Genomic DNA, 114,506 nt, shown 5'->3' with positions numbered 1-114,506 from the left:
CCTACGGAGTTCGGCAGCGAAGGCCGACAAGTGCCTCCAAGAGTTCGGAGTCACCTGGCCTAAAGGAAGCTGAAAAAAATCTAGTAAATCTATAAAGGCAGAAGGGAGGGGGAAACGAAGCCCGCATTCTAAGCAGGCCTCGTACACGGTGACGTAACCCTCCGGCGGGGAGTCAGCCCTGTGATCACCGTCAGGTACCACCGCCTTCCCCCCAGGAAAAGAGTATTTTTCGTAAAGGGATATCACAGTATCCTTACTCAAGATACTGTGAAAATACTCTACGGTCTTCTCCCCGGATTCTTTCCGGCTAGAAGACCCCTTACCCCCTTTCCTAACGCTACCCGACTCCGAAGAAGAAGAAGAAGACATTTTTCTTACTTTTTGAAGGTGAAGATAGTCTGAAAAAATTCTTGAAAGCGGAGAGAGAATTTTCGCAAGAAAGAGAGTATAGAAGACGCAACAGCAAAAGTGCTTCAATGATGAAGAAAGAGCGTATTTATCAGATACGGGAAAGATTTCGAAATCGTTGCGCCGTTTCGAATCCCACCTTTTCAGGAATCAACGGCCGGATTTTACTGTCGCATTTAATGCAGGCATGCGCTAGGCACGTCCCCTGACGTCAGCCTCCCCCTTACCGTTATCCAGAATGCCGAAGTGACTCACCTCGCCGAAGTGATCCACTTCGCTTTTCGGGGGGGGTAGTGATGGGGTACGAACTAAACCCTAATGGCAAGCCCAATAACAGTGACGGCCCATCAGCCCAGAGCCTACAGCTCGGTAAAAGCCGACCAGTCAAGCTCTCCTCTCAGATCGGCAAGAGTTGATCGGTAAAGTCCAGCAGTTCGGTCTCAGCATTCGACCGAACTAGGAGTTAGTGGACTCATGAAAGGCCTCCACGACCTCCACTATACCCACGATCTATTTAGTGGTATGAAGCAGTTATTGAGCAGTTATTGCTCACCCACGATCTTGTTAGTGGGGCTGCAAACCACGATCCTAGTTCAATGTATAAATAGAACTTAGATCAGATAGAAAAGGGTTAAGCTCTCTAGAGATAAAATAGCATATAGCAAGTCTGTGTTGTAAGCTGTATTTTCGCAGATCAAGCAATACAAACCTGCCCTCATTTCTCCCCGTGGACGTAGATTTACCTCAGTAAATCGAACCACGTAAATTCATTGTGTCATAATTCTCTACCAGCATTTACTAACATCAATAATTCGCGGAATCATCAGCCAACATCGCAAGATATGTTGAGTTTCTATTGAGACACGAGTTATCGTCACCTGAAGTGGGATAACTGACCATATGGAAAACGAGATTGCACTGTGATTGATTGATTAGTTAGTTTATTAGTTGACTTTTTTCAATGTTTCGAATTTTATAATCATTCCAAATAGGGAGTGTGCCAAGAAATAATCTTAAACTTCCTTTGTCGCACAACAACATGCACTCTTTCTTTTTATTACGTCCCCATAAAATATGCACTTTCTAATTTACGAAACTCTTTTTTCTCTGATGAAGTCATTCTCTACTAACAATACTTTATTTACTTTTTTTCTCTCTTCTCTCTTACTTTACCGATTTTGCATTAAAACTCGTGTCAAACTCAAATTGCATATTCTATTGGGACGAATAGAGTATATAGATAGGATTTTAAAGAATTTAAGATGGGAGCATTTAGTAAACAAATAGTGTAAATTAACAAAAAAATATAGATATGTATATGTAGGGGTGTGATCCGTTGCCAACTTTTCTTAAGTTGCTAACTTGCTAACTCTTCAACGTTGTGTATGAAAAATGTCAACGTGGTGTATTAAAAATGTCAACGTGGTGTATTAAAAATGTCAACACGTTGACATTTTTAATACACTACGTTGGTGAGTTAGCAAGTTAGCAACTTAAGAAAAGTTAGCATTATAACGCACCCATGTATATGTATGTAGAAAGTTTTGAGGAGGGACTGATACGAGACATATCTTCCATATTTCCCATATATTAGTAATTAATATTTTTACAGTATATTTTGCTTAGTTGGTTAAGATGAGATTAGATCTATTTATTTGAGGATTCCACATTATAGATATGTGGGAATATTTCATAATTGGCAATTAATAAAATAAAATAATTTACGTTAGTTTCTTCTTCTTCTTCAAACAACAAACCCTAGTTCTTGTCGTGTGCGATCGACGGGCAAGCGTTCCTGCGACCTCACGAAGGAATTCGTGCGAGGTTAAGGAGTAAGTGTTTTCATTGACGATCTCAGATTATCCATGTCGAATCGAATGGGATGCCGCCCAGAAGCAGCCGTTGTGACGTCCGCTGGAATCACACCTGGAGCAGTTTCCGGCGTCGAGTGGATCGTTGGACTCCTCGGCGCTTGCGTTTGAACATGTGTTGGCGTCGGTTGCACGCATGGAGGCGCACTTGGACACGACGGAGCGGCGGCAGAGCATCGCGCAACCCCCGCCGAGGCCAGATCCAGACCCTCCGTATGATGATTGGCATCGGGGGAGGGGCGATTCAGGGAGAAACAGGGCGGTCATGTCAGCGGCGACGACAGTGGCGTCTTAGCCGCATCTAGGGTTTGACGGGGTGACGACTCGAAACGCATATCTTCCGCATCACATGGAGGAGGTGCCGTGGGATGCATGCGGCCCAAGCAGCGAGGGCTTTCGAGGGACTCAGACGCAACAAGGGTTCATCGGGCCTCGGAGCAAATTTCTTCCACCGTACTCGAAGACGACGCAGTGGGACCGATACGGGGCAGTCAGCGATGGTTTTCGAGGGAGAAGACCTACTGCATGGGATAATCTCGACCACAGACAGGAATTCAGCGCCGGGAGACGCTCGACGGCATGGGTCCGCCCTTGGGGGCGACACGGCGGTGGGGGTTACGCCGCGAATCGTGGGGGGAGCCGCACAAAGCCGATCATAAACTACTTCCGCCAATGTCAGCGTGGGGGTGGAGTCGCATTCTTCAGCAACTTTGGCGTTGGATACTCCGGCGCTGGCGTTTGAGCAAGTCCTAGCATCGTTGGCGAGGCTAGAGGCGAGGATCGACGCGTCGGAACGGCGTGTGGCCATTGCACAACCACCACCGCCGCGACCCGACCCCGATCCACCATACACGGATTGGCAGAGGGGGCGAGAGGCATCGGGGCGGTAGAGAGCAGTTTTGACGACGGCGCTGGCGGTAGCGTCAATACCGCGATTAGGGTTTGGCGGCGATTCTTCAATTCATGGGCCGCAGCATGACTCTGAGGGATATGATGAAGAAATATTGTTAGATGACGACGAGGAGGTTGAGTCCATTGAGGAAGTAAAGAAGGTCGTCGCATCTCTTGAGGCTGCTCGAATAACATCTCACGATGTTGTGGAGAATTGCTTGAGTGAAAATTGTGGTGCTTATCTATGTGCATTAGTTGGAAATAAAGTTGCACCGTCCTTTCCAATACATTTGAATGAGATTGCCTTTATCTGTGGGGATTTGCATGTTAGGGATCCTACACGTTTGAATCCTCGATCAACATCTCTCGACACCGTTGCGAGGTTGATCCCGCCACGCAATGACACGTCATGTTTAAGCATTCTTGGAAGCGTGGACAAGCTTTTCGTTTTGGGATAGAATTTTGCCGACCACATTGGGTATCCTTTGTTGATTGCTGATGGGGGTGATGAAGGGAGACGTTCAACTGTTCGTTGTGCGTTTGATCCAGGAGGAGACGTCTCTCAACAATTTTTGGCTTTCGACTCTAGTCGTTGCTTCGTGGTTTCCACCTTATTGTTTATAATGTGGAATCCTCAAATAAATAGATCTAATCTAATCTTAACCAACTAAGCAAAATATACTGTGAAAATATTAATTACTAATATATGGGAGATATGAAAGATATGTCTCGTATCAAAACACATACCCCACCTGCCAATATATTGGCTTCGTCCTTGATTCTAACGATATTGGGTATTAACGTGTTTGATGTGTATTTAAAATTGAATTCTTAAATTCAAATGTGTTGAATCGACAACTTCTATAGATAGTTAGTGCGACACTTCAATCTTGAACAGCCGAACACACGATTTTCATTGTCCGCACGCGAAATGTGCACTAGCTCTCGCCTGCATAGTTCAAGTTTATTATACTTATGTGGTATGAATTGACCAAATTCAAACAATTCTTATTAAACATGTGCATACAAGTTTGGTAAGCATCATATGAATTTGTCGAAGTCATATAAATCTTACCAAACATGTGTGAGGTCAGCTTCGACAATGCGTTGCAATGGTCTATTTATATGAATCTAGTTGATTCATGCTAGCATTGCCAAACCTAAGCAAATAATTGGTACGCATTGTAGTGTTGAGGTCGGTCGAGTGCAGGGGCGTAGCCAGGATTTAATTTGAGGAAGGGTAAAAGTATAGTACTCCATCCGTCCTATAAAAATATGGGCATTGGATATGGCACGAGAATTAAGATAAAATGGGTAAAGTAGAGATGAGGAGAATTGTATGGCAAAATAAGAGATAAGAGGAGAATGGTAGTTAAAGTAAAGTTAGTGGATAGTGGGACCTACATTATTGAATTGATATAACTTTCCAAAAATGAAATGGAAAGTGAACATATTTTTATGGAATGGAGAGAGTATATATGAAATATTTTTGTAATTTGAGAGGGGGCATTTAGTGTATTTGATATATAAACTATTGTCTGGACCTTTAGATTTCAAGATTTGATGTTAACATATGACAAATAACGTCAACAGAAAATATCAACACAACGCCAATCGGTTGACAATGTGAGTGTTGACATTTTCTATGGATTTTATTGGTCATCTTTCGATATCAAATCTTGATATCTAAATTGATTTTTTATTTTTATTTTGAGGAAACACACCAAAAAGGAAAGAATTTCTATTTTTAGAAAACGGATGGAGTATCAAATATACATATACAGTTTGAAACTCCACACATTTTTCGGCATTTTATTTGTCCAAACGTATGCAATTGAGATTTTGTTAGAATCTTTGTAAAATTATCTTCAATTTGATATATATGAGAAAATAATTTAAAGCGCGAGAGTTATATAAGATTTACAGATTTTAAGGATTGTCAGCACATCGCATCAATGGTGATCCAACACATAGGATTTCTAAAGCTCAAAATCCTTCGTATTTAGGAATTGTAGTCTTAGAAACATTCAAGTTGGAGAAGTGACATGTCGAGTCTCCAGCTACGGTCCATATCTGGAGACACTCCTGATAAAGATTAGATCGATGAATTATGCGAAGAAATTTAAGATGATAATACATGGCAATAAAGATTAGAAATTCAAGCTTAACCTCCAAAATATTGGATGAGGATATAAGACCATGATATGAATATAATCAAAATAAGAAGTTGATATACTCCCTCTGTTAGGTTTGGTATACTGAAAAACATTCTTCGAGCACGAATGAGCACGACTACAATCTTGCTTGTATACGAAAAACTCTACAATCCACTTTTTAAATTCAATTCGGTATTGTTCGAGCAGTTACGCACGAATAGAATCACTATCTTTATTACATTGTGTTTGCTTGTACATTTATAAGATGTTTTACGAATATTTAAATGTATAAAAAATAAACAAAGTCTAAGTCTTTTGCTTAGTAGATCGGTTGTGGGCGTCGTTCACTTTAAGGTAACACGGTCGGTTCTATGCAATGCTTTGCAAAAGAGAAAGAAAAATTTCACAACTTAGATAGGCTTTGACTACCTATCGCAAAAGGTTGCAATGTCAGTCCGATTATTTCTAAGCCTTACTGAAATAAGATGACATTGGTGTGATATAGCATTGAACGGATCTAACAGCAAAACATGTCTTCATGCTATCTACTGGAAGACTAGGTCTTGATAAACAACTATTTCTTAATTAACATATGTTAGCATTGAGCATACGATATTGATTATGCACTACTTTGACTTATCAAATGGTGCGGGTTTTTCGCAACCCAATAATCTTGATATATTGGGTAGTGGTGATTAATATCTAACGGTCCTAGGATTGCTATTATGTTGAATCACGCGTCTGGTGAGTCTGGTTTGATAATGTTCCCAAGAGGAGCTCGAACAAGTTTTTATTATTCGGAAACGGGACAGTTGGAATTTAATTATTCCATGAATGATAAATAAGTGTTTCTTGCTAAGTCCACTCTTGGAATTAATAAGATGTTAATTAATTAAGTCCATAGTAGACATTAATTAATTAATGGACATTTCTATCTTAAGCGCGGGAAATAAACGACAAACAAAACGGAAGCCCGAATTACTTATAATTTCGGATTTGGATGGGTAGTGCAATATTACTTCTATAGTGGCTGCTCGTAATATTCCAATATAAGTTTGTATTAAATTGTGGGTTCAATTTAATTAGTAAAAAACTAATTGGGAAGGTCATATCCAAAACCTTCCATAGATCCCTGACTGGGCCCAATATGTAACTATTATAAATATGAGAATAAATGAGACAGAAAATAGACTTGAATTTTGATGAAAAATTTCGTCCACTCCTAAATAGAGTAGGGGACGATTTTTTCATTAATATTCTCATCCGTGAGTTTTTCAACTCTCCTCCGTGAGAAAGTTCTGTCTTCCTTATTCGAGTCCTAGTATTTTGATAAGATCATCAACCCACCCAGATATCGAGATACAGTTCGGTGGTCTAGTATTGAAGATCATCACGTGGAGAAGGCGCAAGCAATCTTTGATTCTTTGGAGAATCATCAAGGTAAAATGACTAATCCGTATAATTCATGTTTTAGGATTTACTTTCTTTGAGCATGAATTATTTGCGTTCTAGCGTGCAATTATCTGTTTAACATGTGAATTGATTAATCGCATAATCGGTTAAATAGATCCTTACCTGATTTATTTGTTTTGTATAAGTTTTCCGCTGTGCAAGGGGCACCAAACCCCAGTACCATCCGTCCCTAATAATTTGTCACCATTTGACCCGACATGAGTTTTAAAAAATGTAATAGAAAATGGGTTGAAAAAGTTGGTGGCACGTGGGTCCTACTTTTATATATTAGTTTTATAATAAAATGTGAGTGTGAATGAGTTAGTGGAATGTAGGGTCCACTACTAAAAATAGTAAAAGTAAAAGGTAACAAATTTTTAGAGATAGACGAAAAAAGGAAATATGTGATAAATTTTTAGGGACAGAGCGAGTATTTTTTTATATAGTATGTTGCATGTTGGTATGGACTACTCCCATGTCGAATGAGTAGTAAAGATTCCTAGTAGCAGGGACTCTTGATCCGGTTGACTCTGAGTAGTTCCCCGGCATGTGAAACCTGAGACTGTAAGGCACCCCACACTCTCCACCCCCGTCTTTGCCATAGACCGCATTGGACCAGTCGGGCTTCCAAGGCTGCAACAGCCAATCATATTCATGATTGCCAATGCACACCATGTATGGAACTTTGGAAGCCACAGGTTCTATCTGGTAAAAGAAGTTATCCCATAGCCAAGAATAGCCTCTCGCATAGCTTATACCTCCAATGTGTGATATCAACGAAGGTTTGTCGCCAATAGCTTCAAGATCTCAACTTATCCACTTAATTGTGTAGATGCTTTCTTCCTGTGTACGCTTGTGCATTGAGTCGGGTGTAGCAGTCCCCATGTCTCCGAACAAGAAAGCTATCGTCTCACTCGAATCCTTAACTGGAGATACGAAGTTGTATATTGTGCTCCAGCCCCCCCCCCCCCCCCCCAGAATCACTACCCACCTGCCATAGTTTATGCAAATTTAAGCACATTACTAGACTAAAATCTGGACGAGCTTATGATCTCTAGTTTCTAGCAAGCCTCTTGAATGTACTAATAAGCATAATAATTCAAGAAAAAAAAAGTGAGAATTTTTTCTACCGATAATAATACTTCTTCCCATCCTTCAAACCAAGCATGACACCATCATGAATAAAGCCAGGATCCCTCCACCCAGCGCTGTCATTGGCCGGCGAATCGCACATATCCTCTCTCTCATACTGGGCCACCTCCGTACCCGCGACCCGGTCCAATCCATTCTGGGTCAACCCGTATTTCACAAAGCTCTCATTCCCATCATGGGTCACGAACATGACCCGCATCTCCCTGTCCCCGCCCGTCAGCGCCAGGTGGACCTGTTCGGGCCCCCGACCCGGTTCAAACGTCACCGGGTCAGACTTCGCGAGGAGGTGCGTGGTCCTCGGGAGCAGGTTGTGGTCGTGGTCCGTCTTGTCCGGGTGGAAGATCCGGAACTGGTAGTCGGATCGCATGTTGACGAGTGGGATTGTGATGGAGCCCGACCCGGACTGCCAACCAGGCGATGAGGAGAGGAAGATGTAGCCGATGAAGTGGCGATGGCCGGAGTTCACCGGGGTGTAGATTCCGAGCCAGTCGAGATGCGAGGGCGAATCGAGGCCACTCCATTTGATCGTCACTGGGTCGCTCGATTTGGAAACGGATCTTGGGGCGACCGAGATGGAGACTTTGGATGAGGATGGAGCGACGAGGATCGAGAGAAGCGCGACTGTGTGTAATGTGTTCATCAGTTCTGTAATTTTGTTTGATCAAAATTGCTTAGTTCTTCAAGAATCTGAAGTCAGCTCATAGTTTTTACTGTAAAGACTTCTTCATAGTAACATTTTTATGCATATAAGCATCCAATAAAGAAGCGACAGTTAGACAAACTAACCAATGAATGTAGGCTTCAGTTTGAGTAATGAAAATGATTTCACCTAATAACAGAGATTTTGCCGGATTTAAGCACGAAATGACTGTTGTGGCAATTTATTCGAAATTGTTGTCATAATTCAACATTTATCGTGATATAATCGAAAATGTTAATATATCAATCGAATGAATTTTGTTATCAACCGACAAAAATTTACCCACAAATTTAATGTTCCTAATCCTACCTAACTAAACAATTTCTTAAATTTGAGCTGTAATTAAAACTAATCAAATAAAATATAAAGCTAAACCGAAAAACAGTATAAACTCAATATTATTAATTCTTGATAAATTTAACACAAAAAATAATTTCATCCAAAATTTTACAAAAATATCCATTCTACTGGTTATGTCAAACATTGACTGTGGGTAATCAAATAGATTATATTTTTCGGATCAGGTTGGTACCCGGCCGGAATTTCTTCTTTCTCTTTTTCCTCCTCTCTTTCTCTCTTTTTCTCTCACTTTTTTCGTCCAAATCTGTCTGTCTCCCCCCCCCCTCCAAAAATAACTGCCTCCAAACTATATGAAAACTGAATTCAGCCGTTACTGCATTTTCGTACCCGGCCGGGTGAAATATTGGGCATGAAATTCGCCCGGCCAGATGGCTCTTTTTGAGGGCTCATTGGACCTTTTTTCGCATTTTTTTCACCCGGCCGGGTGTATTTTTAGGCATGAAATTCACCCGGTCGGGTGGCTCTTTTTCAGCCTATTCTGGACTCTACGCAAACTGGGCAGTCTGTCAAATTGGCCATTTTGCACGACTTTCTTCAATGACCTTGTGCTCATCCCGAGCTTCATCCCATGTCCCGTTTCACCAACCATTCTACTTCTTACACCATAAAACATACTTTTGTGAGCATCAAACCATATAAATCATGTAAAGCAATGGGAATAAAGATATACTATTTGATTCACATCAGATATTTCCATCTTTTCAACGTTTTGCCTCAAGCCAATTCTAAGATGATACTCCGCATTTATGATGATGATTGTCTCAATTAAGTATGAACGAATGTATCAAAATTTAAGCAATTAAGAGAGATTGTGAAGGCAAATCCGTCACTTTCGTTGCCAACTCGACGATCAAAGAGTTACCAACAAAAATGGAGAATTTGCTTTTACAATCACTCGAAATTACACAAGCATTGATGCATTCAGCTTCTGCATATCCACAATCATCAATAAAAAAATGTCTATTAACATTTTTCTTTAGTTTCATCCCGAATTGAGATTATCATCATCATAAATAAATACAAAGAAGATTTCATTTAAGTTTGTGTGTTGGATTTCTAATATGCATGTTATGGAGTAGTGATAAAATGCAAACTCTAAATACTGTACAAATTTCAAATTAAACTACTATGATCTAGATCATTAGAAAATGTTAACATATGGCAAAATAATAATAACAAAAAATGTTAACATAATATCAACATAGCATCAACCATTGACACTGTGTGACATTTTTTGTTGCTCTTATTTTGTCATCTGTTGACATTTTTAAACGGTCCAGATCATAGTTTGTAGTTCGTATAATGTTTAGAGTTTGCATTTTATTAATCATGGGAGAAATACATGTATAATGTACAGTTTACAAAATAATACTAACTTTAATAAATGTATCGGTATAATTATTAATTTCTTTAATAAATGTATCGGTATAATTAATTTTTATACCTGCAATTACAATAAAATATACACTGTACGTAGTATTTATTTTTTAAAACAAAATCCCATATTTGGCACTGACACATGTAGCAATTAATCACTATCGAAAATTTAATATCATCTATATTGTGAATAAGGAATCAATATGATATTGTCATTATTACGTCGTAAGTTGCGGTAAAATTACCTTATTTGCAATCCAATACGTCATTCACCTTTTCAATTGTTACATCAGCTTAGATATAATAATGAGATAGGAGTATCATTTTCCTAATGTAATAACAAGTTTTCTTTAAATATGTGAGTGGTGCAACTTCCATATGACTAATTGATTTGGAAGGAAATAATTCTGGAAGGAAATAATTCTGTGGGGCCCACTGAAAATGTATTCATTTGTGTTTGTTTGGTAAACCCGAAATGATGTGCAGAATTGGAAAGATGGATTCATTTGACCCCAATGCTGCAAGTTGTTGGACAAATATATCCCTGTCAATTTTTACAAATTCCATGCACTAGCCCCGTTGAGGTGAGAGGCAGCAAACTAAGAAAAACCCATTTTTCATTTCCTCTCCAAAATTGTGCAGCCAAAATTGACCCTATTGCTCCACCACTAACCAAGCAGCAGGCGGTCGTCGGAGCTTAAAAAGGGTGAGGAGTAATCCCATCGCGTTCTCTTTCTTCTTCTCCACTCAAACAAAATTTCTCCCACTACACACCATAAAAACAGAAGAAAATTCCCCTCTGCACGTATTTGCGCACGCTTTCGCCATCTCCACTCAAGGAGATATTGCCAAGGACAAACGACGGTGAGAAGGAATGAGAGATTTGCTTCAAATTGGAGATAATCGAGAGAGATGGATGTGGGTTAGCTGGAGCTTGAGGGTTGATGAGTCATTTTGTGTCCAAATCTGGAAGCACTGTTCCAGCTCGATTCAAATACCACCAAATTTTCAAGATTCATATCTGCCCCAAATCTGATCAACAGTGCGGGCTTTCCCATATCTAGCGGGCTGTGCAGTAATAAAACCATGAAGGTGAACATCTGATTTAGCCAAGAATTGAGCTCATTTCTGGGTATTTCTGGAAAGGTGAACGGGTCCTTAGTAAATTAGGAGATACTATCATTTACTCCCTCCGTTCCATCTCATGTGATAGATTTCTTTTCGGCACGGGAATTAAGAAAATGATATGTATTGAGTTAAAGTGGAGAGAGTAAAGTATGTGAGAGAAAAAGTAAGAGAGATAAAAAGAGAATAAAATAAGAAAGAGACAATAAAGTAAGAGAGATAATAAAGTAAGAGATGGTTGAAGTTTTGTTTTTAGCTAAAAAAAGAAATCAATCAATTGGGATGAGACAATCCAAAATGGAAAGCTGATCACTTGAGGTGAGATGGAGGGAGTATTATTTTTCTTTTGCCCTTTAATTTGTGCTTGCTTAATCATCTTGTGTATTTGAACTCAGTAAAATGTGTTTAGTTAGAACATATGTGTTTAGTTAGAACTCTTACCTTGTGGGGAAATAGAACTGTCCCTGATGAGAAGAGAGAGAGAGAAAAAAACGTTTAGAAACAAAGAACAGGGGAAAATTGTGCTCTTCAAGTTTCCCACATATCAAAGTCTTGCTACTCATCGCGATCGAAGGTCCAAACATTGTCCGATCGTCTTGAAATTTTAACTGGAGGTAGAACACTATTCAACACAACTTCAATATAGACGATTATTTCACCTCCAGCCACATTCTAGAATGAAGTTTGACAAGTCTTCTACCTCCAGATAAAATTTCAAGACAATCGGATAACATTTGGACCTCCGCTGATAGCGAAAACTGAGAACTATGTTGTGCAGGAAACTTGAGCACAATTTCCCCTCTTATGTCATTTTTCTCTCTTTTCTTAATATGGACGGTTCCTACAGACTAAGGACCCGTTCACCTTCCCTGAAATGCCCAGAAATGGGCTCAATTCTGGGCTAAATCAGGTGTTCAGGGTTATGGTTTTATTACTGTCCAGCCCGTTAGATATGGGGAAGCCCGCACTATTCAGTGCATTTAACGCAAGAAAAAAAAAACTGACGAACTAGGTGATTTTCAATTCTCGTTTCACTTTTTACATCAAGAAATGATTGTGCAATTACATTTTTGCCCCTCATCTTCCCTTACCATCGCTGATTCTCTCTCCTTCCTCACATTCACATTTGGCAAACCTAGGCAACCCGGCATCCACTCTTTCTTTTCCGACATACAGCCGGTGCGTGCATCGGCGTTTTGGAAAACTACTCTGGGCACGCTGCTCACACCCCGAATTGAAGGGGATATTATGTTTTTACCCCAGAATTGAACGCAACTTTATTCCGGATTTCTCGCCCAATTTTTCCGTTTTGATTCTACAATTCAATTCAATTTTTCTTCTTATTGGCGTTTGATTTCCGTGATTCAGCTATTGTAGGGTGTGGAGCAAGGTTGATTTTTTTCCGTGATTGTGTGGTTGGCTAATTTGGGATTTTGTGCACAATTTAGCGGAGCGAGAAGAGAATAAAAAATAGATTTATGCACTTGTGATGGATTTAGGGAGTGGAAATTTTGGTGTGGTGAGCCTTATGTGAAACAAGGAGGCGGAAAGAGCTCGTGGCGATGAAATACATTGAAAGGGGGCATAAGGTTTTCATTCTACCTTTTGTTATGCTGATTAGTACTACATTCTGATTAAATTCGTTCTTTTAATTTGTTTGGTGCCCTTTTTTTCATCCAATCTTTGTTTTCTGAACTAGATTGATCAAAAAGGTTGAAAATTGTAGTGCTGTTGCAGAGGGATCATTCCAAAGATGGCGGTGGCTGATGGACAATGTGATGACGACGAAGGCGCCGCCGCTCTCTTCAAGGAAGAAGGCGTCGACTACGCCGATGACATCGATCATTCCGATACACCTATTCTCCTTCGTCCCCTCGCCTCAGCTGCCGAGTCTGGCAACCTCGACGCCCTCCGCCAAGCCGTAGATGCTTTTGATCGTAAGATTGATGAATCCGGCTATCTGGAAATTGCCCAACTACTTTAAGCTCTGCTAATGACAGTGTGGAGCGAATGTTGGAGACTATTGGTATGGAAGGGGATACGCCTCTTCACCATGCTGTTGGAGACTCTGGTCTGATGCACAAAAAGAAGTTGAAAATTGTAATGCCTGCTGAAAATTTTTGTTTGGAGTTTGAAGGGGTATTTTTGGGAACACACTCATATAAAGAGAATAAATAAATAAACCATAAATGCAAATATGAGTTTATTTCTGCCTCCTCGAACAAGCCAATTGATTTAAGAATATGTGGGCCCAACCTTATACAAATAGCAAAGGAATTTAATCAATACATTTGGAATGGCGAACACTGAACACGCCCTAAAGGTAGGATTTTGTATGTTCCCATTTGACCTATTTAAGTAGTTAAATGAGAAAATTTTATTTGGACTTTTTTTCTATAAGTTGGGAGCCTTAAACGAACAAAAAGCAAGTAACACACAGATGGTTAGTTTTATTTAAACTATAATCAATCAAAGTTTTGCATATTTCTTTTCAAAATAATTAGTTGACATGAACATCATGATATCTTCTCGCTTCACCCGACCTGCTTGTGAACCTTAAAAATAAATGTATTTGAGTAGCAAGTCCAAAAATGGACATAAATGGAATGTCCAACGATTTATGGTTTAGTATCGTATAGGAAGGCCCAGCCCATTCCACCATTGTAGGTTGTAAGGATCTGATTTACTCGCTTCATTTCTTTAGAGGTATAAAATGATAGATGGTCAATCTCACAAAATATAAGAAACCAAAGAATTATAGATTTATAACCAAGATCTACACAATACCACAACCAATTTTTATATATCTAGAACTATATCACCACTATAACAATAAGCTGCACAAGGAAGTGGAACACATGTCACAAACATAAATCACGCGTGATACACCATTTTATGGAACATATACCCATTTAAAAATATTACTCCCTCCCATTTTATGAAACATATACCCATTTAAAAATATTACTCCTTCCATCTCATAAAAATAGGTTATATTTCATTTTTCGTCCATTTCATAAAAATAGTTCATATTCATCTACAAAAACAATTTTCTCATTTTCTTTTATTACTTTATTATTTATGAGTTCTGTCATCCACTACACAATTTTAACTATTTTTTCTTATCATCTCCGACTTTATCAATTATGCAGTAAAATTTATGTCAACTCTAAATAGTCTATTTCTATTGATAGTTCATTCAACGTGAAGCATATGTCAACGCTTAAATTAATGTTTACGCAACACAAATCATTTCATTCTGTCAAATCATTACTAAATCATATTGCTTAAATTATGTTTATTGCTTAATCAATCGTTTCAGTTTTGCACCATTCTTAAATGTACTAAAATCTGGGCATAGTGAATTCACTGAATTGTATGATTAGATGGTCATGGTGTCAAATCATTACTAAATCATATTTTTCGTAACGTAATTAACATGTAATTATAAAAAAAATAGACAAGAAGACACCTTTTTTTTATATAATAGAGGATAATTGAATTACAATTGATGACGCCATTCTTAAGAAATATCGGAATTTCTTTAAAAATATGTATATGTACGTAGCCGGCTGGCCATAAAATGATAGTACTACTATTTTTTATAAAAATAACAAAAAAATATGTAGTACCAATAATTTAATAATCTTATTTAATGTTTAAAGATCTAACAATACTATTATGTATTGCTACTCATTCTAGATGAGGGATGATGATGACTCTAATAAATATAAGAGTCATAAGATTATTATATTATTCAAGGAAATTGTAATCAATAAATTAATTTTTATTTACTAAATCACCACTAAACGAATGGTTTTTGTTATGGTTGAACAAAGTCACTTTTACATTCATAAATTAATGATTAATTATTAGGAGTATAACATTATTTACGTTTGATAATGGTTTGGCGAACCACCCTAACCTAATATCACGCAGCAGCAATGATTCTACGCCAGCTTACACCAATTAAATAATAATCTAAATAAAGGCGTAATAATATTGTCGGTTCAAGTAAGCAGCCGAGGTATAACCTTTAATCTTTTTTATATATATATTTAGCTTATTACTAATTCAAAATTGTGAAAATACAGTATAAGGAATAAGGTTATTGGAATTATATTTGTATATGTCTCCTTAATTCTGGGCTGTTTACACATTAAATTTGGTCGTCCATTCGCAGCTTTTAGTATTTCAATATTTAAGATAGAAATAAATTTTAGTATTAATTACAGTTGTACCACTTGCTAGTGCTACTATTTAAAGCAAGGCTTATACTCTTTTTGTTATTTTCCACTTTCCAGATAGGAATGAATAAACGAAAGAGTCACTTTTTTACTGGCAGAATCTCTCTTTAATTATACAGTTAGTAGTAGTATTAGTTAGAACCGAACACTTTTTGTTTAATTTTTTTTAAATCGATCTGAATACATATAACACTTTTTTGTGATTTTTTTAGTGGGAATTTAAATTATTTTCCCAAAAAGAAATGTATTTAATGTAGATAGCATTAAATGAATGTAGCACGAGTAGGCAAATCTTATATAGATGTTGCATTTCTATAATATTTTATTTCAAATAAATGAATGTAGCACAAGTGCACAACCAGATCAATTATTTCTCAGTAGAGATAAGGTTAGATCTGAATAGTAAAACTTGTCTAAATCAGTATATATAGGGTAGATCTGAATAATAAACTTAACTTTAGATAAAGTACTTTTGACACTTCGAATTAAGGATAAAAAGTAGATTAATTCACAAAATCACTATATTGTATCACCACCAAAATCTAATCAAATCCAGATTTTGTTGCATAGGAACATTAAAAACCCTAAAAATCCAACAAAAGCAGAAATCCTTAGTAAAGCCAAATCCGACATATTCTCTAAATTTTATGTGATTTTTGCAAACGATATGAAAAGCTAAGCTACAACTGTTTGTAGATTTTAATAGTAATAGTAATAGTAATAGTAATAGTAATAGTAATAAATTAGTACTACCTTTAATCAATGGTCAAATCTCGTTAATACTTAATAATTAAATAGTACTACTAATGTTTTTGAAAATAAATTAATTGAGTGGATTATCAGCTATTCTAATTGTGTAAACTTAGAAGATATTTATTCTTTTTCCTATTATAGAGACTTTTGCTCAAGGTGGATTATTTAATTGGATTAAGAAACAATCTCGAAATAGAAACAGAAAAGAGGAAGACAGTTTGTGGTGTGAAAGTGCAAATAAGAATAAAATGGTGGGCTAGAACACAAAATATACGAAGAGAATAATTGAAGCTTGATTTTGTGTTACCTGAAATTTCGAGCCTCGGCAGATTGGATCTTAGAAATCATAACCATTTGGAATTTCTGTTACACTAAACAACTAATACTATAATAAACAAATAATATCAAATCCAGCCATTAAATTATAGAGAACCTCCGAAAAGTTGCTCAGAAGTTTTCTCTCTAGATGTCAATGGCGAATCCAAACTCTGCTGCTTAACCGCCGTCGACACCTGATTTTTTTGGTCTGTATCTCCGCACTTCGAACTTCCGGTGAGCAAAAACTCAATTGACACCTCTTTTTTAAATTTATTTCTCGTGCGTTTGTGTGTTTTGCTGCTTTTGGTTTCGCGGTAATGCTGATTGTATTGTTGTACTGCGTTGTGGATCTGATCTGAGTTTTGAGATCTAGGTGGATTTTTGGAATGAATGCTATTAGTGAATTATTTTTGTAATGGCGTAATGCAGGCTTGGCTTGATCTGGAGGCTTTTTTTGTTTAATTCGCGTGGTGATTGATTGAGAACTGAATTTGTTTTGATTTCGTTGAGTTCGGCATTGGTGTTTTGCGTATTTGTGGCGGTTAATTTGGCTTTTAGTGAGGCAGTTGGTGATTGCAATGCTTGCAGGCTTGAAAGGGAAAGTTCGCGCGATCTGAATACATACGTCATAACTTAGGATCGTATTGATATTTTGACAATTGATAGCTGAATTATGTGAAATTACAGCTGGTTGTATAGTTTGGTGGATTCTCAATTATTGGTTTGAGCCGATTCTAGCTGAGATAGTTTGGAGTTTTGTTCATATAATTCGCGATAAAATATATCTGATGATTGGTTATGGTCTTCAAAGTTGTTGGAGAATGAAGTTGGAGCAATAACCAAACTCCATTTGGAAAATTTTTGCATTCATTTTGAAGAGCATCACACGAGTTGGACATGAGGAGCTCTTGGTACAATAAACTATTATTGACCTTTGGGCCAAAACCGCCACTCAACTGGTTGCTTTTGTTTGTGGTTAGTGCATTAGTTTTGGTGGCACTATTGGGATCTTCTCCTTCTAATCAACTTGATTCCCTGACTGATCCTACAAGACCTGACATTTATTCGAGCTATAGAAGGTTGAAAGAGCAAGCTGTCAATGATTACTTGGAATTGCGAAAATTAGGAACCAATCCTTCAAAGGATTTTGATCTCTGTGGGAAGGAAAGAGAGAATTATGTCCCTTGCTACAATTCGTCTGCTAACCTGCTAGCTGGTTTTAAAGATGGGGAGGACCTTGATCGTCATTGTGAAGTATCACGAGATAAAGAGTATTGTTTGGTTCGTCCGCCAAAGGATTATAAGATCCCTTTGACCTGGCCAGGTGGAAGGGATGTGATATGGAGTGGAAATGTGAAGCTGAGCAAAGACCAATTTCTTTCATCGGGAAGCATGACAAAAAGGTAATCCTTTTTATCTTTTTACGTTTTATGCATTGTAATTACCTGGGAAGGATTACAAGATTTCTTGTACTATAACTTTACGAGGAAAAAAAAAAGTTGAAATGTTGATATTGCAACTGCTCTAGGCTGATGTTACTAGAAGAGAATCAAATTTCATTTCATTCAGATGATGAGATGGTCATTGATGGCGTGAAAGATTACTCTCACCAGATCGCTGAGATGATAGGACTGGGGAGTGACACTGAATTTCGTGAAGCTGGTGTAAGTTTTTTAATCACCGCAGATGTCATTTTATGAGTCAGGACAACATATTGGCTGTTTAAGACTTAAGTAATTTTTGCACTTGGAACTAGTATTGCAGGATGTCATTTAATATTTGTTCCATCATATTAAATTCTTTTCCTGCTGCTTTGCAGGTGCACAATGTATTAGATATTGGGTGTGGCTTCGGTAGCTTTGGTGCACATCTGCTCTCACTTAAGGTGATGGCAGTCTGTATGGCGGCATATGAAACAACTGGCAGCCAAGTTCAGGTTGCTCTCGAGAGAGGTCTCCCAGCCGTCATTGGAAATTTCATCTCAAAACAACTACCATTTCCTTCCTTATCATATGACATGATTCACTGTACTCAGTGTGGTATTTTGTGGGATGACAAGGGTACTTCACTCAATCATTCTACGATATTGTTCTTTCGATCTGTTTTTTCTTAAGGCTAGGATTTATTTGTCATGGGACATTCTTTCGTGGTCTTATATGTTTTGTATGATTTTCTTTGTGTTTCTTTCTGATTAGTCTATTATACTTATGGAAGTAAGGACAGGCAGTGGGCAAATTTTTTGCAAGAATAATTGTAATGAATTGCAGTATTGAGTAAGAGCAAGAGTATCTCAGAGTAATAAAAAAATCATGACCACTAAGGTATCAATTGTTGACTTCCAATTGAAGAAAAATTTCAATTAAGATAACGCAAATATTTTGTTGGATAACACACAATGAATAACGTTATGATTGGATAAATAGGAATCAATTTAGTCTTTTGTGTATGTATTTTGGTTTTTAATGTGGTTGTAGATTTATGCTTTTCCTTCCTTTTTATATGTCTGAATCACATTATATGTAAATCCAACTTTTCTGCTAGAGTTATATATAATGTGTGTGCTCAATTGAGTTGAGGTCAATCTTTCTATGATAACTAAACAAGAAAACTCAAGCGACTGTATTCTAGAACAGGGACAGTTTTGTCTGCTTTCTGTTGCTAATGACGTGCTACTCTCTATCAGATGGAATGTTTCTTATTGAAGTTGATAGAGTCCTCAAACCTGGAGGGTACTTTGTTTTAACCTCACCCAGAAGGAGGCAAGGAAGTAAAGGTGCCATTGCTACTCCTCTTGAAGAATTTATGCCAAAGCTTTGCTGGAATCTTCTGGCTCAGCAAGACGAAACTTTCATCTGGCAGAAAACCACTGACACTAAATGCTACACCAGGTCAGAACAGTTACTTCATTATTATTCAATCGATATCTTTCAGTTTCACGTGCACCATGTTCTTATTCTGTCTTTGTTTTTGATACTCTCCTTGGCAATATTTATTTTCATTCATCATATAGCCCAATTATTTTCTTACTAATTCTGTTAAAAATTTTTGGTTTGGATTGTAGTAAGCGGACTTTCCCCCTTTGCAATAGGGAGGATGGACAATATTACCATAAACCACTTGCACAGTGTATAAGTGGGGTTGGTACCAAGCGTTGGATTCCAATTCAGAACAGGTCTTCTGGTTCATTGAGTCCTGCTGAGCTTGCGATCCATGGTATGTTACACGTAGTTGGAAGCCTTATGATGTAGAATATCCAGGCTTGGTACTTGGTAGGCCCTGCCATTTTTAGCTTACAAACAAATTAATTACTTTCAATTTGATTACAGGAATAAATCCTAAGGATTTTTTTGAGGACTCAGTGTACTGGAGATCTGCTTTAAGAAATTATTGGTCACTTCTTTCTCCCTTAATTTTCTCTGACCATCCAAAGAGACCTGGTGACGAAGACCCAATGCCCCCGTACAATATGGTTCGAAATGTGATGGACATGAATGCTCGTTATGGAGGTTTAAATACTGCCCTTTTGGAAGCCAGAAAGTCTGTATGGGTAATGAATGTCGTTCCCATGGGTCAACCTAACACACTTGCTGCCATTCTTGATCAAGGTTTTGCGGGTGTCTTGCATAACTGGTAAGATGTTAATTCTGGTTCCCCTGCTCACACTCTACATTGCGACTGAAAGTTCCATATCATCATATTTATACTTAAAAAGTCCCAAATTTTATACTGCAGGTGTGAACCTTTCCCCACATACCCTCGCACATATGACATGCTTCACGCAAGTGGACTTTTATCACACCTTGCTTCAGAGAGATGCAGTATGCTTGACTTAATTTTTGAAATGGACCGCATTCTTCGGCCTGAGGTAATCTACCATATGCTTATTATTCTCACTTGATAAGGCTACCTAAGTCTTGATTTTCTTGAACTTTGTTTGCTCGCAGGGATGGGTTATAATTTCTGATAAGGTTGGTCAAGTAGAGATTGCACGAACTCTTGTGACACAGCTCCGGTGGGAAGCCCGAGTCATCGACCTTCAAGATGGCAGCGAGCAGCGCCTGCTAGTATGCCAGAAACCATTTCTGAGAAAATGAGGTCTCCTTCTATGGAAGATCTCACCATCCCTATGACACTCCGCTCGTTTTTGAACGAACATCTGATCAAGCACACACACTATCTGGTTTTTGACACTGAAGATGAAATCACATTCAGTTATGGTGATGATGTAGTTATAGCAATGAGGAAGTATATGTGGTTTCCAACACGTTTTTCTGGAGATCAAATGTAATTCATTCAAAAGATGAGAAATTTTGGAGGTTGTAGATATCTATCTGAGGGATGTTTGCTGCCACAGTTCAAAGGAAAAGAAGATTTTTCCAACTCTAAAGGAGACAGACAGACAAACAGATTGTAGCAATTCATTTAAGTCGTTCTTTGTGGTTTTTATATTTTATTAATTATTTGTGTAATTGAATTGTATTTGTATTTCTCTAGCTACAATCGATCAAGTTCAGTTGTAAAAGATATTGCAATTTTATCTTCTTTCATTCCCATTTGCTATTTATTGTTGTGAATCACATTTCAGTTTCAGTTTCAACTAACTTGCTTATATTCATTTTGGACGATATTGTTTACACATGAATGGTTTGTTTTAAAATTATGACACTATAAATGACATACTACTTCCTCCGTTTCTACTCTTCATAGTTTAGGCAAAATTTTTCATCACGAAGTTTAAGAAAATGATATTGAATGTTTTAAATAAATAGATAAAAAAGTAAGAGAGAAAAAAAAGTTGAGAGAATAAAGTGAAAAGCGAATAAAATAGAGAGAATAAAGTAAGAGAATAAAATAAAATAAAAGAAAAAAATTAATATATATATGGTAATGACTAGCTATGAAAAAACTTTCTAAAATAAAAAAATGACTCAAGAGGAAAGTGTATTTGTTTTCTATAGTTGTTTGGAAAGTAGAAGCATTTTTGCCCATTTAAAAAAATTTAGAAATTCCTAAAAAAGGCCGACAGCAACGTCTTGTATTTCATGACGCAGAAGAATAAGCAGACACGTGTGAACCACAAGTTCCCAGAAATACCATGATTTGCGCCCTCACTTTCTCCAAATTACACAAATGACCCTCATCAGACGGCCCTAAATTTTCTCTCCACTCTCTCTCTCCCTCTCCCTCTCTCTCTCTCTCTCTCTCTCTCTCTCTCTCATTCATTCGTTCATCTACTCTCCCCAACAAAATCGAAACAGCTCAGATTTTTTCCTTTTACTCCTGCAATTCGTCTTCCGCATCTCCAACCTGCAAAATCGAGAAAATGTCGACGGAGAAGGAGAGAGAGACTCATGTCTACTTGGCCAAGCTCGCCGAACAAGCCGAGCGCTACGATGGTATGAATCATCTTTTTTTCGTGCAATGTGTGTTTGTATTTCATATACATTTATACAATGTTTATATGTTCGAGCGCGCGCCCGTGTGTTTCGACGTTTTCGTGTGTAGATGTGAAACTGCTTAGTGATTTTGCCTCGTGTGACGGCAATTGTTTTACAACGGGATCTTGTGTATTGTGTATTGTGTGTGATCTATCGGCCAAATGGATGCAATGTGAACGCTCAGTTACCTGAATAGGTTTGCTTCTGAGTTAGAAAACGATAGGATTAGATATCAACTACCTTACCTCGCTTGATAAGAAGATTAGAATGGGAATCTTTGATTCAAAATAGGGGTATGTGTTTTGTGCATTTTTCTATGTAACGAAGTTTATGTTTATGCTAATCTGTTGGTTTTCATTTCATTGCAAATCACTTATGTTGAGGATTTTGTAATTTAGATTTTGGAGTCGTAGAGGAGAAATTTAACAAATTATACTATTTTCTTTTTCTCGAATGAAACGAGGAAAAGAGCTATTCTGTGGTATATTGGTTTGCATGCTATCATCTTCTATGGTCAATATAAATATATAATAATAAGTATAGCTTCCCTGGGGTTCAGTTCTAATCAAACATATTAATGGGATGAATGATTCCTTTGCAGAAATGGTAGAAAGCATGAAAAACGTTGCAATGCTAGATGTTGAACTGTCAGTGGATGAAAGAAACCTACTTTCTGTGGGTTACAAGAATGTCATTGGTGCTCGTAGAGCTTCATGGCGAATCATGTCTTCCATTGAGCAGAAGGAAGAGTCCAAGGGACATGAGAACAATGTGAAGCTGATTAAGGAGTATCGGCTGAAGGTAGAGAACGAGCTGTCCAAGATTTGCCAGGACATACTGGCTGTCATTGACAAGCATCTCATTCCCTCTTCTGGATCAGCTGAAGCAACTGTTTTCTTCCACAAGATGTGAGTGAAATTGTTATTCGACTTCTGGGAACAAAGTTTTTTCATATCTATTCTGTTCTGATTACTTAGCTTCTTTCTTCGTCTTGGGATCACAGACAATGTTCCCTAGTAGTATGCTAAGAATTAGATCTTGTTCATTACTCTCAAGCAGTGTGATGCACCTTATTCGTACTGACTATCAACAAGAAGAGAAAAGAAGGCATATGTTTTGTAAATTGTAATTGAGTCTTTAACCCTTCATTATATGTGATTAGTGAGTAAGAGCCCGATTTCACAGAGAGTAGGATTGGAGAATAGATTTGTTGGATGTTGTTAAGATGAACTTCATGCAACTTTACATTTTCATTCTGACTAAAATTTATTTGACTTCACTGATTGAGCTCTGTACCTTGTAATTTTCAGGAAAGGTGATTACTGTCGCTACCTTGCTGAGTTCAAGGTTGACCAAGAAAAGAAAGAGGCAGCGGATCTGTCCCTGAAGGGCTACGAGGCATGATACTCAACAAAGATAACTAATAAACTAATCTAGTCAAGCATAATTGATCATATTTCTTACACATTCCATTTTTCCAAATGTAGGCTGCGTCAGCCATTGCTAATACAGATCTGTCCTCTACCCATCCTATCCGTCTTGGTCTTGCTTTGAACTTTTCAGTGTTCTACTACGAGATCATGAATTCTCCTGAAAGGTAATATTGTTACTAAGAAGCATTAATGCATGGCATCATTCTTCGATATCTTCACATCAATGATGTTAACCTTTTTTGTGTGTAATAATTGGCAGGGCCTGCCATTTGGCTAAGCAAGCATTTGATGAAGCCATTGCTGATTTGGACACTCTGAGTGAAGAGTCTTACAAAGACAGCACTTTGATTATGCAGCTTTTGAGAGACAACCTCACTCTCTGGACCTCTGATTTGCCTGAAGATGGTATATACGTTTTTACTCGTCTTAAAATGCAAACAGACACAACGTAGAAACAAACAACTCATTATAACTGCATTTTTCCCTGTTTAGGTGAGGAGAATGTGAAGGATGATGAACCCAAACCAGCAGACGCTGAGGTAAAATTTTGATTTGTTGTTCTTTACATATATCAATTTTGACTTGATGTTCTTTACATATATCCCAGCCGATCAATATCTACTAAGATGTTCAAAATTGCATTTTCTCCTGCAGAATTAATGCCATGGTGCAAGATTTGCATCTAATTTATCATGTTCTTCCAAAGGGTGTGATGTTTTTAAGCTTCCTAAAGTAAGCAGCATATGTAGGGAGAGTTGGTTAAAGATTGAATCCCTAATGTCAGAACAAGATGGTGATTTACATATTTCTTTTATGCTAGTCTGCTGTAATTTTTTATCCTCCAATTCTTTATTCACATTTGGTTCCTTTTTGTTGATGCTGATACAATTTTATTTTTGATAGAATTTGACATCACATTACTCTTTATCACATGGTTGTTTCAGAAAAGATCGGAAGCCGTAAAAATGTGTTGTAGTTTTTGTAAATTAACTCAATCAAATATGTACAAGATCATTAACACTGGATTAAACTCATTAGAATCAATTTGTGGCATACACACTAGAACTAGACGAACAACAATCCAGCCACATATTCCTCTAAAAACCCATGAAGTAAAGCGATTCAAGAGAATGAAAACTTGGTCACGTGAAAACTATGTACTACAACTAAAGATTATATTATCTCAATTTTCTTCATCCGCAAAAAAGCTTTGTGGCAAGCGGAAGTCTTCCTCGTGGGACAGAAACTCTGCATCTTCATCGTCCGGTTTCTGGAAATCCAAACGGACGAGAATGGTTAGAGATGCTTCTTATCATGAAGACGAAGAACAAATTGAGATCGATAACGAATGCAGAGTAAACCGAACAAGGCAGGCAAGGCACATACCACCATTTCCAAGTTGTAAAACCGGCCCACCAACTTCAAAACATCATCTGCAGTGAATGGACGATTGAAGCTGCATAAATCACACACAAAAAGGAACAAACATAATTAGACATGGAAAAGAGGGCTGCTCATATTCACCATGTCAAGTGAAAATATAATCGAAAAATCAAACAAACCTTCTTCGCATGTATTCAGTTAAACCATAGAGCACAAAGTGACGATGTACACCTGGAAACAGAATCAACACAAACAATATTCAATACAGTAACATTATGCATTTTACCAAATCCTATGAACTATGCTGCTTGTGTGTGTGTGAGAGAGAGAGAGGGATTTCAGTCAAAATCACATCTCTCCTGAGAATTACTGTGCAATGATTGAAAGCTGAAATAAAGAAGCAGTAAATTCATCACAGAAATACTAACAGATCCAAGAATAGGAGCAAACACATTCATTCCCTCACCATTTTGCAAAGCTAAAAAAGAAAAATCGCCATATAAAGAATTTCAGATAACTTCGATGATCGATCCATACATATCAATTCACCGTTCAAATACAAAATTTCACAGTTTTCAAGCACTAATTTAATCTTTAGCCATAGATCCACAGCATGCACGTACGTAAACATTCAACTTAGATCTCCACACCAAAAACGCAAGAAAAAGGAAGAAACAGATTAGCTAATCGAAAAATTAAACCCAAAAGAAAAAATAAAAAAAACCTCGCAATTTTGAAGGGGGGTAGATTTCGAGGGCTTCAAGCAATCTCAGCTCCAAATCCACCTCTGATTTCTCCTAAGAATTCAATAAAAAAAGAAAAAATTATATACCATTCGCTAAAAATAAAACGCGAATCAAATCAACGAGCAAGATATTGGTACCTTGCGCAGCGAGGAAGAGTTGATTTTGCACGGCGAGTGAACAGAAACTCCGTCCTGCTCCTGTTCCTGCTCCTCCTCGTCTTCTTCATCTTGAATTTCTTCTTTTTTTATTTCTTCCTTTACTTCTTTTTTTGATTTACCATTTGTCATTTGCCCCATTTCTTTCCCCGATTTAATTGTAATAATTTGCAGTTTCTGGAATTCGAATATTTCCAGTAATGCATAAACAGATTTGTTTTTGGGATTTTTGGCGTTTGATCAGAAATAACAATTGAAAAAAGTGAAAAATCTGAAAGAGGAATTAGGGATTGGACTGAAATCAGCATCAATTCAATTGGGGCAAATCTATCGGGCTTTTAATACCTTTTTCCTCTTAAATGGGCTTGAGCTCTGCACAAACTTTGGGCCTTTATATTTTCCCTTTTTTATTTTCCGTTCACAAAATAAAAAATAAATAATGCAATTTAATTTCCCTCTTACCTACTTTGATACGCCAACTTGAGTTGAATTTGACCCTATGTTTTTTTTTTTTACACACACATCGGAGTTCGAGGTACATTGGCAAGCAAACCAGCCTCTTCCAGCCCCTCGTGGTCACGTCCGAACTAGCCTCCTCCTGCCCCTCGTGGCCCACGAACTAGTCGCTTAACCCACCCTCAGACGGGTCCAGGCCAAGCACCGGCCTCTCCCTTTCCCTCGTGGCCCACGAATTTGACCCTATGTTAACCAGGTTCAATTTAGTGGGATAACTTTTTTTTTGTTTGTAAAATTAAGCATTTATGCCATATCATACTATAAAATTAAAGAGAGTATAGAACTCTACATTAATGTGATACAATGATAAAACATTTGTAGCATTCAAAGCCATCTACCCTCAATTTCCTAATTCGAGTATCAATGCTACTTTTAAGAAGCCTTAAAATAAATTTATTTGGAATCTTAACCGATCGACTCATAACAACCATGAAAATATAGTTTTCCCGATTAGGTAGAATAACAAACACTACTAACAAAAGTAAGCCGTTGATATAAACAAATAAAAAAACTGTCACCGAAAAAGTCCAAAGAATAATTCACTTTTATATGAAAAGCATCATGAAAGCATTGACAATCACAACCATCCAAAACTAGTCTAGTGTTCCAAACCTCATTCATTTCTCAAATTTATTGCAATGTTGTTGAAATTTCCCATTTCTTTGATATCTCCTAAGCCGAGGCATAAAACATAGGTGTCAACGTTGTATTCTTGTTTTCTGTGTTTCTTGGAGCTTTTGTATGTTAGTTGACATCAAATTCTTGCAGCCAGTTAGATTTTTTTTATCATTGATTCAATATGGCTTCAATCTCTAACCTCTCCCTCATTCACCAATCAAGATCCTCTTCATTCCAAAAACTGTGTTGCACAAGTCACAGAAATGTGCATCCCATTTCAAATCATTTGGAATTCTCACCACTTAATAAAAAGATTGCATCTTTGAAGACCCCCACACTCTTGAAGCTCAGCCACCGGTTGTCGGATTTTCGCCTAGTAAAAGCAGCAGCTGCTGATGCAGAGGGCCATGAGATTGAACTCACAAAAGGGTTGGAACAAATTTGTAGTACTATTGCAAATGTGTGTTGTTTAACTCATATTGTTTCTTTTCTTGCAGGTTTGTTGAGCCTAAAAAGAGTTTTTCAGAGAAATTTCCAGCTCTTGTAACTGGATTCTTTTTCTTTACTTGGTAAATGAAATGACTATGATAAATCGAGAAGATTATTTTATGTTCAAATATATAGGAGTACATATGATTGTTACATCAACTGTTTCTGGTGCAGGTACTTTCTGAATGTTATATTCAACATATTGAACAAGAAGGTTTACAACTATTTCCCATATCCATAGTAAGTCATCTGTTTTTCTCACCTAATAATACTAATTCAGATGGATAGAAGATGCCTTTAACTTTCTTATAATCTTGAATTTCTACAATGGTACAGTTTTGTGTCAGTTATTCATCTTCTTGTTGGAGTTGTATACTGCCTCATCAGCTGGTCTTTAGGTCTGCCAAAACGCGCCGTAAGCTATCAATTTTGTCTCGAGTTTTGCTGTCATACATTCATTGGTGAAGTCAGTTTTTGATTGGTCTGAAATTCAAGTTTTATGATTTTCAACAAACAGCCTATCAATAAGGAACTCCTGGGGCTCCTCACTCCGGTAGCTGCCTGCCATGCTCTCGGACATGTCATGTCGAACGTGTCCTTTGCAGCCGTTGCTGTGTCGTTCACACACACCATCAAAGGTAGCAGAAACTTATAATATCTGCCTCTATCAGTTCTGTTTGTCTTTCCTCAGATTTCTTTTTTCTCTACATTATGTTTGTATTAATTTGTAGTCATCAACAGCATTGGAGCCGTTTTTCAGTGCTGCTGCTTCACAGTTTGTTTTGGGACATCAAATTCCCCTGCCTCTTTGGCTGTCGTTAGCCCCTGTTGTGCTCGGTAAGGTTGAAAAGATCGATGTTTCCTATGTTCATCCCTCACCACTGCTCCCATGTTCTGATCTCATAGCTTCTGTGCAGGTGTGTCCATGGCTTCTTTAACCGAACTCTCGTTTAATTGGACCGGGTTCATCAGCGCCATGATCTCAAACATTTCATTTACTTACAGAAGCATTTATTCAAAGAAAGCTATGGTAATAATACTCATATTGTTTTTAGTAGAGCATGCACCAATGCAGTAGCCACTGAACACCCTTTTCCCTCTCTCTGAATGACAGACAGGGATGGATAGTACAAACATATATGCATACATATCCATTATAGCCCTCCTCTTCTGCCTCCCACCAGCGATCGTAGTAAGTTTTTTTGTTTTATGAATTTCGTTCGACCTATTCCTTTTCATTTCCAACCAAGACCCCAGTTGAGAAAGTATTGTGTTTTCTTACATTCCAGATTGAGGGACCCCAACTAATGCAGTATGGATTCAAAGCAGCAATAGCTAAAGTTGGACTGCAGAAGTTCTTGTCTGATCTATTCTGGATTGGAATGTTCTACCATCTCTACAATCAGGTGAAATATCATCACTGTCTAAAAAGACTACTATGGAAAGGTAAACTCAACCTAATTCTCTGCTGCTTCAGGTGGCTACAAACACACTGGAAAGAGTCGCACCACTCACACACGCTGTGGGGAACGTGCTAAAGCGTGTCTTTGTAATTGGGTTCTCCATTGTTGTCTTCGGTAATTACTCAGTTACATTGATGTTTAGTACACAGTCGCAATTTCAACTGCTATGTAGGCTAAATATGGTTTCTGGCAACAAAAAATTGGCAGGCAATAGGATATCTACACAAACTGGTATTGGTACCGGAATAGCCATAGCCGGAGTTGCAATTTATTCACTCATCAAGGCTAACATGGAGGAGGAGAAACGGGTAAGCTAAATATTTCCACACCAGAGAGACAGAGACAGAAACACAAAGAGGCTTATGATCTCTGTGTGTAATTTTCAGAAGGCAGCTCAACAACATGCATCTTAAGGGCTCCAAACCCGTTTCTAAATCAGCTGAATGCACACGCAATTGCAAGCAATAAAGGAAATGGCAGGAAATGAGATAACAGGTCAAGAAACACTGGAGTTTTGCTGCTGCTAAGCCTCTACCGAATGATAAAATGGAGTTCTCAATCCAATTTTGTATCATACTTCTGAAAGCTTCCTGCTACATTATTTAGTTTTCTCACACATTTTCCAGATCCCAACTGTGTGCTTGTTCGAACGTGTTACGTTTGAGCATTGACAACTTTCTGACATGAAATCTTCTCCTATGAATTTGAAACAACTAAAACCTGGGGTCTTAATGATGAAAAACTACAGATAAGTGAGGGTTCAGATTATATATGTGGAATACTTAATCACCAGCATCTTCAGTAAACTATACCAAATCAAGATTGAGAAAATAGTAGCAGGACTTCAAGGTCTGATCATTGTAATGCAGGATAGGTATAACTGCCATTCGATTATTATTTAAAGGACCTCGTGTTTCTCAACTCTGCCATAAATTAATCTGACCAATAAACGAAAAGCATACACTACAGAGCATCTTCTGTCGCTTCGATGCACATTTGTGCTAACGATTCTAGAAACTTACATATATGAATCCATGTTGTACTCTAATTCAAACAGCATGTTACGACGGATCTCTGTACCCATTCGAATTTTGAACTGTTGGGCAAGAGATTCCACCTTGTCATCAGACTCGTAATTCATCTCTCTAACACAGCGCCTCCGTATCTTTTTCAGCATTTCCTTTGATGGTTCAAATCCTCCATTTATCTGCTTAAAGGGTTTTAATTCCAGATGAGAGTCAGATTTATTAATGGAAGGGAGAAATCCAATTTGAAATGCATCGACATAGAAGATTACCATGTCATCAACAGAAGCCAAAGCAGCTTTTAGATCCCGTACAACAAGATGGGCGTCAACAAGTAGAGAATATGTAGTCAGATTTGGTTTCACGCCTAATACAGTGAAATGCTCAAATACTCTAACAGCTTCATCTCTCTGAGACAAAAAAAAGTCGTTTTATTATTCAAATGAATAATACTAACAATATAATGTGTGCATTTAAATCAGGTATTCCTCCTCTCTCAGGCAGAAATATGGGTGTACTCTGTAACTAAAATGCTGAAACCATTATAGCACAAATTTCATGCCTTGTACTAGTATCCTTACTAAAACATAGTTGTATAGACAATGTGGAATGATCATACATTTTTCTAAAACAGGTACAGGTAGCAACATGGTAGATTTAGAAAGTACATATAGATCAGAAGCTAATGGTAGCAAGCAGTGAATATAGACATGTATATTATGGGTTATTAAGTGAAATGCCGGGTGAGGAAGAGTGCCATGTTGGTGTAATGCAAAGTTGAAAATAAATAAGAGTGACACAGGTATATGTGTGTGAGTTACCTTGCCAAGCTTCCCAAAGGCACATAAGAGTGCATTGTATGAATGGATGTCAGGTGTCAACCCAAAAGTGGCATCAATAGCAGCAAAGGTCTGGTAAGCACGATCAATATCCCAGATGTTTGCACTGCCAAGAATGATACAGTTTAGAGCAGCAATAGACTTGTATGGAGGATCGGATTGGCCTAAATTCTCAAGCTGATGATAAACCTGAGCAAACACATCCGAGAAAATTTAGTCATTCACAACACATTGGTAAAGCAATACTTGATTTACTCTTTGAGTCTCATTTCTAGTATTTGCATCCAATGCACTAGGCAAACAAGCCTTGTCAGTCACAAAGAGACACACGACGATGGTTCACAAGTACTAAGCGAGGCCAAAAAAGCAGCATGCATTAATTACGTAGACCAGGATGTTGATGTGTTGATGCTGATAATATAATTTCACAAAGGGTAACAGCCTACAAATTTCTACAAAACATAATTTGAATGCTCATTAGTTACCATATAGGCAGATACTTTGCATGTTTTACTCCAAAGGCAAATTACTCCTAGTGAATGGAGACAAGAATATTGCCAGCTCATAGAACTGTCAACAATTGGCATGAGCACCTCCAAGCAGGAATAACTATTGAGACCACTTTTACAATCAAAGCTCAAAGATTTCTGATCAGCTGAATTTCAGCAAACCAAGCAAATTGAATATGATAATATTAGCAATTTTCAGAATTTAGATTTAAATCTATTCATTTCAGTGTTCATTGAAAAAATAGTATCAAGTAAATTGTCAAAAAAGGACTGCCAGTAACTCTAACCTATCCAAATGCTTCGTGATGACATTCAAGATCAACCATATGGTAGTCCACTAAAGGAACAGTTTACCACAGAGTTGAGGATAATGAGTCTTGTAGCAATACAGGCACTATAGGCACCTATGCGGAGGAACTTACCATATCCAAAGTTCTGAAACCTTTCTTTGAGCATGCAATGACCAGAGGATTTAAGGAATGGAATGGCGAGAAAAGTTCTTCTACATCTTCTCTGTCAGAATTTTTATAAGCAATCTCGAACTCATGCAGTGTGCTGAACGCCTTTTGTAAATTCCCCAAATTAGCATGAGCATATAATTTTCCAATGTAAGATTCAGGACTAGGAACCTTCTTTTGGCGCAATGAGCGTTTCAGAACAGCCCATGAACCATCCACAAGTCTAGAATTGCATGTTCTACCAGCAGTTCCAAGGGCAGAAAGGACTAGACCTTCATTGACAGAAAGAAGAACAGGCGGCCTGGCAATTTCACCCCGAGCAATCCATTTGGCCATGAACTCAAGAGCATAATACGTCAAATCACTGTTATCTAATTGAACTGAAACATCTGCAATTGAATTGCATGTCCTCCAAGGAGGGCATAAGGATTTATTCTGATCCATTTTCTGATATCCATAAAATCACAGTCAGCAATGAACTTAGGTTGTCAAATCAAATGGACTTATGAATAGCCAGTGAAATAAATGTACCTTGCATCTCTCTATAAGCGATACCAAGGTATCTAGCCTCCCGTTATTAATAAAACTATGAACACAACGAGAAAATGCATTTATTGACAACATGTATCCAGATGTCAATGCCAAATCTATGTACTTCAGAGCACGATTTATTTGGTTTGTAGAAAGAAGCGTGGTAATAACCAAGTCATACGACTCATCATCGGGCAAAGAATCCTTGCATTCAGGCCCTCTCTGGAGCATCCTGACATAAATACGGTAAAGATTCGCCTGTCAGACAATAATTCTACAAGGAACTAATTGTCATATTTGACAAGAAAAATTATCTCACGAAGTAACTACCCAAGACATTCATATTAACTAACTTCATGAAATTAGAATGTGGATTAGTTAATAAACACTCTCAGGAAACTAAGCACAAAAAACTGTGGCAATTAAAGAAACAGTAACAGACAAGGAAAGCATAGGATATGAATAAATAGAAACATATCATGATTCATGACCCCTTCATCTAGCATTTTCGTTCATATTTCCGTCCTATTTTTCACTGAGAACATTCTTCGGGAACATAACATAACATCAACTCAGAGAGCCAAGATATACCTATGAGCGCATCCATAATCGAGTTTATTATCAGTAAAAAGTTTTAAAAAATGTGAACAGGCTCTACCTAAATGTGGCATAGGCAAAGGTCCATTTAATTCAGACTGAGAGTGTTAACAAAAGATAGTATTCTTTTCTCTTGATAATCAAGATAAAAAAAAGTCAACAACTTCAATAATAAAAGTGCTTAAAGTCGAAACCTTTCAATCAATTTCTCCGATGCTAACGATTCATCGGCTTGCTGCATAGCCTTGAGCACGAGATTGAACGAGGCCGTGTTAGGCTCTATCTCATAATCATTCATTTTCTCGACAAGATCGATCAGCTGCCCCGTAGACGCCCCCATCATCAAATTCGCCCTCAAATAGTGATTGTAAAGATCCACGCCAGGCTTGTTCGGCTTCCCGCTGTTGTCCAACGACTTAATCCAAAGCTCAAACAGCTGCTTCAGGTCCCCCCATCGCTGCTCCGTCGTCCATTTCGCGAACTGATCCATCAAGCCGTTCGCGTCCAGCGTCGCTAGGGATTGCACTAGCCCCGGGGCGCCTAAGCTGAGGAACCCGAGGCTGGGGAGCATCGCCGCCGCGTCGGCGCCGGGAGAGGTGGAGGAGGTAGCGTTCCGCCAGTTTTCGCTGTATAAGGGGCTTCCGGAGGCAGGGTTCGGCGGAAGAGGAGCCTGGGGCGGCTCAACGCCGGCCAGCTGCGCCTCTTGGCGGAGGTGAGTGGAGGTGGAGACGAACCTGAGATTGAGCCGCCGCATCGACGGCATTGATCTCGCTAGATATCGAATTGGCGGCATTGTTGGAGCGTAGAGATTTGATCGACGAGAGAAGTGATTCAGCTCAGTGGGTAATTTTTCAAATTTCAAGGTTGGCTATGATTGATGAATCTCCGCCATTCTTGCTAGCCCTAGCTAGGGCTTTTTGGGGGGGTTTTTGACGAGCGGGGGCATATTGGTCATTTAGAATTATAAAAATAATCGGTTTAAGAAAATGGAAGTTTATATAATCAAATCTTAGCGCTCTGAAAATCCAACCAACGTAGACTCCGATGACCACCGCCACCGCCTTGCTCCTCCCATCGCCACAATTCCGGCGCTGTTCAAGTACAACTCGTCTATGCACCAAAACTAGCTTATTCCCCCTCTATCCTCCCTCTCTCCTCACCACCCGCCACTTGAGGCGCTCTTGCATAACTTCATCTTTGAAGGTGCGAATTTAACAGAACCCAACTGATTACGGGGCTGCCTTTTTCTGAATAAAGCTTGTTTCTTTACAGGAAAGAATCGGTGGTATTCAGAAAACATGGAACGAATTAAGAAGCTTGAATCATTGGGTTGTTAGAGATTATTACAGACATGTGAATTCCGTGAATGCGCTCGAACCTCACATTCAGAAACTTTCAGATGAGCAGGTTCTCTCACTCTCTCTCTCTCTACTCCGTTTGTCCCACACTAATGCGCGCCTTATTTCATTTCTATAAATTTGGATGAGTTTTCTTGTCTTTGTTATTCTAGCTGAGAGCGAAGACAGAGGAATTTCGCCAGCGGTTGAAGCAGGGTGCGACTCTAGCTGATATTCAAGCTGGTATAATCTCTCTCTCTCTCTCTCTCTCTCTCTCTCTCTCTCTCTCTCTCTCTCTCTCTCTTGTTGGTTGCTTAATGTGATAAGCCATTGACTTATTAGGTGGTTCTGTTTTAAGAAGTTCAATTTATTTTCATCTCATCATGCATTTTCTTGTAGAGGCTTTTGCTTTAGTTCGTGAAGCAGCAAAAAGGAAGCTTGGAATGCGTCATTTTGATGTTCAGGTTTGCTTTACGTAAAGCTGCAAGCAATATCGTTAATTTTGGAGACATTATTGGTTTCTGGATCATAGAGAACAAGAATTTGGTTACACCATCTTTGCTGCAATCAAGAAAAAGTGAAATGAAAGGATGATTAGTAGTATTAGTATTTGAGCGATATATTCCTTTTTTGTTATATAGCTGTGACTGTTGTGACATGTAAGGTGTTGTGCTGTCAATGTTGGACAAACACTTCCCTTTGTTCATTCTCTAGCCATGAATGCAATAGTTGAGTTTCTTACACTTTTGGTACTAGTTTATAGTAGAATCTAGAATATTAAGGTTTGTTGGATGTTGTGTGAGATTGATATTAGAACAAACATAAGTCAGACTTTTCTGGAACTTTTATGTTATCTTATTACAGATAATTGGTGGAGCTGTGCTTCATGATGGTTCGATTGCAGAAATGAAAACTGGGGAAGGGAAGACCTTAGTGTCCACTTTAGCAGCTTATCTTAATGCTCTGAGTGGGGAGGGCGTCCATGGTATGCTGCTTCTTGTTTTCTTATGGATATGAAAATGCTGTGTGATAATTGTAGAAGCAGGCCAAAGTAGACTGTGCCATTGTTGGTTTTGGATTATCAATGTGTCAGTAGTTAAATATGAATGTTGTATCATTGGTTTTGAATGATGAAAGTGTTGTTAGTTATAAATTTTCGTTTTTTGCAATATGTCCGCACATTTTTATTACATTGTTGAACTCTGTCATGAATACATAAACTGTTTGGGAATTTTCATGCTCCTTGTTAGAGTTTAGTGTTTTATGGGTCCCTTTCTCAACATGGTAATTTCGTGGCAGTGGTTACTGTAAATGATTACCTCGCCCAGCGTGATGCTGAATGGATGGGCCGTGTGCATCGATTCCTAGGCCTCTCAGTTGGACTTATTCAAGTAATTTTCTACTAGCTCAACTCCTTGGACGTCAGGCTTTCTTGCTGAAAACATATCATATCACAGCGTATCTCTAAGAAGTACACTTGGTTTTAACATGATCTTGGGATCTGTTGAATTTTACTCAATTCCTCAATTAAACTATGTAAGTAAGAGAATCAAGTGGATTAAGCCAAAATAAGACATCAACAGGCAACTTTATATACATTCCCAATTGTTCAATATCTTGTAAGAAGCACACATATTCTAAAGAAAAAAGTTGGGTCTCAAATATGTCAAAAGTGAAGGACTACTGCAGTCTACCCACAGTCAGCTGTGGGATTTACTATTGTTAAGATTTGTCATACTTTCCTGTATCCTAGAGATCATAAACAAGGAAGAACACATTTTAATATCTTGAATATACATGCACCAAAAGTAAGGACTTGAAGTTTGTTCTGGGATACACGGAGGTCTGATTTACAAATGCTGATGTTGCAAGCATGTCTATATCGTATAATGTTATTTTTTATGCAGAGAGACATGAAAAATCAGGAGCGAAGGTCTAATTATAGATGCGACATTACATACACCAATAATACGGTAAGTCAATCACCCCAAGAAATACTTCTACTTACATCATTTCTATATAGGAGTATTTTGTCCACGGTATTGATTGGTTTTCACTGGCAGTTTACTTGAAGTTCACCTCCTTACTGCCCTAATCAATGCCCAACTTCCTTCTTTATGGCCACAGGAACTTGGTTTTGACTACTTGCGAGATAATCTTGCTGGAAGCAGTGAACAACTTGTAATGAGATGGTAACCCTTCAGCCTTCCATTCACATGTCCTAATTGTTTTCCTTTGACCAACTATTATATTGATGAACAGGCCAAAGCCCTTTCATTTTGGTGTAGTAGATGAAGTTGATTCTGTCCTTATTGATGAAGGACGTAATCCTTTGTTGATAAGCGGACAGGTAATTTTGCATGTTTCTGCCAATTGGCACAAGTATCAAATCTGTTTATTCCAAACAGTAATTCTTCCCAAATGAAACATAAGACGAAATAATTTTTTCTTTCAGGCGGTAATAGATCTTATTCGATTCCAGTGTATAATCATATCTCTGTAAAATTGCTTTTGTAATGCCCAGTTTTCTAATTTGTATTTGTTTTGTTTTTGCAAGGCTAGTCAAGATGCTGTACGATTTCCAGTTGCGGCTAGAATAGCTGATTTGCTTATACGTGGTCTGGTGAGTCTCAGTTTTTACCTTTACAATTCATCCACCTCCAAGATAATTTTCCCGTTTTGTTCAAAATAGAACACTCACGGCCTGATACAGAGTACTTAATTTTATATTATGTGCTTAATCAACAGCATTACAGCGTTGAACTTAAGGATAACTCAGTGGAACTTACTGAGGAAGGAATATTACTGGCTGAGACAGCTCTGGATACGAATGACTTATGGGATGAGAATGATCCATGGGCCAGGTGAATGATCAAACTAATTATCTCTTTGTATTCATCGCTATCGTGCCTCAATGGGGTCCTGAAAAGTTATTTTTATGCCTTGACTAGATAATACCATAGGCATTGTTCTTCTTCATTGTAACTTTTCTGCTATCTATATTCATGAATATTTCATTTAATATGGCAGGTTTGTTTTGAATGCATTAAGAGCCAAAGAATTCTACCGGCGAGATGTTCAATACATAATTCGAAATGGAAAGGCTCTTATAATCAATGAGGTATTCCCTAGTTGCTCCTGCTTCTTCATATTCGTATATGATTGGGTCATTGAGAGAAGGGATCTGTCCTAGTTCGAATATTGCATCAGTTTACCTGTATGAAATTATCTGATAGAAAGAGTTGGTTCAAGGAGTATGAACTGGAATTCAGTTTTCATGATCATAGGCATATGTTGGTTCAACTAACTGGTCGGAGATTGGGGCATAGTGTTTTGTAATTTGTCAATTGTTGTGTTACGTAATGTTGCTGTTTCTGCTTTGCATTTACTGAAGATGTAAACACTTCCTGAGGCATTTTCTTGTTGAATAACCTAATTTGGTTCTTTGATATGCAAATGTGGTATTTTTCTTGCACTGCAGTTGACTGGTAGAGTGGAAGAGAAAAGGCGGTGGTCTGACGGCATTCATCAGGCAGTGGAGGCCAAAGAAGGACTGAAAATCCAGGTGTTGTAGCTGCTCTAGCTTTCTAGGCCATTTTGTTGAGATTTTGGTTTACCTTTCCGAAATTGTGTAATGGAACTTCCTGAAATTTGTTAGGCTGATTCTGTTGTTGTGGCCCAAATCACTTACCAATCATTGTTCAAGTTATACCCCAAGCTCTCAGGGATGACTGGGACTGCAAAAACTGAGGCTAGTGCTCCTTACACATATTACTTTATGATGCATTGGAGTATCTAGTCTTTGTAAAATTCTATTTGTTGCAGGAGAAGGAATTCTTGAAAATTTTCCAAATGCCAGTTATTGAGGTTCCTACGAATATGTTGAGTATTCGAGAAGATCTACCCATCATGGCCTTTGCAGTAAGTTTCTGATCTCCGTTAAAATTCTTTGACTGTAGTAGAGGCCATCAATTCACTTCGTCATATTTGAGTGTTAGACTGCTCGAGGGAAATGGAATTATGTTCGTGCTGAAATTGAGTACATGTTTGGGCTAGGCCGGCCGGTGTTGGTTGGGACAACCAGGTACATCTATCTCTTTTTCTGCTGTATAACCAAATCATCAAAATTGAGCCAGGAGTAGATTTTAAGCTGAGATATGGCCAAGCCTGATGATACTCCTGAACACATCTCGTGCCATTTGTGGAAAAATCTTTGAGATGCACAAGTTATTATTTAATGTTTTCATCATAGATATCAGAGATCCGCAATGGAGTGCGCATATTCCATACAATGCTTGTCCATTTTTATTTACTTTAGCTCACCATATTTGACCATGGCTTTTGATTTATAATGCAGTGTTGAAAATTCTGAGCACCTTTCTGCTTTACTGAGGGAGATAAAAATCCCCCATAACATCCTTAATGCTCGACCAAAGGTGCATATATACCTTGATAATTTGGGAAATTTCAAATTTTGGTCTCCTATTTGCATATCTTAAATCAGTGGGCTTTTACAACTTATCTTATACAGTATGCTGCTAGAGAAGCTGAGATTGTTGCCCAGGCTGGTCGAAAATATGCAATCACTCTATCAACAAATATGGCTGGCAGGGGCACTGATATTATCCTAGGGGGAAATCCTAAGGTAGATCCTGCTTTTGATGTTCTGATTCACGGTGTAGTATGCAATCATTTTTGGGGTGAAACTTGAGACCTTTGCTTCATGTTCCCTTTCACCAAATGTTTTGTGACTGCAGAAAGCATGATGGTTTCAATGAAGAGTTCACAATTGCATTGTCTTATTGTCAGATGCTCGCAAGAGAAATTTTGGAGGACAATTTACTTTCGACTCTCTCAGACAATGTTCCTGATGTTGAAATTGACTCGGGGCTAACTTCTGGACAGGTGATAACTGATTTTAGCTAGACAAAAAGGACATAATGACTTTAATATTAGGCCTAAGTGTTTTTTTCAGTGCAGATCTTATCTAAGGTGAAGGTTGGACCATCATCTTTGGGCTTGCTAGCTAAGGCTGTTCTTATGTGTTAGTATCTTCTACATCTTTTTTTTCTTAATTTTATTTAATAAGAAACTGGGTATAGTTGCAAGAGAAAAAAGAAAATGTGCATGTGGAGGATTAGACCGAGTTTCAATTTTGAGTATCTGCCTTTTCTCTTATTTCACTAATACTTAACTTTCTTTTTTGTTTAATATTCAGCTAAATATGTTTGCAAAAGTGAGGGTAAGAAGTTGAGTTACGATGAGGCAAGAAAAATAATTTCTGAGTCCATCGAGATAAGCCAGTCAGTGGGATCAGTGGAGTTGCTGAAGCTTGTAGATGAGGAGACAGAGATGTACCCTCTTGGCCCATGTGTAGCACTTGCTTATCTATCAGTTCTAAAGGACTGTGAATCTCACTGTTCTTCTGAAGGGTTAGAGGTGAAAAATCTTGGAGGTCTTCATGTGATAGGAACTTCTCTGCACGAGTCTAGGCGGATTGATAACCAGGTAACTTAGTTGATGTGTTTGAGTTTTAGGCAGCAATTCTTCACAGTATTATTGGAAATTAAAGTGATCTTTTGCCTGTTTGTGACTGGTCAAGTGTGGTAGAGGAGAAATATTCTGAGGTTTTACAGAAAAGGGGGAAATAGTATTGTTGTATTTGTTTCCCTTTTACATATAATCACAGTTTATTGTTTTTTTTGGCGTTGCAATGGATGTGTAATATAATCTGCTTGTCTAGCTCCGAGGCAGAGCAGGGAGGCAGGGGGATCCTGGATCAACACGGTTTGTAGTGAGGTATGATCAAGTATATTTGTTGTTTGTTTGTAACTTCGAAGTTGTTCGATACATATACTGCATTTGAAACCTGTGACATGGAGACTGACTATATCATGTGATCCTTGGATTGAAATTGCATTTGTCTATGCACTCTCTCTTTTCCAGTAATATATTTCTAGAATTTATTTAATATCTCTCTGTATGAGTTGAAATGATGTCTCAGATTCTATATATCCTCCCAAGTTCACATTGCTACAAATCATATAATGGAAAGAGAAATTTAAATTCCCAACTAAAGATAGGGATGGTGGCTGTGTATTTTCTGGCAAACACTTGAATATATATCTAAGTTAACTTCCTTGATCTAAGTACTGAAATATTCTGGTCGTGTTACATTGTTCTCATGATTTATTCTGGGGATTCTACCTCACAGCTTACAGGATGATATGTTTCAGAAGTTCAATTTCGACACTGAGTGGGCAGTAAAGCTTATATCTAGACTCACAGATGATGATGATGTCCCGATAGTTGGTCACTCAATCATGAAACAGGTTTGGTCTAGTGCTTCTTTATTTTTGTGCTCCAACCCCCTTCCATCAATTAGCATTGGTACATATATGTGTCAATTCACATATCTGATCCTTCATTCTCTGTTTTTCAGCTTACAAATCTGCAAGTTAGTGCCGAAAAGTACTTCTTTAGTATAAGGAAGAACCTAATTGAGTTTGATGAAGTTTTAGAGGTATCATAACACTTACTAGCTTATTCTAATTTTCATTTTCTTCTATACCTTTACCTGAATGACGTTTTATCAGGAAGGAGGAGACTATCTGACTACCAGTTATAGATAGTAATCTCCTTATCGCTTAGTTTTTTGGTTTTTATTTATTTTAATCATCTCCAAATAAAATGATTTCTCCCACTAATAGTCAGAATATGTATTTGGCTGATTCTTGTTGGCTTCAGGTGCAAAGAAAGCATGTGTATGATCTCCGCCAACTAATATTATCAGGCGATTCCGACAGTTGCTCACAGCATATTTTCCAGTAAGTGCTAACCTTGAGTACTACCTTTTTTAATTCCTCAGCATGGTGATAAATTGTGTATGTAGGTACATGCAAGCAGTGGTATCTGAAATTATTTTAAAGAATGTGGATCCTACAAAGGTAAAACTTCCTTCTAGAACATTCTCTTTGCGTTGTATCATACGACAGTTAATTTTATTTCTTTCTTAAACAATACTTTGTATGTCACAGCATCCAAGAAGCTGGAAGTTGGGCAAAATTTTAAAGGAATTTGTTGGAATTTCTAGCGCTGTGTTAAATGGTGTGTTGCTTCTACAATCACTGCTACTTTGATTTCGTTCTGTTCTATCATTTATTTTACACTACTAAATCTTTAGGGTATCTGCAGACTCATTTGCAGGAATTACTGAGGAAAATTTGCTGTATTCACTCACAGCAGTTCATGGGTTGAGTTCTGTGGACATTGATGAGTTTCACCTCCCAAACTTGCCTAGACCTCCGAATTCCTTTAGAGGCATTCGCATGAAGAGCTCATCGTTTAAACGGTGGCTAACAATATGCTCTGATGATTCAGTAACGTGCGTTTTCTGTGTTATATATTTCCCATTGTAGTTGAGATTATCTTCTGTATATTTTACTCGCTCTCTTTACGGCTTCTGCTAGAGATGGGAAATTCAGATCATCCATCAACCTTCTTTGCAAGTACCTTGGGGACTTTCTGATTGCTTCATATCTAGACATTATTCAAGACTCGGGCTATAACAGCGCTTACGTAAAGGAAATTGAGGTACATAAATTCTGTTTCAGATTCCAAGTGGTGCGAATGATGCTCATGAAAATCGTTTTTTAAACACTTTGGTTTGTTCTTGTTCTCTATTGGTTTGTTTAGAGGGCAGTTCTTGTGAAAACTCTCGATTCCTTCTGGAAGGATCATCTCGTGAACATGAATAAACTGAATTCAGCGGTACGCTTGCCACTCTTGTCTCGATTATGATGAATTCAGTAGTAGTAACTACTTATTTTGGTTTTTAACGGTCTTGCAATGTGTCTAGGTGAACTTGAGATATTTCGGGCACAGGAATCCACTTGAGGAGTACAAAATCGATGGCTGTCGATTTTTTATTTCGATGCTTAGTGCCACGAGGAGGGTGACTGTGGAATCTCTCTTACGGTATTGGTCATCTCCTATGGAGTCTGAAGAATTAGTTCTCCGCTAAAGGTAGTTTTTTATAACTATATATTTCTTGTCCAATAATTATACTACTAACATTTATTCCAAGTTCAATCTGCAGATTTAAGTTTTTCTTTTATTTAAAAGCAAGACATATTTTCTTAGCCTACTTGGTTAGTTAGTTGGATTGATTAGCCAAATTGCTATTTTAGGAATCACGAAAGATAATTCACGGCCGTCTGCATAGGCCGGGCAACTTGTTTGTAATATGACCGGATTGTGAGAGACTAAGACCATTCTGATCGTGAACGGGAAGCATCCTGGGCCTCTGGTTGTTGCCAGGGAGGGCGACTGCGTTGATCACGAGAAGTATCCCAGACCTCCCGTTGCTGCAAGGGAGGGCGACTGCGTTGTGATCAACGTGAACAACCATGTATCCAACAATGCCAGCATCCAATGGTACTAGTTTATACTAGTATTATTGATATTGATATTGATATTGATATTGATATTGATATTGATATTGATATTGATATTGATTGAACTGAATCTTTCTACAAGTCACAAAGTAGTATATTATGCACTCTGTTTATAAAAAATACTCTATGTACTAGCATTTACTAATATTCTTTCGCATTAATTTTATTATGTGAAAAATCATAAATTGATTCCAAATAATCTTAATTTGAATAAATTGCACCCACATTCCATTTAAATAAAATGCATGAAATAAATTCTCATTGGCGGTGAGCGATTATGGTACAGCCTTACTAAATGATATGGATTTAATTTGTTGTTAATTGAGAATATGGAAAACCGCGTAGTAGTTGTAATTATTTGATAAAATAAAGTTGGAATATCTATAAGTCCGCACTTTTAGCAAAATAAAGTCATGCCTTTCGTAAAAGATTTTAGAAATTATTATATTATGTATAATATTCAAATCTCTTCATATTTTCCTCATGATTTATAATTGTCATTAAAATTAAATTTTTACTAAATTACTAGGCTGAGCTAATTTTGATTTGAATCGATTACGAAAAAATATTATGCTAAATTCTGCATGCATCCTTGTTAATTATTCAAGAATAATGAGGTTTAAGCCTCATATAGGCTATAGCAAGCAAACAGTCATGCAAAACAAGTACTCCTTGTTAATTATTAGTTCTATAATTATGAGCTTTGACTCCGACAAAATTAAGATTGAAGAGATCATTGTCTTTTTGTTGAGGATTTAAGATATGCAATAAAACAGTAAAATGATAAATACTATATGCATGTGGCCAAGTTTATCTCATTACAATTATAAGTAATTGATTAAATACACTATGATCATCTATTGGACCATTAAATAGTTGATTAAATACACTATGATCATCTATTGGACCATTAAATATTTATTTCTCTCTTTGATTTCTGCCACCTAATTCTCTTTGCGCAGCTTTTACAACGCTATACGACAAATAAATGCCGTAATCTATCTTCTTGCATAAAGAAGAAAGGAGTAATATCATTAGCACTTTTTCTATTTTTTAAATTTACCTTTTTTATCGCCTGATAATAATATACTGATACAATATTAGAAATGGGTCACTCACCCCTTAAAAGGGGTCATAAGGGGGAAGGTTATGCACACTTATATAGATTAGATGTGATCTTCACCAAGTCGATGTGGGACAGAATTTAGAGGATTTAACACGCCCCCTCACGTGTGGACCGGAAAGGACATCGGTCTTCCATCACGTGGGTAGACAATGCAAGAGAAACCATCATCGATGTGGACCGGAAAGGACATCGGTCTTCCACTCGTGAGGATCTTCACCAAGTCGATGTGGGACAGAATTTAGAGGATTTAACACGCCCCCTCACGTGTGGACCGGAAAGGACATCGGTCTTCCATCACGTGGGTAGACAATGCAAGAGAAACCATCATCGATGTAGGCCGGAAAGGACATCGGTCTTCCACTCGTGAGGTAGATGAGAGATAAAGAGAAAACCATCATCGACTTGGGCCCGCTCTGATACCATATTAGAAATGGGCCACTCACCCTTAAAATGCCTCTTAAGGGGGAGGGTTATCCACACTTATATAGATTAGATGAGATCTTCACCAAGTCGATGTGGGATAGAATTTAGAGAATTTAACATATTAGTCAACATTTTGAGTGACGAAGCACATAATTTGTCATTTTGTGGTTAAAACATGACATGTTTCAGTTAATTTGGGATTAACGTCACTTTATAAATCGAAAATTACATATTTTCTCGAAATATATATTTTATAGGAGTATAATTATAGTTGATCATTAGGTTGATTTTCAAATTTGGATATGATGTATTTTCGATAAAGATCGTCGTGTTGACAATCGAGAATTGACGTAGTATTAATCCTCAAATAAAAGCCAGTTTATTAAAAATTCATTAATCTTTCGAAGTGTTGCTACACATAATTCTTATTTGATTCCTTTTTCCTCCAATTTTAATTATGTTTTGATATCCATTACATAGCTATTTTTTCCCAAGAAAAGTACTACCGACTAAGTATATCCATGGATGAAAAATATTGAAATAAAATAATTTAAAAAGTGATAGGAATTTGGTGTTTTATTCTGGAATTAGATGCTGGTACCAAAAGGGGCAATGCGCGGTGCTATACTACAGCGACACCACATCAAAAAGGTTGGCATTTAAATTTTTTATATTGTTGGTATATTATCAAACCACTAATCATTGATGTTTTTACCTCTACCTTTTGTTTAAGTACTTATTTTTTAATTCAAATTCAATCATACAACTTCACACCGTCGTTTTCATAATTAAACAATTTTTGCGGGATTAATTGTACTAGAATTTAATAGTAGGTTATTAGTTGCTAAGGTACAACCATGAAGTGCATGTCACATGCCACAAAATGTATTATGGTACAATACCTTATAATACTACATGGAGTAGCTTGTTTCTATATAAAAAAAATACATAGCTTGTTTCTATGATTGTAAACTCCCCCACACACTTAAAAACATAAATGCATAAGTTCTTAATATCATGCTTATATATAAATGCATCTCAAGTAAAAAAATGAATAAATGGATATAAAGCAAGATAGATATGATCTCTCACACACACGACACACTGCAAAGTTAAATAAACTAATATCGCCACCCGAGTTATGCACGGGTCAAAAGATTTTCATTTATTAAATATAAATTCTATACTTAATTTAATAGAAATAAAAAATAATAATTCTATACTGTAAAAATTCTACCAAATATCCAATAAGATCCTTCCTGAAAATCAAAATCACATATTTTGTAACAAAATTTAGATAAAAAACAGTTTATGTTTTTGTAAATGACAAAAAGATTATATCAGAGGAGAAAAGCTCGATCTGTTAAGCAGCGACAACTGAGGTAAAGACGAAATGAAGTATCGCTGTTTTGAGTTGATCTGTTGCTTGGTAAAGGAGTAACAAACAGTAGGTATTTATAGGATTAAAAAAATGGGGCTGCTCATGGATGAAAAAAAACGCAGGATCCCAAAAAAAACATAATAATAATAGAGTAGACCTTAAAAAAATATTCTTAGTACGGAGTATAACCTAAATTTTTTTTCGATAAATGATTAATCAGGAAAAATAAATAAATAAATAATATTAGAAATGATTAAATATTTCAACAATAAATACATTAAAGAACAAAAATATTTAAGAAACAACTAAACAAAAATAAAAAGGATGAATATAACTAAATTCAATTTCAATTTTTCTATTTCATAGAGTAGTCTCAAACAGACGGAACATTGATTTAAAATAAAACCAAAATAAGAAATATAAATAGGAAAAAAACTTACGATAATAAAATAGAGAATAAATAATTAATTTTATTAGATACAAAGTTTACAATAAGAAATCACAATAGAGAAAAACGCTGGAAAAAAAGGAAACCCAATACACTAATAGCATACTATAAAAAAATATTTTTATTGAGGTGCGTTAAAATGACAACAACTCTTAAAGTAACATCATACCACCATTCCTAGCCAATCATTTGTACACGTGGACGAATAATCAACTGTCATGTGGCAATTATAAAAAATGTCAAGGTTAAATTTTCTCGGCCATCAATATCCAATAACACTATACAACAATTTTCTCGGCCTGCAATATCCAATACGCTACACAACAATCTATAGATTGTTGTCTAGCGTTTACTATTGTTGTGTAGCTTTTATAATATTGCTGGATACGTGGTGTCACAGTGTCACTTTAAGAGGTGTTGTCATTTTAACAAAAACTATTTCTGTATATACATATAGCAAATGTGTAGATATATAGAAATGGACTATATGCATATACACCTATAAAATAAAACCTAACAAAACCTAAGGCCATCCACAACGCTGTTCCCCCACCATTCCTAAACCGTTCCTTAAACTACTATTTGCGGGCCCCACTGTACTTTTTTACTCCATTCCTTAACTAAGGAACGAAACCTGCAACCCTCCGTTTCTTATCCGTTCCTTAACCGTTCCTTAAATTACTATTCATTCAATTTCATTTTTTATTTTTATTTCCAACCCAATTCAATTAAAACAAACACACTTCATTAAAATTAAAATAACATTACAACTTAAAATTCAAAAAAATAGAAAAAGACATAATTAAAATCCTAAAAAAATAAAAAATGACATAATTTAAAATACAATTTTATAGAGACAACCAAGAATGAGTTTGTCCCACATCGAAAGTGGAACATAAAACATTCAAGGATGTCTCTATAAAATAGAGACAACCAAGAATGAGTTTGTCCCACATCGAAAGTGGAACATAAAACATTCAAGGATGTCTCTATAAAATAGAGATAACCAAGAATGAGTTTGTCCCACATCGAAAGTGGAACATAAAACATTCAAGGATGTCTCTATAAAATAGAGATAACCAAGAATGAGTTTGTCCCACATCAAAAGTGGAACATAAAACATTCAAGGATGTCTCTATAAAATAGAGATAACCAAGAATGAGTTTGTCCCACATCGAAAGTGGAACATAAAACATTCAATGATGTCTCTATAAAATAGAGATAATCAATGAGTTTGTACCACATCGAAAGTGGAACATAAAATATTCAAGGATGTCTCTATAAAATAGAGACAACCAAGAATGAGTTTGTCTCACATCGAAAGTGGAACATGAAACATTCAAGGATGTCTCTATAAAAGAGAGACAACCAAAAATGAGTATCATAAATTCGCAAGCCCATCAAATATATATGGGCTAATACGAATTTCTAGTATTCATTTATTTGTAAAAATTGTTTTTAAATATAAAAAATAATTTTTATAAATAAAAAATATTTTTTAAAAAATTCATTTTAAAAAAAATGAATTTATTGCGTTAGCGTGACGACGCCCACTCGCGGGCCGGCGAGTGGGCGTCACGCACGACGCAGGGCAAGCCACGTCGCCGAAGCGCGTGGTGGCACGGACCGTGCCGCGGGTCGTGCCGTCGGCACCCGGCACGGCTTGGGAACGACACAGAGACGGAACTCACCTCCGCAACGCGTCGCGCGCCGGTTTCGTTCCGCCGGCACGAAACGCGGAACGCGGGCGGCCCGCGTTGCGGGTGCTCTAAAAGAATAGGCGCCTCCTCTGGATGAGAAGAAAGATAAAAAATCAGAAGAGGGAAGAAGAAATCTGGAAAAACGAAAAGAAGCCATAGAATATAGAACGACGAAGGAGTTCTAATCATTCCCTAGACGCACATATTTAGTTAACGCACGGTGTCTCGGTAACCTACTTTGGTGAAGCAAGGAGTAGAGGAGGAAGGAAGAACATAAAACAGGTACTACTATTAAATAAATCTTCTCTACAAATGCTTAGGCCATCTGCAACGCTGTCTCATATCCATCCTTTAACCGTCTTTTAGATTACTATTCTTGGGCTCCACTGTACTTTTTAGTTTTTACTCCATGTCTTAACTAAGGGACAGAACCTGCAACCCTCTATCTTTTATCCATCTCTTAACCATCTCTTAAGTTACTATTCATTCATTTTCATTTTTTATTTTTATTTCCAACAAATTCAATTAATAAAAACACATTTCATTAAATAAAATAAATTTACAACATAAAATTCTTATAAAAATAAAAAAACATAATTAAAAATCCTAAAAAATGAAAAATACATAATTTAATTTCTTCTGCTCACTCTCACTAAATTCAAAATCTTTAAAGCTCAGAGAAGCAGAAGAACGGCGATGATGTGCGTCTATCGGTTGCTAAATTTTGCTCAAATGTGCTCAATTAGATCATATTGGAGTTGGGCGTGAGCGGTAGAGTCACGTGTCCTTGCTCGAATAGACAACCGTTCTTGTAAAGACGGATGCACTCCACTACGAGGCGGACTACTTGCGGTAGAGCTTCCAGGGGGTTCAGGGTCGAACCAGTTTCCCGCCTCAGGACCTTCGTCTTGGACAATCATGTTGTGCTAGATTATGCACGCATACATGATGTCGACCATACTCTCCATAAACCACGTACGAGCCGGGGCTTTGATAATGTTGAAGCGCGCTTGGAGAACCCCGAACGCCCTCTCCACATCCTTTCGAGCAGCCTCCTACTTCTGCGCAAAAAGAGCATGTTTTCATTCACCGGCCTATTGAATGTCTTCACGAAGGTTGGCCACTTCGGGTAGATGCCGTCGGCAAGATAGTACACCATTTTATACCGCCGGTTGTTAGCGATGAAGTTGATGGCCGGCGCTTTACCATCTAGAACTTCGGCGAAGAGGTCGGATTGGTGGAGCACGTTTACATCGTTGTTCGATCCGGGAACCCCGAAGTACGCATGATAGATCCATAGCCGGTAGTCGGCAACGGCCTCGAGTATAACGGTAGGGTGGGTGCCTTTGTGGCCGCTCATGTACGACCCCCTCCACCCCACAGGGCAATTCTTCCATTGCCAGTGCATGCAATCGACGCTGCCGAGCATCCCGGGAAATCCGTGCACTTCTTCGTGAAGATGGAGCAGAAACTGGCAATCTGTCGCGCTTGGCTTCCGGAGAAATTCGTCGGTGAAGGCTGCCCGGATGCCTTTGCAGAATTGGATCAAGCACATTCTCCCGGCGCTTTCTCCAATGTGGAGGTATTCGTCGAACACATCCGCCTTTTGTCCAGTCGCAAACTGACGGATTGCTGCAGTACATTTCTGCAGCGTCGTGTGGCTGGGACGGCCGATGGCGTCGAACCTTTCTTGGAAGAACTCTTCCCGGGCTGCCAATGTATTTGCGATGTGGAGAAATAGCGGTTTCCGCATGCGGAAATGGCGACGGAAGTAGGTATCTCCCCAAACCGGGTTATCGCAGAAGTAGTCGCGTACTAACCTTGCGGCAGCTTCCTCCCGGTTACGATGGATGTAAGTCCGGAGCGTCTTTGGGGCGGCGCGGCTTCCTCCGCCTCCCGGCGTCGATCTTCTTCAAGTGATTCTTCTATTATTCAACGCATTTGCTCATATGAATCCATTAGGTCGATTATCTTTGGGGGAAGAATAAAAGAGTTGATTTGAGATGAAAATTGGAGTGAAAAAGAGAGATGATTTGAGAAGAATAGATGTGTGTATGAGTATTTATAGAGTAAAAAAAATTGGGAAAACGGTCGAAAAACGGCAATATTACCGTTTTCGAATTTTAATTTTTTTTAAAAAATGATTAATTGCGTCAGCGTGACGAAACTCACTCGCGGACCTGCGAGTGGGCGTCACGCATCGTGCCGGAGGACGCCACGTCGCGCGCGGGCGTCTCGACGGCCTGGGGACGAGATGGGACGCTGCAACGCGCCCGTCTCGTCACGGAGGGACGGGATTCGAGCCACCCGCGTAACGCATTGCGGGTGGCCTTACAACTATTGGTATTTTCTATTTTCTTTTAAACATATTTCAATCAAATAAACTTTTTCTGAAAACAAATAGAGCTATTGCAGTTTCAGATTTTATTTTATATCAGAGTTACATAACATTTTTAGAAAATCAAAATCAACCTATAAGAGCATCTCCAATGGTTTTGGACAAACCATATAGGCTAGCCACAACTCCTCCTGCCACATCATCAGCACTTAAAAACTCCTCCTGCCACATCATCAGGACAAGCAATATGCTAGCCACAATAAACAAAATTATAAAAAATAAATAATTACCAATCACACAAAATACAGAATTAAATTTACGACACAAATACGGGAAAATTCAATAATAGCATTTAAATTTAAAAAAAGTACATTAATTAAAAAATATTACATTAAAAATTAAAAAATCGGTTGGCCGATCGGGAGCCTGCAATGGCGGCCAGCCGATCGGCGAGCACATCGGCCAGCGCCCGAAAATTGGCGTGCGCTCGCCGTTTTTCTCGCTGATTTGCCGAGGAGGATATCGCCCTCGCCTTCTCCTTGTTCTTCGCAGCCTTGACGCCTATGGATCGTACTGCGTGTTGGCGTCGAACGACCGATATTCGCCAGGTTGTGTATCCGGCCACCGTGCGCCATCTCCAAACATCGGGCTACTAGGACTTGAGTATCAACCGGAATCCATTTTATAGCGTAATTTGAGAGTTAATCAAAAAGTTACAAATGAAAAGTGAAACTGTGGTATATATATATATAACAAAATTTTCGATTTTTTTTTTAAAAACTAAAACGCGTTGTATCGTTCGAGCCATCGTCCGCGTTGCCCACAATGGCGGACGATGACGCGGACGATGCCCTATCGTCCGCGCTTCGTCTGTGGACTAAGCGTCAGGCGCGGACGACGCATCGTTCGTCGTCCGCGGTGCGTCGTCCGCGGTGCCACGGTGGCATCAAAAAATCTGAATTTATCCACCACAGGGAGGACACTTCCCTTAGAAGCCATTTTTTTTGTCCTCAGTCACTTCTGATTTATATATAGCCATAAAAAAAGTTTCCACGGCAACAGTGGATACTTTTTTTTTTACCACATTTCACTTTACTTTATTTTTTGTATATTTTAATTCAATTATAATTAAAATTATCGGACTGTAAATAATTAGAAAACGGGGATAGTTGCCATATTCTCATTTTTAGAGATAGAAAAATTAGAGAGTGAAAAGTGGATAGAGAGTGAAATGGGTGTGAAGATGTGTGTGGAATGAATAGGAAGATGGAGGGGTATTTATAATAAAAATTATTAAAATTTCAAAATTAATAATAATAAAAAACTGGCTAAGCCGCGCCGGAATGGCCGCACAACAGACCGCCGCGCCTATTGCCGCACCGCTCCCCACCCCTCCGCATCCTCACCGAGTAGTCCGCGATGGCCCTTCCGCCCCCTCCCATCCGTCCACGCCGGGGCGGACGTTTCCTCCACTATGGATCGCCGCAGCTGCGGCAACTCCGGGGCGGCCGGCGCCCCTATCGTGGATAGCCTTATATATTGATAGATGTCCTAATAAGATTGGGTGAAGTCGGCCAGCTCACATGGTCTAATGACTCAATGACTTTGAAGCCTTACCGAGAAACACAATCTCACATGTGCAATTAAATACGAAAGCGTTGAGTTTCAATCCCCCAAGAATCACTTTTTTATTTACCACCACTGTATGATATCTATATAAAGTGGAAACATTGTATACGTATTTTAGAATATATACATCGCCACCGTCCAACTCCCCAGCCTTGTCTAGAAATCTCCATTCCCCAGCTCAACAAATCCATTCATTTGCACCTTCTCTCTCTCTCCCCTTCTCCCTCTCTCTCTCTCTATCTAGATTTAGTTTCACCAACAAGCTTGAGTAGAACTGAGGGTTAAGCCATCCTTTTCTCATAATTTCTCCAGCTAATCATGGCTGTTTTGGCGGTGGGTTTGGTTTTCTTCTTAGCCTTAGCTGGCTATTCAGGTGAAGTTCTCTTTTTTCTTGCTATTTTTCTACTACTATGCATCTCTAACACTGAGAAACGAAGGAAAAAGAAAAAAAGGGATTGTATAAAGTTTTGATCTTTATCCTTTTCCCCCTTACCAAACTCTATTTCTTGCAATCATAGTTGAGTTCTAGTCAAGAATGTCTGAAAATTGTTTTTTCTTTTCTTAACTGTTCTGTAATGTCCTTGATTTCTTTCTACAGATGCAAATTACTGTGTCTGCAACAGTGGTTTGAGTGACAGTGTTCTTCAGAAAAGTATAGATTATGCTTGTGGAAATGGGGCTGATTGTTCAGCAATTCAACAAAATGGGGCTTGCTTTAACCCTAATACTGTTAAGGATCACTGCAGTTATGCTGTGAATAGCTATTATCAGAAGAAGGGCAATGCCCCAATGAGCTGTGATTTTCAAGGGACTGCCACTGTCACTCCCAATCCTCCCAGTAATTACTTCTAACATTTTCTTACAACTTGGTCCTTTTGTTCATAATCTATGCTTCTATTGTGGCCTCTGTTTCTTACCTTGTCGGTTTTCGATGATTTGCAGGTGCATCTTCTTCATCATGTGTTTATCCTTCTAGTGCTAGGTAATTCCCCTTTTCCTAGCATCAATTTTGGCTTTTTAATCTTGAATTTGAAGCTCTAGTTCAATTTGCTCTCATATATGATGTGTCGTTTGTTGCTTAACTGGTTTTTCTAGCATTAGTGATTTTCTTGATTGATAAAGTTAGTTCTATTGTGATAAAGATGATGTCTACTAGTGTTGTAGTTGTGAAACTAATTAGTGGGATGTAGGCTAGTTTGTCGGATTTAGGTTGATAATGTTGACATTCTTGCAGTTTAGAAATGGACTTTTTAGATCCGAATATGGATCTAAACTCTTTGCCTTAGTTAGGCACAAAAACACCCAACTCACATGTGTACAAAACCTTATTTTAGTAAAGTTAGGTTTTCATTTCACTTTTTTGCTATTGTTTATGTGTTTCGTGTTCAAACATCGTGCAGCAATGCCGGTGGTGCTACTCCATCGACCACCCCTCCCGCTGGAGGAACTCCGACCACTTTCCTACCTCCAGGAGGCAACACCACTCCCACTGCAGGAGGCAGCACTTTCCCGGGCGGGACTACCACCCCAAGTGGTATCCCTGGCTCACCCACGACTCCCGGTTTCGGCCTTGCACCGACAGGGACTGGGGTGGGAAATGGATTCGACAGCGCTAGTGTCAAGCTTCTAGCATCTCAAAGCAGCACATTCATGCTTGCTGCAGTGATCTTCATATCCACCCTCTTTTTCCCAATGATGTGTTGAAAATCATCCTTGAGTCGTGCAAGATTTGACGGACGAGAGCCGGAGAAACGAGGCGGATGGACCGCAAAGAAGTGATTCTCCACTTGAGAGCTTTTTTTCTTTTTTGTGTTGTTTTCTTGAAAAAAGGAAGAGTTGGGGAATCTGATTCTGTGTGGGTGGAGATGTGTGGCTGTTTTCTTTGGGTAGAATGTGCTCTCCTCTGTTTTATATTTTTCTTGTGTAAAATCTAGATTAGGGCCTCTAATATGTTGCTTTTTATGTTTGAAATTTTGTTGAGATTTTTATACCCTCTATGTTCATAATTATTATGACTACTACTAGACAGTCTTTAACTATTTTAGTCAATCATGTTGTTGGTAATCATTCAAAGTGTGCCACAAATTTTGATTCTTTTTCAGTCTCAATAAATTGGAGGTGCTTTCACATTGCCTTGTGGTTGATGGGCTGGGTCGAGTCCAGTGGGCAGGGGCAGACACACTTGGGCGGAGGGTAGGGCTTAAGCCCTTACCAATTTTTTAAAAAAATTTCTACTTTTAAATTTTTCAAAAATTTTGAAAAATCATATTAAGCCCTTACCAAATAATGGTATTATAGAAGAAATTATCTTGGAATGAATAGCTGTAAGGGCTGAAATTAAATAAGGAAGAAGTGAAAATTAAAAAAAAAATGCAGAGAAAGTATAACCATGGCGCAATGGGGAGTGACTGAGTGAGGAAGATGAGTAATTTAAAAATAAAACTAAAAAAGTCAAACTAACCTCTATTAATTGGTTTGACGCGTTTTTAGCTTAGATAAAGAGACTTGAAACTTGTAAAAGTGCTAACACTTTTATAAGTGGGAGCACATTTTGTTTAAATAATTAAATAAAAAATTTGTCTTCTGTAAAATATAAGTACTTTTAGTTGTATATTGCAATTTAGAAAAATAAAAAGAGAAATTGAAGGGTTTATAAAAGTAGCACACAAAAACGGTGAAAAGAAGGTTTGAGTCTTTGAGATTTTAGCGAATTTAAAATTCAAATTCTACACAAATTGTGAAGTAAAAGAATTTATTAAAGTGTTAATTTTGTATTCTATCTATTGTTTTTTAAGATTTTCATAGAATAGTTGCAAGTTTGTGAAAAAGTTATAAATAATAGTTATTTTAAAGTTTTTAATTTTTTTAATTCTATGGCTTGAACTTTGAAATTCTTGTCAAATGCACATAATCTAATAGCCACTTTTTTTTTATCAAAAATATGAGATTGTCTAGACTGACTTGCGAAATCGATGGAAGAACAGTGGAAGAACAGTGAAAGAATGACAGTTTAATTATATATATTGAAAAGGACCTGTTTTTAACAATTGAAAACGAACAAATCCTGCAACGTTTTCAATCGATGAGGACACGTAGAATTCAGTTGTTGCCGCTTTAGATGTAAAAACATAGCTATGACACGATTTGTTTGTTCTTTTTATTAGATATATATTGGACTAGTTCGTATTAAATATATATGCATTTTTACGGTTGTTGTAATTGTGGTTTTTGCATTATATAATATTATATATATACATAGGAATGTATTCAGATTAATGTGTAAAAAACTTTTAAAAAGGAAAATTAATTTCTTCCATTGATTAGGTGTAATCTGATGGTTGACATGGAAGCCACTTGGAATTTAAAAATTAATAAAATAATCAAAAAGGGTAAAAATGGTAAAGCACAATTGTACATGACTTCTCTACATGATGTAGTTATATTTGTACATCATGTTCTATTAGTACATGATGTTAATGTATGAAAATGGTATTTTAATGTACGAGTCTCACACATTAATGTACGAAGGTGACTGAATAATGTATACATTATCATAGGTATATCGTACATGATTATCCGACTCATGCTTTTGTGAATTTGTAGATGCTATATAGTATAGCTTACATCCACAAAAGCATGAGTCGGACGATATACCCATGATAATGTACATTATCATGAGTATATCGTACATTTCTATCTGACCCATGCTTTTGTGAATTTGTTGATGCTATATAGTATCTTCCATCCAAAAAAGCATGAGTCGGACGATAATGTACGATATACCCATGATAATGCACATTACCATACATTATCATGGGTATATCATACATTACTATCCGACTCATGCTATTGTGAATTTGTAGATGCTACATAGTATAGCTTCCATCCAAAAAAGCATGAGTCGGACGATAATGTACGATATACCCATAATAATGTACATTATCGTACATCACTTATCCAGTAATGTAGCATCGTATTAATTCCCTTAGGGCCGAAAGTTAACATCATTTACCAAGGGTTTAGTAGTCCATAGGGCTAAGGTGTATTACCATCATATTAACATAACGTTCACTAACCGGAGGAAGTTAGATCCAGTCCCCTAGGGTTAACTTATCCATAGGGCTAGGGTATAGTATCCACAAGATTACCCTAGTGAACGTTGTGTTACTGAGTCGGTAGTACACTCTAGCTTCATGGATTGCTAAACCCTTCGGAAATGGATATAACTTTCGTCACTCATTCAATAAATTATAATCTACATTACATAAAAGGGACATATACATTAAAACACATTAATGTATACATTAAGTTAAAGTACTAATTCATCTAAATGATAGTTACAGTAATATACCCTAATTGCCCTTTAATGTACGGAAATGGTATAATAATGTACGGCGATGCTTTTAATCATAGCCATTAGATTAATAGATCCAAGGAATTATATTAGTCATATGTTTTATGCTAGGGGTGATAAGGAGGGTAATGCACCCCTATATACATATATTATATATATAATATATTTGACTATCAAAAATTATATAGTGGAGTCCAGCCCCTATGGCTAACTTTTTCTGCGTCCGCTCTGCCAGTGGGCCAACTTAAGAAATCAGGCTGTTTTTGAGGTGTAATAAATAAGCCCATTCGAATAGAAATAATTACTCATGGCCCATTAATAATATCTCACGATTTCAACTTACTTCCTATTTTCTGCTATGTTCTACTATATGCTTTGAGTTATTACATCCAATTTATTAACAAAATATAGTAACATATAGTACCTAATTGCATCCTATTTACCTAATAAAAATCATATTTTTTCCATCTATATTCTATGTGTTTTGAGTGATTACAAAATAAAATTACATCTATATTCTATATGCTTTGAGTAATCACAAAATAACATATACCTAATTTTATCATATGAGGTGTGTTATATTGCTAACTAATTCCTAAATGCTAACTACAACTATATAATAAACATTCGATTATAAAATCAATGCACAAGATTATTCATTCATGAGTATCAATGTAATACACATAAAATATTAATTAGGGGTATTAATGTCAATCAACCAATATTTAGTTATAACTAACTTTCAAAAATTATCTACAAATTTTAAATAATTATAATTATCTCAATTTAAATTATTTTTTTATACAACTTATATCAAATTAAAGATAATTTTATAAGGATTCTAACGAGATCTCACTTGCATATGTTCCGATGTCAAAATTTGATAAAATTTTCATAAATATTCATAAATTTTCGTAAAATCAATACAACAGTTCTATATCAATGCAACTTATATAACATGTCAATATAGTGTTTGTACAATGTCAATATAAATTGTGTTTACGTTATCATGTCTTTATGTTGAAATATTTAATACATTTTATTGACATTGTTTCCTTAAACCCTAAATTTGATAGTTGTTATTATCTTTTTAATATTAAAAATAAAAATAAAATTACACATGACAATTTATAGACCATTGGATCTCTCAAATTATATGGTCTTAAATTAATTGTAATTAGCAATTGATCAACTCCCTTTATCATATTTACCTAACAAAAGTCATCGTTTTTCAATTAAACTCTTTGTTTTGAGTAGTTACAAAATAACATATACCTAATTACATCCTACAGTTTTTACCTAATAAAACTCATATTTTAAACTATATTTTGAGTAATTACAAAAGAATAAATACCTAATTACATAATATTTACCTAATGAAATCTTATTTATTGTTAAATTATCTTAAATCTTGTCCCACATCGACTTGATCATAGTTTGTCTATATAAGTATGAATAATCTCCCTCTTATATGGCCTTTTGAAAGGGTGAGTGACTCATTTCTAATAAAGGAGGTGCGATGTGTAATTAAATTAATATTAATGTTTTGAACCTATTAATATTCACTATTTGTAGACAGTATTATAATCTCACTCCATTTGACACAGCAGCTAACTTCCTTCCTAAGAAGCCTTAAAGATGGACGCACAGCAGCATCAGCGAACAGGAATTCCACGGCCGCCGCCGCCTGCTCCCGGCGGAGGCGGGGATTTTTCCGCCATTCTAACTGTTCTAGGAATGTTCCTCGCTATTGCCGCAATGGTAATGTCGCGTATCTGTTTCCAATTTGTGATTTTGCCGTACGGGAATCTAGGTTGCTTCTATTTCAAGTTGTAGATATTTTCGAAGCCGACTTGTTTATTTTGATAATTGATCGGGCGTTCTACTCTTGTTGATTTAGGCGTAGTTGACTCGCTATTTTATGGATGTATAAGTTGCGATGATCTCTCTCTGCTGTTGTTATGCGATTCGCTTCTGTATTTAAAAAAAAAAACACTTTTGTGGCAATTGATAGCGTTTAGTAAAATATAGCTCCGTTGATGTTTTGAGCTATTTAATTGAAAACCACAGGGGTAGAGATGATCATAATTGATGATGTTAAAAGATACTACAACTAGTTCGTATTGAATTAAAAATTACAGTTGTAGAGATGATCACTGATCACATATATATGTAAACAAAAGATTGCTGCTGAATATGCACGCTAGTGTGCAGAAGTTTAGGTTGGATGGAAATTTATGTTTAGTTAGCATATGATTCGCCTTTGAGCCATTGTGGAGGCTAGCCTCCTCTCTTGTGGATGGAGGGACATTGTGATTGAGAAAATCAGGTGCAGGTTATAATTCCATCATCTTCAACTCTAAAGCAGAGTTTTTCCGTGCTGCATCAAGTCCCTGAGGGCCATGTCGGTGTTTACTGGAGAGGAGGTGCCCTTCTGGATACAATTACCAGTCCAGGTACCATTCACTTCACCATACAGCTATGCACTCACGCACACTAACATTTGAAAATGCAACAGATTCAATTATTCCCGTGTATACATTATACTTTCCTTTTCACTAATTTTCTTATCTTGAACATAGGATTTCATTTCAAACTACCCCTGATCACACACTTTGAACCCATTCAAGTGACTTTACAGACAGATTTGGTAGAAATCTCTCTCTTCCTCATCTCCTCCCCTCTCTCTACATATATATACATTTATACTTGTTTGCATGGGTAAACAATTATTCTTGAGTGTGTACCTATGCATCTTTACTTCAGAATAGTCTGACGTAAACATACTCTGGAGTAAGAGTGTTATTATCTCTTTCATTTTCAGGTGAGGGACATCCCTTGTGGAACAAAAGGAGGTGTTATGATTAACTTTGAGAAGATCGAAGTAATATTTCTTGCTCTACCAAGTCCTGCAGTTGAATTTAGTGTTTATAGTGTTTGCTACAGTACATATTATCATTAAATTTTCAGGTTGTAAATCGTCTAAGTAAAGATTATGTATATGATACATTACTCAACTATGGTGTCCAATATGACAATACATGGATATACGATAAGATCCATCATGAGATCAATCAGTTCTGCAGTGCTCATTCACTTCAGCAAGTTTACATCGACATGTTTGATCAGGTAAAACCTCATATTTGAATGTTTTAGCTACTCCCACCCAATTTTATTTCATCGTCCTACCTCCTTACTTAAAGTGACTTTGAGATTCAGTTAATGTTGCAAATTTACTACCACATACCTTCTGTAAACAGATCCAATTGAAACAAAACCAATAATTACCTTTGGAATTTTCAGATTGATGAAAAAATGAAGGATTCTCTTCAGGCCGACTGTACGCGCTATGCGCCAGGTATTGAAATTCTTAGCGTTCGTGTCACAAAACCTAAGATTCCTGAGAGTATAAGACGGAATTTTGAACAGATGGAGGAGGAGAGAACTAAGGTATGTTTTTAGTTCTTACGTTGGGGCTCTAAGCCATTCTTGTGGATTTATGTTTTTTTTTTCACTCCTGCTGCTTGTTGCAATCTGATATTCCTGCTCAGTTATCTTTTTGTGCCTCTTAACATCTATAGAGTTGATAACAAGATGGTTATTCCATTAGCTCTAGTGATTCTTCTTTTGTTTGAAGTATTTGGGGTTTTGTGTGCTAAATTCAAGAACTGTGATAGCATCTGTATCTTTTACTGTGCTCCTGAATTAAATCAAACGCTTAAACATTGACAGGTGTTGATTGCTATTGAGAAACAGAGAGTTTCTGAGAAGGAAGCAGAGACTCAGAAAAAAATTGCTATAAGTGAGGCTGAAAAGCATGCTCATGTAAGTAAGATTCAGATGGAACAGAAATTGATGGAAAAAGACAGTGCAAGGAAGCAAGAAGAAATATCTAATGCCATGTACTTAGCTCGCGAAAAGAGTTTGGCTGATGCTGACTATTACCGGTAAATTCCTCAACCCTCAATTAAATTACTGCAGGACAGATGGAATGTTTTACATTAAGAAATTACTACTATTTTAGATGCATGAATTCACGTTGTACAAGCAATGATATGAATGCGCATTGGCTATCAACCAACATCTTTGCTTAAAAATAGTGCCAGAAAAGTAATGTGCTACATATTGAGCACTAACTAAAATGCTAAGTACTCCTATTGTGTAGCATTAGATATTTACCATTATAACAGTAGTCACTCGAGAGTATTTCTGAAAAGATATAATCTCGAAAATGAGCTTATGTTGCTTTTTTGGTCGTCTTTCTAGCACGATGAAAGAAGTAGAAGCAGACAAGTTGAGGCTCACTCCTCAGTACTTAGAACTTAAATTTATCGAAGCTATTGCCAACAACACCAAGATATATTTTGGCAACAAGGTGAGTGCCAATTCTCTTTATTCCTCTCCACTGAAATTTCGCTTCTCGTGGTTTAAAAGTTTTCCATTCAGGTACCGAACATGGTTCTCGACCAAAGGCTGCTTGGGAGCTTTTTACAAGATGTTGTAAAAAGAGAGAACTTGGAATTGTAAGTACACATTTGGGTCAGGTTTTGTTGGCTGTTTATCTTGTTGGACTTTCCCGTTTCACTTTTTGGAGGATCGAAAGCCTTTGGCTCGTAAAAAATGTGCATACGACGATGTTCAGTTGCTGCTTTTAGATTACAATAATCTGTTCTTTTGTTTTTTTCTTCTCGTATTGTAAGCCTTGTTGTTGGTCGTTGGAGTACAATTTTGGGGGATTTTTTTAAGAATTTAGATCGTTTGATGTCAATATTCTTGGATCGTATTTCACCATCAATTGTGGAATCGGTAGCAAGAATTCACGTAGTGTTTTTTTTTAACTTGCGTGATTTATTAATATTGAATAACTTGCTTATTATACAAAAACTCTGACGAGGTCAAAAATATTGACAGGTTCGTATTTTATTTGTCATGAGGGGCTACAGGTTCATATTTAATTTCCTAAAGATTTTCCATTTTTCAAAGCACGTGATTTGATTGCTTCGGACCTTCAAATTTTCCATAAGAAGTTAGAACACATTTCAAGCGACGAATAAATTATTTATTAGAACACATTTCAAGTAAAGAATCAGAGAAATAATCTTTTAATTCCGTCCAATAAAATTTGATCTGTGGATTTCTGATTCGATACACAACGATTTATTGTTAAGTGGTGTTCTACTCATTTCTGAAGATGTCAGAACACACTCAAGAATTTTTTTATCTTCAATTAAAAAACGAAATATACTGTAACATACTTAGTGCAAACTCAATAAAGCGGGAATATATTAGCAGCCAGGGGCTGACACACTTGGGTGGAGGGTAGGGTTTAAGCCCTTACCTAATTTTCTTTTTTTTTTTTTAAAAATTTCTACTTTCAAAATTTTAAAAAATCATGTTAAGCTCTCACCAAATAATGGTATTATAGAAGAAATTATATTGGAATGAATAGCGGTAAGGGCTGAAATTAAAGAAGGAAGAAGGAAAAATTAAAAAATTGCAGAGAAAAAGTATAACCGTGGCGCAATGGGGAGTGACTGAGTGAGGAAGAAGATAAGTAATTTAAAAATAAAACTAAAAAAGTCAAACTGATCTCTATTAATTGGTTTGTCACATTTTTAGCTTAGATAAAAGAGACTTGAAACTTGTAAAAGTGCTAACACTTTTATAAGTAGGAACACATTTTGTTTAAATAACTAAATAAAAAATAAAAAGAGAGAGATTGAAGGGTTTATAACAATGACACACAAAATAAATAGTGAAAAGAGAGTTTGAGTCTTTGAGATTTTAGAGAATTTAAAATTCAAATTCTACACAAATTGTGAAGTAAAGGAATTTATTAAAGTGTTAATTTTGTATTCTATCTATTGTTGTTTAAGATTTTCAGAGAATAGTTGCAAGTTTGTAAAAAAGTTATAAACAATAGTTATTTTAAAGTTTTTAATTTTTTTAATTCTATGGCTTAAACTTTGAAATTCTTGTCAAATGCACATATTCTAATAGCTACTTTTTATAAAAAAATATGAGATTGTCTAGACTGACTTGTAAAATCGATGGAAGAAGAGTGGAAGAATGACAGTTTAATTATGTATATTGAAAATGACCCATTTTTAAAATTGAAAATGAACAAATCTTGCAACGTTTTCAATCGATGAGAACACGTAGAATTCAGTTGTCGCTGCTTTAGATGTAAAAACACAACTATGACACAGTTTTTTTGTTCTTTTTATTAGATATATATTGGACTAGTTAGTATTTAATATATATGCATTTTTACAGTTGTTGTAATTGTGGTTTTTGCATTATATAATATTATATATATACATAGGGATGTATTCAGATTAATGCGTAAAAAACTGTTAAAAAGGAAAACTAATTTCATGCATTGATTAGGTGTAATCTGATGGTTGACATGGAAGTCACTTGGAATTTAAAAATTAATAAAATAATCGAAAAGGGTAAAAATGGTAAAGCACAATTATACATGACTTCGCTACATGATGTAGTTATATTTGTACATCATGTTCTATTAGTATATGATGTTAATGTATGAAAATGTACATTATCGTACATTATCATGAGTATATCGTACATTTCTATAAAACTCATGCTTCTGTGAATTTGTTGATGCTATATAGTATAGCTTCCATCCAAAAAAACATGAGTCGGACGATAATGTACATTATCGTACATTATCAAGGGTATATCGTACATCACTTATCCAGTAATGTAGCATCGTATTAATTCCCTTAGGCCGAAAGTTAACATCATTCACCAAGGGTTTAGTAGTCCATAGGGCTAGAGTGTAGTACCATCATATTAACATAACGTTCACTAATAACCGGAGGAAGTTAGATCCAGTCTCCTAGGGCTAACTTATCCATAGGGCTAGGATATAGTATCCACAAGATTACCCTAGTGAACGTTGTGTTATTGAGTCGGTATCACACCCTAGCATGCCCTCTGGCTGAGAGAAACTCGCCGCTGCTGCCGTGGATGCTTTTATGCCGCACAATTCCATGACAGTTGGCATAGAACAAATTATTGGAGATGCAACTTTTTTTTAATTACAATCTGCATTCCATATAGTTGTTGTCCACAATCTGCATCCTGCATCACTACGTTAATTTTCTTGTAAGTAAAATTCTTCTCATTTACGCAAACGAATTTGCTTAGTCTAGTCTAGTGCAACTGCAAAAACAGTTTTCTTTTTGCTTGAATTATTTTTCTCTGTTTTTGAGTGGTAGGTGATGCATCTCTTTCCTTGCTGTTTTCCATGAAAGGGAAACAGTTTGGTACTTAATGATTTTGAGTTTAGTTATAGAAAATCCTCCCAAACAAAAGACAACATTCCTGTGTTTTTTGAGATTTCTAATCCATCATGGTAATGCTTTGTTAAAAGATTCTTGGTTTTTACTTTTTAGATGCATTGATTTGACAAAGCTGCAGTTTTGCATTAGTCCAATAACTGGAAACAGAGAAAATATGGGGATTCTTGTTCTCTCTCATAATTTCACCATTTCAAGATTCCATGAATTTCTTCAACTTCCACTCAGAAGCTCAAATTTAAGCACTTACTCACCATTTCTGTTTTTGTATATAGGATTATTTTGGCCTTCCAACTGTTGCATCTATTCAGTCTGAGAGACTCATCGTCAGACAGCTGCAAATGTATCTCGTTGAGAGCAAAGGAGGGGCCATAGCTTGCATGCTCTTAGCTCTGTCTTTCTTGGGCACATGGCCTGCACTGTTAGCACTCCTCGAGAGGCGAGGCCGTCTCCCTCAGCACACTTATCTTGATTACACAATCACAAATCTATTGGCTGCAATCATCATAGCCTTCACATTTGATGAAATCGGCAATCAAACGCCAAACTTCCTAGACCAGCTATCTCAGGTCCAAATCAGATAACCCCTCTTGATTTACACGTTCGCCTGTTTACTCGATGCTTGCTTTGCTATGAATATGAAATGCTAAGCCTATCTATGCTATAAAAAAATGCAGAATTATTGGCCTAGTGTGTTGTTTACAATGGGTGGTGGGATTTTTCTGAGTCTTGGTAATCTGGCGACGCAGTATGCTTGGGCGTTTGTTGGTTTGTCAGTCACTGAGGTTATGACATCCAGCATAACTGTTGTCATAGGTACTATGAACTTTGTTATAAGTTTGTGTTTTTTAGTGTTTTTGTGAACCTAAGCTTCATATATATATACATTTTGGTCTGTTTGCTTTATCCAGGAACAACATTGAATTACTTGATGGCAAAATCAACAAGGCTGAGATTCTTTTCCCTGGTGTTGGATGCTTCCTGACTGCTGTCTGTTTCAGTACTGCTGTTCATTCCTCCAATGCCGATGATAACAAAGCCAAGCTTGCTATCTATTCGGCTGATAGCAAAGGCGCAGCTGTGTATGCTATTTCTCGTCCAAATATTCATCTCGAAAACAGTAATTCAAGCAATCCACAAGTTTCTTATTGTTTGAGTGTGTGTGTTGATAGAACTCTCATTTTACAGTGACAAAAATGCTTCCAAAGAAACTAACGGAAACAAAGGTAAAACCATATATCATAAGTGTTTTTTTTTCTCTCACTCAAATATTCTGTATACAATCTACAGATTTGGAGAATGGAGGCGACAAACCAAAGTATGGGACTGCAAATTTTCTCATAGAGCTCGAGAACAAAAGGGCAATCAAGGTTTGTTTTCTGCTTTCATCAAAGGAGAAATATACATATACAATATCGAAAACGAAATATACAGATGCTCGTGGTTGCTGTCGCTGTCCTCATGGCATCAGCAGGTCACCGGAAGTAGTGACTAAAGCCGGCCTGTATACCAGATGTATAGCCAGTTGCAGTAGAGAGAAATGCAGTGGTGATGATCAAGATTGGGAAAATTTTCATTAACTTAATTACCTGCTGCTTTTCTTTGTAGTCTGCAAATTAATGTTAAATAGATTGAAAAAGAAGAAATGCAAAATTACTGCCCAAAGCTCAACAACTGAATTTGGTTGAAACACACAGAGAAAATTATAAAGAAGCGGTATTTTTATCTAGTTTGACAATATTAATCAATAAAAAGATCTTATTGATTCTGAGGTATAACATTAGTGTCACAATAGGCAAATAGCCATAATTTAGGAAGAATCAACAAAAAAACTAAAGCAAGTTCAAGATTGATATGCATTATAGTGCAGTACCAACAACTGACTCTCAAAATCTAGTGAAAAAACAGAGCAATCGGAATCAGGCGTATGCAATAAATTAAGATGTTACATTGGAAAAAGGCGTTCTATTCGATTTGCTAGAAATTTCCGACTAGGCTCTTTGATGTTGAAGCTCCCTACTCGACTTTATCAGAGGAATCTATAGACCAATTTGCCTTCCATGCAATGGAGGGCGATAGAAGACGTTCTGTTCTCCATCCTGATGATCGGAGCTGCCAAGCAAGGATAAACTAAAAATTACAACTTCGGTTTATATGAGAATGGCAGTCCTTTTCTCATTTCAATTCAAGAACTAAATGTGAACATCATGATTGGAATATGGCTATTGCTTCTACTTTTTCAATTCCTTATCCCTAAGAACAAGAGGAAAAATCGAAAATTAGCATTAGTATTTGCAGGAAGTACCATAAGAAGAAAGTCTTGATAGTTTTTATCCATCCATAACTGGCTCTGGATATGCATAGATTGATTTTTGTCGTCGAGTTTTGCCAAAACGAGAGCATGCATGAAAGCTAGTAGGATATCTGCTGCTGTCGAATCTCTATGCATGATCACATCAACAAAACTCTTTCTTGGAAGTAGTATGTACATTCCTAGCAAAACCGAAAGGAGTTAAGAAGACTAAGTGTTGATTTGAACTGGCAACTGTAAGAAAGAGGACAAATGAGATGAACCTTTGTTGTAATAAGAGCTGGCAAGACGCGAGAGATCTACCCTGTTCTCCATAAAATGAGAATTTACAAATCAATATAATCATGTTTCCGAAGTTATTAGGTCTAGTCACATGCTAAATGTGTTAGAAGAAAATGCTCGGGATGAGTAAGTCACTAAACGTAGGAATCTGGGAAATGCTTGTCAAAAGAATAACAGTACAGTTGAGAACTTACACTTCATCATTATTAAGTGAAGAGATCCGGACACTTAAGCGTACCCTTGCCCCCAAATTTTCTACCCTGCTCGTCATCCACGAACTCATCCACAGAGGTAAAATATGTTCCATTAGAGAGACCTCTTTTGGTGAAAGAACTAGAAAACAAAAAAATCAGCGTTTTGGAATCTCAAGTCCTACAGTTTCATAATATCAGAGACTCGATGTCTCACCTTGACCAGTCTTTATGTAATGTGGCAAGAGAATCGAGCTTCTTTCACAGTTTAATGTGCTGAGTGTAAGGCAACGAACAGCCCTGTAGTTTGCTGCAAATAAAGTAGAAGACTGAGTTAAGGTGGATGCAGTTGCAGGTTATTTAGTTCAGACAGAAGAATCACCGGGCAATATAAGCAATAAGACTATCAGAGGAGACTAACCATACATATGAAAGACGGTGAGAGACAGAAAACAAAACCATATGGCCATTGAATGTCCCATAGTGATGTGGGCGAGAAGCATTCCTAGAGCCATCCCAAACATCGTTGCTAGAGTCTCTTGGCTACCTTCCTATCTCATTCCAGGAACAAGTTTCAATGTATAAAAACGATGAAAAAATTTACATTTACTGCAATATACTGACCGACCCTTTAAATGTAGCGTATTAGTACCTTAGCAGATATATCAGCTGCATTGTTCTGAAGAGCAAAATGCTGTGTTAAGGCGGCTCTAGTTGCACCACTGGCAACCCCAGCTATTAAGTAGCACATATGGAAAGAATTGGAGCAGAAATAGTTAATATGACTGAATATGCATGATGTCTTGAATTAATGATTCAACTATCTTTCAAAACTTACTGAATGATCGTGATATGCTTCCCAAGCATACAAAGGGGAAAGAAGGTCCATCAGCATCCCTGCAACAAATTCAGTCCTAGTCTCAAATTTGAAGCTTTAGAAATGAGCTGATTAATATTGTAAAAGAATCGATAAATATGACAACTACCATATCAGAAAGAAATATACAAGAATGCTACATAGTAAAAAATATAATGCAGCCCAATCAAATTGTAGTAGCAACAACAGAAAAGATATTGGAAAATAGAGGTGAAGACAGTTTTACCAAGGTCATTCATGAGATCAGTAACAAGACGACACATTTTGGCATTGCTATCCAGGTCTGCCCCCTAATGAAAAGAGAATGTGGTGTGAGGGGTCTTAATCGCATTACCAGACAACATTTCATGGATATATAAGGTTAAGTAATATAGCCTTTTTACTTTTCTGCCATTTCACATGCATAGTGGTAAATCCAAAAAAACCAGTGATATATTACCCGGTAAAATGTAAACAAGACACCTCCAAGCATTCCAGTTAAATCTCTCAGAAACCACTGACATATGTTTTTAGAATGGGATTAATAAACAGATGGAGAAAAAGCCACTTGAACTTTCAAATGATTATCATCTTGCACCATGTAAAAATAATTAAACAAACCGTAACAGAATGTACACCTGAAATGTAGCCCCGATAACTGTGGCTGATTTCTCACCAACACCAATGGCACTTAGAAGAGCCTAAAGCAACTAATATGTGCACTTTAGTCCTACATACATATGACATATCAAAAGGCTAAAGATTGTAACAATCTTATTACCTGTGTGGAAAGCATTGTTCTCACATAAGTCGATAGGCCCTGCAACAAACCTTACCAATCAATATCGAGGGCAAAAACACTCCGGAAATAATGAAAAAACTAGAAAAACAAAGGGTTGGCAACCTGCAATGAATCCCATATCTGAAAAGGGACATAATCAGGAGTCACACTGCCTGGAAATCCCTGCAATTTTGTGCCAATTTCAGATGAAATGGAATTTCTCCTAACACCAATCAAGCTCATTCATCACAAATACTGAAGTTCTTTTCCACACAGGTTATGGCATTAACATTTCTTACTGTGCTTGAAATAACACAGTTATTGGAAAACACACATCCATCAAGTAATTCTCTACGAAGAAAGATTAATAGCGAGGAACATATCGACATTTCACCTCAGGAACAAAGGCGTCGAGGATTCTCCGAGAAAGATGATTGAAACGGAGAGATGATTTCCGTACGGTGGCTCCGGCGACAGTGAAAGTTGCAGTCTTTGTGAGTTTTGAAGAAGCGCTGCCGTTCCATTCTTCAATCACTGAGGTCTCCGGTTCCATTACTGCTTCTCTAGACGTGCTACTATCAAAGTCAAGACTTCATATTTTTCTCGGAAGCAAGATTACAAGAGCACAATAGCAAATTAATAAAGGTAATAAAACAAAATTACTGGAGTATAAATTAAGGAGAGAAAAAAACACAAAATTTATTGCACAATTAAGGAGGGTGAAAAACACCAGATAGAAATTTTAATGGGGTTAAAAACAGAAAATGAAAAAATAGTGGGGCCAAAAATGAGGGGCGGTAAACGAAAAATGGCGAATTAGTGGGGCCAAATTTATGTTACTAAGTTTTAATTAGGCGAAATTTGTGCAATGACTGCAATTAGTTTAAACTATTTTAGTGATTCTTCTTCCGCCGCCGGCAACTGAGGAGGAGAGAGCGGAAGAAATGCGGAGAGCAGCGAATTTTCTTCTTTCAAGACGACACTTTTCATCATCAGAAGCAGAAATCCCAAGCCTATATTCATTCCTGCAACCCTCAATCTTCGCGCTCAGAAAAAACCCTCAATCACAAGAAACAAACAAACCCAATCAGAATCCAGTTTCGAACTCCATTTCGCAGCACCAAAAATCCAGTCTTGAAGCCGCCCTCTATCAATCCCTTCTCGAAAGCGACACCGACGTGGCGTGGAAATCGTTCAAGTCACTCACCAGCGCCGCCGCCTTTCCAAGCAAGCCCCTCACGAACTCGTTAATCACGCACCTGTCCTCGCTCTCCGACACCCACAATCTGAAAAGAGCGTACGCGTCGGTGGTTTTCGTGTTAGAGAAGGATCCGTCGTTGCTGGAGTATGAGAGCGTGAGGGCCCTTTTGGTTTCCATGAGAGAAGCCAACACCGGCGCCGCCGCGTTTGCGGTGGCGAAGAGCATGCTCAAGAACAGGTTTTTCATGCCGTTTGAGATGTGGGGCTGCGTGCTCGTCGACATATGTAGGAAAAATGGGAGCTTTTCTGTTTTTTTGGGTGTGTTTCATGAGTGTTGTAGGATGGTTCTTGAGGAGAAGGTGCATTTCATGAGGCCTGATTTGACTGCGTGCAATGCTGTATTGGAGTGTTATTGTAGGGAGTTTGAATCTGTTGTTGATGCAGAGAAAGTGGTGGAAACAATGTCGTTGCTAGGGATTAGGCCTGATAAGGTGACATTCGGACTGCTTGCGTATCTATATGCCGTGAAGGGGCTGAATGAAAAGGTGGTTGAGTTAGAGGGTGTGATTGAAAGGCTTGGTGGTTTTGATGCAAGTGTTCATGTGCATAATCTGATTTGTGGGTATTTGAAGTCTGGTGATTTTGAAGCAGTTTCAGCTGCTATAATACGCAGTGTGAGAGAAGGGGGGGACGAGACCGGGTTGAGTCAGGGGACTTGTGATGAAGTGGTGAGAGGGTTTCTACAAAATGGGGATCATAAGAGTTTAGCTAGCTTGATCATTGAGTGTCAAAAGCTTGAATCTTCATCTCTTGCGGTGGAGAGATCTTTTGGTTATGGTGTCATCACTGCTTGTATCAGTCTCGGTTGTCTAGAAAAGGCTCATGGTGTTCTTGATGAGATGAATGTTCATGGTGCTTGTGTTGGATTAGGCGTTTACGTGCCAATCTTGATGGCGTATTGCAAGGAGCAAAGAACTGCTGAGGCTGCTCAGTTGGTTACAGAGATTAGCAGCTTAGGGTTACAGTTGGATGTCGGTAGTTACGATGCTTTGATAGAAACATCCATGTCATGCCAAGATTTCCAGTCGGCCTTCTCTCTGTTTCGTGAGATGAGAGAGTCGAGAATGCATGATCTGAAAGGCAGTTACTTGACGATCATGACCGGCCTAACTGAGCATCACCGGCCTGAGCTGATGGCATCCTTCTTGGATGAGGTTGTCGAGGACCCTAGGGTTGAAGTAGGCACTCATGATTGGAACTCGATCATCCATGCCTTCTGCAAGGCCGGGAGGATGGAGGACGCGAGCAGGACTTTCAGGAGGATGAATTTCCTTCACTTTGAACCGAACCAGCAGACGTATCTGTCCCTCATTAACGGATATGTGACCATAGAGAGATACTTCAGTGTTCTGATGCTTTGGAATGAGGTGAAGAGGAAGATTTCTGGCGAGGGGGAGAGAAGATTCGAATTGGATCATAGCTTGGTTGATGCTTTTTTGTACGCGTTGGTGAAGGGCGGGTTCTTTGATGCTGTGATGCAAGTTGTGGAGAAATCACGGGAGATGAAGATATTTGTTGATAAATGGAGGTACAAGCAAGCTTTCATGGAGAAGCATAAGAAGCTGAAGGTTGTGAAATTGAGGAAGAGAAACTTGAGGAAAATGGAGTCCTTAATTGCTTTCAAGAATTGGGCTGGTTTGAGCACTTGAAAAAGGTTTTGCGTCCGTGTTTGGCTGCTCGGTGTCTTTTCAACCAGACACGCTGCAGCCCATTGGGTCGGCATCTAGGGAGCTCTGCTGCTGCTTGAGCATCGGAGGTGGTTAGCAGAGCTGGAATCGGGTCTCAAGAAACGAGCATCTGGAAGCGAGTTGCAGGCTAACTACGGCCTCTTCAATGGTGACGAGATCTGAGAAGAAAGCAGGATGCAGGTGGAAGAGTTCATAGTTTGGATATGCTCTAATAATGCAATTGATCTTTGCTTTTACCAAAGTTAGTTAATTAGTTAGTCATCTTTCTGCGTTGTTGAATTTTGGTATTGGTTTAAGATTGTTCATTCACACACTTAAATGAAAATTAATTTAATCATCCAATTTCATATACTGGAGCACTAAAAAATAAGTTAAGAAGACAATAGACATAAAAGCTTTGGTGCAAACTATTGTTACACTAACTGCATCTGGTGTTTGGTTTTCACTTTTCATGAATAAAATCATATTTTACATAACAGTTTTTTTGGTTGAAGAGGTGTATTTGCAAATACTCCATTTTGGAAGAGTGAGACAAATTTGTCCTCCACCATGGACACATCAATTTCATCCATTCGAAAGTGGGGAGCCATGACCTGATGGAAAATGAAAATTGATTAGGAGAAATGGTGGAGGAAGACAAAATTCTTCTATTGCTAATTACATTGACAGTCACCTAAAGTTCTAAACCCCTTCTAATTCTGCAAACTGAGATTCATAAAAAAAGCATCTGTTATTATTGGTCAAAAAGCAGAGAACAATTTAAAATTAAAATAAGAGTATACAAGCAATAAACAAACAATTTAGAAGAGATAGCCAAAGGGGAGAATTTCTCCAAACCGTGTAAGAAGGAGAGGATGTGTTGTGGAAGAATTTATCCAAACCGTGTAAGAAGGAGAGGATGTGTTGTGGAAGAATTTCTCCAAACCGTGTAAGAAGGAGAGGAAAGCAGCGAATGTAAATTGTGAAGACAATTACAAATGCAGTGGGGCCCTCTCCTTACTCTTGGGCCAAACACAAGTAAGAGCATCTCCAGTGGGCGGATGTCCCACTCGGACATCCACTAGGACATCCCGAAAATACCTCCCGCCACGTCACTAGGACTTCCCATCCCACTGCCACGTCACTAGGACATCCCCTTCACAATCCGCCCTTCCCATCGCCCTTCCCACTAGGACTTCCCGCAATAAAAAAAATCACAAATTCACAAATAAAACAATTTACGTTTACGAAAATAAAATTTCAACACGAATACGAACGGGAAAAATTAACAACTTCATTTAAAAAAAACTTACATGATTTGAAAAAAAAATTACATAGTAATAAAACAAAAAAAAGTACTAACATCAATGTCAACCCTTCCGCGTCCAAACCTCTTCGATAATATCGTTCTGAAGTCGAACATGGGCATCTGTTTGCCGCATGTCGGCAAATGCACGCATCCGCTCGACCTCTCCATGAGGTACCCCCATATTCACATTCGCGGTGGCCACGCCGTGACTTGGACTTGCACCCGTATCATCTTCATTGGTCCACTGAGTCAGTTCCGCACCTTCATTTTCGACAATCATGTTGTGCATTATGATACATGCGTACATGACATCGTCGATGTTGGGAATATACCAGTGCCGTGCAGGACCCTTGACTACCGCCCATCTACTCTGGGGCACACCAAATGCCCGCTCCACATCCTTGCGCGCTGCTTCCTGACGGCTCGCAAAGTATGACTTCTTTTGTCTGAGCGGATGCTTGATTGTCTTCACAAAGACGGGCCAGTTTGGGTATATCCCATCCGCCAAATAGTATCACATATTGTGCTGGTTGCCGTTGGCGACGAAACTGATGGCGGGACCAACGCCCGCGCACTGAGCATTGAATAGGGGCGACGACTGGAGAACGTTGATGTCGTTGTTCGACCCGGCGACTCCAAAATAAGCATGCCATATCCACAACCAGTAGTCAGCTACAGCTTCTAGAATCATCGTGGGATGCTTGGCTTTGAAGCCAGTAGTGTACATCCCCTTCCAGGCGGCGGGGCAGTTCTTCCACTCCCAATGCATACAATCTATGTTGCCCAACATCCCAGGGAACCCGTGGACCGACCCATGCATATCTACCAGACTTTGGCAGTCTTCGGGGCTCGGACTCCGAGGATACCGCTCACCGAATATCGTTCTCACGCCCGCGCAAAAATTCTGCAGACACTCGACGGCTGTCGACTCGCCAATATGGAGGTACTCGTCGAACATGTCGGCCGCGCCTCCGTACGCCAGTTGTCTGATTGCGACAGTGCACTTCTGCAAGGGCGTGAGTCCGGGTTTGCCAGCTGCATCCTCCCTGATCCTAAAATACAGGTATCTTCTCTCTAAAGCACCCACGATGTGCAGAAAACAGCGGACGATGCATCCTAAAGCGTCGCCGGAATAAGGCTTCCCCAAAACGCGGTTGCGGTGCGAAGTAGTCTGCATACAACCGAATATGTGCAGCAATGTGATCACGGGGTACTGTAGTTCGACGATGGATCGGCCGAGGTACCGCAGCCTGCTGCCGCCGCTGCGCCCTCTGCTGTAGCAGCCTATCTATCGCACCTTCCACAGCGACTTCCAATTCATTCTCGCTATCACTGTCACTAGACATTCTAGATATACTTGAAATTAGAGATGTAGAGAGAGAAACTTGTTAACACAAGTGGTGCGAATGAAATAAAATTCAACGAGCCGTATATATAGAGTTTAAAAAAATTAAAAAAAATTAAAAATCGGACGTCCGACCCACGCCACAATGGCGGACGTCCGCCCGCCCGTCGCGCCGACGTCCTCACGGGACGTCCGTATCCGACCTCCCCTGCCACAATGGCGGACGTCCCGGTCGCCCGTCGCGCACGTCCGACCGGACGTCCGCCATTGGAGATGCTCTAATAAGTAATTCAGAGAAATTCACTTTTAACTATCTATTAAATACAGTACATGATATGTGACCTTAAATTTTTTAATCATGTAGTAGAATATATTCAAATTTTAAAATGACTAAATGACATTTTACAATAGAATTTAAATGCCATCAGATCAGATGAAGGCACAACGACGGAATAAATTTATATGTTCACACTAGAATTTGAATTTCAAGCATTCAAGTTGGACGACGAATTAATTTATAGGTCCACACTATAATTTTAATTTCTAACATTCAAAATTCCAACTTGTATGGTGGTTTTGCTCAAAGTCTCGATATGAACGCCAACCGTTCCCACTCCCAAGAGTCCAATTAAATATTTTATCTGTCTCACAATAAAAGTCACATTTATAAACAATAAGAGTTACATTTCACGATAAATAAAAGTCACATTTTGTCATTTTGATTTGTTTAACGGTAAAAGTTACATTTCACGATAAGACTTACGTTTCACTTTTATAACTAAATGCGCCACATATATTAAATCGAATGTAACATAAAAGATTCCAACACTTGTTTGACTCAATCGACGTTTCTATATATATGTCGCCAAAATCAAGAACTGAAAAAGAGAGATTCAACTACAAGCCTCACTTACACGAGTGTTCAAGTTGGATCAAATCTTTTGCTCTCCCATCCCCATTTACGGTTTACCTAGAGGGATTTAATCATCCCTATTTGAGGTTATTTCCAACCCCCTCGCTTTGAATGATTCATTCTTTTCCGATTCTTGATTGCTGTGATCTCTGATTGTACTAGTTTCGTTTAGTAGAACTATTGTCTTATTAAGAATTTTAATTTGGATCCCTTGAATTCATACTGAGAGAGGCTGCAGTAATAATGTTGATGTAGTGGTAGTAGCTTTGACTTTCTTATGCCCACTTGCAGCTTTTGGGATAACCAAAACCAAGCCATGCTGTGTGATGCAATGATTGAGGTGTGGAGTGCTGCTTAAGAATGTGCATGACTGAATGATTTCTTAGTTTATCTTTGGCTCATGGACTTGTAAACAGTAGATTTAAGTTTCTTGTAGCATATTTTAGTCAGGATTGAATGAGTTTGTGTTAATATCTAGAGCAAGAAAATGCAATTCAACAAGTTATGTTAATGGGCGTTTCGAACTACACATTTGGAAGCTCGGCTAATATTTTGTCACACACTTCTAATGGCATTGATTTCTGAATTTAGGTGTAATGAGATGAAAGTTTTTGTGCACCTCGCGGTGGTTTTATGGGCTCTGGTGAGCCTCGAAGAAGTAACAGCAAACGGGGTTCAACCCCTTTCGAGAATTGCTATCGAGAAGGCTGTTATTTCTTTTGATAAGAATGCTTATGTTAAAGCTTCTCCATCAGTTCTTGGAGTCAATGTAAGTTTTCCATTTAGGCAATCTGTCTGACACTTTTCTGTTAGTTGTACTCTTATCATTTGCAAACTGGTTCGTTGTAAGAAACTGATTTCTTATATGGTTAAATTTGACTTGAAACAACTTCCTATATCAGGGAAACAACCAAGATTGGATTACTGTGGAATATAAGAGCTCAAATCCGTCGGTTGAAGACTGGATTGGTGTATTTTCTCCGGCCAACTTCAGGTAATTAAAGAAAATGCATTTAAGTCACTTTAGGATTTAGTGTCCTTATATTTTGATATTGCACAGTTAACTAATTTTAGAAATTTCAATCCATTGTTCTCAGTTCATCTACCTGCCCCAAAGAAAACTCGAGCGTTAAACCGCCATATTTGTGTACAGCACCCATTAAGGTTTCGTCTGATTCCAGTTTGCAGTAATTCTACGAAACAAAAAAGTTTCGGCACGCTACTTTTGAATCTAAAAAACTACTAATATATGTATGGTTTGATATATCTGCAGTATCAGTTTGCAAATTTCAGCAATCCAAATTACAAGGATACAGGCAAAGGCTCTTTGAAGCTACAGTTGATTAACCAAAGATCGAATTTTTCATTTGGTTTATTTTCTGGTGGTGTCTCAAATGTAAGCATCCTGCTCCACAGATTATACTGTTTGTTCGTCGGGTTATAGTTGTCATGATGAAATGTGGATATATATGTATGCTTAATTTATTTCTTTTTTCCCTGGAACAGCCAAAGCTGCTGGCTGTGTCAAATGTAATCGCCTTTGTTAATCCTAATGCGCCTCTATATCCGCGTTTGGCACAAGGGAAGGAATGGAACGAAGTGAGTTCTTATCATATAAGCACCTCTTCGTATGCAGAGGCATTTCCCTGGGGTTCTGATGATGATCCTCCTTTCTTGACGTTATGTTCAAGCTTTCCCTAACAAACGAGAAAAGACTAATTTTTTTGAAATGTTGGTGCTTAGATGACCATCACCTGGACTAGCGGTTATGCTATTGAGGGAGCACAGCCTTTCGTTCAATGGGGTCCAAAGAACGGTCCACGGTTTCGTGCCTTGGCAGTTACATTGACATTTGATCGTAGCAGCATGTGTGGTATGTTAAATTCCTATTTTATATCGATTTAACCTTCGGTTATAGGGAAATATGCTTCCATATTCGATGTTTTGTGGTAAATATTGAAAGATGATCACATATTTTGTAGGTTCACCCGCAAGAACAGTTGGATGGCGCGACCCTGGATTCATACATACTGCTTTTCTTAAGGACTTGTGGCCCAACTCAATGTATGTTTTATGTCACAAGATAATATCAGACCATTTTTTAGGAATATTACATGAATAATGCTTCTTCAGATACTTATCTTTTGTAAAGTTTTCGGCATCTAAAATTTCAGAAAACCTAACTATTGGTTGTTCAGGTACACCTATAAATTGGGGCATTTTATGCTTGATGGCACAAACACAATTATCTGGAGTGATGTTTACCAATTTAAAGCTTCTCCATATCCGGGTCAGAACTCTGTGCAACGAGTCATCATTTTTGGCGATATGGGAAAGGTTACAACTCCTTTCAGAAAGCACTTTTTACTGTGTTGGTCGCGTTTTTACTGCCTCAGAAGGATTCAAGTGACTGAGAAGTGTGTTCTGGTTTTTCTGCATTGTTTGTGCAGGATGAAGCTGATGGCTCCAACGAGTACAACAATTTCCAACGCGGTTCCCTCAACACAACCAGGCAGCTCGTGGATGATCTGGAGAATTATGACATAATCTTTCACATAGGAGACATCTGCTATGCTAATGGATATCTCTCTCAGTGGGATCAGTTCACTGCTCAAGTGGAGCCTATTGCTTCGAGGGTCCCTTACATGATAGCCAGGTAAATTGTAGTTTTCGACCAAACTGATCATCGTGCTCTCTCTCTCTCTCTCTCTCTCTAAATATTGGTGGTTTCCCCTGAAGTGGCAACCATGAGCGCGACTGGCCTGGATCAGGTTCGTTTTATGAGAACATTGATTCGGGTGGAGAATGTGGGGTGGCGGCTGAGACTATGTTCTACGTGCCTGCTGAAAATCGAGCTAAATTCTGGTATGTTAAATTGACTTCGGATATATCAACTTTACCAGAAGTTGCCTTTTCATTACAATTAGTTTCTTGCTTAGAAATGCATGATTAAAGTATGCCATGTACAGGTATTCAACGGACTATGGCATGTTCCGATTCTGCATAGCGGACTCCGAACACGACTGGAGAGAGGGAACCGAACAATACAAGTTCATTGAGCACTGCCTGGCGTCCGCAGACAGACAGAAGCAACCTTGGCTGATCTTCCTTGCCCACCGCGTTCTAGGCTACTCGTCTGATGCTAGCTATGCTATCAAAGGATCATTTGGAGAACCAATGGGGAGAGATGACCTTCAGAAACTCTGGCAGAAGTACAAAGTCGATATAGCTGTCTACGGCCATGTCCATAATTATGAAAGGACTTGCCCTATATATCAGGTAAAAACTCAATCTAATTCTATACTACATTCTTCATTCAATCTATAATGAAATGAAGATTCATGATTTTGAACAAATCTATACACATTCATCACCATGTTTCTGCAGAACATCTGCACAAGCAAGGAGAAGAATTACTACAAGGGGGGTTTGAATGGCACAATACACGTAGCTGCTGGAGGTGGAGGCGCCAGCCTCTCGCCATTCTCACCTCTGCAACCTAACTGGAGTTTATTCAGAGACCTTGACTACGGGTTTGTGAAGTTGACTGCGTTCGACCACTCCAACCTGCTGTTCGAGTACAAGAGAAGCAGGGATGGGGAGGTTTACGACTCCTTCAAGATATCCCGGGACTACAGGGACATCTTGGCCTGCACCATTGATAGCTGCCCGAGCACGACCCTCGCCTCGTGACGGTCTTCTCACTCTCCAGCTTTATCATGTTTTCTTTGTCCTCCAACTTCAGAGCTGTATGCATACATGCATTTGTAATCTCAGAACATTGAATGAAGGGTGTATTATGTGCTATTTGCACTACATTATGTATACTTTTACTGAGGCTGGTTCATTGCAATTTTTTACTACCTTTTTTCAATATTCTGGTATAAATATGATACTATTTCTTTGTGTTTTGGCTTGGGTAAGCAGATGAAATTTTAATGAAAATAAATATTATCAAATTCAAGGCTTAAAATAGGGTCTCCACTTTGATCAATACAACCTAATTTTAACACTCGTTCAATGGGATCTTTTTTATTTATAGATAGGAGAATTAAAAAAAGGATATTTAAAGGACGAGAATTTGTTTTTCTTTATATTCCATGATAAATTTGTAATTAGAGAGAATAAAATACTACTATAAGATTTGAGAATTGAATGAGGGTCTCAAATTCACAATCCACAATTAGTGGCTCAAAACACTAGTGATGTATGGCATGCCAAACACAGCCTTATTAATCACCCGAAAATAAAATTAAAAAAAATATAAGAAAACGAAATAGCAATTCAAGCTTCGCGCTCCAATCCACCATGAGTTGTATCGAAAAATCTTGACCTTTTCTCCTGCCCCTTCATAAAATTACTCTAAAATACATCAGATGATCTATCGTTTTGTTGAATTTCCCGTTTTTATTATTTTTCAAGAAAACGCGGAAGTCACTCCCACTGCTCTTGAAGAAATCTAATCAACAAATTTCAGAGTCAGCAGCAGCTCTCTTCATTGATCTTCTTGATAAAAATCCAGTCTTTGTCGTGGGTTTTTCCGGCATCGCGATCTTCACTGTATGCAGAGGCTCAAGAGTTTTGACCCATCAAAATTCTGTGGAGTTGATAGCTTTTTCCCTTAGAGATGGAAGAGGTTGAATTTTAGCTGACTGCTTGTGTTTGTGTATGAATGGATTTATGGGTTGTTGCAGCAGCTGCTGGAGTTGGATGCATAGCGAAGAACTTACCGAATTTCTCAGCCGACAAGAAAGAAAGTCCACGTGGACCTTCTCTCAAATATGTTCAGACAGAATCAAGAAATTTATTGCAGCAATTGAGATATAAGACATGCCCATTGCGTAGATTAGCCCAGCAAAGAGGCCAAGATGGTTCACTTCTTGATTTGGAGAATCATTCAGATGTTAATGGTGACTATCATCCAGAGAAAAGTGGGATTCTTGAGGATTATAATCTGTCAGCAGGAGTTGTTGGTTTAGGAGTAAATCAGCAGCTAGAAGATGGTCAAAACATGAAGTTGGGGAAGGCCAAATTGGCAAGAAACAGAAGATGTCGAATTAGGCCATTGTTAACCTCTTCAGTCACATGGAACAGCACAGTTCATGTCTGTTTCCCCCACCCATGCCTCAGGCCAGACCAGTGTTGGTTGCTGATGCAATGTGCGGCAAAAACTCGTGTCCTAGCCAGTCCGATGCCTGTCTGGATGAGACGGGAAGGGAGAGCAAGATGTCGTCTTCTCCCTTGAAACAGTTTGAGGAGCTCAAGAAACCGAGCAAGGGCTCTAGCAGATCATCGCGTTCACAAGGTTCGTTTGTGATCATTTAGGTTGCATTCTTGTTCTTTGCTTAGTGATGTATGAATTCTTGATTTCTCTTGTGTTGGAATTTTTCCTTTTTATGCTAACAGGAGCTGAGGCACTGCTTCTTTTCATTACTGGGATGACTGTTGGAATAGTGGGTGCAACCACTTCTTGAAAGAATGAAGTAGATTGGTTGGGCAGGAAGCTAAAGCAGATGCATGGTTTGGTACAAGACTTGCAGGAAGAGCTCGACCTGAACGAAATGGTGACGGTGAAGGAACTGGACAGCGAGGGCAATCTACCTCCCGGAGAAGTAGAAGATTCGCATCTCTCAACTGTAGAGCCGGTCCGGTCTCCTTCCCTTGTAAATGCCGGTGGGGCGAAAGCAAGTGATGATAACAAGGCAGAGAACCTAGAGCTATTGAGCAGAATTGAGGCAGAGCTTCAAGCAGAACTGGAGGTACTGGAACTGAACATGAATGTATCTGATCAAGATGGACTATCTAGTGTTGTTGAGGTAAGAAATTCATAGATATGTAAATAATTTTATTGCTGACATGGAATCTGATGGATTTTCTAGTAATGTGTGCTAAAATTTTTGCATTTGATCTTTTTTGGCAGCTCGATCCAGATTTCGAACCAGAAATTGTTCGAGGTGAGCTGATACCAGCAATGGTGGACGATGCAACAGATTCAGAAAGCAGAACAACAGATACGACGGCATATTGCTCCAAACCTGCAAATTACTCTGTTTCTCCATGGGAGCTGAGCTTGCGGCTCCATGAGCTGATAGAGTCGAGGCTTGAGACGCGCATCAAGGAACTAGAGATTGCGGTCTCCCAGAGCCAAAACAGAGTTAGAATTCAGCACAGTATCATCTCCGGGAGGAGATATTCTTACAGCGAAACAGAGTCCTCATCTGCTCACCATAGTCCTACATGCATATGTGACGAACACGCCATGAGAGAAGACGAACCATCAGAGAACGGCGGGGAATCTGGCAGCAAGAGCATTGACCGGGGTCGCTCGACCAATGGAATACAGAATGGGAACTGTGACTCCATGAAAGATATGCCACAGATTTGGGATAATAAGCAAACATTTATGAGCCTCCACACCGATGAGGATTCCATGAGTGAAGATGAAGGCAGTGATGAGTCAGAGATGCTACTAATAAAGCAGATACTAGAGAGAATGAAATCAGGCTCTGGTTTTAATTTTAAATTTTGATTGTGATGTACATTTCAGCTGCAAACTGGTACCATAAATATTGAGTGTATATATATAGCTTACTTGTACAGATACAAAGCAATGAGGTCAAAAAATAAAGATGTGTTTTTTTTGCCAAATTAGGAATGTTCTTGATGGAGGTCTGCAGGAAGGACAACTAAATGATTCATGGGCATCGAATGAAACATCGCTCGAACGTCTGGTGGAAAACAGAAAGAACTCAACTAAAATGACTAGTTTTTCTCCAACAAAACTCGACATTTTCAACCAAATGCAGAAACTAGGAGAATTTTTTTGCTCAAAATGTAAACCATAGGCAGCAATGACCAATCAATTGACAATTCCTGAGAAAGAATGTAACTTGAGTAACATATACCACTAAGGGATGACTTTTTTGTGCCTGAAATAGATCAAAAAGAGACTGTACACCACTACACAACAGACTCCAGAAATTATAAGTACCCAATTAAATGTAGAGGGCTCGTCGAACACAGTGTCTTTGAAATTCATTCCAAAAACTGCAGTCACGACGGCAAACATGGTAGTCACGAAGGTAGCAGCTGTGAGAAGTAACTCAAATTTAATCAGCTGATTCTGGACATTTCCCTGTTACAGCAGTAAGAGTAACTTAAATGTTAAAGATGATATATTTGAAACAAAAGAAGTGATAATTGGTGGTTTCACTTACCAGCTTTATGTTGATTAAATCCTCAGTATCATCAATATACTCTTTAAGCTGCACAGCCAAGGAGCATCAAATTATACATACGCAATTAAGCATTGATGCAGTAAGAAAATTGTGCTTATTGTAAATCTTTCCCTACCGATAGCAACTTGTTGAGTGTGTTGTCTATGCCAACAAAGTATGCTTCGAGTAACATCTCAAGCTGATCGATATTTTCTGCAGCAGAAGAAGAGCTCAAGAAGCTTCCGTGTTTGCTGGTACTCATGGTGCTTAATGCTCTCTGCAATCTGTGAACTCCACTATATGATCCCACTGGAGAAACAGGAGCAGATTTGGATCCAAAATTTACATCTTCTGAGATATTGACTGGATTGCATGTATCACTGTCGGTAAGTATATCCCTTCTTTCTTTCTTCTCAGTTAGATACATCTCCGCCATGTCACCATCATCGTTCATCAGATGCTCTATTTCATCACAAACCTAATATTCAAGAATATATCAAAACTTGCCAAGTTGTTAGGCTGTGCCAGATATAGTATCAATCAATTTACCTTTTGCACTCGCTGAGTCAAGGCCAGAAGGCTCCCTTTGAATCTACGTACACGCTCCAGATTGAGGGTGCTTATGGATGAGGCCAATTCATCAAGCACGGGATATATGTCCAATTCTAAATCTTTAACCTACTAAATTCATGAAGTTCAGTGTAATGATATTCTTGGATCCGTTATCGAGACCCTTAATACATAAAACAAAAACAACTGCATACCTGAGCATCAAGTGACATACATGTATGTTCCAAAGCAACCTCCAAAGCCCTGAACTCGAAAGGTAGATAATCTGAAACACATAGCAAATTGTATCAACAGAACTACGATTTACTCATAAGGTGAATGACAAGAAAAAAAGAGAAAATTTGCTTCATGGTGATATGCCTACTTCAGTAACGTCTTGCACTTTTACTTTTTCACATATAGAAATATCTCAGTAACTCTTGTATCATTATCAAGATTTCGATGAGGCATGCACATCCAATTTTCTACCACCTTTCCTACTTACTGAATTTATATAAAAAAAATCAATGGAAAGAAGTAGCACAAGGAAACAAAATGAACATAACAAATTTCCTGATTTTTTAGATTAAAATTCTCTGAGTATCTTCATGGGACAAATTAAACACATGAATATTTAACCATATCAGCAATTTTGGTATCTTACCATAATTATCTTTGGATACCTCAAGACGCTTGCACAGCTCATATTTGTACTGTTGCACTGACTCTTCTACAGAGTTTTTCAATATAACCTCATCAGCTGTGATTATGCACCTAATCTGTTCAAGACTCACAACAATAGCCTTCTCACGACCTAATATCGAGGAGGGATAGATGAACAAAGGATCCAGAAGTCTGAGATCTCTGGAAGGCAATGAACAACGCCTCATGACAGTAGACTTATCCAGTTCCACAACTTCCAAGTTCCCTTTGGTATCAATCAATATCCAAGACCGATTTCCAAGATTATGAGTTCTCTTCTTTAAGCCTGGAAATCCAGCCCCACATGCATTGTGCCTCCCAATAGTATTAACATAATAGCTCGAAGGGTTCAGAGAAGATACGAAAGATTCAGGATCAGCACCGAAAGATGGAGCTCCGGGTTGAGCCATTTTGTTAGACTTATTCTCTCCTTTATCTCATCCAGACCTTCACATCCAAGAGTTCTCTTCATCGGTCGACTTCAAGATGTATGCTAGTGCCTGCATTCTAAGAATTAAACCTTACTCCGGCAACTACGTTATTTATCACACCTCATGTACTCACACTATGTTACTATCAACCATTGAAAAAACTGCTAAAACTTATGCAAGGAAGCCACTGAGCAATCCGAAACAGAGTGATTTGATGCTGAAACACATAATTACTCTTAAATTAAGAATCAAAAACCAATTTAGGGCATCAGGAAAAGCTAGGCTATGCCAAATTTCCACTAGAAAGGATGAAAATTTTGTACCTACAAATGCAGATAAAGCTCGATTCTTGAAAATGCCATCTCTTATCTAATCTGGTAATATCATGTAGAATTGATTTCTAATGACAAAACCCTCCACCTCCGTTGCTTAATCTAGATAGCATATGTATATTGTGTGTATAGGAAGGCGGTTGGAAAAGATCATACCGTTCGTCACAAGAATCCTCTTTGATTCAATGAATTTGGTTTATGGAGATTCTCGATTCACTCTGAACTGTCCCGCTTGTTGGAAGTGGAGTCCGTGTGTGTGTGTGTGTGTGTGGCAGAGAGAGAGAGAGGGAGAGAGAGAGGCAGCACGTTACGAAGTTTCCGGTGATGGCGACTTGCCTCGCCCCATCTTTTATTCTTTTTTTGTTTTAATAAAAGGATTAAAATTCAGATGATAAAATCTGATAAATATTTGTTCTGCCTAAAAAATCTCTCTTATGTACTAGTAGTACATTATTTTAATTTTACTATGAGCCTATATAAGAAATAAAAGATTATTTAAAGAATCTCCATCTCCTAAGATCACGATCTTGTTATACTCAAGTTCATCTTTTAACAAATGAAGCCATTATTATTCGATGATTATTACAATTATCACCTTGAAGTCTGCCTATACAAATGATATCTTTTAAGAAAAGAAATGATTATTGGAACTTACTTTTGTCTAATTGTAATGTACTCCTTAATGAATAATAATTGAAATAGCTGTAGGGGTGTGCATTCGGGTTTCGGTTCGGTTTTTTGTCAAAACCGAACAAAAACTAAAAAACCGAATTTAGTTCAAAATTCAAACCGAACCGAACCCGAAAAACCGAAAACCGAACTTAAAAAACCAAAAAACCCGAACAAAACCGAAAAACCCGAAAAAATAAATATAATATTAATATATATATATATTTGTGTGTAATTTATTTTATTTTATATATACTAATAGAATATTTATATATAATATAAAATTAATAATACATATAATATATATAATATAGTAGAATTTATTAAAAGAATATACTATATATTATATATAATATAATATATTAAATCAATAGAATATATATATATAATTCGGTTATTCGGTTTTTCGGTTTTTTTCTTCGCCCGAACCGAACCGAATCGAAAAACCGAAATTTTTTTATTTTCAAAACCAAACCGAACCGAACCGAACCGAATTTCAAATTTTCGGTTTGATTCGGTTCGGATATTCGGTTTCCGGTTTTTTTGCTCACCCTTAAATAGTTGTATCGTTGAGAATTAAATAAATTATGTTACTTTAAATAATTTAGAATAATAAGTACTATAAAATAAATTAGTTTACTTTATAGAATGGTTGAAGTCTTCTAAAAAATTAAAAAGAATTAGTACTACTGTAAAAAATTCTGTAAGTAATTGTATAATTGATATGGTAATGACATAAACAAATGTTCGTGGGTCAATTTGAAGTTGAACATAAATTCATAGCCTTATCAGTTAGTATTAGCATCCATTTTCCTTCTTTTTATGCTATACAGATTTTGTTAAGATTGCAAATGAGTCCCTCTCTCGAAGCTCGTGCATATCACGTGGCGGAATTGAGAGCAGTTGATAATAAGGCGCCATAGAGTCGATGATCGAACATGCAGTTTTGTATTTCTATTTCTTAGGAGAAAAAAAATCGTCCCAAAACCTACTCTTCCTTCCGTTTTAATTACATGATTATTCAATTTCCCTTCAAAGACTATAATTATTGTTGTGGTAGTTATAGCTAAAGTTACTAGTATTGTCTAATTTGGGTTTTTTTTGTGTGTGTTTGGATTTATTTATCATTTAATGATTTTTGCGTGGGAAATATGATTATTGGATCATTAGATATGTATGTATGTTGAATCTGGCTGGGTTTGTTCGAGGATCATGTGAATCGGTAAAATGGTTGGGCAATAATTGCATTTCCGTTATTTTCAAAAATCTTGAGAAAATTTATCAAAATGTTAAATTGCTATAATCTGAGCAGAGAAAACGCAGGAGAAATGATTCAGTTAAATCAAATTTTCTTGAACTTATGGAGAATTGCTGTGTACTAGTTTGTTTTTGTTTATTGGATTCTTAGTGACTTTTTGGTAATTACCACCAACGGGCCCAGTGACTATTCCCCGCGCTGATTTGTAGGCAGGAATTCAGCTAGTTCTACTGCTTTAGTTGATAATTGAACTCTCTTATTTTAGAATGTGATTCAATCACACATCAATTTGTGGTGTGCATTAAAAATATAAAGTTCTTGGAATATTGTACTTTATTCCCTATTTAAACTCTCCTTAACTTTATGTTTCAGTGATGTGTATATCTTGTTTCAGTTATGGGGAGGTTTTAGAGGATAACACCGGTGCTCATGATAACAAATGTGTATATTCTTTTGATACAATGACTTCATCAAATGCTTCTTGTGAAGATATCATTCCATAGAATTCTCGAATTATACCTCCCTACTCTATAGGAGAGAGTAATGAGGCTCAAGCAGGTTGGAAGAGTTGTGTTAAAGACATGTCACTAATTCTATCGCCTTCGGTCCAAGTGATGGACTAGAATGCCTCAAGGATTATGATCCCGATAGTCCTGCTTATGTCTTTATTAGTGACTCTCCTATAATGGAAGAGGATGCTTCTTCTCCTATAGTTGGGGAACGATAGTTTCTGTACATATGACGCAACCGATACTGGTGCAGACTTAGATAAATCGGAGCAAGCCTTAAGCTCTGGAGAAGCCGGAGATAATCACAAAAGAAAGGAGTGTCAATCTATGGAGCACTTTAAGGGTAATAATCAAGAAGGTAGAGTGAGTTGGGTAGGTTTGACCAAATTTCGCCAACTACTAAAGGAGTAAAACCGAACAAAAAGTCAGACATGGGGAAGACCATGAGCATGGATGTGAAACATGGAGAGAAGAGAATGGTTGGTGAAGTTCGAGAGGGTCTCGTAAATAACCAAGTTGACAACAGTACAGGAGGATCGAGGGATACTAGTTCCAAACACAAATTAGATGGAATAGTTGCTTTGCCAATGTGAGTGTCGTTCTATCTCATAATCAACTAAATCAATTCATACGAGGTTAGTATTCTTGCAATTATGTTGTTTCTTGTTGCTAGACAAAAACAATGCTGTCCTTTCGGTCATCCATTGACTTCACGTATCAATGGTGTACTCAAAGGCTAAAGAACATCCCTCTCTTGTGTTCCAGAAAGAAGAAATTGACATGGAAATCATGCCATTGCTTTGAGTGGCGTAGCTGCTGCAGTAAGTTTCCAGGTTGCTCGTGCAAATGTATTCACTGGCCTGGTTCACCTGCCGTGGCTGCATGTGTAACAGGCAAAGCAGTCCATTGAAGTATCCGAGATGGGCAGGCAGCTGCTTTAGATGCCTTTATTGGTCTAGCCTCAAGTGGTGATGTTGAAATTGTACTTCAGCTGTTGTGATTCCAATAATATGTATGCTGACTATCCACATGGTAGAAATGTATGTGTGATATTATAGCATTTTATAGCTTAGGTGCCAACAATTTAATTCTCAACTTAGATGTAATCTTGATTTTGACCAAGTTTGAACAATTTTTTTCAATGCTTAACAGGCCGCAAAATGGGAGGATAATCACTTCTGAGAAAATAAAGGTCAGAGCACCAGCCTCTCGATCATGACAGTATGCCGCCAAGCTCTGTGAAGGCAACAAACCAAAAGGCACACTCTTCCTTTCCGTGTTCTAGTTCATGTTGTTCTTGCTCGTGTTGTTGTTGATGATGTGTTGCCTTTAATTGGCCTTCCTCTTTTATCGCGCCTTTGTCGTTGCTTTATAGCTTCTCGGACATAACTAGATGTGCATTTAGTTGATAATTCTAATCTAGACACCTTTGTTTTTCCTATAACCTTGAAATAGATGTTGCTGCTTTTGGCTTATATAAAACTCAATTTCCATTAATTAGATGTAATCACCTGCACTAGCTCTGCTGTCGTTGCTCGCTTAGGAGCCGATTCATCATGCAAATGGTCTCTAATTTAGTACTCTCTCCTCCCAATGAAGATGACTCCTTCCTTGGGTGGTACGGGATTTTATGCAGTTTTAATTTATGTGTTTACATTTTAAGTAATGAGTCATCTTGATTAGAACAAAACAAAAAGGAAAGTGAATCATCTTCCTTGGGCGGAGGGAGTAGTACATGGTCCACTTTATTCCCCAATGAAGTTTATATATAGTATTTTCAGATATTTGTTTATGCATATCTGCTTTTCCAATTTGTTATAACCACTAATAAATGCGGCCATATCCCAACTCAGAAAAGCTGCAGGAATTTGAGGTCTCTTTAACGTTGTATAGAATACTGACTAATAGTCAGATTCAAAATATTTTCACATAATTTGAGAATCTTAGAAAATTCCAGACTTTAATGCTTTGGGGCTACTGCCTTCAGTTACAACTCGGATACCGTATGAACTCTGACAAATATTTTTCCACCTTCCTTAATATCCCTCTGCAATCCTATGAAATACTATAGCATTATTCAAAAGGATTTTTCCATTTATTTGTACAAATGAAGATTCTGTGAAGAACCCACCAAATATATTTACAAGATTGCTCCTTTCCAAATATAAATATGAATACGAATATTAATATTAATAATAAAATGCTGTCCATAGATTTCTTGGCCCTCTGTATCTAATGTACTGAAGCAAAACAATGCCGTTTTGGGGATTCACTCTCAGCCGTTATGCTGCAGACAGTTATTACTACACGTGTACAACATTTCCTGCCGTGCCACGTGGGCGAACAAAAAGGGAGCTTGAAAACCCCTGTTGGATTCTAAAAACTGCGCGCCCATTGAGCCAGTAGGACCCACCCTAGTACCCAGAATTTCTTCCTGGGACCCACTTCCTTCCTCGCTTTAAAGATTTTTGGGGAAAAAAGATTGTTTGGGAAAAAATTGTAAGCTTGGAAGCAGTAATAGTAATACCAATCTGCAGAAGAAAGAGAAGCAGCAGATATGGTTTTGCTAACTCCGAGGTTTCTTTCTTTCGTTTTCTGCAAAATCTGCTGTCGAATGTTGAAAAGGAAATATGGATTCTTTGTCATTTCAGTTCTGTGTTCTTTGCAGATGCTAAAGCGACTTTTTTTTAGTGTTTTGAAACTCTGTGTTGCTTCTTATTTGTCTCTACTTTTTACTTTCTAATGTGTTCTGATTTTCAAGATTTAGTTTTTGAATTTGTGCTGAATTCTGTGGTGGTGCTTTTTTGTTTGTTGAAGATTGAGAGGAATAGCGGCGGTGGCAGACATGGGGATGAAGGTTTCTCTGCTTTCTGCTGCAGTTGATCTGCTTTTTCTGTGCATTCTGTCGTCAGTTTATGCACAATCTTCTGATGAAAGAATGGCACTTCTTGGATTGAAGAGATCCTTTTCTGATCCTCAAGGGATTCTCGACAGCTGGAATGCCGGTAGCTCCGACCACTGCTCGTGGTTCGGAGTTTCCTGCAGTTCCGATTTCAGAGTTACTAGGCTGGAAATCAGAGGTAATATCTATAGCTCTCATCCTTGCTCTATCGAGTCGGAATCGGCGATGCATGGTATTAGAATCACGAGAAACTGCTCGGGTTGGTCTGTGGCTAGTGGGACTCTAGGGGGAAGATTATCGGCTGTTATAGGAAAGTTGACGAAACTTAGGGTTCTATCGCTTCGTTATAATGGAATTGGTGGTGAGATTCCTTCTGAGATATGGGGATTGACAAATCTTCAAGTGCTTGATCTTGAAGGGAATGACTTTCTTGGTCGTTTCTCGGATTTTGAATTCTTCGCTTTGAGGGATTTAAGGGTTCTTAATCTTGCGTATAACAGGGTTTTTGGGAGGTTTCCACCTTCTCTGTCGGAATGTAGGGGCTTACGGATTTTGAATATAGCGGGAAATGGAATCATGGGCGTCATCCCCGATTTTCTCATGGGGTTTGGGAAGTTGAGAGTTATAAATTTTTCGTTTAACCGGTTGGTTGGCTACATTCCAAGTACTCTTGGATACGATTGTGCGTATCTCGAGCATTTGGATCTGTCACATAACTTCCTAAAAGGGAAAATTCCACGTGCTTTAGAGAAGTGCAGCCTTTTGAGGACAATTTTGCTATCGTCAAATGCACTACGTGGCGCTATCCCTAACGAGCTTGGGAAACTTCGAAATCTTGAAGTTTTAAATGTGGCAAGAAATGGATTAAGTGGGCCTCTCCCTGCAAATCTAGGGAATTGTACTCGTTTGTCGGTTCTTGTCCTCACGGGTCACTTCAATGCTCTTCGCGTGAAGAGTAATCCACGTGGCAGAGTGCCTTATAGATCTTCCGATGCAGCTTTGGGTCATGATAATGATTATAACTCCTTCAAAGGTACCATTCCTGAAGATATAACAACACTTCCAAAACTCGAGATTTTATGGGCTCCGGGCGCAGGCTTCGAAGGCCACTTTCCGAGAAATTGGAGCCGTTGTAAAAGTATGATGGCGGTAAACCTAGCTCGGAACCAGTTTACAGGTGATATTCTTGGACTATCGACAAAATGCACTAATCTTCAATACCTCAACTTGAGCTCTAACAGGCTGACTGGGAGATTGGATGAAAATCTTCAGTCATCGTGTATAACGAAGCTCGATTTGAGTGGGAATCTGTTATCCGGTCCAATCCCGAGTTTGAACTGCCATCACACGACCTCCATCTACGATTCATATGTTCCTTACTCATCCTTCTTGGCTCTTGAGGTCCCGGTTACAGACAATGATCTTCGCCACGAGACACAAAAAGAATTACTGAAACAGATTCAAGCGCCTCCTCCTAAAGAGGCAGGACTCAGTTTGAAGGGCAATGATCATCGACTACGTAACTTTATCGTGGCATCTGTGATATCTGGTTTCGTTGCAGTGGCTTTGATTTTGATAGCTCTGATCTGTTACAGCAGAAGGAAGAAGAAGCCGGTGACAACAACTGCGATTGAGATTCCAGCCTCGACTGAGTCAGAGAAAGTCATCCTCTTCAGTGACGTAGGCGTGGATCTGACCTTTGATGACATAGTCGAGGCAACGGATAATTTCAACATAAGAAAATGCATTGGAAGCGGCGGATTTGGCAAGACCTACCACGCACAAATAGCTTCGGGGAGAAATGTGGCGGTCAAGAGGCTGACTGCGGAGAGGCACCGAGGCGCGGGGCAGTTCCACGCCGAGGTGAGCACGTTAAGCCAAATTAGGCACCCTAATCTCATCACGCTCTTGGGCTATTACGCGTGTGCACCGGAGATGATGTTGATATATAACTATCTGCCCGGAGGGAATCTCGACCAGTTCATCAGGGATCGCACGAGGAGAGCCTTCGACTACGCGATGCTGCACAAGATCGCACTCCACATCGCCTCCGCGCTCTGCTACCTGCACAACCAGCGCATCCTGCACCGAGATATCAAGCCTAGCAACATCCTGTTGGATGGCAACTGCAACGCATATCTGGCGGACTTTGGACTCAGCAAGATACTCGAGGGTGCTGAGAGCCATGCCATGACGCGCGTGGCTGGGACCTACGGGTACATATCTCCTGAGTACGCGCTGACAGGGGTGGTCTCGGACAGGGCGGACGTGTTCAGCTATGGCGTGGTGCTTCTGGAGCTCATGTCGGAGAAGCGGGTGCTCGACCCCTCGTTCTACTTGCACCAAAATGGATTCAACATCGTGTCGTGGGCGTGTATGCTGCTCGAGCAGGGTCAGGTGAAGGAGGTGTTTGCGGACGGCCTGTGGGACGCAGGACCACATGACAAACTGGTGAAATTGCTGTACGTGGCCGTGATGTGCACCGTCGAGTCTGTTACGGAGCGGCCGGCAATTAGGCAGGTGGTGGACCAGTTGCAGCAGATTGAGCCTTGTAGTGATTGAGTAGTGCAATAAGGCAAGAAGCGCCACTCCATATTTTACCTGTGTTGGAGTGAGCCATTTCTGATTTAGATGAAAAGTGATCAACTGTGGATAATAATTTGATGCCATTTCTAATTTCTTTTACCTGCATTTTGCATTGTTTTTAGGAATATACTATCATTTTCCTTTGGGGGAATATATTCTAGCATGACGAATGGAAACTCTAGATTTATGCTAATATCTACTCCATAAGCAGTATTTTTAGAATGTATCAAGCATTATACAATACTTGTCTCATAGTAGCAGTGGCGGATCCAGGATTAAAAATGGAGGGGGCGGAATAAAATAATAAAATATTAAATATAATACTTCAATATGTTTTTTTAGCAAAATGAAAGTCTATTACAATTCAAGTAGCTCTAGCATCTGTTAACCGAGACAACTGATTTTTACGGGTATCCATATCTTGAAAACGTTTCAAGATTCTTTCATTAGAAACACTAGCAAAGATGGATCTTTCATTGTATACTACCAAACTGTCATTCAACCACTCATCTCCCATCCTATTCCGCAAGTCAGTCTTGACAAATTTCATTTCTGAAAATACTCTTTCAACAGATGCAGTCACTATAGGTAAGATCAATACCAACTCAATCAGACGAAAGACCAACAGAAAAACTTTATCTTTCTTGGTTTCAACAATCTTCTGAGATAGGCTAGCCAAATCTTCAATACCATTCAATTGTGCATCTCTTCTCACAACATCAACAAAAGTTTCAAGTTGTTTAAACAATTCAGTATGTTGAGTCGATGTGAAATCCTTTGGGTAAAGAGTAGCAAGATGAACAAGCTTATGAACATTAAAAGCAGCGAAATCATTTTTTGGATCGAGGCATGCCATACAACTTAGCAAGTCTGTGGATGCCTCAGAGAAACGATTTTCCATCTCTTGTGTAAGCAAGTCGACGACCAAATTGACACACAAGAAAGATTAAATATCAAGATGATTCTAATTTAGTAAATGAATAAGATATTATATTTGAAATTACTGACAAAATATTTCAACGCGATAATGATGGTAGTTCTTGATGTTTGAACCATTCCTCTTACTAATCCGCTTTGGAGCATCATCATCCATGTTTGTTATTGAAATGTCATTTGCCCCACAAAAATCATTCACTTCTTGCAAGAAAGTATCCCATCCAAATTCTCGAAATGATCTCAAGCTTTCTTTCACATTCTTTATCAAGAAAATCGCATTTAATGGTTTTTTTTGGTCAACGGGGCGACGTCGGAGACAACGGAGGGGGCGGATATGGAAAATATACATCCGAGATAAGGGAAAATTAGTCGCACGGTGGGGGCGACCGCCCCCACCTGCCCCCACCTAGATCCGCCACTGCATAGTAGTATCTTTTTGAATGTCTCAAGCATTACGCCATTAGCAATGGGGCGTCCTATGACGCGCCACGTCATCAGTTTTATCCTCCTGTCCCCCACCTGCAATGGGGCGACCTATGACGCGTCCTATATGTTATACTATTGTTTTGTTAATTAATTTAAATATTTTCAAATATGTAATGCAAACTAAATTAAAAAATACAACGATTAACTAAAAACCGGTGAAGTTTGCATTCATTAAACAAAAGTTACACGATTCAAGTTGGCTAATCTACGCAATTCCCAACTTCCGGCGCAGCTCATCCATCAACCCCCGGAGATATTCGGCTTCGGCGGGGTCCGTACACTTCTTGAGGGCATTGTGCGTCTGCAACAACGTCTTCGCCATCGAGGCTGTTGCCAACTGCTCGTATTGCATGTTGGCGTCGAACGGCCGATATTCGGTGGGTTCTGTACCCGGCCAACGTGCCTCCCCAAACATCGGACTCTTGGGACTTGAATCCATTTCGTAGTAATAATAAAAATGTGAGTTTCGAGAGTGAAATCGTGAAATGAAACGTTACAAATGAAGGTGAGGTAGGAGTATTTATACAAAAAATAAAAAACGCGTGCCATCGTCCGCGACCATCGTCCGCCGAGCCCACAATGGCGCGGATGATAGGCCATCGTCCGCGACGTAGGGCGCGGATGTAGGGATCAGACGATGGCGGGCACCCACAATGTGGGCATCATCCGCGCCCGAGGACGATGGACGCCATCGGGCGCCCCATTGCGGGTGCCCTTACAATGTACTCCAATTCATGTCTCATTGATGTATTTTTATATTTTAAAAGATTCAGATATAGAATGTGACCTAGTAATTATATTATCCACAACCATTAAAGACAAATAACATGATTTTTGCCACCAAATTTTAAGTTCATTGGAAATACCAAGATTTGAGATTTTAAGACTAATAACCATTTTATCTTTATTAATGTAATAATATACGTTCAATATATTTATTATATATATCTGAGTACATATTATAGAACTATTTGACATATAACGTCAATTAAATGAACATATAAGATAATTTTGGAACAGGATCATATGCTGAAATGCATAAAAAATTGATTACACACACTTGTAGTATGAGAAAAAAAATATAAAATGAATATTCTGTAATGAGAAAGGCAAGAATGAATTTTAAATAAGATCATTAATCCCTAAAATAATAAAATTTGGCCGATTATGTATTTTACATAAGTATACACTTAGGCCATGTTTGGTTGGCGGGAAAGTAAAGTTGGCAAGGAAAATGATTCCTGGGAAAATGAATCCTTGGAATATGATTCCTAATAACTTTACTTTCTGTTGTTTGGAAAATATCGAGATTTTAAAGTTTATATTTGATTTAAACACTAAACTAAAAATATGCTTATCATTTTTTATTTATAAAAAATAATAATACATATTATTTAATAAATTATTAATTACAAATGATAATAATTATATTATTTTATTTATTATTACGATGGATAGTTTAAATATGGATTATACATCATAATATATAATAATATAATAATAAATAAGATTATTATTATTATTATTATTATTATATTTACTAAATTTTTAATTGAATAAATTTTATAATTTAAAATTTTACTACAATTTTATTGTTAATTACTAATTTATAAAGTAATAATTATTATATAATTATAATTATATTTAATTATTTAATAAATTATTATGATAATAAAAATTAAATATAAATATTAATAATATAGTTATAATTATGATAATTTGAATTATAGTTATTTATTACCCTGAAATTAAGTATGGTTTATACTTTTAAATTATTTTTAAAACATTGTAATAAATAATAATAATAATAATAATAATAATAATAATAAAACTATACTATATTGCATTAAATATGTAAGAATCCTAAAACTGGGAAAAAGAATAACAAAGAAAAGTTAGGATTCAGAATCCTGGAAAGTTGTACAAACTTTTCTTGTTTCAGTATTTTGATTACTTTCCTTGTTTGATTAAAAACGGAATTTAAAATTTAAGGAATCAGATTACTTTCCTAGACAGAATCCTGGCAACCAAACATGGCCTTAGTTGCAAATATCATGAACTTGATCTTATGGTAAATTTCTCCCCAATTTAGAAAAAACAAATTCTTCATGATTTTGGAGACCAATACCGAAAATCAAAAGCTCATCCCAAAGGTTAAGTTTGAATAAAATTTCCTATCAACAAGTCAACAACAATAGACTGTCATGGATTTAAATATTATCCCAAATCATTAAAAAAAGTTAATAGCGATTTAAGCCTGAATTAAAATTCCCATCAACATGTGGCATTAGACTGTCCGAACGTAAATCTTGAAAATAAGAAAACCAAAAACTTGAAACAAGTCACCCTGCAAAAAAAATTCTGCATATTTTCTTGTATGATACCCAATGGAAACAATTGTTCCACATAATCATAAATGAAATCCAAGAACTCGTAAAAAAGATGGAAAAAAAAATTAAAAGCCGCTACTCTCTATGAATGCTGATAGGAATTCCACATAAACATTACACCAACGAGGAAGCATTAGGGTTTACGACGATGTGCTTGAGCGGGTTTTCTGTGTCGGTGCCACCCGCGTGCACGATGAACTCTGCGGGAGAGTGGAAGCTTCCGTGGCATATGCACATTATTCTAACATCCTCACCCTTACCGTATTTGTACAGGATCCCGTCAACCCTCCTCCCGTTAGGCCCGTCTCCCTTTGTGAAGACGCAGGGCATGTCCTCTGCCCTGACTCCCCTGCCCCGGGGTCTTGAGGCATCGGATCTCTTGGATGGACTCTCCATGTCGGCTTTGCTCGTGGTTTCTCGTGCTTTTGCTGCTGACGAGCCGATGTCATGACTTCCTGCAGCCGATTGGATGCTGCCCGGGCTCAACTTACCACTTGATCCTGCAAACAGAAGTCAGTTCCTTACTCAGTTAGTTAGCTGCATTTCAAATTGACAAGACATGATAACTAACATTAACCAGGTGTTAGTTTTGAATCAAGATTCAACAGGAACATCGAGACGATCATTCTAAGCAATGTTTGCGAACTATAATCTCGACTGTTTCTATGATGCCCGGCACCATCTACTAATCGCGCTACCAAAATGACGGCAAGGAAATGTCTTCATCTGCTGGTGTGGAAGCAGGCCCACTGCCATTGGTTGGTCGGTGAATAAGCTTATATAGGGAAAATGGGTCATGAGGAAGCAAATGGTGACAGATCCCACAGGTCCTACCATGAATATACAAAGCCCTCCTTAGCGGACAACATGTGCAATTGATGGCTGCATTTTCAACTGCAATAGTTCGACCGACACTTATCATAACGCGCTTACCCTACTTATGTCGTCTAAAAATAAGCAACCCTGCAGCTCTATCAGCCCAGCAGTAGAAGTGTAGAGCCATACACAGCAGTTTTTTCGATCCTACTAATAATGTTACCACAAGACGAGCCACAGGTCACCAGCCAACCTTGGTCTTTCAAGCCATACACACTCCCTTTTCAGGCAAAACTAAATCCTACCCCATTGTCACTTATGTCTAGACGAGACAAGTAAAGAAAATACCAAAACCATTCATCTCCAAAACTTCACTTAATCTTTCATGTTCTTCATCTGTTAAGCTACGACCGATATAATTTCCATACCATCCATGTTTGCTGAGGTAGAATTCTCTATTAGCCCTTTAAAAATTTTTATGGGCTTATCAGAGTGCAAAGGATATATACCTCTATCGGGTCACCTTTTGCTGTTTTATTCAAGTTTTACCCGTTCACAGATAGCAATCAGGAAGCCTCCACACCTGGATAATGGTTTGCACCTCTAAACCCAAATACCATGTTGCCTAACTATTGTAGACCATTCGCACATTACAATTTTCATGTCCAAAAACTAAAAAGTTCCACCTTATATTGTGTTTTGCAAAGATATCCTATCGAATCCAATACAGAGCAAACTAATCCTCTTTTATTCTTGAAGAAAGGATATAATACAGCACCACTGATGCTTTTGACTTGGACATTGACTCAAATCTAGAACAAAAGTTACAAATTTGATGATCATCTTCAAAATTATCAAGATTCAAACTACTTGTCTAAATATATTTAGTTACCTTGTGAATTTTTAGTCTCCAAATCCGAAATGCTAGAAGAGCTGCCCCCTTTTGATTCCACCGAGCCCTGCGAACCACCGCCGCCGCAGTAACTACCCTTTCCTTTCCCCATTGCCGCCGCATCAGCCCCACTCCGGGCGACCGCTGCAGCCCAAGAAGAAAGCCCTGATTGCGAAGCCAACGACGATCCCGACCTCTTCAAACCAGTCAAAGACTTCTCCCTATCCAACCTCGCTCTCAGATTCATCTCAATTTCCTTTTTCTCCTCCAAACTCAAGCTCAAATTCCCACTCCCGCTGCCACCACCGCCTTCTCTCTCACTCCTCAGAGTCCTCTGTTTCTCCGACCTCCTCCGCTTGGCCTCCATTCTCCTCAGAGTCTGCAGCTCCTTCCTCTTCCTCCACTCCTCCTCCGTCTCCACCGGCAGCGAAGCCGTCCTCGCGAGGCCTCTGTACGCCGCCGCCGCGTCATTATCGTCCCTCACCACAGGCAAACAGCTCGCAATCGAGGAAGATCGCACCAGCTTCTTTGGACTCTTATCCACGCCGAATCTGCCCCCCATTGACAACCCGAGATTCAACTCAATCTCCTCCTCCTCGTCTTCTTCCTCTTCATCTCTGGGGCCGCCGCTGCCGCTGCCGCTGCCGCTGCCCATGAACCTCTGCAACAAATCTCTAGAAAAGCTATTTGACGAAATATCGAGGGTAAGATTCTCCATTTCCAATGCTTTGGCAATACTTTTTTTGGTGTCGTTTTTATCCCCCATATGTAGCTCAGTTGTAGGCATAGTCGAGCACTCCATTTCCATGATCTAATTTTCTTGACCACAGATGCAAAATTGCGATGTTTGACTGCATATTAACGCCAAGATTTTTTTTTGGGGGGCAAGAAATTTCAGCCTGCAAAGAAGCAGTAGTAGCCCACTCGGGCAAGATTGAAGCTTTTCATGAAAAGGGAGATGAAGCTCCGGGTAAGAGGAAGTCCGCAATTGATCAATCAATCAATCCACAATGAGCAAAAAGGAAGGGATCAATCAGGCATGTGGAGAAGTCAATAGAATAGCCCAAAAGAAAGCTGAAAAGGAGAAGCTCAGAGAGAGAGGAGGTCGGAAGAGGGGGGGAAGTGAGCGAATGAGGAAAAAGGGGCCCTTGGAAAGGACAGGTGGCGGGTGAGTGAAGAAGGTGACACGTTGGTCTGACTGAATTGGCCCCTTTATTGGTGGTGTCCTCTATCAATGTGTCTGATAGCTAGTGCTGGACATGGATAGTGCTCCGCTGTGCTCGACTCCATCCATAGCAACCACTGCCAATACAAGGTGCTTACTAAAGTGTAGTGCACGGTGCACTACACTTTACGTACCACCTTATATTCATAGATTATCCGCCAATACACATTTTTCTTGACCCATCACTAGCACAAGTGCTTTGTGAAGTACAATTTAGGTGACCCCTTGTATTCCTAGGTTATCTTAGAGAATTTAGGTGACCCTTGTATTCTTAGGTTATCGGAGAATATTATTTATATGCATTCTTTAATTATGAATTTCACGAGAACAAACACGTATGAACAATCCAACTAAGCAGGTAAATGAAGTAGCTCTTCATATTTATGTGTTCACTCTATATTTCTAGGTTACAGAAGAACAAATGTTTAAAATCGTTCTTTATTACAAGTTACACAAGAATAATCACTTACTTATAATTTACCAAACTAAGACCCTTTAATAATAATGCGATTGGAATGAAAACATAAAAGAAGTTGCCATTTCATTTATATATTCATTATATTTCTATCTCCACTCTATTCTATCCTATTTCATCTAATTTTAATCATAAAGTAAATGAAACAATTCTTAATATTCATGTGCGCAATCTATATCCCTAAGTCATATGAGAACAAATATGTATATACACTATTTATGGGCTGTACTTGTGCATTGTATTCCAAGGTTATAGGAGAACAAAGACTTATACACACTTTTTTATTTATGGGTTGCACAAGAATAAATATGTACTTATAGGTTACTCATTTAGTATATAAGTGAAGTGCTTCTTAATGTTTTAAGAGTTGTTGATACTCTATATATTTGATATCTCTAGTTAGCATTGTTATTTTTCAGTTATGGCACTATCAACTTTACCATATTATGATAATGGCATAATCTCGAATTCTTGATCCATTTGGTCCATAATTTAATATGAATATTCCTATTTGTAAGGATAATGTGATCAATTGAGAATGTTTAGGTTTGATGCAAGTAGGAATGAATACAGGTAGTAGTTTACTTTATGTTGTGAATTTTTTGTTGCTGTTCATTTTTCCCGATAAAAAAGAGATATTCTCAGCATTTTTAACTAATGCAATTTATAAGGATAATGTGGTGATCAATATATGAAGGGAAAAGTAAGAGGGTGCATGGGAGTATGGTGGAGAGCGGTCCCAGGGTGGCAGGCCCCGGGGGATGAATAAGAGAGAGAAAGCGGAGAGACGCGTGTCCGACGCAGAGCGCAGCAGGCGAAAACAGACACGTATGTGAGAGAAAATTGGGATCAGTGACGTTTCGCCACGTGTCACGCATCGGGGGTGCCTCGTCATGCCTCAAACGACGTCGTGTTAGGCTGTTTTGTCCCCATTTAATTATTCAGTCCCCCACTCAACTCTCTTTCTCTCACCTGTCGTCCAACTCCAACCCATTTGTTTCGATTGCATTCTTTATTTTTTCATACTTTAATAGTAGTACTACTGCTTAAATTATTTAACACTACTATCGCTGCAATGCATTTATTTTTAAATTGGAATCGATGATTTGTCTGTCCCTTTCGTTTTTCTTGAGCGATTATCTAAATTTGCAATCAGTTATACAATTTTTATGTATATTTAATTGAACCTCATAGCCAGAAGTAATTTTGTGAGAAATCATAATCTGCATAACAATAACTAATCACCATGATTAGATTTAAGTCGATTGACATTCAATTGCATAAACTAAACACCAACACAAAGTCGAACACATACGTACGCAACTTGAACGAATATTTAATTGTTAACAAGTTCAAATTTTGTCAAATTCTAATCACCTAAACAAGGTTGTCTTATTCTTGATTAATACTCATATATATTTGAGGTCCAAACAAAAATAGATTAATAATTATTTCTAAAAATTATACTATTGCTGCGGAATAATAGATAATCGATAATGCATTTATTTTATACTAGTATAGTATTCTTTCAGCCCCAATGAAAATGAAACGTATTTTTTTCAAATTATTCTATTAAAAATAAAATATTTTTTAAAATAAAAATAATATCATCTCTATTTTTTTATATATTTTACTTTATTCTTTTTTTATTAATTTATAAAACAATAGTAATACTATATAAAATTATGTGTTAAAAAGTAAGTATTTTATTTGTAATGAGACGAAGGAGTTATATGATTAGGGCAGGGTCTACTTCCTAATATATTTGTCCTAGTAGGCCGTATATCGCATTAAAACGAATAAATAGGGATTGATTAAGTATTTAAAAATAAATAGAAATAAAGCTATACAAATATCATGCACAAAGAGCGCATAATAATAAGAAAATTTGGTGCAACTACTTTATTTTAAGGGGTTTAAATAAGGGATAACTGCCTTAAAAGTCATGAACTTTGTCCGAATTCCGGTTTTTCCCAGGAGCCATTTTTTTGGCGATTAAAGTCACGAACTTTACTTTTTGTCTGGTATTTCCCAACCCGACCCGACCCTGTGATTTCCGGCAATTTAAAATCCTATGTGGCATGCCTGAATTCCGACGTGTCAGGCATCGGAAAAATTCAAAACGACGTCGTTTCTGATGGATAAAACGACGTCGTTTTATACATCATCATTCAAAATTAGGTTATATCGCCCAAATCAAACGCTATTCACTCCTCCTCTCTCGCTCGATTCATCCACCCCCAACCATTTTCCATGCTTGGATTCAAGTCGCGATTCATCCACCCCCATTGGAAGCGAAAATCCCGTAACAAGGTAAGACCATTGCTTCATTTTAGGGTTCAATTCGTGATTCATCCTACCGATTTTTCGTTAAAGATGCGATTGATTTCATTGGGTTTAGGGGTCGATTTAGGTTTCCAATTTAGGTTTGCGATTTAGGGTTTAATTTCGAGTATGAGATTTTGTGGTGCCCGAATTGTGCAGTTGGCAACCTGCAATTTAGCGATTTCCCGTGTGCAATTGGCAATGGGTATTTAGGGTTCATGACTGTTAATATGAGTTTTGATTGTTCAAATGCAGGATGTCGAGTTCTTCCCAGCATTCGAGCAGAACGTGGCCGAGGTTTGAGGCAGTGGTCTGTGATCACGGTCTTGAAGCTGATGTGGTGACATCCAATACGGATGCCAATCCCGGACGACGCTTCTATAGTTGCCAAGTCTGGAAGGAGGACGACTGTAAATTCTTCCGTTGGATTGATCCATCATTGTCACCGAATCAAGAGTATTTTTTCAAAAAACTGAAGCTTGATAGGGACAACGTGCAAAGAGCATTGAGAGATAGGGTTTCTAAGCAGGATGCACTCGACGAGAGCGTCCGTTCGAAAACCGTTGAAGTTGAAGCACTCCAAGGTGTTGTCGCACAGTAGCAACGTTAAAACCGGAACTTGAAGGTTGTCATTTGCATGTTATGTATCGTCTTGTGGATCTTGTTGTAGCTTAGCTAACATAACTTTGGATCTTGTTGTAGCTTAGCTAACATAACTTCTATGTAATGATCTATGCATGTTGAACTCCAATGTAATACACTCCTACATTATAACCCAAATCCTCAGCATCATTATCCTCACCTCCCACACCTTCACCCACACTCTTTCCCACCTCCTTAGCTGCTGCCTTCCTATTCCCCACTGAATCACCCATATTTTCAACCACTGACTTCTTGGAAGACTGGAACAAACTTTTCTTAACACTACTTTCAGCATTCTTCTCCACAACATCTTCGGTAGAAATAGACTTTAACTTGCCAGCCCTTGTAGTTGTTTCTTTTCTACTCCTTCTGGTAGACATGCTCTTATTCACAGTCTCAACCTTACTCATTTTCACTGACTCAAACACTTCCACTCTATTCATGGCAGCTTCCTCACCCACATTGTCTCCCCCACCCACTGATTTATCTTCATCAATGTTCTCAAGCCCACCCTTCCCACCTACAACATACACATCACAAATTTGTTGCCTAACTGTTGTCAGAAACTTCAACATTAACATCACCTCTGCATCACCCGTGATGTTAATAAACTCCATTCCCATTTTCTCTTGAAGCATAGTCTATTCCAGCTATGAAACCCTAGTTTATTCAGTTCATCCACTAGGTCAAAGTACCCAAACCTATCTTGATCAAACCCACTGCCTTCCCACATTTCCCCACCTACGTATTTCTCGCAAAGCCTCCCATCAGGTATAAATTTACCCCCATGGTAAATCCGCAGCAGAAAGGGTTCACTGAAAGAATCAACACAACCAAACTTGAGGATACTCCAAACAATTTTGAAAAAATCAACACAACCAAACAATTTTATAGTTTTATCCGGCCACATACTCCAAACAATGGTAAACACAAACTTACGGGTTCGGATTCGGCTTGTCTGGGAAGAAACCCGACCACATACTCCATGGCGTCGCCTCAACGTTCCTGGTCGATTGGTTCATCGTCGTCGCAGCAAACTCAATGTAGGTTACTTAGGTTTGAAAGCGGCGAAGAAAGGTGAGTTGGGGTGGGGGGATATTAGGTTTAGATTTAAAATTATTAATTTTAAATTATTTTTTGTGTTTTTATTTTTTAATTTTATTACCATATCAGCTTCCATGTCAGCTGCCATGATCCGCCAGGTCAATTAAACGCGACACGTCATCTCACTCGTTTGCCGGAAAACACACCATGGGAAATCGGCGACAAAAAGTAAAGTTCGTGACTTTATACACCAAAAAAATGGCTCGTGGGAAAAACCGGAATTCGGGCAAAGTTCATGACTTTTAAGGCAGTTATCCCTTTAAATAATTGAGTAGTGTCTCAAAATGTGCTTATCTTTTCAATTAAATACTACTCCTTCTTCCCGTCAAGAGTGTTATAAGTGAGTTATTCTTTTGGCGCACATGAGGAGAGAAAAATAGATGATTGAAAAGAATAAAATAGGTAGAAAAATAAAGAAAGAGAAATGTTTTTTATTTAAAAGAAATGATTCATTTATGATGGGACACCTAAAAAAGAAAAGCAGTTCGCTTATGATTATATGGGGTGAGTACGGACAGCTAAAAGAAAAGCAGTTCGCTTATGATTATATGGGGTGAGTACTCTGTAAATTACCGTCTATATTGATATCATCAAGCAACCATCTATGTAGTTAATAGTAGCGCAAAGAAACAAATTGACGAATATAAGTAGTATCTAATTATCATACAATATCCAACTACCGACTTATGTCGAGAGTATCTCTAAAATATGGATGACTCGATAGTAAATATAGGCATAAACCACAACCCTAACTATATCAATACGACTATTTTGTGTGGATTAAACTTTATAAAGGCAATATCACGAGCCTATATAACATCACTAAGAATACGACTTCGTGTTGGGCAATAATTGAACAATTGAATTTATAATATTAAAAATACGAATTGAAGGTTCGTTAATATATTCAAGATCGATAAGAAATATGTATATAATGCAAACACAAATCCATATTTTTAAAAAAAACCATCAAATTATTATTGTTTATATTTACGTAATTATGTTACGGTGTAAAAGATATGAATTTATTGTAGGACTATTAAATATGCATAACCGATATAACGTGTCGAATGAATTCGATTAGGTTTACTATAAAGTAAGAATTAAATATATTTTCGATGTGAGGGTATAACAAAAGATTGAGTTAGGTGCTTGGGCTTAGACACGTAGCAACAAGATATAAAAATAGATACAAACTTTTTGTTGGGTGTGGAATACTTCTCCAACAAATTCTTTTTTGAGTCAAACAAATATTAATTGAAATTGGGATATTCAAATTACTGAAAATTTGCCCAAATATAGAGATGGCCCATTTTGGGAGATCCCTTTTCTGTCATAATTTTTAGCATAGCTGTCACGCTGGAGCTGGTGACACAAAATGGAGTCATTTATTCCAATCATTATTTCATCCTCTACTTTTATTAAAAAGGTTGGTTCTCTTCTCTTTATGGAGTTGTAAAAAATTATAAATCCACTACTGACAAAAATAAATATTTGAACGTGATAATTATATTAGTTAATACTACTTAATAGTATAATAATAGTAATATATTTCTATTCGTTTTCTTATCTCTAGTTTGATTTCGATGAAGACATAATTTATTTCGATGACAATTTCAACCTATTTATGTATGATCTAAAATATATTAAACCGGATGCTACCTCGATGAAAGTTGGGTGGCGCAACTATTTTTTAGTACATTTTTTGCAAGCCGTCTGATCACATTTCCAATAAAGTTACTACTCCTTATTTTTGTAACAAAATGTTTATTCTTTTTTTTAACAAGTACTGCTGTTAACTTGAAGTGGATGATGAAAACTAGTGTCGGTATTTCAATCATGAATGAAAAAAATAAAATGAAATTGTGTAATAAATAATTATAATAATAATAATAATAATAATAATTATTATTATTATTATTATTATTATTATCCTAAACATGTCTTCGTAATTGAGTTAGATACATAGATAGGTAGATAGATAAAAAGTAGTTGATGAGTTGTTAGTGAAAAATAGAAGAAAGGGAAACTTATATGGAGTTACTAAATTTGGATAGACTGATTCAAAATGAAAAAATAATATTAGCATTTTTTATGAATGGAGATACTAATAATTTAAATTATAAACATTCGAATTTGTTACTTGGATTAGAGGAAGTAGTTTGATTTGATCCCTAGTGGTACAAGTAGGCCTGCAAATTTAATTTGCGGGTTTCGGGTATATCCTACCCCGACCCAATACTCGACGGTTTTGGGTACCTGAAACTCGAAATTATAGGTTCGGGTAGTTAATGTTAGAATTTTTCAGGTTTAGGGTACCCGAAACTGTATTAGGATACCCGATTAAACCCGATTAATTATGTATTTGTGATAAATATTTTTATTTAGTATATGGCCATAGGCCCGTAGGGTAAATCTAAGGTAAATTTATTTAATCTCTTTTATGTTTCAATTTATTCCAAAAATTTATTTATTTTAAAATTAAGTAGTGTCTATTTGACTATTTGTCTAATGTCTATTTTATATATATTAGAAATTTAGAGAAAGCTAAATTATTAAAAATTTAGAATTGAAGTTTAGACTTTTAATAGTAATCAATAAATAGTAGTATTGTGTTATTTTTAATAATTTATATTCTCATCTCAATATAATTTATATAAAAAAATAAATTTGAAATATAATAATTTCGGGTTTATGGGTACCCCATTAGTTGGGTTTGGGTACCCGCATCGGGTATTAGGGTACCCGAATTCACATGCGGGTTGGGTATTTGTATGATATTTTTGAGATTTCGGGTTCGGGTACCTGAATTTTATGGTTTGGGTACCCGAATTTACAGGCCTACGTACAAGATATGATCTTATTTCGAAATATATTTTACTATATCCCTTCAAAAATATTTCTAATGAATATTGGTAATAACTAAACAAGGGTATTTCTCATAAAAGGTAATTAGATAATACACATAGCATAACATTTTTTTCATTCTATATATACAAACATTTATTCTTCAAATCAGCGTATATTTCGTTAATAACGAATTAAAGTTACGACAGAACAGTTATAAGGCAAACTCCATTAAATTTATTTTTCCTGAAGAAGAAAAAAAAGTTGGGAAAGGCATATTCCATTAAATTTCATTTTCCCCTACAAAAACAAGAAGGAAAAAAAAGTTATTAGGGGACACGTCAGTGATTAAGAATAGTTGCCAAAGATTCCTGTGTACAAAACGTGTAGGAAAAATTTATTAAGGATAGGAGTGGGTCCCATTTGCTCTTTGTGGGGCCCTCTGGCTATCTACGTGCCCTTCGATGGATAACCATAAATCCTTTGATTTGGATTTGTGTTTAAAATTCTAAAATGTTTATATGAAAAGTAAAGGAATATTGCCCTTTCAATTAACTTTATAGTACTAATAAAATTAGGCAGGTGAAATTTTTTATGTTTGCGTAATTTTTTATCTATTGGATTTCTTTGCACTAATTATACGTGTCAGGGTATTGTCGAGTGTCCGTCATCATTGTTGATATTATTGAGGCATCAATTATTAAAGTGAAGATGTTGGATACTTGGATTCTTTTATTTTCTTTTACAAGCCAAGGTTTTTGTGTGATTTGAAAAATAAAATAAAATAAAATTAGAAGCTTCTGCAAAAATAAAGCTTGAATATTAAAGAACATCGAGATTCAAGGGAAAATGAAAAAGCAATGCAAACCTTATAATGAGAAGAAAAATATTTCCTACAATAATGTAAAATCGCTAAATTAAAGGAAAGGGCTCACAAATCCAAATGAACGCACCAAATCCTCCCACAATCATGAATAGCTCAAAATGAGCCCAAATATCCATCAACATATTTTCTGTGTCTCTATCACAAAATTGGGAACAAATTCAATCAAATATTGCCAACTTATTGCAATAAAAATAAAATTGTTCAAAAGATTGTAGAACTAGTTTAATGATGTGTTGCACCATAAGGAATGAATGAGTCTCTATAAGCATATGATATCAAATGGTGATAAATCAATGCTGGCGATCTCGACTGGCCTGCCTCGGCCGCTGATTGTAGTTAATCCAATCTCCATTCTCTGCTACACAGCGCGGCCCTTGCCGCCTTGGCGACCTCGCTCTAACGTTGTTACCTACCAAAGAAAAACAGCATCAATGTTGCAGCTGCAATGTGCTTATATATAATCATCTCAAATTTATTAAAAATATGAAAAAAGTATTGTATGTAAGCCAAAGAGATGAAAGGTAAATTGAACAGCTGAAAATTGTATAGTGAGATGGTGAAAATGTTTGTTCTTTTACCTCGATTATAAGGTTTCTTGTACATGATATAGGCCTCCTTAAGTCCGAACATCACATGATGCGCCTGCAAATAAACGAAGCACAGTATTTAAGTTGTCTATATGTTGAGGAAAAGGTATAAAGATATGATGTTCTTGGGAAATAAATGTTGTTACTAGTTAGAAAATGAGTACACGCACCTCCACTGCACGACGTGCAGAATCTGCAGACTCAAATTCCACGAATCCGCAGCAGAAGCCATCCTGAAAAGATGCAGAATCGAGTCATGGAAATTTTTTGAATGGGACAAAGATGATATGAGAAAATCTTGAAACGAACCTCGTGTCTTCTGATCTGAACAGTGTCAGAAGATGTGTTAACTTGCCCGAATTGTTTAACAACGTCAACAATTCCTTCTTTAGTAATGTCATAAGGTAATCCGCCAATATATATACCTTTAGCTGCAATGATCATCAAATAAATCAGAAGCCACCATTTATTTATAGCTATGAAACTTGTTGGCTTAAACAGAAAATCACCTTCTGGATAGGCACTAGTACTAGGTACGCGTTGGCCGCCTCTTGGAGACTTAGGTGCAACATTGCTTGAGGAAGACACGCCGCCACTAGGAGGTGCTGATGCCTTCGGTGAAATGCCATCACGAGGAGATGATGGTCTAGCCGTCGGCGATGCCACTGCATGTTTGCTAACATTTGGAATAGCTGCCGCGACTCTAGGAGAAATAGCCGGAATCTCCTTTGCAAGCTTTCACAAAACATCAGAAATATTGTTTATTATACAAATCTAATTATCAGTATAGGAATTCAAATAATGATAACCATCGTCTAACATACCACAGAAGCATAAGTGATTTTCGGGGCTACATTTAAAGCACGTGTGACATCTGAGGGAATTTTCTCAGTTGTAGCCGGTTTGACAGCTGAGTTCACTTTTTCATTTGTAGTAGGTGCATCAACTGTCAGTGGTGTTGCACCTTTTGGCAGTGAAGCAGCTTTTTTTTCAACTGAAGGAATAATAGAAGGTGTTGAAGGAGCAACAGCAGTACCATTTGCAAGCTTTTTCGGTGAGACAGGAAGAACTGATGCTTCCTCAACTTTCCTATTTTGAATCGCTGCTTTGAAGTTTAAGGCTGTATTGCCATCATAAACGTTGCACAAAGCTGCACAGGGAAAGGCCAGAGTCAAACATTTTACACATAAAGCAGAAGATAAATCAATCTGAGTAGGAAATCAGCAAATCGAGTAAGAATGTAAATGTACAACACTAGGGAGCCTGATTCTACCAGAATCCGTAGTCACAGCAGCCTTAGTTGCTGACTCAGACACATCAGAAAGCCGAAGAATATCATTCAAGACGAAGAATCCTTTTTCCTGTTTTGCCAAGAAAAAAGTCTGACTAAAATTGCATTTCACATTATTATCCTTTCTGGTCAAGCAACCAGTTACAGCAACAATGATCCCTCCCTGCATAGATTCTTGGGCGTCTGTAGTTTTGGCCTCCACCGAGCAATACTTGTAATCGGAAGACATGACCCTTTCACTTATTCCCTACACGAACAACAATCGTAGCACATTACAAAATCAGGTTGAGTGCATTATTAATGTTAGAGATGCATTTACAAAAAAAACTAAGCATGTTGAAGGAACAAAATCACCAGTCACCAGTGCCGATTAACCAAATAAACAGTTCAGGGACAACCATGAAGAAACGTATTTTGCAGTTGGCAGCAAGCAATGAGATGCTTACACTTAAGGTTGTCACAGGCCTCAGAGAACCATCCGCCTCAGCCCAGCCTTGCAGGCTCGACTCTTGGTAAAACTTATGGAGATTCTCAGGACATTGATTGAGTATCACGTAAAACTGCTTCACGAAGGCATCTGCCACGTCAGCAGGACTGGGATGTTGTTTATCTTCCATAACTGCACAAAAATTTACCAAAGAAACCAACAAAATATTAGGAACTATTATTCGATAACGACAAAGTTTCGCACGTGGATTGATCGAGAGTTAATAACTAAAGAGAATAAATGCATAACAGAACAACACATGTAAGACATCATGTAGGATTTTATGTAAACAAAGTCTAACACAATGGAGACGGAGAAGCGAATTCACAGAATTTTAAATCTCTATGCAAATAAAACTAGTAAGCCACAGAGCACAGCAACATTGGGATCAGAAACAGGGGATCTCCATTGAAACCTTCTTGGATTGAAGAACAAATGAATACTCACATCAATGGCTGATATCAGAAATGCTTGATTATCAATTTGAAGCAAGAGAATGAAAAAATTTTATCGGCAGAGTAGCTGAAAAGAATTTATTTTAACAAACAAGGTATTCATTGGATCTATTAAGGATTTGGTGATTGCAGAAATCAGACGAACAAGAACATACAAAACACAAAACACACACACAGAGAGAATGTAATTTTAGCTTAAAAAATCAAGTCTTGCATAATCTGATGCGAGAATCAGAAGCATGAATCAATCAATTAAAAACGTTTTTCAATGAGCTCGTAAAAAGTAAAAAGCAATCGAGTAAGATATATTCCGATTTGATTAAAAACATGGATTCTTACAAATAGTGAACTCACACAAACTCTACTTCATGAATCCATAGAAGAATTAGAAAAAAAAAACATGAACGCCCAAAGAGGATCCACGAACTCCTATCTCCTCCATCAACTAGAATCCAAGTTGAGCAAATTCAAGACAAAAAAAGAACAGATGCACAGCGAAAAACAATAAAAAATGATCCATTTACATAAAACGTGAGGGAATGAGGCGTCAATCACGAGGCAAAATATTATAATCGCTGACAAAAAAAGAGTTCAACTGTGCACATACATTGAAGAAAGTGACAGCGACGCCGCAAATAGAAGAAGAGGATCGTCCGACGGCGAAAAAAGAAAGGGTTTGTAGCCGCTCTTACAACTCCAAATATAAAGGCAAAATTGCATATAAAGGGGAAGAGAATCCTATAGCCATATTTCACAGTGGCGGAGAATTGGTTGCGGGTCAGGCCGGTGGGTCACACTTCCGGATCCGGGTGGGGCCCGTCTGTCTCTTGCGTGGATTTGACTAGGGTTGACGTTTTTTTGACTCGTGTCCTTATTATAAATCTTTTTATTTTGTTTTTATATTCTTTCTCTAATTACATTTTGGTCGCATATTTTCCACTCTACTCTAAAATCTAAAATTAATCATTTCTTTACCATACTATTCATAGGCACATACCATTTATTTAATTTTTGTAATTTTCGATTTCAATTGATATTATTCTCTGAATTTAAATTTTAATCAGTCTTATTATTTGTTTTAAATTTTAGACATTTTTAGTTGTAGCTGAAAACGAGATTGGAATGAAGTTGATTAATGATTACTTGTAGATGATATGGTTAAAATAAAAAATGTTGATGTTGGCTGAAAATGAGGTAGGAATGAAGCTGATTAAATTATATGCTGTGATTGAAATAAAAGAAATACTAGTAACTGAATAATGGATACATATTAGTTGTCTTTTGTAAGATGTTTTAGTTTGGTCAAGCATACATTTTTCACCTATTATAATTAGGCAGTTTAGAAAATAAATAAGATAATTATGGGTAATTTATACAGTGGAAATATCTATAAACTAAAATGTTATGTTTTAAAATAATTAGTTTTATTCAACATGTCGCAGTTGTGTAACAAAATTATTTAGTACTACTATATGAACTTAATAAAGAGTTTATAAGCAGATTTCGTGCGTGAATATATTATTGATATACGTGAGTTAGCAAAAAAAATAAGAAGTAGGTTTCGTGCTATAAATTTATCACCTCTTTCACCACTAGTTCACTATCGAATGAGCAATTAATAATATTAATTAAATTTACTAAATTAGGTGTGCAATTATTTGCCTTGCACATGGGTATATATTTAAATATATATTGATAAAAATATAATATTGCTTGATACTTGATAGTGTTTGAGGGCTGCCCATGCGGCTTTCATGTTAAATTTTAATTAACAATGCTTATTATAGTAGCTTATTTTTGTATAAAATTAATAGATATAAATAACATTTGTTATAGCGATAGATTGATGTTTTTATTTAGAGAAAGAGGAATGGTGGACATTGATGAATCTTTAAATATAGATTCACGATTTACATATTCGAATCAATAATTATTTTCGTAAAAACCCCAAAAACAATAATGAACCAAGACAATCTAGAAAACAATTATAGTTGACCTAAAAATGATAGAGAAAATCTGATTTTAAAAACATATTTTCAGTTAATACGACAATCTTTCATTGATTGTGGGTATCCAGTCATATTTGTGAAATAAATCCGTAGATATTGCAATACTAATGGGTTTAATGTCATGAATATATTTATCAAGATTATAATGAATCTTGACCGAGGGGCGACCCTACTTGAATGATTCATGGCCATACAACCCTTTTAAATTATTGAAAAGAAAATACTCAAGAAAATACTCCTAGATTTATTTTTGTTTCATCCAACTTACATATAGTATTATTCAAACAGTCTATAATTGGCTCCAAACTAAAACCGCATAACACACCTAATTAAGATGCCACCTGTAGAAGTCGATTTCGCATTTCAAAGTTAGGTTTGGTTCACTAATTTCAATAGCTAGATTATTTGCAAAACATTATACTCTATTATACGAGCATAATATCTCTCATATCTCTTTTATTTAGTCTATTATTGATTTATCATATCTTTCTCATAATATCCGATCTCCCCGATATGAGTTAATCGATGGGCAAACTTCCACGACGGCTACCCTTGATTGCCGAGCCATAAGCCGTCGATCACCCCCGATACGAGTTAATCGTATGATTTGATATCGACCAAATAAAAGAACTCAGTCCAAAAGGCTAGTATGTTAGGTGAGATAGTTCATCTAATCTATATACTCCATACCAGTTATTTTTCACAAGCAATGTGGGACATTGAGTCCGTAACAATATATTAGGTACCCTAATCAATTAGTTGTCGCATATGTTATACTTGTAGGGTATGCATTATTTCATAAAATACTTATATATACGGAAATTATAGAATTAAGTAAAAATGTTTGATAAATATGCAGGTAAATATACTATTTACATGAGGTGGAAATGTCTTAAAATTATATAAATGTATTTTATTGTATACATACGAATCAACTAAAATAGAAATAGTTTTTATGGTATTAATTACGAATTGTTTTTAGAGATTTGATCGTGAGGATTTAAGGCGAGTTATTCATTGTTCCAGACCAATGCAATGTATAGTTTGATATAAATACATGATACATACACAAAATCCAAATTGGTGATGTCCCAACATGGCTTTGCCACTTAGTATACGTGAATTATTTTACCATATAAATCGATTTCTCATTTATATTTATAACATACAGTGTGCTCTCATCATCTCATGTATTGACGGTTGAGTTATGGTGTATTGATAAATCCACTTATAAGTATAAGTGTTAGATATTGAAAATTAAAATATTGAAATGTGATCATGTATAATGTTACTATATTGTTAGCATCGAATATATTATGGCTCATATTGATACTTCAATCTAATTTGGTGTGCGTTATTTTTTTATTTATATTGGTAACGCAATAATATGCTTATTTCATTTTAATAAACGTATATATAGTGACAAAGTTTTATCCATCTGAACAAATCTATTACTAATATTTATGATACATAAAATAATGATATATTGAAGAAGAATGTAGTTTTTGCCCTATTAACCTCATATACTACATATATTTAGCGAATATTTTAAGTGTTTCTACTTTTTAGACTAAAGGCTCATTTTGGTCCTTAATATATTACTCTTTTATGATTTTGATTCAAAACATTATCTTTTAAATTATTCGGTCTCTCACAAATAAAAACAGGTCACATTTGGTTCGAATTTGACGAAACTGTTAAATATTAACAGTCAAAGAATTTTAATTATATTTTGACCGGATTAAGTTAATAAATATGTTATATTAATGTCTAATATTTAATTAACCCAACCTCCCTCACCACCTCCACCACGGCGTCCACCTTCCATGTGTTGGAGAAAAACAAAATGAAGGGATCGTCGGCGAACGACGAGAACCTACGTTCCGGCGTCGCAGAGGATTGCCCTTGCTAACAATCTGACCCATTAACTATCGGAGCACCATCTATCGTCGCCTTCCGGTGGAGCCACGCCCAAACGTGGTCGTTCTTGTTCTTCCTGCTGCTTCTGCCGCCACCGCTCTTGTAGTAGAGCCAGCGAATCGTAGTCCGGCGACAGCGTTGCCGCCTCCTTTGTTTCTCCTCCTTCCATCTACATCACCACCGTCTGAAACCTCAAAATCGGAGACGAAAAAGAAATCGCGAAATCTAAAACCCATCAATGCGGAAGAGAATGAAAAAGCACAAAATTGGTTTCGCCCCGTCACCCTCGCCCTCCACTCTTTCTCTATGGTGCTCCTCTCCGCCACCATCTTCGTCGGGATCCTATCTCCGCCGTCGCCGAGATCCGCAACAAGCGCTGGCGCTCTCGCTCCCTCACCAACCCCTTTGAGTGGCTTCTCTGCTTCCCCCTCGGCACGCACCCCTCCGGCCGCGTCTTCTGGTCCTATGTCTACTACCTCTCGCGTTTCCTCCACGCGCTCCGCACCTTCATCACCATCTTCCAATACCGTCGCCCTATCATTCTTCAACCTCTTCAACCAATCCTCATATTAATGTCCTTTCTCTGGCTTGAATTCTCCCAATTCTTCCAGAGATCTTACAATACCGTCGTCACCGTCTCATCCCTCAGCCTCACCCCCTCCTTACATCATCTCCCTCACCACCTCCGCCACGGAGTCCACCTTCCTCACCTCGCTCAACTCAGCAATCAATCACCCGTAGCTGTCGCAATCGGGGGATGCATCCCGCCCTCCCCATCCCTCTCAACACATCCACCGCTTCCCCAAAATGACCGATTTTCGAAAGAGTTAGAAATAGGTAATTGCAGGTGCCACAATCGGGGGTGTATCCGATCGATTTCATCTCCGACAAAATTAGCGACGACGACGCCTTCCGGTGTTGCCGCAGCCACAATTTGAGAAGAGGAGGTGGAACTGTGGCGGGAGGAGGCAACCGTAGCGGAGGGTGCCTGGACGACGGCGAGGGTGATGGGGGTGGTCGATGGAGGGGTCGAGGGTGAGGGAGAGGGAGAGGAGGCGAGACGATGAGAGAAGGACATGAGATAGAGATAGAAAGAGGGAGGATGAGGATGACCGAAGGTGATGGTACGGCGGAGC

At 37.8% G+C, this 114,506-nt stretch overlaps 16 protein-coding genes and 3 pseudogenes across 23 annotated transcripts; 11 read left to right on the top strand and 8 right to left on the bottom strand.

The window, feature by feature from the left end:
- Positions 1-7,216: 7,216 nt before the first annotated feature.
- Positions 7,217-8,570, bottom strand: LOC121800346 (annotated as a pseudogene).
- A 7,992-nt stretch (positions 8,571-16,562) lies between these two features.
- LOC121798051 (probable methyltransferase PMT5) lies at positions 16,563-21,389 on the top strand. The gene is made up of 9 exons (XM_042196874.1): positions 16,563-17,044; positions 17,240-18,213; positions 18,339-18,474; positions 18,630-18,870; positions 19,494-19,698; positions 19,872-20,023; positions 20,137-20,440; positions 20,543-20,675; positions 20,755-21,389. Exons 2-9 carry the CDS (start codon positions 17,708-17,710, stop codon positions 20,902-20,904), a joined length of 1,827 nt encoding a protein of 608 aa, XP_042052808.1. The 5' UTR covers positions 16,563-17,044; positions 17,240-17,707; the 3' UTR covers positions 20,905-21,389.
- A 572-nt stretch (positions 21,390-21,961) lies between these two features.
- On the top strand, positions 21,962-24,583 carry LOC121798048 (14-3-3-like protein GF14 iota). Its single transcript, XM_042196872.1, has 7 exons — positions 21,962-22,206; positions 22,850-23,156; positions 23,559-23,646; positions 23,736-23,845; positions 23,941-24,086; positions 24,174-24,220; positions 24,336-24,583. Exons 1-7 carry the CDS (start codon positions 22,134-22,136, stop codon positions 24,339-24,341), a joined length of 777 nt encoding a protein of 258 aa, XP_042052806.1. The 5' UTR covers positions 21,962-22,133; the 3' UTR covers positions 24,342-24,583.
- A 98-nt stretch (positions 24,584-24,681) lies between these two features.
- LOC121798050 lies at positions 24,682-26,276 on the bottom strand. The gene is made up of 5 exons (XM_042196873.1): positions 25,948-26,276; positions 25,789-25,861; positions 25,244-25,295; positions 25,068-25,137; positions 24,682-24,951 (listed from the first exon to the last, which is right to left on the bottom strand). The coding sequence occupies exons 1-5, from the start codon at positions 26,104-26,106 to the stop codon at positions 24,865-24,867; spliced, it is 441 nt and encodes a 146-aa protein (XP_042052807.1). The 5' UTR covers positions 26,107-26,276; the 3' UTR covers positions 24,682-24,864.
- A 782-nt stretch (positions 26,277-27,058) lies between these two features.
- LOC121798047 (triose phosphate/phosphate translocator TPT, chloroplastic-like) lies at positions 27,059-29,770 on the top strand. Its single transcript, XM_042196871.1, has 12 exons — positions 27,059-27,528; positions 27,597-27,668; positions 27,763-27,828; positions 27,925-28,003; positions 28,106-28,226; positions 28,330-28,425; positions 28,506-28,618; positions 28,703-28,780; positions 28,878-28,994; positions 29,066-29,165; positions 29,259-29,359; positions 29,438-29,770. Exons 1-12 carry the CDS (start codon positions 27,281-27,283, stop codon positions 29,462-29,464), a joined length of 1,218 nt encoding a protein of 405 aa, XP_042052805.1. The 5' UTR covers positions 27,059-27,280; the 3' UTR covers positions 29,465-29,770.
- A 133-nt stretch (positions 29,771-29,903) lies between these two features.
- LOC121798046 (pentatricopeptide repeat-containing protein At1g26460, mitochondrial-like) lies at positions 29,904-33,948 on the bottom strand. The gene is made up of 6 exons (XM_042196870.1): positions 33,205-33,948; positions 32,414-32,645; positions 31,847-32,329; positions 30,898-31,104; positions 30,349-30,486; positions 29,904-30,258 (listed from the first exon to the last, which is right to left on the bottom strand). Exons 1-6 carry the CDS (start codon positions 33,801-33,803, stop codon positions 30,070-30,072), a joined length of 1,848 nt encoding a protein of 615 aa, XP_042052804.1. The 5' UTR covers positions 33,804-33,948; the 3' UTR covers positions 29,904-30,069.
- Positions 33,949-34,041: 93 nt separating this feature from the next.
- Positions 34,042-42,948, top strand: LOC121798045 (protein translocase subunit SECA2, chloroplastic-like). Of its 4 annotated transcripts, XM_042196867.1 has the most exons (32): positions 34,042-34,213; positions 34,283-34,417; positions 34,521-34,590; positions 34,747-34,811; positions 35,212-35,332; positions 35,647-35,738; positions 36,255-36,320; positions 36,475-36,539; positions 36,610-36,697; positions 36,905-36,970; positions 37,096-37,211; positions 37,378-37,468; positions 37,829-37,912; positions 38,006-38,098; positions 38,173-38,268; positions 38,346-38,431; positions 38,705-38,783; positions 38,879-38,992; positions 39,157-39,252; positions 39,328-39,391; positions 39,566-39,855; positions 40,091-40,146; positions 40,562-40,679; positions 40,790-40,870; positions 41,095-41,174; positions 41,240-41,294; positions 41,385-41,454; positions 41,542-41,731; positions 41,817-41,940; positions 42,043-42,117; positions 42,206-42,372; positions 42,537-42,948. In XM_042196867.1, exons 1-31 carry the CDS (start codon positions 34,055-34,057, stop codon positions 42,368-42,370), a joined length of 3,150 nt encoding a protein of 1,049 aa, XP_042052801.1. In that variant the 5' UTR covers positions 34,042-34,054; the 3' UTR covers positions 42,371-42,372; positions 42,537-42,948. The 4 variants fall into 4 exon arrangements, 3 of the variants coding, with proteins under 3 accessions (XP_042052801.1, XP_042052803.1, XP_042052802.1); XM_042196868.1 differs by lacking the exons at positions 34,042-34,213; positions 34,283-34,417 and having other exon boundaries at positions 34,525-34,590; positions 34,749-34,811; XR_006049999.1 differs by lacking the exons at positions 42,043-42,117; positions 42,206-42,372; positions 42,537-42,948 and having other exon boundaries at positions 41,531-41,731.
- A 9,001-nt stretch (positions 42,949-51,949) lies between these two features.
- Positions 51,950-53,915, top strand: LOC121801384 (PLASMODESMATA CALLOSE-BINDING PROTEIN 3-like). Its single transcript, XM_042200865.1, has 4 exons — positions 51,950-52,221; positions 52,447-52,686; positions 52,791-52,830; positions 53,249-53,915. Exons 1-4 carry the CDS (start codon positions 52,167-52,169, stop codon positions 53,550-53,552), a joined length of 639 nt encoding a protein of 212 aa, XP_042056799.1. The 5' UTR covers positions 51,950-52,166; the 3' UTR covers positions 53,553-53,915.
- Positions 53,916-57,789: 3,874 nt separating this feature from the next.
- On the top strand, positions 57,790-61,036 carry LOC121801347 (erlin-2-B-like). Of its 2 annotated transcripts, none has more exons than XM_042200819.1 (9): positions 57,790-57,963; positions 58,571-58,658; positions 58,785-58,852; positions 59,027-59,086; positions 59,173-59,331; positions 59,506-59,652; positions 59,935-60,149; positions 60,469-60,577; positions 60,649-61,036. In XM_042200819.1, exons 1-9 carry the CDS (start codon positions 57,841-57,843, stop codon positions 60,727-60,729), a joined length of 1,050 nt encoding a protein of 349 aa, XP_042056753.1. In that variant the 5' UTR covers positions 57,790-57,840; the 3' UTR covers positions 60,730-61,036. The 2 variants fall into 2 exon arrangements, with proteins under 2 accessions (XP_042056753.1, XP_042056752.1); XM_042200818.1 differs by having other exon boundaries at positions 58,538-58,658.
- A 2,416-nt stretch (positions 61,037-63,452) lies between these two features.
- LOC121798039 lies at positions 63,453-65,260 on the top strand (annotated as a pseudogene).
- Positions 65,261-65,267: 7 nt separating this feature from the next.
- LOC121798036 lies at positions 65,268-68,794 on the bottom strand (annotated as a pseudogene).
- A 48-nt stretch (positions 68,795-68,842) lies between these two features.
- Positions 68,843-71,233, top strand: LOC121798035 (pentatricopeptide repeat-containing protein At1g69290-like). The gene has a single exon (XM_042196856.1). The coding sequence runs from the start codon at positions 68,893-68,895 to the stop codon at positions 70,855-70,857; it is 1,965 nt and encodes a 654-aa protein (XP_042052790.1). The 5' UTR covers positions 68,843-68,892; the 3' UTR covers positions 70,858-71,233.
- A 3,116-nt stretch (positions 71,234-74,349) lies between these two features.
- LOC121798034 (probable inactive purple acid phosphatase 1) lies at positions 74,350-78,353 on the top strand. Its single transcript, XM_042196855.1, has 14 exons — positions 74,350-74,528; positions 75,034-75,211; positions 75,345-75,436; positions 75,540-75,606; positions 75,716-75,838; positions 75,949-76,041; positions 76,186-76,315; positions 76,425-76,506; positions 76,641-76,779; positions 76,893-77,098; positions 77,182-77,307; positions 77,412-77,721; positions 77,830-78,188; positions 78,234-78,353. The coding sequence occupies exons 1-13, from the start codon at positions 74,389-74,391 to the stop codon at positions 78,133-78,135; spliced, it is 1,992 nt and encodes a 663-aa protein (XP_042052789.1). The 5' UTR covers positions 74,350-74,388; the 3' UTR covers positions 78,136-78,188; positions 78,234-78,353.
- A 298-nt stretch (positions 78,354-78,651) lies between these two features.
- On the top strand, positions 78,652-81,083 carry LOC121798041. Its single transcript, XM_042196861.1, has 3 exons — positions 78,652-79,747; positions 79,849-80,258; positions 80,363-81,083. Exons 2-3 carry the CDS (start codon positions 79,956-79,958, stop codon positions 80,969-80,971), a joined length of 912 nt encoding a protein of 303 aa, XP_042052795.1. The 5' UTR covers positions 78,652-79,747; positions 79,849-79,955; the 3' UTR covers positions 80,972-81,083.
- Positions 80,928-83,995, bottom strand: LOC121798037 (magnesium transporter MRS2-5-like). Of its 4 annotated transcripts, none has more exons than XM_042196857.1 (7): positions 83,665-83,995; positions 82,873-83,417; positions 82,424-82,494; positions 82,209-82,337; positions 81,796-82,137; positions 81,660-81,707; positions 80,928-81,577 (listed from the first exon to the last, which is right to left on the bottom strand). In XM_042196857.1, the coding sequence occupies exons 2-7, from the start codon at positions 83,318-83,320 to the stop codon at positions 81,350-81,352; spliced, it is 1,266 nt and encodes a 421-aa protein (XP_042052791.1). In that variant the 5' UTR covers positions 83,321-83,417; positions 83,665-83,995; the 3' UTR covers positions 80,928-81,349. The 4 variants fall into 4 exon arrangements, with proteins under 4 accessions (XP_042052791.1, XP_042052792.1, XP_042052794.1 ...); XM_042196858.1 differs by having other exon boundaries at positions 82,873-83,410; XM_042196860.1 differs by having other exon boundaries at positions 83,830-83,991.
- A 2,545-nt stretch (positions 83,996-86,540) lies between these two features.
- LOC121800345 (probable LRR receptor-like serine/threonine-protein kinase RPK1) lies at positions 86,541-91,573 on the top strand. Its single transcript, XM_042199918.1, has 3 exons — positions 86,541-86,698; positions 88,927-90,180; positions 90,505-91,573. Exons 1-3 carry the CDS (start codon positions 86,541-86,543, stop codon positions 91,571-91,573), a joined length of 2,481 nt encoding a protein of 826 aa, XP_042055852.1.
- A 388-nt stretch (positions 91,574-91,961) lies between these two features.
- On the bottom strand, positions 91,962-92,498 carry LOC121800344. The gene has a single exon (XM_042199916.1). It carries the CDS (start codon positions 92,496-92,498, stop codon positions 91,962-91,964), a length of 537 nt encoding a protein of 178 aa, XP_042055850.1.
- A 2,869-nt stretch (positions 92,499-95,367) lies between these two features.
- LOC121801509 (ninja-family protein AFP3-like) lies at positions 95,368-98,313 on the bottom strand. The gene is made up of 2 exons (XM_042201013.1): positions 97,118-98,313; positions 95,368-95,909 (listed from the first exon to the last, which is right to left on the bottom strand). The coding sequence occupies exons 1-2, from the start codon at positions 97,923-97,925 to the stop codon at positions 95,524-95,526; spliced, it is 1,194 nt and encodes a 397-aa protein (XP_042056947.1). The 5' UTR covers positions 97,926-98,313; the 3' UTR covers positions 95,368-95,523.
- An 8,366-nt stretch (positions 98,314-106,679) lies between these two features.
- LOC121799094 (nuclear transport factor 2-like) lies at positions 106,680-110,142 on the bottom strand. The gene is made up of 9 exons (XM_042198432.1): positions 110,049-110,142; positions 108,946-109,118; positions 108,482-108,746; positions 108,033-108,358; positions 107,718-107,943; positions 107,518-107,639; positions 107,379-107,441; positions 107,200-107,263; positions 106,680-107,030 (listed from the first exon to the last, which is right to left on the bottom strand). The coding sequence occupies exons 2-9, from the start codon at positions 109,114-109,116 to the stop codon at positions 106,912-106,914; spliced, it is 1,356 nt and encodes a 451-aa protein (XP_042054366.1). The 5' UTR covers positions 109,117-109,118; positions 110,049-110,142; the 3' UTR covers positions 106,680-106,911.
- Between the last annotated feature and the right edge of the window lie 4,364 nt (positions 110,143-114,506).

This window comes from Salvia splendens, chromosome 4 (assembly GCF_004379255.2).
Source record: "Salvia splendens isolate huo1 chromosome 4, SspV2, whole genome shotgun sequence".
Lineage (NCBI taxonomy): Eukaryota > Viridiplantae > Streptophyta > Magnoliopsida > Lamiales > Lamiaceae > Salvia > Salvia splendens.
This window is presented reverse-complemented; position numbering and strand designations above follow the sequence as displayed.

Excerpts from the sequence above, each read along its gene's own strand:
- LOC121798051 (XM_042196874.1), top strand. The coding sequence starts at position 17,708 with ATGAGGAGCTCTTGGTACAATAAACTATTATTGACCTTTGGGCCAAAA. Across the intron at positions 18,214-18,338 it reads TCGGGAAGCATGACAAAAAG|GCTGATGTTACTAGAAGAGA; the intron begins GTAATCCTTTTT and ends CAACTGCTCTAG. Across the intron at positions 18,871-19,493 it reads TATTTTGTGGGATGACAAGG|ATGGAATGTTTCTTATTGAA; the intron begins GTACTTCACTCA and ends ACTCTCTATCAG.
- LOC121798048 (XM_042196872.1), top strand. The coding sequence starts at position 22,134 with ATGTCGACGGAGAAGGAGAGAGAGACTCATGTCTACTTGGCCAAGCTC. Across the intron at positions 23,157-23,558 it reads ACTGTTTTCTTCCACAAGAT|GAAAGGTGATTACTGTCGCT; the intron begins GTGAGTGAAATT and ends TGTAATTTTCAG. Across the intron at positions 24,087-24,173 it reads CTCTGATTTGCCTGAAGATG|GTGAGGAGAATGTGAAGGAT; the intron begins GTATATACGTTT and ends TTCCCTGTTTAG.
- LOC121798050 (XM_042196873.1), bottom strand. The coding sequence starts at position 26,106 with ATGGGGCAAATGACAAATGGTAAATCAAAAAAAGAAGTAAAGGAAGAA. Across the intron at positions 25,138-25,243 it reads ACTGAATACATGCGAAGAAG|CTTCAATCGTCCATTCACTG; the intron begins GTTTGTTTGATT and ends TGATTTATGCAG. Across the intron at positions 24,952-25,067 it reads TTTACAACTTGGAAATGGTG|AAACCGGACGATGAAGATGC; the intron begins GTATGTGCCTTG and ends TTGGATTTCCAG.
- LOC121798047 (XM_042196871.1), top strand. The coding sequence starts at position 27,281 with ATGGCTTCAATCTCTAACCTCTCCCTCATTCACCAATCAAGATCCTCT. Across the intron at positions 28,426-28,505 it reads GTTAGCCCCTGTTGTGCTCG|GTGTGTCCATGGCTTCTTTA; the intron begins GTAAGGTTGAAA and ends GCTTCTGTGCAG. Across the intron at positions 28,781-28,877 it reads GCCTCCCACCAGCGATCGTA|ATTGAGGGACCCCAACTAAT; the intron begins GTAAGTTTTTTT and ends CTTACATTCCAG.
- LOC121798046 (XM_042196870.1), bottom strand. The coding sequence starts at position 33,803 with ATGCCGCCAATTCGATATCTAGCGAGATCAATGCCGTCGATGCGGCGG. Across the intron at positions 32,646-33,204 it reads TCGGAGAAATTGATTGAAAG|GATGCTCCAGAGAGGGCCTG; the intron begins GTTTCGACTTTA and ends TATTTATGTCAG. Across the intron at positions 30,487-30,897 it reads CCTTTGGGAAGCTTGGCAAG|AGAGATGAAGCTGTTAGAGT; the intron begins GTAACTCACACA and ends TTTTTGTCTCAG.
- LOC121798045 (XM_042196867.1), top strand. The coding sequence starts at position 34,055 with ATGACCACCGCCACCGCCTTGCTCCTCCCATCGCCACAATTCCGGCGC. Across the intron at positions 37,469-37,828 it reads AGGCTCTTATAATCAATGAG|TTGACTGGTAGAGTGGAAGA; the intron begins GTATTCCCTAGT and ends CTTGCACTGCAG. Across the intron at positions 38,432-38,704 it reads GTGTTGGTTGGGACAACCAG|TGTTGAAAATTCTGAGCACC; the intron begins GTACATCTATCT and ends TTTATAATGCAG.
- LOC121801384 (XM_042200865.1), top strand. The coding sequence starts at position 52,167 with ATGGCTGTTTTGGCGGTGGGTTTGGTTTTCTTCTTAGCCTTAGCTGGC. Across the intron at positions 52,687-52,790 it reads TGTCACTCCCAATCCTCCCA|GTGCATCTTCTTCATCATGT; the intron begins GTAATTACTTCT and ends GATGATTTGCAG. Across the intron at positions 52,831-53,248 it reads GTTTATCCTTCTAGTGCTAG|CAATGCCGGTGGTGCTACTC; the intron begins GTAATTCCCCTT and ends AACATCGTGCAG.
- LOC121801347 (XM_042200818.1), top strand. The coding sequence starts at position 57,841 with ATGGACGCACAGCAGCATCAGCGAACAGGAATTCCACGGCCGCCGCCG. Across the intron at positions 58,853-59,026 it reads TGACTTTACAGACAGATTTG|GTGAGGGACATCCCTTGTGG; the intron begins GTAGAAATCTCT and ends TTTCATTTTCAG. Across the intron at positions 60,150-60,468 it reads GCTGATGCTGACTATTACCG|CACGATGAAAGAAGTAGAAG; the intron begins GTAAATTCCTCA and ends TCGTCTTTCTAG.
- LOC121798035 (XM_042196856.1), top strand. The coding sequence starts at position 68,893 with ATGCGGAGAGCAGCGAATTTTCTTCTTTCAAGACGACACTTTTCATCA.
- LOC121798034 (XM_042196855.1), top strand. The coding sequence starts at position 74,389 with ATGTCGCCAAAATCAAGAACTGAAAAAGAGAGATTCAACTACAAGCCT. Across the intron at positions 75,607-75,715 it reads TGTGTACAGCACCCATTAAG|TATCAGTTTGCAAATTTCAG; the intron begins GTTTCGTCTGAT and ends ATATATCTGCAG. Across the intron at positions 77,099-77,181 it reads GTCCCTTACATGATAGCCAG|TGGCAACCATGAGCGCGACT; the intron begins GTAAATTGTAGT and ends TTTCCCCTGAAG.
- LOC121798041 (XM_042196861.1), top strand. The coding sequence starts at position 79,956 with ATGCATGGTTTGGTACAAGACTTGCAGGAAGAGCTCGACCTGAACGAA. Across the intron at positions 80,259-80,362 it reads GACTATCTAGTGTTGTTGAG|CTCGATCCAGATTTCGAACC; the intron begins GTAAGAAATTCA and ends CTTTTTTGGCAG.
- LOC121798037 (XM_042196857.1), bottom strand. The coding sequence starts at position 83,320 with ATGGCTCAACCCGGAGCTCCATCTTTCGGTGCTGATCCTGAATCTTTC. Across the intron at positions 82,138-82,208 it reads TGACTCAGCGAGTGCAAAAG|GTTTGTGATGAAATAGAGCA; the intron begins GTAAATTGATTG and ends CTTGAATATTAG. Across the intron at positions 81,578-81,659 it reads ATTTAATCAACATAAAGCTG|GGAAATGTCCAGAATCAGCT; the intron begins GTAAGTGAAACC and ends CTGCTGTAACAG.
- LOC121800345 (XM_042199918.1), top strand. The coding sequence starts at position 86,541 with ATGGGGAAGACCATGAGCATGGATGTGAAACATGGAGAGAAGAGAATG. Across the intron at positions 86,699-88,926 it reads GGAATAGTTGCTTTGCCAAT|ATTGAGAGGAATAGCGGCGG; the intron begins GTGAGTGTCGTT and ends TGTTTGTTGAAG. Across the intron at positions 90,181-90,504 it reads GTAAACCTAGCTCGGAACCA|TTTGAAGGGCAATGATCATC; the intron begins GTTTACAGGTGA and ends GGCAGGACTCAG.
- LOC121800344 (XM_042199916.1), bottom strand. The coding sequence starts at position 92,498 with ATGGAAAATCGTTTCTCTGAGGCATCCACAGACTTGCTAAGTTGTATG.
- LOC121801509 (XM_042201013.1), bottom strand. The coding sequence starts at position 97,925 with ATGGAAATGGAGTGCTCGACTATGCCTACAACTGAGCTACATATGGGG. Across the intron at positions 95,910-97,117 it reads GGAGACTAAAAATTCACAAG|GATCAAGTGGTAAGTTGAGC; the intron begins GTAACTAAATAT and ends TTCTGTTTGCAG.
- LOC121799094 (XM_042198432.1), bottom strand. The coding sequence starts at position 109,116 with ATGGAAGATAAACAACATCCCAGTCCTGCTGACGTGGCAGATGCCTTC. Across the intron at positions 107,944-108,032 it reads AAATCACTTATGCTTCTGTG|CTTGCAAAGGAGATTCCGGC; the intron begins GTATGTTAGACG and ends GTTTTGTGAAAG. Across the intron at positions 107,442-107,517 it reads TTCAGATCAGAAGACACGAG|GATGGCTTCTGCTGCGGATT; the intron begins GTTCGTTTCAAG and ends GCATCTTTTCAG.